The sequence below is a fragment of the Pleurodeles waltl genome, chromosome 2_1 (genome assembly GCF_031143425.1).
Source record: "Pleurodeles waltl isolate 20211129_DDA chromosome 2_1, aPleWal1.hap1.20221129, whole genome shotgun sequence".
In the NCBI taxonomy this organism is placed as follows: Eukaryota; Metazoa; Chordata; class Amphibia; order Caudata; family Salamandridae; genus Pleurodeles; species Pleurodeles waltl.
Window position 1 is genome coordinate 528,268,230 of NC_090438.1, and position 144,179 is coordinate 528,412,408.

Below are 144,179 nucleotides of genomic sequence, written 5' to 3' on the forward strand. Positions count from 1 at the left end.
ACATTTCATTACTTTGCTTTTTTTTTTAAGTTGAAGAGAATTTTGCGAGCAGTAGATTAAGCTGCACGTGTGTCAATTTCTTGAAGATCATCTTTTGCCTACACCACTTACAAACATTGGTATTAGTGCAGGTTAACAATGGTAAAATCAAGATACCTGATCCCTGAACGCCAGAAACAGAAATGTTAAAATTAATGTGTGCTAACAATCACCCCTGTATAAGAATGTGAAAGGATCATTGATATATTATTTACCATGGAATATTGCCCACTATTCCAAAGTAAAACCTTTACACAAATATCTGTATAATTGTGCAATGTCTTTCATTTAAAATGTTTGGGTAATTACAGCATGTAACAAACTAAGTTATTAGTTGAAGGGTTTGAGCACTCACCTCAAGTAAAAACAACATCCCCTGTCAGCGTGAACCACTAATGACACTAAATATACCTGACCTCAGCGCCCTGGTAGATATGGCACAGAACGGACAGGTTTAAGTTTGAGTCATAGTGTAAAGTATTTATGCTTTACAAAGAAAATATTAAAGCCAAATACGCAACACAAGAAAAATATTAAACTAATTTAGAGAAATAATATGGATTTTGATAAATATAATGACACCAAAAAAGCAAATATCTAATAAGGGAAACTGGAGTTGTGATTTTTTAAAGTATAAATGCGCAAATAGTACCATTAAGTGTCAACCGCAGTCATCTGGCAGCCATGGACTAGCCAGGCACAAGACAAAGCCGACCACGATTGAGCACGGGTTGGATACAGAAACCTGCTTCAACCAGGTTCAATCAGGTCAGACGTTTTACCTTCAAACATAGGGCCCGATTTACAAAGATAAACTTACACATTACCAATCTGCACTTGCAAAGATACTACTCGTAAATCCCTTTGTGAATAGCAAACAATAGTAAGCATGCATTACATTGTCGGTTCACCTTTGTGAATCAGGCCCATAATATCTGAACTGGAAGTCAGAAATTCTCAGTTGGGCAAGACAGCAGCCTGTGCCCAAAGAGGGTTCTACATTAGCAGATGAGCCTCGGTGAAGATATTTACTTTTGGTGGGGATGTGTTGAGTGGAAGAAATGTGAATGTCATGTCCAAAGAGGTCCATCACCAGATGATATTTTGGCACCTTTGCCTGGTGAAGATTTCTACCTTGGGACTTAGTCACTGCATTGGAGCTTGGGCTCCTCCATCTGGGCAAGGCTGAAATCTGTAGCCAAAGAGGGCCTCGCATGGCCAGATATCTTTTCTGCAAGTTCCTACTGAATCAAATTTGCTGCTACACAAAACATCAGATCGAGCAGAATCGTTGGCCCAGTAGCAATACACCTTTGTAAGATCAATTTGGCAGGTTGGTCCCAGCCTTCCAGTGGTTCTTGAAGCCAAAAAACTTCCAAGACCTGTGTACCAGGGTATGAATCAAGTATGGGTCTTCTGGACAATGCTTTGATTGTCTTCTTGGTCCAAAGTTCTTCCATTGGTCCAGAAATAGTTCTGAGCGGGTACTGGGTATGCCAATTAGATATTATTGCCTTCTCTCCACACACTGCGAGCCCCGTGTCTAATTTACTCATGCTACAATCAAAGTTCTGTTATGGTGACACTGTTGCAGTAGCACTAGTAGCCATGTTTTTACAATTCTGAGACTGACTCACGCACGGAATCATTGGCATTTCCATTAATACAGCACATGTATATTAACCTTTACAATAATTCCACTCTATGTCACATATTTTCAGTCTTGGAAGTAAATATCATTTGATCATGATGTTCTTAAAATATTTTGTTTTTCAAAGTAGCTGTATACACCCTTATTTTGTCCTGAGAAAGCTTTGAACAAATAGGCCGAAACACATCTACTACACAGATTATTAGAAGTGTGCTGCAAAGATTTATAAGAATCAATTGGATTGTGTACCCTTGCTTTTGATTTATAGGAGATGTTGAACACATAGGTGGTCATCACGAGTCTGGCGGTCGCATAACCACCAGTCTCGCAGTGGTGGCCCCCGCCAACAGGCTAGCCATGGGACCGCCACATTATGACTGTGGCAGAGCTGCCACGGTCAGACCACCAACATTGCCAGGCTGCCGCAAGTCGGCAGACTGGCTGTCCCTGTGGTTTTTCATCCTCCAGGGCAGCGCTGGTTGCAACGCCGCCCTGAGGATTAGGAGTCCCCATCCGGCAGCCTTTCCATGGCAGCTCACACTGTCATAGAAAGGCTGGCGGAATGGGGGTTTCGGGGGCCCCTGCACTGACCATGCACTTGGCATGGGCAGTGCAGGGGCCCCCATGCACAGCCCCATTGCGCATTCCACTGCCTGAATTACAGGCAATGGAATGCACGACGGGTGCTGCTGCACCTGCTGCACTGCCACATTTGCGCCAGCTCCATTAGGAGCCGGCATCAATGTTAAGGCCCTGTTCACCACAGGCCCTGCGGGCAAGTCCTATTTGGGCCAGCGGGTTTCAGGCCACAAGGCAGTCTGAGGGTGTGAAGAGTTTGGAGGCCACCCTTAATGACCCCCATAATATTTTCAGCTGGTCTTTATCTTGAGGAAACTATAGTTTGATCGTTCATAATTGAAAATGTAAGAATGACCATCCTGAATACCTGTTTGTACCATATACTAGGGACTTGTAGGTAAGTTGAATATGCCAATCAGGTGTGTGCCAATTTTATTATGTTGTAAGTGGGATCATGGGCTTAGCATGGGTGAAGTGCACAGATCTCTACAGCCAGCAAATCATTCAAGGCACATACCTGGGGTTACGGCAATTAGGGGTATGCCAAGCGCATCACATTTAAAAGGGGATCACAGGTACTTTGCTACAGGTTAGCAGGGGTAAAGGGCATAGAGTTCTACAGGCAGCACAAAATTCAAGGCAAAAATCCAGGGGTACCCCACATAAAATATTGTGATTTCCAACACTTTCTAGATTTAGTAAAAATGATTCAATCAGTCTTTTGAGGCTGAGCTTCAAGGTGAGAAATACGTATACTTGCAAATAATATAAACAGCTATAGCATGTATGGCAAAAAAGCATGTACCTAAAGAGTCTTGAGAATGACTTCCTTACTGAACTAGCCATGAAAGGCTATCTTCCCATATATTTGGCACCATCAAGTTAATCACTGCACTTTTTGAATAAAAATTCAAAATGCTACCTAAAAAGGGAAGTTTTGTTGAACAAAGGACTGTCATACTGCTCTGTAGAGCATTGTTTGCATTTGCTCATCAACTGAACCAAGTAAAAAGCTTGATCACTAGTGATAGTAGAGAATAAATGAAAGACCACAATAATGCTGTTAAAAGAGAAAGGTAAATAAGTGATCTTCACAACTATAATGTGAAATTACGTTAGGGCTTACACTCACACTCACAGTCACCTGCAGTCTTCAGAAACATATGCTAGAAACAGTTCCATAATTTCTAATACAGTGCTCATTTGCCACGATTTAACTCCTTCTTGCTAAGCTATTAGACATTTCAAAGGGTTTCAAAGTAGACTGCACTTGAAGTACATACTGCAATAGAAACCAGATTTTCAAGCAAAACATCTAAATCATCAATGAATCTAGCAACACTAGGTCACTCATTTAATGCTGTAACATCAATCTAAAGCAAGGTTTCAAACATGATATTATGGATAGTAAATAACCTTTTATTCCACAAGGTGACATTGCAAACATTACAAAGAAAGATTGCTGTGCTGATGTCACTGTTTCACCTGACAGCCTTTTAAAGTCACAAGGAGGAAACATGAGATACCAGAGATGCCTATGTGCTGAAAAATGGCAACGATTCTTCCCATGCACAGGAGTACACAATGTATCCGGGATCACAAGGCACCATGATAAATCCTTAGGGGTTACCTTCCCTCAGTTGTTTAAGGCCCTTCCAACAAAAGTGGAATTTTGGTGATCCCTTATTTGTACTGTGTGGGATCAGTGAGGGAATCTCTCCTATATGACATACCAGTGAGAGAATCCTGTTGAGTTTCATTTTTTGTGGTGCTTACAGGCCCAAGTAAAGATTATATTAAGGATTACTATGGTGTTTTGTAGTGTCAGTAGAATGAGAGCAATCTCCCTCTATCCCTTAAATCCTAGAGAGCAGAAGACAGGAAGCTACAATCAGATCTGGCCTGATGTATCCTATTACTACCTGACCATCTAAGGTGACCAACTGACTCCACATTACCACGGACACTGTTTCCAGTCGTGAAGCTTTCATTCAAAAAACATTGCTGTCAGCTCTGTTACTCCAATTACTGCAAGTGCTACAAGCCAAGACTGCAACACCTAGAATTCATTAAGTTGTTTAATAATAGTGCAGGACTGTAAATAGTGTACATGATGGGTTGGAGGTAAGTGGCCACCTCACAACTGTCATTATCCTTCTCATGAGGCTATGTTAAAGTTGAGTTCAGAGTGCATTCTCCCTTCTTGCACAGCAGGTGTTTGGTGAACATTTAGTTGGCAGACACAGTATATTGCCATCAAATTGGCAGTATCAATGCAACTTACTCTTTCTTGAAATTGGAAGGTGGTAGTCAGGGATGGTACTTTCGTGAAAGTAGACTTCTGCTTTATCAAACAAACTTTAAATAAGGACTTAACAGAACTTTTAAACAGTCAGCAACAAGTTTAACAAAATCAATCAATTCAGTTTTCGAAGTTATGGAGCCAGCCATTGGTCAACACTTTTCAGGTTTCAAGATTTCTATGCATACTGGGCTGAATATGCATGGCTCCTGCATACATAGTGGGCTACACCCATTAAAGTAACATACTAAATTATAGATAGCTAGATGCATCTTAAGACCCCGATACTGCATCCACGGAGTTCAAAGAGATCCAGTCCATTAGGTAGGGATCTTGACAAATCTCCAATTGAGAGCCCTCACCAACCAACACCATCGAGTGAGTTTCTGAGAAAGGCCAAATGCCATATGGCTATCCAAAAATATTGCAAAATGTTATTGGACAGCTTCCTGGCAGCCAGAGATTTCCACACTATTCAAAGGGACTATAACAAATTGAATGCCAATATAACCCCTTTCTTTCATTTATCCAACTAGAAATCAGGGTTAAATATATTCTAGTAAACTACAATTATATTACTGACAAGTGTGAGTTATCATGCCACAATTATCAACAAGAGGGCTCTCTAATAACATAACGGATTTAGGGCCACATGTAGCAAAGTCCGATGTTGCGACTCTGAAATTGCGAGTCAGTGCGACTCGCAATTTCCGAGTCGCAATATCGGATGCAGAACGGTGTCTCAGATACCGTCTGCGACTCGCTATGGGGTCGCAAAGACCCACCTCATGAATATTAATGAGGTGGGTCACATTTTGCGACCCCATAGCGAGTCCCTGCACTCACAGGGATGGTGGCCTGCTGAAGTCAGCAGACCTCCATGTCTGTGACTGCTTTTTAAATAAAGCAGTTTTTTTTTTCATTTTGCTGCCCGTTTTCCTTAAAGGAAAACGAGTTGCAAAATGAAAAAAATTGTGAAACCATTTGGTTTAATTTTTTCAGTGTAGGCAGTGGTCCATTGGACCACTGTCTGCTCTGAAAAAACTTTTTTGCCCACATTCACAAAGGGGAAGGGGTCCCATGGGACCCCTTCCCTTTTGCGAATGAGTTACCACCAGTGTGACACTGGTGGTAACTGTGAATTGCGATGCAAGTCGCAAATAGGAAGGGAACACCCCTTCCTATTTGCGAGTCGCATTCACAATTTGCGAGTCGGTAACCGACTCGCAAATTGTGAATGAGCATCGCGTTAGGCTGTTTGCATGGCGCAAACTGCGATTTTCGCAGTTTGCACCATGCAAACGGCTTCCTACATCTGGCCCTAAATGTGATACATTAATCTTTGCATCTTACAAGAGCTATAAATAAAACTGTAGAAATCATGATCTAATTTATTAATTGAGTTAATGTATAAACTAAACCTTATATTTGGATACATTATGAAATAGTTTAAAAGCCCAGATGAAACCACCATTACTCGTAAAACACGTTTGGCAATTAGTTGGGAATAAGGCTTTTCTGATACCTCCTTATAATGTGAATGAAATAAAGATGATTTAGATGCACATATTACTGGTATCAGTGACATCACAAAGGGCGGTCACTGAATTCATGTCTACAGATCCTGAGGTTCAGAGTTACAAACCCCTTGCATCACCTTAACAACGCTAAAACAGCATTCCCCTGCACCGTATTTACAAAGTGATGCAATGCATGCTTTGTGCCACTTTGCAACCCCTTGCGCCACATTATACCTGCATCAGGCATAATGTGTGCAAAGGAGCGATCCCACGCTGGGAGGCCAAAAAAAATGTCGCAGTGAAATTAACAAGATTTCACTGCGCCATTTTTATTGCCTGTCCAGGGTAGGCATTAAAATTGTGCACCCATAATACTCTATGGGCTTCCCTGTGCTTTGCTGTCCTAGCGCCAACATTGTTGGCACTAGTGCAGCAAAGCGCCACAACAGCATCAAAATATTGACCCATCCACCAAAATCTAAATCAGGCCCAAAGTCATGATGATAAAAGTACATCATGACAAGCCTTCACAATGAATGATCTTTTCAGTACATCTTCCCCAGAAGCACTTTCTGTTACTGGCTATTAATCCATAGCTGTTTTATTATCAGGATCTACTTCAGATAGCATACACAACTTGATGTTTAGATGCAGTATTGCCTCGTATTGAAAGATGACATTAAGGATCTGATTTAGGGTCTGTCGTAGGGTGTTACTCTGCCACAAATGTGATGGATATCATGTCTGCCAAAATAAAATCTCATTACAGCCTATGGAGATCGTAATAAGGCAGATGGGATATCTGTCACATTTGTGACGGTGTAACCCATCCTCCAAACTCCAAATCAGTCCATAAGGCTTACACTTTCTTACTACTTTCACTTAAGATCCTAAGAATATTTGGAATGTTTTGAAAACTATCTAAAATTGAGGTCTGGACTAGTGCCCAGTTTGTTAACGTTTTATTGTTTTGGTACGACAATACAATACATAAAAAATTACAGTGGCTATGAATTGATGGTATTTTCAAGATATGGAGTTTCTATGTCCTCATTTTTTGTGATGTATACACTGTGACACAAAGCATACAAGTTTGGGAGATAAAATACAATCTCTTCCGCATGTCCCTCTATTTTACTCTATTCACAATTAATGACCTATCAAGGTGCAAGAGGGTAATCCACAGGAACAGAGTTATTGCCACCAATTTTCAAGACATTGGGTGACAAAGGACCACAGGATGGAACAGGATTTTTTCTTAATTTTTTGCACCAGGGTGTAACAACAGTAAAGTTCTATTGAGACATTAGAGTAGTCTGGTGAAATAATGAAAGCAGCATCAGGCCATCAAACATCTGGAGACATCTGGAAACAGAGTGCAAAATAGATTTTTAACAAGGCCTATAGGTATTCTCTGTCTAAAGGTTGTTCATGCATACATTGGTAAAGCAATTAATTTTGATTCTTTGGCATTGTAATAGTAAAGCATCTACAGTACAGGGGCAAATGCTTACTTTTTGTATTATATCAACAAGAATGTCTATGGATTCTGAGATTTAGGGTAATAAAGGAAGGACACACCCCGGTGCCTGATCTCTATACCTTTCTTTTGGAGTGACAACTAAATCAAATTTCATCCTAGAAAGTGGTGGCTAACTTTTTGACTGTTAGAGACAACTTTAATATTAGGACATCCCACCCTTATTTACTGATAGGTTATATTTCATCTTGTACCGAAGGTTTGTGTTCAGCATTTTTGTGTTTTCATTAATTATTAAGGGTCTTTGGAGTACATAGGGCTGGAATTGGGAATCAATGATAGATTGTATTACTGTCTCACACATTTCTACTCAGAGATAGTATGTAAATGAATTTGCATATTCTGTGTGTCATGTGTGTCATGTGCTTGTATATTATAAAATTCAGCTGTGCTTGTTTGCAGTACACATCCTTCCCAGATACAGAAATCATCTGTTTGTAATCATCAATCTGTTGTTGCTGACACTGTTTCAGTGGCTGAAATGACACATATGACTGGTGCCTTGTAATTAGTTGTGGAAGTGATAGTTGTAAGCATGCTTTCTAATGTAATACTTTTCTGTTCACTAACTGTCCCCAGTAGCGGTTATCAAATTCAGGGGCATATTTATACTCTGTTTGAGTTGAATTTATGTAATTTTTTTGATGTAAATTCAGCGCAACTCCATATTTATATTTTGACGCTAAATCCATCTTGTGTTAATGAGATGCAAGGTAGGAGTTCCCGTCCAAAAAATGACTCAAAGCCCCTAGTGTCATATTTATCCCATGCAAAAATGACGCACGGGTGGGAGACGGACCCAAAAAATGGCATTAACCCTGTTGTGTGTCAAATTTTAATATCTGGGTCCGACCAGGTGTTAAAATGAGGCACACATGAAGGACAGGAAGAGCTATGTTCTCTTTGCACATAAAATAAGACCACAAACCACTACAAGTGTCCACTGGTTGACTACTAAGTATACTTCACATACATTAGACCAAACCACCAATAGCTCCGCCATGTCAATGGCCTATGGCATGAGCATGTAAATACAGTCACACCTCAGCACACCCCCACTTCATTCATGGTGTGCAAGACGCAGGCACAATCCACATCAAATGCCACCTAAGTGGTGCTAACTACAACTACATCCCATGTACACATGTCTGACATACCTGTAGTCTGCACATACATCTGTTGAATACATTGTATTGCACGTATAGGAAATCTAATGTGCCTGCTATTATAGACAATGGGGCAGAATCATCAGAAATTATGCCACAACTACTCAACTGACACCTTACATGTCCTACTCAGTGCCCCATAACACCATAATGCCTGTACCATAGACTAACAATAGTACACCGTGTGCAGATTCACAGCTAAACTGTAATGTACATGGATGCCATAGTAGACCCCCCAAGGAGTATGGAGAACATGACTGGCCATACATGCACTGTACTAAGTGACCTTTTAGAAATATAGCTAGGCCCCCTACCAAAGTCTGCACTGTGCATGTGTAGTAAGTCTGGATGAAAATCCAACTACTAAGAAGCTAGGACATACACTGGTACCAAATGTGATCATCATATGTGGTACACACCCTTGGACACTCATCATGAGCAAAGGCCGCTTGGTAAACTTCCACAAACATTTAAACCGTCCTGCTGGCCCAATTAGGTGTTCACTGCTGGGCCTGTCATCGGAAATATTATTTTCTGTACACCAGCCCAGCTGGGAAGAGGGACAAAACATTGCAACCGGTTCATAAGTGATCCAGCTGCATTGTGGCATTGGGGCGGGTGCAGCAGCACTGGTAGCTGTTATTACTGCATGTCATTTGCACATTGGAAATTGCTACAGGTCCGTAAATGTGGGCCCTGGCACTGTCCATGTCAAGGGCATGGCCAGTGCAGGGGCCTCCAGAGGGCACCTGACACCCTCATTCCTCCAGCTCTTGCATGGCGATGGAACCGTCATGCAAAGGCTGGCAGATTTGGGAGTCCAAATCCAGAAGGCTGCACTGCTTGAAGAGCTGTTCTGGCAGATTAAGACCAGTAGGATTGCAATGCAGCTGGCTGGTGGCAACCTGGCAATGTTGGTGGTCCAACCATAGTGGGTCCAACATGGTCATAATGTGGGGGTCATTTTGCCACAACCGTAGCAGGCCTAATGCCACTGTGAGTCTGGCATTCTTGAGACCACCAGATTTGTAATGAGGGCCAAAATGGTTGACACAACCATCATCTGCCTCTAAGGCCCACTAAGTGTTGTACTGCATGCGTAATGTTGCATGTCTACATCAACGTAATAGGCTGGCTTTGTTGGGCAGCTATGCTGGCCACACATCTGACACCAATGTACTGCAAGGAGGTGGTAGCCTCCATCTAATATGAGGAACCTGCTACTAAAATGGAGTACACAAAACATGTTACATCCATGATGAGCTTACCTATTGGAATCTGGGTCCTTGAGTCAGTACCCAAGAATGACACTTACATCAACACAGTCAAATTGAACCATATTAAAAGACCTGGAACATACACAACACCACACACACCTGAGTCACCACTCACATGCAACCAACTACTGCCATGGAATATTCCAGGTCCCACTCAACTCTTCACAAAATTTCTCTCTATTATCTTTGCAGCTGACCAAGAATTTGGCATATAGCCGTGGGTCATGACCCCATTTGCAAATCTAAATACCAATGAACAGCGTGCCTACAATGAGGCACACTGGAAAACACGCAGTGTGGTGGAGAGGAACTTTGGCCTTCTCAAATCCCAGTTCAGGTGCCTGGACATGACAGGAGGAAGTCTCCTGTATGCTCCCCTGCTGGTATGCAAGATCATACTGGCATGTGCTATCCTGCACAACATGTGTATCAGAAACAATATCCCCTGGGATGGAAAAATAAATGTCCACAATGAGTAGGAGGAGGATGATGGGCTAAGGACATTGAGGGGGACCAAACAAACACAGCGGTAGAAGTCCGCAGGAGATTGACAATTGTTGACAACTTTTATACATACTCAAACAAAAAAGTACTTTGTAAATACCTCAAATAAATGTTCAACAACACAATCCTTGGTCTACTCATTGCCCAATACATATACCTTTGGAATGTGAATCTAACCTGAAGGAGTGTGTCAGAATCACAAAAACAACAAGTATGGTACACACATCTTTGATGATGTAGGGAACACTCCATTTCCAATCAGTTCAGGGGCTCTACCCTGCCACTGATCCACCAACCTAGGGTCCGCACCCATAGGTTCTACAGGGGCTAGAAGCGAGGCTCTCCTCCCTCTACCCCTCCGTCTAGGATCCCGCCCTCCTCTCCTAGGAGGGGTATCACCAGAATCCACACTTGCCAGGGTGCTGGGTACAACAGCCCTGCACAACTCTCTCTCCAGCCCAGTATCACTACCTGGCGACTGACCACCCAACCTAGGGACGACACCCTTGGGTTGCACCGGGGTCCGGGGCGGGCTTCCCCCTCCCTGAACCCCACTTCCAGAGTCCTGCGTCTCCCCACCTCGGGAGAAGCCACTAGAAGTTTCACACGGGGGTGAGCACACTAACCGCCCCCCCCAACCAGGTCAGAGTTTACCCCCTGAACCTGTCTATCTAGACCAGGGAAACACCTTCCCCAAGGGCCACACAAGAGTCTGGCTGGCGCAGGTCTCCTGACCTCTGCCCATCTGACAGAGTCTGGATTCCCCCAGACCAGAAATAGTCTCACCAAGGACATTCCTGGGGGGCTCTGCTCTCAGAGCTGACCCCTGACCCTCCAGGTTCTCCACTTGGGCCCGCAGCCCCCTCTCAACCCTATGCATGGATTTCTGCCTCCTCCGCTGTAGAGCGAGACTACCAGACACCAGGACCGGCGGAACGCTATCACTAGCCACCTGCCCAAGTCCTAATTACAAAATGGGATCCTTCTGAACAGCCGGCCCTACAGCACAGGCTAGGCTCACCTCCTGGCGTTCACTCATGGAACCCTCCAGGACCTGGGACTGGAGCTCGGGTACCCTGGGCCTCAGCCCAACCCCATTCCCTCTCCTCTGAGACTGGACATGGGGTGCCTTACCCACCCCAATACACTGGGACCTACGTGGGACACAAGCCTTTCCCACCACACCTGGTTTGGAAACACCTAGACCACTCTCATTAGGAACACCCCCTATGCCACACCAGACCCTCTGGTTCGCAACCAGAAGTCTGCCTCCTTTGCAAGCTCCCTGGGGTCAGAGAGCTCACACACTGACAAGTGTTGGCGTAACTCTGAAAAACAACAACGAAGCAGGTGCTCTCTGACAATCAGATTAAACAGCCCTTCAAAATTGTTTACTGTGCTACCCTTCACCCATCCATCTAGTGCAATGCATCAATCCTCCACAAACTCCTCCGAAGACTGGTGGGACAGTTTCTTACCACCCCTAAACCTTTTTCTGTATTCCTCAGGGGAAAAACCATACTTCACAATCAGTGCATTCTTTACAGCGGAGTACCCCTCCCTGTCACTCTCTTCTAGAGTGAGTAGGGCATCCCTCCCCTCCTCAGGAAAAAAACTCCCTAGGCCAGTTCCCCAATCCTTCTCAGGGATCCTGCGCTCTACCAGGGCCCTCTCATATTCCTTTAACCACTGACGTATGTCACCCCCCTCTTGGAACCTAGGTACCAGATCTATGGGTATGTGAGGAACATCTTTGTTACAGCACTCTACATTGCTGCCACCACTGGACTCCATCTGCAGCGCTGGTGAGTCCAGAACCTTCAGACTGCGCTCTACAGCGAGTCTTTTTCTGGCAAAGGCCCTCTCCTCCTCTGCCATCCTCTCCTGTACTAAGGCCTTCTCTACCTCAGCCCTTCTCTCCTCAACAGCTAGGCGCTCTAACTGTAACTTCAGGTCCCTCTCTTCCCGCCTATATTTTAGCTCATCAGGTGTCAAGGAATGAGAGGTAGCCCTGCTTCTTACACTGGACCCAGCAAAGGACTCCCTATCACTGGGGCCTTCCCTGTCAACTGGCGTCCCCAACCGGTCATTCTCACCCTCCTGATCAGTCTCTCTACCACTCTCTAGGGATGAGGTCTGGGAGCCCTCCCATTGGGAACCCTCGCTACACTCAGGATCCTCTGGGTACCCCCTAAGCACACTCCCTCCATGGGTATATGTCACAAACATTTCAAAGAAATTCAGAGATCTCCTGAGGTCCTCTTCTACAGGCAGCCCTCTCTCTCTACAGAACCCCTCTAATTCCTCCTGTGTGTAAAACGGCTGGTCCTCTAAATCAAAGGTAAGCCCTATCTTGAAAAGGTACAAATAACTGAAATGTGACAACCACAATACCCAAGTGTGAGAACTGAAAACAGGAAAAATGACCAAAGAGAGAAAGTTGAGAGAAGCCAAACATGTGATGGTCTAAACGCAATCCTTGTAGTGAAATAATGAGTCACAATGGTATTGTGCAAGCGCAAGTCCTATCCTCACCGCTGACGACCAATGTTAGAAATGGGGTTTCTGGTTGGCTAGGGTATGCACCACAGCCAGGCAGAACTTACCCACTCTAGTCAGGGCAAGGGAGTTACACATCCAAGATAACCCCTGCTCACCCCCTTGGTAGCTTGGCACGAGCAGTCAGGCTTAACCCGGAGGCAATGTGTAAAGCATTTGCACAACACACACAACACATGTGACGCAATATCCCCATCACAAAGGAAACACAACACCAGATTATATGAAAATATACTGTGTTGTACACTACGCAATTATCAGACCAAACATCACATATCAGTACGATCCTGCTACCTTAGCAGTTGTCAGAACATTACACATTAGTTACTCTGCAAATTAGCAGTAGTCACACATAACACACAGGTTACTCAGTATTCTGCAACATAAGCAGTAGGCAGGAAACACGTTATCACATTAGAACACTTGTCATAAGAATATCATAAAACGCCCATAGTAGGAACATTAGAAAACATATGGCAAGTTAGGGAAACATATTAGCAAGTCATGCCCATAAAAGGAACATTTGCATACATATGTATAAAAGACACCATCAAAAAACAGGTAGGCAATATATAAATGTGCAAAGTCTATAGTAAGAACTTAGGTTCTATATACTGGTCCTTTAGGGAATACCTGTGAGGGTGGTAAAGGCACCTCCAGTGTCTGAGGAACGGAACAGGTGCAAAATGGGGCCCCCGGCGCTCCTGTGCGCGAAACGGGGGCCTCCTCTATTTTTTAGACCTGAGGAGGGCTGCACGCCTCTCCTCTCCTTTGTGTGCGGGCCCCTCTGGGGTGCCGTGATTATTAGGGGCCCCCCCAGGCCTCAACCAGCCCTCACGAGCCAAAGTCCTCGCAATAAGGGAGAGAAGGGGGGCGTCATGCACCCCCTCCAACTTTGTTGTGGGCCCCTCCAGGGGCCCGTGATCCCTGCGGGTCTCCCCTGGGCCTGTCCTGGCCCTCCGCTATGGGGGGAAGACCTCAACTGTAAGGGCCAGCCCTCATGGGGGCCCTGAAGGTTCCGGGGCGCGGCGAGCCTCTGACGAGGCGGCTGCCGCCCCGGGCGACAACTGAAGCCTCCTGCGGCTTTGCCAGGTGAGGGAGAGGCGTCCTCCTCTCCCCTCGTCTCTCCGACGATTCTCCAGCCTAAGGCAGGGCCTTCCGGTGCCCCGGGGGAGCACTAACGAGCTGACCGCGCCCCGGGGGCACCCATAGGAGCACGTTTGCTTCGTGTTGATGTGCAGCAGGATTCTCTCCGTGCCCCTGGGGCACCAGTAAGCGCGCTCCACTCGTGCTTGAACAAAACAGCTTCCCCGGGCTGCGGCGATGATTCCCAGCACTACAGTGGAGCGCTAAGCAAGCGCTAAGGACATCCCCAAAGAAGCGCTTTCCAAAGCGCCTAATTCAGTGAAGCAAAGCACCTCTCGTGCTTTAAGCATGGATGTAGGGATCAGGGGCCAAAGCACCCTGCCCCTGGGGAGCAGAGTTCAAGGAAAAAGCCCACGGGGGACAGGGTCCAACAACAGGCAAGCACAAGGAAGATGCCAGCAAATGGTAGTCCTTTACAGTGACCAGGCAGGTCACAGGTCAGCACAGCAGCAGCAGTCCATGGCGGTTCCTGTGGAGTCCTTCCAGCAGTCTGTGTCCAGTTCCAGGTAAGTTCAAAGAGTCTCCAAATTGTGGGGAAACTTCCCCTGTACTTATAGTCAGTTCTTACTGCGTTTTACCATGGTAGGGAGAGGAGGTTCCAGGCAGTTACAACTGGTTCTGGGAGTGCCCCCTCTCTCCTTTCAGCACAGGCTCCAAACATCAGTGGGGGGTTAACAACCCTATTGTGTGAGGCCAGGGCACAGCCTTTACAAATGTAGGTATGCCCCGCCGCTCCCTTCTCTCAGCCCAGGAAGACTATTCAGTATGTAGATGCACCTCTGTCTGAAAAGTATGCACAAAGCCCCAACTGTCACTCTACCCAGACGTGGATTGGAGTCAAGCTGCAAAACACCAGAGTCATAAGTACAGATAAATGCGCACTTTCTAGAAGTGGCATTTCTGTGATAGTAATAAAACATACACCCACACCAGTAAGCAGTATTTATTAGCACCATCACAACCATACCAAACACGCCTACGCTACCCCTCATAAATCAGACAAATCCCTTTACAAATAAGGAAGGGCATTTCTAATGCAATCCTATGAGAAGGCAGCACTGACAGCAGTGAGACACCAAGTTAGGCTGTTTGCCACTACCAGGACAGGCCATGCAATATGGCACATGTCCTGCCTTTCTACATACATGGCACCCTGCCCATAAGGCTAGCTAGGGCGTAACTTAGGGGTGACTTACATGTAGTAAAAGGGGAGTCCTGGGACTGGCAAGTAAGTTTAGATGCCAGGTCCCTGTGGCAGAAAACTGCGCACACAGGCCCTGCGCTAGCAGGCCTGAGACAGGTTTAAAAGTCTACTTCAGTGGGTGGCGCAAGCAGCGCTGCAGGCCCACTAGTAGTATTTAATTTACAGGCCCTGGGTATAGAGGTACCACTGTACAAGGGACTTATAGGTACATTTAGATAGGAGAGCACCTGCACTTTAGCACTGGTCAGCAGTGATGAAGTGCTCAGAGTCCTAGAGCCAACAGCGAGAGGTCAGAAAAACCAGGAGGAAGGAGGCAAAAAGACTGGGGATGACCCTGCGTAAGGCAAAAAGTCCAACACCCATGGTAATTAGTCAATGTTGGAAGCTGAGCCTTGCACAGTGTGTCCATGGGATTATGCACTGGCACTGCAATAGGACACATCCCCAACACATGAAGGACTGTAAATCACGTATGGCACAGACACATTGGCTGGGGAATGGTCAATGGCTTGGCAGTGACATAAAGCAGCTAGGGATGTTGAATCCATATACAAACACATTACAGATTGCATGGTCTATGATTTTCAATTGGAGAATGCATCTGCCAAATGATAGTCTGGCTGGAATGTAGGCAGAGTGTGTGACATACCCATCTACATGGGATGCACACCTGTCATGCAAATAGGCTTGATTCACACATGCCCACTGCTAATAATGAAAAATACATGTAGACTAATGTATGGGTGTCCCTTCTTGGTAGCAACAAGTATGCCATCATCCACAATGATTGACCTGTGTCTGCATGTCTATACAGTATTCCCCGTATAACAACATTACTCAGCACATAGCAATGCAAACCACTCATTGCATGGTACCAAATGTACCTAAATAGATCATACATGTACTGGCCTCCAATATCACAATTGTGTGGCATGTGTGAACATGTGAGGCATTCTCCTATACAGGCAGGGACCCACATCACACTGAGTGGGAGTAGACACAGCCATATCATTAGCATTTGGCAAAGGATAAATACAGCACTAAGGAGATTATACATCTCAACATCAGTTAGTCATGGTAACAGTCAGGTAGGTTATGGCATGCTGGGAGAATTGTGTTGCCATGTTCAACGGTGGATGTGAATGGACAGCTCTAAGATACCCAAAAATTCTTGTTAATACAACATGCCATGTCACGTGGAGACTACTCAAGTACTGTGGCATGTTCAATGTCATGTGTGTCTGGCACTTATTACATCTCACTAATATCAAGTCACATGTAATATCCTGTCCCAATATCACCTGACAATGTTGCTGTAGAAGATGTGCACAAGGTGCTAGCAGGCAAAAGACTGGAAGCAATGGAGGAAACAAACATAACTCACCAGTCATTGTAGATAAAAGGGATAATGACCAGACAAACACCAAAACAGACACTGTAAGACGGCAGTGTCTACATTTCATACTTTAAATGATGCACAGAGAGGGTGGACACGTTAGTACATGGCCCAGACATGTTTACCACCACCATACCATGGTAATTGCCCTTAGCAGGGTACCAGAACAAGAGACAGTCACATACAATTCCATCTGAACCATTTCACTTGTCCAACCTTTACATCACAATAGTTATGCAACCCCTAATCAGACTGATCATGGACACAACTTTGGACTCCTAAACATCCATACATGCCCTACATGTGTAAGCACATGACCTCTGTACCTGAGGGGAAGGCTGACATCTCGTACTTCATTGGAATTAATCACAACCAGGTCTGTATGTCCACATGTGTGCATGTCTCCATCTACTAGGGAGTGTGCACAGGCTGGAAATTATCTATCATAAATGGTAGAGATACCAGCTCAATAAACACACGCAATGTATGATAATGTCAAATGGTTGATGTACGTGCACAGGGGGCAGAGTGAAGTGGACAACCATTAACCTGCACCTTCACATGAAACCATGGGTTTGTGTTGCCATACAAACTCACATATTGATGTGGATGGGTAAGCCTGCCATCTATGCTACACTGCAACACTGCAACACAGTGGTACGGCATTGTATGTGACAGTCATGACTGACAAGATGTTGACAAATAAGCAAACACATATGGAGGCAGGCACACATATTCCAAAGATCTCTGCACACATGTACGACCATAACGGGCCAGCCATGGTAATGTGAATGGATTCAGTACAAAAGCTAACCTAGCAGCAACATAATGGCATAGGTGTCACAAAACCTGTGAGAGTATGAATGTACCCATCAATTGTGCACTGACATTCAGAACATATGTGCCAGTGATGTGACTACATAGGCAATAGTTAAGCGGACAACCTAATTACAAGAAGTAACCAGTGAGTAGACACACGTGCACACTCAACTTGACATGGGATACAGGACGTCAATGCAGTCCCAGTCCACTGTCTACTGAGTACAAAATGTAATGGTTGACACATGCCTCAGCATGTGTGTGACACAGGGCCTAAATAACAATATGTTTGTAGGTATGTAGACATGTATTGCCCATTGACACACCTATGTACTCCAGCTGCTACCCACTAGTCATACACATATGTTTACAAATTACACACATGTGCCAACATACATGTGGACACAGTGTAGGACACATGCACATATGCACAAAGTATGAGTGAGTGCCTACAGCTGAGTCATGAATACGCGTATTGGTTGTATATACCAATGACAGTGCAATGACATTCATGCATAGACTTGTACATGTAGCCAAAATACATATACCACATAATAGAACAGGCCATGTAACATGTAAATGGTGCATTCAAGGGCTACAATGAAAAAAATGACGTTAATGCATCTACACCGCAATGTTGCAAAAATTACGCGTGGGCCCTGAGCAGCAATTCAACGTTACCACTACTCTCAGTGTAAGATGAAGAAAAATCAATACATGACTCTCATGCGTCAAAGAAAATCCACACATGATGCTAAAAAGGTGACGCACGTGCCCAGGACGTGATGTACAAGGATATCCTTGCCTGCAAGCATGGTACAATAAGTGTAGTTTCACTTTCACTTCACAGTCTGTTCCCCTGTGACTGTGTGTGGTTGTGGTTTGGAGGTGCTGGTGGATTTGTGGTGTGTTTGGAGGTCTTGTTGTGTCCCTTGTGCTGTGCCCTGTGTTTTTAGTGTATAAATTGTCTATTTATTGTTATTTGTATTATTGTTGTACTGTTTTTTGTCATTGTATTGTGGGATGTCTGTCTGTGGTGGTTTAGTTGTTGGGGTAGTTTGGGGAGTTTGGGGTAGGTGTTGGGTTTAAGTTTCCTTCATTCTTTATTTTGGGTGATGTCCTGTACCATTTTGTAATATTTGAGAAAGGTAGGATGGGGAGAATGTCGCCTGATGAACTTGGGGGTTCATCTGGTTGGTGGCCCATTACATGCACCTCATGCTTCAACTAGGTGGCCGGGTGATCCTGGGCTACCCCACCGAGGCAAGGCGGCTGCGGTGGGGCAAGGTCATTTACCATCTGGCGAGGATATTCAAAACCGGCGTAGTGAGCACCAGCTCAAGCATTGGTGGCCAGATCTGTGGTAAGGGAGCAGAATCTACTGGATCATTTGGGAATAGAAATCAGCGTAACTGTTAGTAAGTCTCCCATTGCCATAAAATCGGCTACATTAAGCATTTGACTGACAGTTGCAGATAAGTATGAGTGCTGCTTGTAATGGTTGTGAACATGTCATATGCAACCTTTTTGAGGAGTCTCTGCCCCACTTGAGGCCTGCAGATCAAATGTTGTACAATTTAGACAATGCAGGACACATGTATGATGAACCCTACATACCCATCACAAAGGGGCATATGTAAGTGCCCCTAGCACATTCTTGGCGCTACCATAGTGTCATATGATTACCGGTAAGGCAGCGGTAACCTGCCATTTACCCCACGTAGCCTTTACAATGTATGCATTGTGCCACTGTGGCAAGGCTTGACACACACCATGGCTGTGCCAGCCACAATGTATGAAAAGGGGTCGTTCTGGCGCAAAGGGGTCCTCCATATTAGCAAAAAGAAGTCAATGAGACTGCTGCACCCCTTCTGTTTTCCTAGTGCCTGCTTTTTGCAGGCGTTAAACTTAAGCTCCCATCATGATCAATAGGACTCTGGGTGCTCAGGACTAGGGAAAAAAATGCCCCCTAACTACCACCATGGTGCGCAGTCTGTTGGAGACGGCTCACACATGGTGGTATCAGGAGTGCGCTAGGGCCTGCACTTCAACAGGCCCAGCACTAAGTGCTGCACCACTTCTATATCTATGGGCCCTACTGTAGTGATGCATGCACAGTTTAACGCTCTAATTATACAGCTAGCAATGACGACTGTGCCATGAAACAGGCATGAAAGGGTGTGTAAAAATTAGTTACAGAGGGGAAAATCCAGACCTCAGTGTCACAACAAATGTTCCAAAGTATGAATTCCAAACACTCTGTAGGGCTGCTGAGTAAATGTATAAAATTTGTGCATAGAAATTTTTTAGAAGGGCCCCTATGTTCTCAGCAGAAGATTCTGTAATCTGTTGCATATCCTGCTGAGTGCATCATTGGGCTTCACATGTAAACATATTGTTGTCCCACACTGCCAGCATGCTGTGAATTAATAATGACTGCGCACACATATGGAAGTGAGTAAGGGGTGCACTAAGGCCCACAAGGACAGTATAGATGCAATAGGTGCTGCAATACTGTAGTCCTATCGGCCTCTTGGTGTCATTATGCAAGGCCATGTTAGGAAGCTGGGCCATGTTAGGAAGCCGGACCATGCACTGGGTCCAGACTACTGGCAGTTCCATTTGACCTGTGCATTGTGTATCAGAGTCAGCCTAATACACTGATCTATGTTGTCCATTTGCATTAACTAGGATTTACACTAAGCAATGTTCTACATTCATGTCTCACGGGTGGACCAGCCCCTTACACCATCAAAGAGGTGGCGAGATTTGGAGACCCGGATGCATCCGGTAGGTGCTCTATTGTGGCTCCTGTTAGCTACTCCAGGGTTTGGTGTGAGTCAATCAGAAGAGTGGAATGCAATGAGTGATGTTGTTTTCTGGACCAATTATCAGAAATCATAGGAAGATGGATGGTGACATCATGGGGCATGTGTAAGAGGCCCAAGCACCACCGGAGCTTCTATATGTGAGAGGCTCCGGGGACTCTATACCCTGCACTATGTATACATGTTGGCCCATACTTTGAGTGGAAGGAGCGTGTCATGGGTGTTGCATGGCTGTGCCATAGCAACACCCATTGCAATTAGACGGTGTCCCAGATCTACACATTTCCTTACACTGGAGGCTGTAGCAAATCCTGAAAACACACCAAGGTGTGGCTTTAGCAGGCCACAATGAGCTAACATATATGTTGCTGTGCCTTCCATACTTTGCTCTTTCAATGGGTGCTGCATTTGGCAGCCCAAGTTGAAAGTGCAAAGTCCCTTTGTAGATTTTTTTTTGTGTAGGAAAGTGTCCCTCCATGCACAATTACTATCTCTCCCTCAACGCAGCTGGCTAAGCACCATCTGGTGGCTGGGTCGAGTACTGGAAACAAGATTAGTGCTGGCGTAGGTGACAACACAGTAATGTGCCCTCTCCTATTTACTACGGTGCATCCCTGCATTGTGAATTTGGCAGAGTGCTGCACTGCCAATTTTCCATGAGCATGGTGCTCCATCACATTCCCATCATGTATGATGTGGGGTTGGGCAATGAGATTGATATCCATGTAGTTCTCAGGGCAACGTGTGCTGGCATGTAATTGTATGCACCCACCCCATCCACATCTGCAACACCGATCGCCACCCCGCACCAGTTTTGCCACCATCAACCACTGGGTCATCACAATTGGAACAGGACTTACATTGGGACATAAACCTGATACTCCACCATTTGGACAGGTTGAAGGAGGCTCTGGCAGAGGACCGCAAGCTCCTCAAGTATATCAAGAAGAAGATTAAGAAGTCACGAAATGAACTTGGACTATGATGGACTAACTCCTAGTTCCTTCCCCTCCCTTTTAAAGTTGTACCATATTTTAGTTTGGGGTTTATATAGTTAGTGGTAGGTTAGTATAGTGTAGCCATTAGTTGCAATAAGTGAAGCTGGGGGTGGGTTTCTATTCTTAGGTTTTTATTGGTGGATTGTTGGGTGAGGGGTCATGTTGGGGTTTATATGTGTTTTTATGGAAATTTAATATATATATATATATATATATATATATATATATATATATATATATATATATATATATATTTGTTTAGGCCATAGGATTAGTTAGTACATGTGTAGTTATAGTAATTGTCCTACTTTGTTTTTGTTTCTTAAGGGTGGTGGTGGGGCCAATGTTTAGAATGTGGTGTTTTATGTGTAAGTTACGTTTAGCATAGGGTATATAGATTTAGTTGTATGATAAGTATAGTTAGTATAGGTTAGTTTAGAATAGGGTAGGTTTGAGTTATTTTTGAGTAGATAATTTGTATAATAAATGTCCTGTCATCATTGCAAACAATGTGTGTAATTAGTGTGAGTCTTAGGATTCTCCCCATGAGTGTGCTGGCCAAATTGGGGAAATGGCCTAAAGAATCCGTCCTGCCTACAAAAGCCTAATTTACCATGTGTTATCCCTATTGACAAAGAAGCTGTCACATTGACTGTAACATCACATCTACTGTTCCATGCATCTGCCATCCAGTGTACCCACCACTCATGATGACTATGTACACTATGTATTGGACAGGTAGGTCTAGTACTTCAGCTGTCAGTGTTGGGTTCCTGTTGTAGAAATGTTAGGAACTGTGGCACATCAGACAACAGCAACAATTGGAACTCTATCCTGCAAGACTAACCAGTGGCCATCACTAATGAGGTTAGCTACCTCTGTACCACACCAATACGTTCTTCTAGTACTCTCAGCTGACGATATTGCCCTAGACTTGCTTTTCAGCCATATCTGCCGTATATGGTGAGGGAACCATATATGTGTCCTTCATTTGTGACATGCTCAGTGAATTGCTTGTAGGTGATGAGACCAGCATACACATTTGTCATGTTAGGATCCTTGTGTGTAGCTTTGTGCCCCCACAGTCCTGCACTCTTGTACTGATATTCCGTGACCAATGACATGGATTCACACATTACACGCATTTAGCTGAGTCGATGGATCACAATAGACGTAGACATGCTAATTGTGTACAAGGTTACAAGTGGAAGTGCGGTAGTGAGATATCTACAATACCCAGGTCAGTGACCCCCTTTGTAAAATCCAGACATTTGAGACACAATACAAGTCCAGGGTTGAGGGACATGTCATGGGACATGCTTCAGAGTATCAGAGTAGTGTCGATGAGTGTGGAGGAACAATAGTTGCCAATTGGTAAGTGAGAGACAATGACAGTCCATAGCAGACAGGTCAACAGTGTGTGGGTAAAAAGTGCCCATAATCTACTGTGACAACACTGGCATGATCTTTAGCACAGAACTAAGGAGAACACTGCCCATGTGGCATAGGCTGGTGCTACGGAGTACTCTTCAGAGTAAAGGAGATCTGTTCCACATCTTCATCCTCCTCAGTGGTTGAAGATGTGGAGTCCTAATTCCTGACAGCTGCCAATTGTGGGATAACATATGGCATCACTGCAACAAGGAGGAACTGCTGATTTTTCGATATGGCTGCAACATCCCAGTAGTATGCAGCCGTGTCTTCCCTGAGGCAAGCCACTTCATGCTGAATGGAGTCCAGCTTGTTCTCTATCATGCTGCTGCCAGTTTGGGAGGGCAGTTGTTGTGGCCTCATCCTCATGGCAGCAGCTATGTCCACCAGACACTGCTGGACTCCAAAGAGTGGGGAGTTTGTGCCTCGGATGGCAGCTGTGTATTCATTGGCTGTCAAGAGGCATGTGCTCACTCCCTCTAGGTTGGCTGCCACGGTCTCCATCCCCACCCGCACCTGCTTGGCCAGCTCTCGCTGGACTATTACCACTGTCCCCTGGAAGCTTGTCTCTGAGTCCTCGGAGTCCTGAGCTGCATTTGTACTGGCAGGTAGTATATTTTGGGTGTCTGGTGGGGCATCTGGGGAAGCTGCAACATTGATTGTTCTCCTTGCAACTGAAGGTGGTGTCTGGAGCGATCCCAGGACATCCTTGAGAGTCTGTTGGCTGACGGTTGTCAGCTGGTCATGCAGGTCATCATAGAACTCCAGGACAGGCAGATCAGCAGGAGAGCCATCATCCTCTGCAATGAGATGGTGTAAAATCAATCCTTCTATCTTGTGGCAGTTGACATGTCACATCATTGAATTGCTATTGGAGGCTTTGTGACAACTTACAGCCTAAACATTGTTCATGTACATTATGGGTGCAATTCAGCAACCCTTTGCCCCACCTAAGTGTCACGGAAAGGGAAGCTCAGGTGGCGCAATAGGCTGAGTCATATTTACATGGTGTGATGTATTTCCTTTTGGTGGCTTGACACCATCTTGTTATTGTGGACTCTTCCTATGAATCCATTTGCGTGGTAGGGCCTTCAAATGGCTGTTGCAGTGGTCAAGCCACACCAACACACATTGCAATTTGCCCCGTCCCAGATTTACATGTTTTTCATACACCAGGGCAGTTCCAAAACCTTACCCCAAGCCAGGGATGGCATTACCAAGAAGCAATATTGTTGTTTACTTTGATTGCTCCTCGTATTGATGTATGTGTATGTGTGCTACATTCCACAGCACACATGGACCTAACAGGTTGCCATTTCAGTTTCTGGCTGTTCTGGAAAGTGCTCCTCCTCCAATACTAATATCTCCCTCTCAATGCAGCCAAACTTACACTATGGTGCAAGGGATGCAGTATTGTGGCAGTGCAGCTAATTTAACGCTGGCACAGGGGTGGACCCAGGGATGGCAAGCATGAGTATCATTTGTTGATGTGAACATCATTTTCTTCATGACAGTGCCTGATGCCACTAAATTATGGACATAGCCAGTTGACTAATGTTAAACTTTGATCAGGGCCTCGAGCTAGTTTGATGGAGATTTTGCAGGTAGTTGTACTGGTGCATATATGGACCCTAATTACAAGTCTGGTAGTCCTTTGACCACCAGACTGCCATTGGCAATATGACCATCCCCAACACCGCAGGTGGAAGTGGCACATGTTATCCATGGGGAATGACCCATGGGCCAATGGCCTGGTACTGGCAGGTTGCTTGCAGGTTACAGACTGGCAGTGCCACCTGTCTTGTGACACTAGCCCAGCATTACGATCAGCACTACCCTTCATGTATGTTCCCGCTTTTCCACCAGCCTTTGCATGGCTATCAAACCACTATGCAAAGTTTGATGGTAATGTGGTGTGGTGTGCCCCTGGGTGTCCCTGCACAGCCCATGTACCTGGCATGGGCACTGCAGAGGGCCCCATGCCCAGGCCCTTTGCACTTTCCACGGCCTGATTTGCAGTGATAATTGCAGCGTGTGCTGTCACACCCAATGTACCCCAAGATTGGTGCTGGCTTTCTTTGATCCAGCAACAATATAGTGGTAACTGCCCCACAGAGCTGAAATGAGGAGACAGATTTCCACCCACCTCCAGCATGTTATTCATACTGCCAACCGCGGAGGGTAAACTGCAGTAGCAGTCTTACCAATGCCAGAGTTGCCCATGTGCCATCCTTAGCCCATCAATGTGAAATTGTGCACCATGAAGTTCACAGACATACGCCATATGTTGTGTTTGTGTGATTGTTTCAGCATTCCTATGTGGCTCACATGGTTGTGTCAGAGTTGTTGTGGCCTCAGCCAGTATGTGTTGTGACCAACAGATTGCAATCTGTAGTGCATATGTTCCCTAGTGGCACGGTTCAGATCAGCGTCAATATGTGTGGCTCCACACTGCTCCAGGTTAGTTACACTGGGTAGTGCCATGTTTCCTGTGATACGGGACCACCCTGCTATTCCCTCAGCAGCTACACAAATTACATTTCCCTGCACCCAGACAGGTATTCATACTGAACTATGAAGAAGTGGCTGCCTATGAGGATGTGTTGTTAATGTGCGGGGTGGTGTTGCTTCCTTCGCATTTCTGAGTAATGTTAGCTATGGTGCCATTTTAATGTGTGCCATAAGATGCAGCACACATGTGTTTCAGCAAAGGGACAAGACCGTTGCAAAGTGTTTCTGCAAGAGTCTGTCTGACTTCCTAGTCTCCGATGTCTGAGTTGTGTAGGTAGAGTAGGTTTTTAACTATATGCAAGGGATGTTGTGATGACACAACTATAGGCACAGTAATTAGACATGCCTTCCATTCTATGTGCTGCATTGGTACATGTTGGTATGTAGCCCCGGTGATTAACATGTGTCCAAGTTGTGTATGTGTTGTGGTGCATGGCACAACCAAGGCGTGTGTACATGTGTTGCCTATGTTTGAATGGTGCAACTTGATTCATGGGCATTTTGTCCTGCTGCACTCCTTTTGCATGCTTTGAGTGCATCCTATGTGCCTCCCCCTTCTTGCATTTGTTAAATGTGCATTTATTTAGCCCATGCAACTTACCTTGCATTTATGGTGGTTGTTCTAAGTCTGTGCTGTCCTGCCCCAGTGATTCCAGTGACCAGTTCCTCTGGGATGACCGCTGCAAACATCTCCTCCATCTTATCCAGGTCCTAATGGTGCTGGACTTCCACCTCCAGTTTGCAGTACTGCCTTTCTGTTCCTTGCCATTTTCTCCTTAGTTCTTTGCTTACAATCATGCTAGCGTTTCATGCACTCGGTGACAGTTCTCCTCACCTCTGCCACACTGTTATTTGTGTCCACTATTTGCTGCCATATTGTCTCTCTCTTGCAAATTGGCAATTTGGAGGTGATGAATAGCTGATATTGGTGCTTTGTCACCTCTTTCACAAGTAATTCATGCTCCTCCTCACTAAATGAACACTTTCTCTTTTTCTTCTCCTTCCCATGGGACTTCTCTGTGTCCTCCTGGCTGGTTCCTGGGTATATGGGGTCACCCTGGGATCTCTCCTGGCCTGCTGCTTACATCTTCCCTCTGCTTTGCAAACCTGCATTAGTGTCTAAAGTTGGTGCAAATGCGGGATTTAAATGGTGCAGATCCATTTGCGACATGTTTACATGCTGAAAAACAGGTTAGAATCAATTTTGCAGCATTAGCGTCAGTTTGCCTCATGACAAGGCGCAAGGGTTAACGTCAACATTTTTTACTCTAACCATTTGTTAGCGCCATCCTGCATCATAATTAAATATGATGCCCAGGTGGTGCTGAAAAATTGCACAAGCTGGTACTAAACTTTTTGACGCTGTAAACCTAGTGCATTGAATTAAAAAAACAGATAGATCATCAGAAGTTTCTTCAAGAAATCATGGTTGATATTATGTGTCAATGACGAAGCATTTTCTTCCAAAGTGAGGGAATGAGAGCAATGATACAACCTCGAAATCAAGCCCACTCAAATTGCTGAACAATAAACAAAAGAAAAGAGGCAGAATAGAGAGAAAAGAGGGATATATGTGGACAATAGACTTTGGAAAAAATTAGGGTCTTCCAGAATGAAAGGTCTTGTGTCCAAGACACAAAGCCTTTCAGTGGACACACTGAATAATAGGGATCCAGTGCAGCTTCCTGGAGACTTCTGAGACTTTTTCGACTTTTCTAAAACTGTGGATAAGGCATGTTGCCATACTCTGAAATCCTTGAAGTTTTTGAAGAGATTAAACAGAATGGCCCAGATAGCAGGCACCGTTGAAGTTATCACATTGACCACCATGACACTAAGGCCCATATTTATGAAAAACACACACACTACCACTTTCAGACAAAAGCACTGCACACAACCTCACATACTGCCTAAACAACACACAAAGCCCAAGCAGAGCACACACACACATACAGACACACAACTATTGCCATCCAGGAACAACTCCATATTAGGGAAAGAAATGCATGACAAAGGTGTAACCAGGAAACCACCTACATGTTGGTTGTAATTATTATTACTTTTAGAATCATTGTCAACAACAAAGGCCATTGGCCAGTCCATAAATATAAAGTCCATATGCACACAGTGCACAAATGTGTGCCCCGAGCTTGACTCCTGATTGTCATGTAACCTACACAGGTAAGGGCATCTATGGGGCAGGAAGGCACCTCAGGGTTTTCTGGTGAGGGATGGAGGAGGGGTTGGGTATAGGTCTTAGACGGGGGCTTTGGGATCTGGCTTGGGAGGGAGGTTTTGGGTTCGGTCTTAGGTTTAGGAGAGGGTTGGCTTTTTGGTGGAGGGTTTGACTTCTTAGCATGGGAGGGGCATGGGTACTTGCAGGGGGGGCAGGATATAGCTTGGAGGTGGAAGGATCGGACTTGGGGAGGGACACAGACTGTTTATGGGTATTATGGGGTGGTAGAGGAGTAGGCAATAGGGCAAATTCTGAAAAAAAGCTTTTCTAGACACACAGGAGGGTCATAAGAAAAGGGTTTGGGTGAGGAGGGAGAGGGAGTGGTTGCGGTGTTAGTGTGGATGTCTTGGGTGCATGTTTGTGTGAGGCATGTTTGTGTGTGGTGGGTGTCTTTTGGGTAGGTGAATGAGGGTGTTTATGTGTCTTGGGAGGAGGGGGTGGGGGTGCTGGGGGATGCCGTGGTGGGTGGGTGACTGTCTTTTGGGGTAGTGACTGCAGGTATGGTGGATGTGATGCATGTAGGTGTGTCTGTGGTTGTGGTGTCTGTGGGTGTGGTGACTGAGGTGGATGTCCGAGGGTCTGCTATGGTGCTGCTTGTGGGTAGGATAGATGTAGACGCTGGATCTGTGAATGTTGGTTTGGTGTCTGCAGGTGTGTATGGTGTGCTCTCAGTGATGCTGGGGGTGGAGTGGGTGTCAGGGCAGGTTGTGACTGTTGCTGTGTGTGCAACTGAATGTGTCACGACTTACTCGTTGCCTGGAGTCTGCTGGACATGTGACGAGGTTCTTGTTCTTTCAGGTTCTGCCTTGGCCCAGATAGGGGCGACTCTTTCTGGTAGCCACGGTGCTGCAGACAATGGGAACGCCAAGGACAGTCCGTGTCCTTCAGAAGAAGTGCCTGAGGGAAAAAATACTTAAAAAGGGGGAAAAACCTCTAAAAGGACCTCCTGAAATAAGAACAAAGGATAAAAAAATTCAGAACACAAGGCAAAATGAACAGGAAAATACTGAAACAAGAGCGGAATCAGTATCTGATGCAAAGGAGAAGGAGCGAACATCACCATCCAAAAAGGAAGTGTTGCAGCGCAAGAAGCAAAAGAATCACAGCCCTTAAATACCCGCAGAACAGGAAATGACCAGCAGGAAGTTAAAGGAAACCATATTGGATAGGGAACCATACACAGAAAGCAATAGATAAGGCACGATTTTGAATAGGGGACCAAGACAGGCTGGGAAAGAGAGGGGGAATCATGGGTAAAGGAAAACATAAAAATGGAGAGAAAACGAGGGCGACAGCAAGAGAAAAGGAGAAAAACAGAAGGTAAGTGGGGGGAAAAACACAGGAGCCAATGGGGGTGACTTATAAGTTTCTTAAGTGCAGTCTATAATGGCTGTGAAATAACGTGGACGTTATTTCACTCAGGCTGCAGTGGCAGTCTTGTGTAGGAATTGTCTGAGCTCCCTATGGGTGGCAAAAGAAATGCTGCAACCCATAGGGATCTCCTGGATCCCCAATAACCTGGGTACCTAGGTACCATATGCTAGGGAATTATAAGGGTGTTCCAGTGTGCCAATCAGAATTGGTAAAATTAGTCAGTAGCCTGCAGTGACAATTTTAAAAGCAGAGAGAGCATAAACACTGAGGTTCTGGTTAGCAGAGCCTCAGTGATACAGTTAGGCACCACATAGGGAACACATATAGGCCACAAACCTATGAGCACTGGGGTCCTGGCTAGCAGGATCCCAGTGACACATATCAAACATACTGACAACATAGGGTTTTCACTATGAGCACTGGGCCCTGGCTAGCAGGATCCCAGTGAGACAGTAAAAACACCCTGACATATACTCACAAACAGGCCAAAAGTGGGGGTAACAAAGGCTAGAAAGAGGCTACATTCCTACAACTGCTAACCCCACAAAATGTTTAGATTCCTTCTAGATCAAGAGAAGAGCTTGATGCTTGAGGAGGACCTGCCACTCTGCCTGTTACTTTGCTGTGCTGGCTTGCTGCTGCTTCTGCCTTAAGAGGGAAAGGACTGGACTTTGCTTTCTAAAATCCAGCTTGTGAAGTTTCTCCTAGGGATTGGACTGAGCTTGTCTCCTCTTCTGAAGTCTCAGGGACATCAAGGACTTCATCTTCTAGCACCTGAGCTTGCTTTCTGACTTGCCAAGAGGTGCCAAATCGAGGCCCTTGGGAGTGAAATCTGGCCTAAAAACAAGAAGAACCAGGCACACTGACTCCGGACAACTCCAGAACCGGCGTCGCTGCCCACACCGGAAGCCGTAGTCCGCGAAGTGCGACGACTGCGTCCAAAGCCGCAGGCCTGATGCCACTGCACACCGCTGAACTCCCTCAACATTGAGAATCCTGAGTGCTGTGTCACTGACGTCTGTGACACCAGGAACCAGTGCAGCGCCTGTGGCCCCGTGGTGTGACAGCAGCCCCAAAAGGCCACCTCAATGTGTTTTGACCTGCTGAATTAATGGGCCCCACTAGATCAGAAGGACCACCGACACCGCCTCACCACCCCTGCAACCTCAAAGAACCAATGCCTCAACTCCCCGGTAGCAGTGGCGAACTGATTCTGCACAGGCTCCAGTGACACCTCACCTTCCCGAATCCATGCATCATTTTATTTTAACATTTTGCTGTACCTGGGGTTCCATGCTCCGTGACCAGCTCTGCACTCCCCCATGAGTGACATCAGACTTTTGGGAAGGACCCCATCAATATTGTCGGGATAGCCCCAGTGTGAGAAAGTAGCCTCTTTCTAGCATGGTTACCCTCATTTTTGGCCTGTTTGTCAGTGTGTCTGATTCTGTCACTGGGATCCTGCTAACCAGGAACCCTGGTGCTTATGCTCTCTCCCCTTTAAATTCCCTTATGAGTCCCTAGTACATGGTACCTAGGTACCCAGGGCATTGGGGTTCCAGGGGATCCCTATGGGCTACAGCATTACTTTGCCACCCAAAGAGAGCCCATGCAAAGGCTTCTACAGGACTCCCATTGCAGCCTGTATGAAACGGTGCATGCACCCTTTCACTGCTATTTATACTGCACCAGGTCCTGAAGGCTGGGTACAAAGTACCTGTGTGTGAGGCACCCCTGCAATAGCAGAGGTGCACCCACATCATCCAGGACCAATTTTGCCGGACTTCGTGAGTGCGGAGACACCATTTTACGCGTGCACTGTACATAGGTCAATACCTATGTCCAGCTTCAAAATGGCAACCCTGAATATGGTAATGTAAGATGTCTAACATGTTGGAATTATACCCCAAAGCTGATTCTAGCATTGGTTATATAATTCCACGTACTCTAGGGGCTCCACAGTGGACCCCTAGTACTGCCATACTAGCCTTCTGAGGTTTTCCAGGTAGCCCCGGCTGCTGCCACCTCACAGACAGGTTTCTGTCCTCTTGTTGCTCAAGCAGCTCGAGCCCTAGGAAGGCAGAACAAAGAATTTCCTTTGGGAGAGTGGTGTTACACCCTCTCCCTTTGGAAATAGGTGTTATAGGCTTGGGACGGGTAGCCTCCCAGAGCCTCTGGAGGTGCTTTGAAGGGCACAGATGGTGCCCTCCTTGCATAATCCAGTCTACACCGGTTCAGGGACCCCCAGTCCCTGCTCTGGTGCGAAACTATACAAAGGAAAGGGGAGTGACCACTCCCCTGTTCATCACCACCCCAGGAGTGGTGCCCAGAGCTCCTCCTGAGTGTCCCTGGTTTTTGCCATTTTGGATTTCAAGGTGGTGGGGCACTATGGGAGCATCTGAGTGGCCAGTGCCAGCCGGTGACATCAGAGCCCTTCCCTGATAGGTGCTTACCTGTCTAGCAGACCAATCCCCCTTTCAGTGCTATTTAGGGTCTCTCCTCTGGGTGTTTCCTCAGATTCGGATTTCAAGACTCCAGCAGGATTTCTCTGCATCCTTTACTTCACATTCTACTGTGGCGATGACCAGTGGCATGGATCCCCTCTCCTGGCATGGGTATCCTCTCCTGAAGAAGTGTGTGGATGCAGCAACACAGGTGGTGGACTGAAGTGGTCCCGAGGGTCCTAAGGTCCAGCTGTCCAACTTTGGTGGAGGTAGGAGCTTGCCTCCACACGCAAGACAGTACCCTTGTGCTCTCCATGTTTTGCAGTTGCCAAGGCTTGTTGGCATCCTTCCACAAAGTTCTTCTTGCACTGTGCAGCTCCAGCCCCCAGCACTCTTTCCTGTGATGCACAGCCTCCTGAGTGGTTCTCCGGCAGCGTGGGATCCCTTTGTGTAGTGCTGCATGGGCCTCCTTTTGCACCTTCTTTGTCCCCGTGATGTGGGACTCCTGTGCATGCTGCCTGACCTTCTGAGGGCTCTCTGAGTTGCTGAGAGCCCTCTGTGCCCCCCAGTCAGCACCCTTTTCCACTAACTGCGTGCTCTGCATGTGCCAAGGCTTGTTGGCCGAATCCAGCGACGCAAACCAGACTGCAATCATCCATCCGGCGTGGGAGATCATCTGCACCAACCAGGAACCCACATCCATCTTCTTGGGTGCAGTACTGACTGTTTTTCTTCACACGTGGTTGGTTCTTCTTTTGCACCTTCTTCCAGGTTAGCAGGGGCTCCTGTCCTCCCTGGACTCTTCAGTGCTTCTTGGACTTCCTCACTTCTTCCACAGGTCTTCAGGTCCAAGAAAACATCGTTGGTGCCTTGCAGTCTCTTCTGGTTCTTGCATGATCTTCTATCACGTGTCCTTGTGTGTTCTAGGAAACTTACTGTGATTTACTCCTGCTTTCCTTGGCTCAGAGTGGGTTCTTTTAATTACCTTTGGTGTTTTCTTACACTCCCAGCGCCCCTCTACACACTACACTTGCCTAGGTTGGAAACCGACTTTCGCATTCCACTATTTTAGTATATGGTTTGTGTTCCCCCTGGCCCATTTCTAACTATTGTGATTTTCACTATTTGCACTGTTTTCTAACCGTTTTTTACAGCTATTTCTGTATTCTAGTGTATATACTATGTATATTACTTACCCTCTAAGGGAATATAGTCTCTAAGGTATTGTTGATGTTTATGTTAACCCCTTTAGTGCGGGCGTCAGCCAGTGGCTGACGCCCGCACTACCTCCCTGGTGTGGGTCACGACCAGTGGCCGACACCAGGGAGGGGGTTTGAAAATCTATTTTCTTTGTTTTTTTTAAAGCCCTGGGAGACATGGAAGATCTTCCGTGTCTCCCCCCGTCCCCCACCCAACCCTTTGTGACATCGGTGTGCTGATGTCACAGTGTTGTTTTCCCCCTGCTCCGATGGGGAAAAACGGCCCCAAACGGCCTTCCCCACGTTTGGTAAGGCCTCGTATGAAAGGGGAGACTCTCCCCTTCCACACAAGGCCTTCCTGAACGCGTTTCCTGGCCCTTGATCCCAGCACAGCTACGATCGAGGGCCAGGAAACGCCACCTGATACCAGGGATATCACTTGGGGGTGGTCAGCCGCCCTCGGAAAACGGGCCGCCACCCCCAGGGGCAATTTCTTTTTTTAAATAAAGAAATTGACAGGGGGTCGCCCGTGGGCAGGGCGATCACCTGTGGGGGCAATCTTTTGTTTTAGTAGTTGTGGGGTTTCCCTGGGGGCCATTTTGGCCCCCAAGGAAACCCTACAACTACCAAAAAAAAACACAGATATATATATATATAGATATATATATATATATATATATATATATATATATATATATATATATATATATATCAATCCATATATATATATATATATATATATATATTAAGCTCAAACAGATCCACAAAAGGAAGCACGCTCTACTCGTCGGTGCCGGCATCCGGGAAGGACCTATTCCCGTAAATCATTATACCAGTTTAACTCTAAGGTTAAAAATGCCGCACTCACAGGATTGTGATGAATCCACTTTTATTTTCAATAACGAAACATCCCACCACCTAACACCTACGCGTTTCGACCTTCACGGTCTTGGTCACGGTAATTTGTTACTCCAAAACATGTGCCATTTATACTGTTCCACTAAGCTATGCCTTTAAGTGGCATTCTGGGATCTGTAGTTGTATATGACATATCTAGTGCTATAGCATATTACCAATAAAGTAAACTTATCATAAAAGTGTTACTAATACAACTAAAAGAAGACAAGTGAATAAATAAATACCCAGAATATTCAAAACAAATATGTGATAATACAGTGTAAATGAAATAAGCAATTAATTACTACTCCTCCATGCATGTTACAATGTATTCAAGATACTTTTATCATGATTTTTATAACTCATAATAAATAGACAACAGCCACACTATAGTGTTCCAAACGCTACGGGGATGCTATTCCCCATATTTTTAAGTTCCTGGTCGTCTATCTATGAATTTCTCTGAGTACAATTGGCTGCAGTTACTATTACAATATCACAGGTGGCTGTATAATTCCTCATCGTAGTTAATTCCATGGGGCATCTTGGTTTTTAACTTAATGATATATTTGGACTCCAAGCGTCTTAATTTTTGTACCCTGTCACCCCCTTGTTCATGTTTATATATAGCTGCTATACCATAATATTTCATGGTCATCCAATTCAAATCTGGATGAGTTTTAAGATGTTTCGTTATGGCATAAGACATATCTTCATTTTGTAATGCCCTTATATGTTCTAAGATGCGCTTTTTTAAAGGGCATGTGGTACTGCCCACATATTTGAGACCACAGCGACATTCTAAAACATAAACCACAAAAGAAGTCTCACATGTGATTTTTTCTTTGATCACTAGATTTTTTCCTCTAAAATCAGTTACAAACTTTTTGTCACAGCCAATTTTGCATGCTTTACATTTTTTGCAACAGAAGAAACCCTTATTGCCGCCTGTTAGCCAACCGGCAGTTGTAGACGTCTCAAAATGACTTTTAACTAACATATTCTGTAAAGATGGTACTTTACGATATGTGATAGAAGGACACGTTCCGACCCGGTGTCCTATGTCACTATCTTTTTGAATTAAGTGCCAATGTCTTCTCAATACTTTAACAATTTGATGATGTTCTTTGCTATAGTCTAGAATGAGTCTAATCTCATCTACATTCTGTTCAGAATGTGCTGGCACATTGCTTCTTTTGGCCAGCACCTGATTCCGGGTTTTTTCTTTTGCCTTTGATTCCCCTAACTTAACAGATTTTAGTGTGTATCCCCTATTGATAAACCTCTGTCGGGTTTTACTAAATTTTTTGTTCATATCTTGTTCATCTGAACAGTTTCTTTTTATACGGATAAATTCCCCATAAGGGATACTTCTAATTAAAGATGTAGGGTGGAAACTGGTACCATGTAAGATACTATTGGTTGCGGTGGGTTTTCTATATAATGTGGTCTGTAATGTTCCTGCTACAATCTGTACTTGTACATCTAGGAATTCGATCCGGGTATCACTAAGTTTGTATGTAAACTGTAACCCTACGTCATTGTGGTTCAATATATGAAAGAATTCCTCGAAATCTTTTGTCGTTCCCTGCCAGATCAAGAACAAATCATCTATGTAGCGAAGCCACATGATCACCTTGTCTAAGTATGTATCATTCTCTTGAGCCCAAGCTACACACTTTTCCCACCACCCCATTGTGAGATTTATATAGATCACTTTTGTCAGTGCATGTGTGGTTTCCCTGGGGGCTGCGATCGGCCCCCAGGAAAACCAGACCAACATATAAAAGTGATATATATATATATATATAAATATATATATATATATATATATATAGCTTACGAGTGCCAGACACCCAAGGATGCTATATCGGTGGCGGTCCGAGCGTGGATCTGGCTCTCCACAAACATTCCAACACTTTCTCCAAATTATATTTCGAAGAATGCTCGAACACAAGATGAAGTCCAAAAAGATGATGTACTTTAATACAAAATGCCTCTTCAAATACAACGCGTTTCAGCCGTAGCCTTGTTCACGTACAGACTGGTGCTTTGCTACACATATTAAATACCCTTACCAAATGACTAACACAAACAAAGGACTACACAACACAATACCATGCAATCCGCAAACACCATGGGCGCCATATTTGAACGTCCAAGTATATGTCTTGTAGTATGTGTTGCTTGTATATATAGATATCATGATACTATTTCTATTTGTATCAGACAATGCAATTGATTAAATTCATAACACTCTACCCATAATCGAAAATTCAATTATATGATTTCAGGCAAATCTTCACACTGAAACTACTAACTTGATCGCCATATAGCAACGCCTGATTCTTTGATTCTGTGATGCCTGTACAAATATTAGTTAACAGCCACATCCTTATACTGTGCCACCCATATTCCATATTAACATGTGTGCTAACCCCAGACCCACATATATACATATATAAATACCCAATGTATAAAAATATTAAACAAATACTGAATTCAAAATGCAAAGTGTCACCAGCACCTCATTTTATCCCAAATGTACATTCATTTCCTCACTGGAATTGAGACACACGGGGCTCAGGGTGTTGAGCCTGATTATCATCTTAGATTCCAAGATCCTCATTTTTCTTTCTCTATCACCACCCCGAGCAATAGACTTAGGGCCTCATTCTGAGGCCGGCGGCCGGCGGGCGGTGGTCGCCGCCCTCCTGGCGGGAACTGCAATATGGCCGCTCCGCGGTCGAAAGACCGCGGAGGCCATTCTGGCTTTCCCGCTGGGCTGGCGGGCGACCGCCAGAAGCCCGCCCGCCAGCCCAGCGGGAAACCCCTTCCCACGAGGAAGCCGGCTCCGAACGGAGTGGGAAGGGTGCGACGGGTGCAGTAGCACCCGTCGAGAATTTCAGTGTCTGCTAAGCAGACACTGAAATTCAAAGTAGGGCCCTCTTACGGGGGCCCCTGCAGTGCCCATGCCATTGGCATGGGCACTGCAGGGGCCCCCAGGGGCCCCATGACACCCCTCACCGCCATCCTGTTCCTGGCGGTCGGAACCGCCAGGAACAGGATGACGGTGAGGGGGTCGGAATCCCCCATGGCGGCGCAGCAAGCTGCGCCGCCATGGGGGATTCCTCAGGGCAGCAGAAAACCGGCGGGACACCGCCGGTTTTCCTGTTCTGACCGCGGCCATACCGCCGCGGTCAGATTGCCCTGCGGAGCACCGCCAGCCTGTTGGCGGTGCTCCCGCCGACCCCGGCCGGGTCGGAATGACCCCCTTAATCTGGTCAATGACCACCAAATTTAGCAGCCGCTCATCCCCATTATGTTTCTCATGGAAATGTCTTGCTACCGGGTAATTGCGATCATAATTACGAATGGCTCTAATATGCCCCAGAACCCTTTTCTTTGCTCTATGTAATGTACTGCCCACATGCAATTTCTTGCACGGGCATCTCAAACAGTCTGTGCAAAAATCTGTATTGCAATTGTAATGACCTTGAATTTGATGCATCAAATGTCCATTATCACCAATTACTTGAAAACAATTATCACTATATCTGCAAGCTTTGCATTGTTTGCAACAAAAAAACTCTACAGGATTTTTTGTTATTGGTGCACTCTCAAGACCACTTGTGACCATATTGTGACTTAAATCATCAAGTAATGATCTATTCTTCCGAAAGGTGACCAAAGGCATATCAGTTATGATGTTGCTTAAAGTGGAATCTGAATGTAATATATGCCAACTCTTATTTAAGATCTGTCTGATAGTCTGCGATTGATTAGAATATGTAGTAATAAATCTGACATTCTGCTCTACAATGTCAGGTTCTGACTTAGGTTACAGCAAGACATCCCTCTTTAAATTATCTGCCTTTCTTTGAGCTTGTAGGATAAACTTACTGTTACACCCTCTCTCATAAAATCTCCTGCACATGCTTTCACTTTCTTCCTGGTAATCTTCCCATGTACTGCAAATCCTACGGGCTCTCAAAAATTCACCAAAAGGAATACTGGCAATGAGCTTAGGTGGATGCGCAATGTGTGCATTTAACAAGCTGTTCCCAGCAGTAGTTATTCTGTGTAATTTGGTCCTCACCGATTACCCATGGACCAGCACTTCCACATCCAAGAATTTAATTTGTTTCTCACTATGCTGTTCACTCAAGTGCAAATTGTAGTTGTTCCTATTCAAAGTAGCCACAAAGTTCATTGCTGACTTCTCATCTCCTTTCCATATCACAAAAATGTTGTCAATGTATCGACACCACAAAACAAAATTTTCATCATAACTTTGGTATATTGGTGGATATCTGTTCTTCCCACCAACCCATGACCAAGTTCGCATAACTGGGTGTGAAGCATGTCCCCATCGCTGTACCCTGGATCTGTCTGTACAGCTTGTCATCAAATAGAAAAAAGTTGTTATTGAGACAATAACTAATCATATCACAGATCATCTCTGTATGCATCAAATAAGATTATTTGACATTTTGGATTAAAGTACATAATCTTTTTGGACTTCATCTTGTGTTCGAGCATTCTTCGAAATATCTTTTGGAGAAAGTGTTGGAGTATATATATATATATATATATATACATATATATATATATATATATGCCACCAGTTGTCTTGCAGTTGCAGCTTGCGTCTTCAAAGCAGTGCACATACTTCAACTGACACATTTCAAATGTAGCTTTTAGGCAGCAATAAAAAAGTCAAGTAAGTCTTGTGATTATGTTTCTGCTACAAAAGGATCAGACTTTTGCAAAGTGGCAGTTTTAATGCCATAAAGAAGCGCAGAAGGTTTATATGACTACTGCAAAGAGCAAATCGGTATTTTATGTAAATAGCTGAGTACATTCAATCAATCAATCAATCAATCAAAGAAACTTATAGAGTGCGCTACTCACCCGTGAGGGTCTCAAGGCGCTGGGGGGGGGTGGGAGGGGACGGGAGATCACTGTTCAAAAAGCCAGGTTTGAAGGCCCTTCCTGAAGAGTATGAGGTCCTGGGTCTTGTGGAGGTGGGTGGGGAGGGAGTTCCAGGCTTTGGGGGCCAGATAGGAGAAAGATCTGCCTCCAGTGGTGGTGTGTTTGATGCGGGGAACTATGGCGAGAGAGAGGTCGGCGGAGCGGAGGTGGCGTGTGGGAGTGTGGAAGGTTGCTCTTTCATTGAGGTAGGTTGGGCCGGTGTTGTGGAGGGATTTGTGTGCTTGGATGAGGATCTTAAAGATGATCCTTTTGTCTATGGGGAGCCAGTGGAGGGATCTGAGGTGTGGTGAGATGTGTTCATGGCGGGGGAGGTCGAGGATGAGGCGTGCTGCTGAGCTCTGGATTTGCTGTAGTTTGCGCTTGAGTTTGAGTGCGGTGCCGGCGTAGAGGGCGTTGCCGTAGTCTAGCCTGCTGCTGATGAGTGCATGGGTGACGGTCTTTCTGGTCTCTGTGGGGATCCATTTGAATGTTTTTTTCAGTGTGCGGAGTGTGTTAAAACATGAGGAGGTGACGGCGTTGATTTGTTGGGCCATTGAGAGGGAGGGATCCAGGATGATGCTGAGGTTGCGTGCGTGATTTGAGGGGGTGGGTGCGGGGCCTAAAGTTGTGGGCCACCAGGAGGAGTCCCAAGTGTTTTTGTGTGGGCCAAAAATGATTATCTCGATTTTGTTGGAGTTGAGTTTGAGTTCGTTGGCTGTCATCCAGGCAGCGGTGTCAAGGAGTGCAGCGTGTAGGTTGGTTTTGGCAGAGGTGGGGTTGCGGGTGAGGGAGAAGATGAGTTGTGTGTCATCAGTGTATGAGAGGATGGTGATACCGTGAGGTTTGAGGATGTTGGCTAGTGGGGACATGTAAATGTTGAAGAGTGTGGGGCTGAGGGAGGAGCCTTGTGGGACTCCGCAGGTGATTTTGGTGGTGGAGGATTGGAAGGGTGGGAGACTGACTTTTTGGGTTCTGTCGGTGAGGAAGGAGGTGAGCCAGTCTAGGGCTTTGTGGCAGATCCCAGCGTTGTGAAGGCGTGTGCGGAGTGTGTGGTGGCAGACAGTGTCAAAGGCTGCGGAGAGGTCAAGGAGTATGAGCGCAACGGTCTCACCCATGTCGACTCTGGATCTGATTTAGTCGGTACATGCGATGCTGTGGTTCTTGCGGAACCCAGATTGGGAGGGGTCGAGTGTGTGGTTTGCCTCGAGGAAGTGGGATCGGCGGGAGTTGACTAGTTTCTCTGCGACCTTGGCTGGGAAAGGGAGGAGGGAGATGGGGCGGTAGTTGGAGAGGTCGTCTGGGTCGACTTTGGGCTTTTTTAGGAGAGCGGTAACTTCCGCGTGTTTCCAGGGGTCTGGGAAGGTGGCGGTTTCCAATGAGCTGTTGATTATGGCTCGGAGTTTGGGGGCGATGGTGGGGCTGGCCTTGTTATATATTCAATGGGGGCAGAGGTCGGAGGGGGAGCCAGAGTGAATGGAGTTCATTGTCTTTTCAGTTTCTTCGTCAGTGGTGGGGGTCCAGGTGGTGAGTAGGTTGGGGGGTGTATGTGGTGGGTTTATGTTGGGCGGGTGGAGGTTGCGTGTGTAGGGTGTGTGTAGTATGAAGTTGTTGTGTATGTCCTGGATTTTGCGGTGAAAATTATTTGAGAGGGAGTTGCAGAGGGTTTGTGTGTGTGTGGGGTATAGGTTGTTGGCTTTGGGTTTGGAGAGCTCTTTGATGATGGTAATGAGTTCTTTGCTGTTTTGGGAGTTGAGTTGGTGGTGGTTGCATGTGGTGGTTTTGAGGGCGGAGAAGTTTGTGGTGGAGGGTTCTTGTCTCCAAGTTTTCTCTGCTTTGCAGCATTTGCGTTTGGACTCTTGGAGTTCAGCGGTGAACCATGGGGCATTCTTGAAGTTGCGGGTGGTGATGTTTTTTCTGAGGGGCGCGAGAGAGTCTGCGCAGGTGGTGATCCATTTGTTGAGGTTGTGTGCAGCGGTGTTGGGGTCGGTGGTGTTGGAGGTGGTTTGTGTCAGTTGGGAGTTCAGGCGCTGTGTAGGGATCTTGTCCCACATGCGGTAGGGGGTGGTGGGTTGGAGGTGGTGTGTGGGTGGTTTGTTGTAAGAGAAGTGGGCGCAATGGTGGTCCGTCCATTCAAGTTTGGTGGTGTGGGTGTAGGTGATGTGTTGGCTTGAGGTGAAAATTGCATCGAGTGTGTGTCCAGCCGAGTGGGTGGGGGCTGTGATCAGTTGTTTGAGTCCAAGGTTGGTGTGGTTGTCTAGGAGGGAGGAGGAGTTGTGGTCGTGAGGGTTTTCCAGGTGAAAGTTGAAGTCGCCAAGGAGTATGTAGTCTGTGGAGATGAGAGCGTGCGTGCTGATGATGTCAGCGGTGGTGTCACAGAAGGGGGGGCGTGGTCCTGGGGGTCTGTATCCAAGTGTGCCTCTGAGGGTGGTGGTGTTGTTGATGTGGATAAGGAAGTGCATGTGTTCTGCGTTGTTGAGGGTGTCGAGGGTGTTGGTGGTGACCTTGATGGAGTCTCTGTGAAGGATGGCGATGCCGCCTCCTGGTTTGTTAAGGCGGTCTTTGCGTTGGAGTTTGTAGCCCTCCGGGGGGGCTGTGGCTATATCTGGCGCGGATGAGAGGTTTGTCCAGGTTTCTGTGAGGAAGACGATGTCAGGTGAGGGTGATGTGATGAGGTCCCAGAGTTCTATGGCATGTTTGTGTAGGGAATGGGTGTTTAGTAGCAGGCAACTGAGATGGTTGCGAGTGGTATGGTTGTTGTGATGTGTGTTGGCGGGGGTGCTTGTGGTGTTGCTGTGGGTTGAGGTGGTATTGACGTGAGGCGTGTGCAGGTTGTGGTTTTTTTTGGTGGGTGTGGATGTTGTTGTGTGGAGGCTGTTGCATTTGGTGTTGGTGTGGTGAGCGTGGGAGGTGGAGCAGGAGAATAGGCAGGTGCGGCAGGTGAAGGGGCCTTGTGTGTGTGTGGGGCTGGTTTGAATGCATGTGGGGTGAGCTCCGGGGTTGAGGGAGTGGAGGGAGTGGGGGTGGTAGTGTTGTCTTGGGGGGGTTTGGCTAGGTGGGCCAGGGGGACTGGCGCTGGGCACGGTCCACGCACGGACGGGCTTTCATCTGGCACGCCCGCGCAGCGACCGCCTTGAAGAGGGGGGGTGGGAGGGAGGAGCAGCTGGGAGGCGGGAGGCGGGTGGGAACGGGAGAGCGAAAGGTGCGGGAGGGGGGCGGGGCTGCACGGACGCAGCGGCGGGGAAAGCAGAAGACGGAGGAGCGCACAAGGGTCAAAATGGCCCAAAATACAGCAAACAGATGAGAATAGATACGGTGAAAAACAGTTGAAGACGCACAAATATGAATCTACATACAAAGCACAGTCTAGTAACGCTTACGGCAAGCAGATGAGAATAGATACAGTGAAAAACAGTGGAAGACGCACAAATACAAATCCAGTACAATGCACAGTCTAGTAACGCTTACCAGCGCCCACTAGACACCAGGAATGAGGCACAGGCGGGTGCCTGCGGGTGGAGGAGGGCCTCGAACACGTGATCAGCCGCGTGGGCTGGGGTCGGGGAAATGGCACAGCAAGGTGGTGGTGCCAGCGCAGGGGAGCGAGCTCCGGCCAAAAAGGTCAACCACTACCTGCGCTCTCATACCAATGAAATGTATGTGCGGGGTGGGCAGTGGCTATGGAGAGATGAAGAGCACATTTGCTGGGTGGTAATGAGGGAATCAGAGGAGGAGGACATGGGAGTGGGAGCACCAATAATGATTGTTGGACTGGACGCAGGAGGTGCTAAAGACTGTGACGAATGGTATCTGACAAGATGTTTGAGTGTCTTGAAAGAACGTACTGATTGAGGGAAGAAGCGCAGGTAAGGTGGCCACTTCTGTTACACGTATCACACACACACACACCAGCAATTTTGTGACTGTCTATGTAGGCTAGTGTTTTAGAGCAACAGTTTAGCCAATAGCAGAGATGGCATCTTGATGGATGACTGCTGCTGACGTCACTCGGGCTATAGAGGACAGCTCTGACATAGGATCAGAGACTGAGACAGCAGATACTGAGACAGCATCTGAGGGATAGGACAATGGCGCAGACTCTGGGAGTGATTTTTCAGTTGGAGGAGTCCCATTGGATAACTCCTTCCAGTAAATTGTGAGGGAGGCAGTCCTGTTGTCCCTTCGCAAGCACAGTCTGTGCAACAGGGTTAGACCAACCCAGAGAGCAGGTGAATGCGGGGGCAAGCAAAGAGAGGGTGCTCTCTTGGGAACTCCCCAATTTAGCTCAGCCCCAAATTCCACTGCCCATATTTTATTGTGGAGACATCAAAATTATCTATCACAAAACAAACTGGTTTTGCAAGGCAGGCACCTGTGTTTTCGGTCCTGGGTTCGGCGGCTATATAAGGAAACATACTAAACCCAAACATTTCTGGAAACTAGACATCCGGGGGAGTCCACAGAGGTGTGACTTGTGTGGATACCCCAAAGTTTTCTTACCCTGAATACCCTGCAAAGCTGAAATGTTGCATCAAAACTCTATTTTTCTTGCATTTCTGTCACACAAACTACAGGAATATGCTGCGATCCACAAAATTCCTACCACCCAGTGATTCCTGACCTGTCCTGATAAAAACACTACCCCACTTGAGTGCCGATATCTAGTTCCTGCGTAAGGAACACAAGTGAGGTACCATTTTTATCGGGAGACTTGAGGGAATGCTGGGTGGAAGGACATTTGTGGCTCCTCTCAGATTCCAGAACTTTCTGTCACTGAAATGTGAGGAAAAAGTGGGTTTTTTTCCAAATATTGAGGTTAGCAAATGATTCTGGGTAACAGAACCTGATCAGAGCCCCTCAAGTCACCCCATCTTGGATTCTCCTAGATGTCTACTTTTCAGAACTGTGCAGGCTTGCTAGGTTTCCCTAGGTGTCAGCTGAGCTAGAAACCAAAATCCACAGCTAGGCACTTTGCAAAAACAGCTATGTTTTCTTTGTGAAAATGTGATATGTCCAAGTTGTGTTTTGGGGCATTTCCTGTCGCGGGCGCTAGGCCTACCCCCACAAGTGAGGTATCATTTTTATCAGGAGCCTTAGGGGAACGCTGGGTGCAAGGGAATTTGTGGCTCCTCTCAGATTCTAGAACTTTCTGTCACCGAAATGTGAGGAAAAAGTGTTTTTTTTGCCACATTTTGAGGTTTGCAAAGGATTCTGGGTAACAGAACCTGATCAGAGCCCCACAAGTCAGCCCATCCTGGATTCCCCTAGGCGTTTAGTTTTCAAAAATTTGCAGGTTTGGTATGTTTCCCTAGGTGCCGGCTGAGCTAGAGGCCAAAATCCACAGCTAGGCACTTTCCAAAAAACACATCAGATTTTAATGTAAAAATGTGATGTTTCCATGTTGCCTTTCCTGTTGCGAGCATTAGGCCTACCCACGAAAGTGAGGTACCATTTTTATCGGGAGACTTGGGGGAACAAAGAATAGTACAACAAGTGTTATTGCCCCTTGTCTTTCTCTACATTTTTTCCTTCCAAATGTAAGACAGTGTGTAAAAAAGACGTCTATTTGAGAAATGGCATGTAATTCACTTGCTAGTATGGGCATCCCGGAATTCAGCGATGGGCAAATAACCACTGCTGCTCAATACCTTATCCTATGCCCATTTTGGAAATACAAAGGTTTTCTTGATACCTATTTTTCACTCTTTATATTTCAGCAAATGAATTGCTGTATACCCGGTATAGAATGAAAATCTATTGCAAGGTGCAGCTCATTTATTGGCTCTGGGTACCTTGGGATCTTGATGAACCTACAAGCCCTATATATCCCTGCAACCAGAAGAGTCTAGCACACGTAACAGTATATTGCTTTAAAAAATCTGACATTGCAGGAAAAAGTTACAGAGTATAACACTGAGAAAAATGCCTTTTTCTTTCAGCTCAATTTCAATATTTTTTTTTCAGCTGTTATTTTCTGTAGGAAAACCTTGTAGGGGCTACACAAATGACCCCTTGCTGAATTCAGAAGTTTGTCTACTTTTTAGAAATACTTACCTTTCCGGGTTCCAGTGTTGGTTTCACACCCATTCCTGTCACTAACTGGAAGGAGGATGAAAGCACCAAAAATAGTAAAAATTAAGTATGTCCCAGTAAAATACCAACATTGTGTTAAAAAATGTGGTTTTATGATTCAACTCTGCCTGTTCCTGAAAGCTGGGAAGATGGTGATTTTAGCACCGCAAACCCTTTGTTGATGCCATTTTCAGGGCCTTTTTCCCATTATAAATTTTAGGTGTATTTTGGCTAATTTCTTGGTCTCCTCCCGGGGAACCCAGAAACTCTGGGTACCTTTAGAATCCCGAGGACGTTGAAAAAAAAGGATGCAAATTTGGTGTGGATAGCTTATGTGGACAAAAGGTTATGAAGGCCTAAGCGCGAACTACCCCAAATAGCCAAAAAGGGCTCAGCACTCGGGGGGAAAGGCCCAGCATCTAAGAGGTTAACAAAATAAAGTATCTTTATTTTTGTAACACTGAGTATTTTCTTTCATGTGTGTACGTACTGTGTGACTACAGTGGTATTGCATGAGCTTTGCATGACTCCTAGTTAGGCCTTGGCTGCTCACCCACACTATCCCTAGAGAGCTTGGCTTCTAGACACTGAGTACATTTAATTAATAAGGGATAACTGGACCTGGTATAAGGTGTAAGCACCTTTGGTACCCACTACAAACCAGGCCAGCCTCCTACAACAAGTTGGAGCTATTGTGTTTCTAAGCTTTTCATTGGGATTTCATTTTTTCAAATTCGTGACTTTGCTTGTGTATGTTGGATTCTTGTTGTTTTGGTCTTGTTTTAATCATATAAATATTGGCAATGTTTTCTAAATTAGTGTAGAGAAGGTTAGTAGTTTTTCACTGTGTCATTGTCTGTGTAGGTACAAATACTTAAAACATTGTCTCTGAGATAAGCCTGACTGCAATCAAGGAGCTGAGGAGGGGTTATCAGAGGGTTATCAGAGCTATGTATCTCCCTTACACTGACTAGAGTGGGAGTCCCTACTTGGACAGGGTGTAAACTGACTGTCAACTAGACACCCCATTTCTAACCCTTAAGAAAGGGATGGATTAACACTACATTAGAAATTGACTTACGCCTAGAGCCAGTGAGATAGCCGAAAAAGAGAACACAGGAAAATTTGAACAAAGACTGAAATGAATGAGAGAATTTGTAAGGGTGTAATTTTTTAACTATTTCAAAGTATTACAAGACAGAGACTGAGACCTCAGGCCAAGCGACGAAGTAAACACCTAATTTCCCCCAGGAGACTTACTTCAGCCTTTCCTAATGCAAAATTCCTATTCTTAAAGTACTTTCCGAACAGATTGAAGAATTCTCGGTAAGAATTGTGTTTACAAAAACAGAAGTGTTAAAAGTAAAAAGTTTGATATTTGGCCCCATTGGAAGTACAAGTGCCATACCTTTGCAATACCTAAGGGAAATGAGAAAATCCAGAAATATATTCACACTCATCATTCCTTGTATTGTCCTCTTATAAGTTCAACCTTTCCCCTTCATAACAACCCAGATCTTTATTAGTAAGTGGAAAATCTGAACCAGTTTGTTCAGTAGGAGACCATAGGGTTTTTTGTTGTTGTAGCAACTGGAAGAGATCAGGATACTGTAACCCTTACAATGGTCCACAGAACAAAGGTCAGAGGTGTAACTGAAAGGCTTTACCTGATAGAGCATATACAGTTGATAGTTTCAGGACAAATGAGGCTGGTGACTTTTGTCAGAAATGGGTCATAAATGGCTGTCCAAGATTGCATCAAACAATGAAGCAAAACAAGCCTTCACAGTTTCCTTCATTGATGGTCAGAGGCTACTCCCCAGAGAATAGCTTCAAAAACCCTTGTGGTGTGACCCCCTCTGTGGAAAAAAACAAAACAGATCAGAGGAAACATCCGACCCCGATGTTATTTTTCAGAATGAGGCCACCTCTAAGGAAGACCCAGAAATAGAAAAGAGAGGACAGACAGAGACCAGTAATGACAGGGGGTGACATGCAGAAGTGGAGAAGGAGAAGCCGAAGATGTCAAGAGAGAGGAGAAACAAGAAAACATGGCTAGATAGAAGGTAAAGGAGGAATTGGAAACCAAGGAAGGAAAGAGCGTGAAGATGGCGAAGGAAGAGCAGAGCAGGGAGGAGAAACAGGCGAGAGGAAAGCGACACCAGGACAAGAAGCAGACAGCCAGAGCAGAGAGGAGAAAGAAGATGAGGAGCGAGAAGAGTGGTTCAAAGCAGAGTCCTGAGACTCTGCCGAAGAAGCCAAGAGATCTGACACACTTCTGGAGAACCGTGGCACTCGTGATGAGTGAACCAGGCTTCAAAAGGGAAAAAAGGAGGGGGCATGAAAACAAGAGCGCACTATCCTAATGAGGTGTTTTGTGCACAATATGGATAAAGAACAGCAAAAGGGTGAATAAAGGAGGGCTGCCAGCCTCAATTAAATTTGGTATTTTTTTTTCTCTGCATGAGTGTGTAGATTGAAATATTTCTAGTGAACAGAAGCACTCTGCAAACCTTACCCACCTTGAGAATAGTTTGTTGAGGTGGGCAGGTGAGCAAACAGTCCTTTATTTGTTAAGGTTCTTTGAGGGAATGTCACAGACCTCTTCTACTATGTGAGTTTTTTCCCCACTCCCATCTGTTGTATGAGACTATTGGATCACTTTAACTCACTAAGGTTTTCACTTCTGATGTCTTGGTGAAAGGGGAATGCCCATAATCTTTCCTGGTTTACTTACCATGGGATTTTTTTTCCCCTTTTCTCTCTCAGTTCCCACTTGATGAGACACCGGCGGCATTCACTACTCCTGGCCTGCACTGGTATGCTGAAAAGGGAAAAAGAAAGCAGAAAAAGATTAGAACTTCAAGGATCAGAACAACTCCAGAAACTTACATCACTGTCACTACCAGTATCCCTGCGAAGAAAATCCAGCAGTTATTTTGGCACAACTTGAAAGAAATAAAAACATCCAAAATTTCACATCATGTCAAACCTCGGAAACCTTATTTCCAACCTGGTCACCCACAACCCTCTTCAGAGAATCAAAAGTTTCTCAAGGGACGCTGATGAAATATTTCAATATTTTTATGGTGTGCCAGGCAACCTTTACCTCACCACAGACATTAGGGCCCATATTTATACTTTTTCAGCGCCGCATTTGCGTCATTTTTTTACGCAAAAACTGCGCAAACTTGCAAAATACAATTGTATTTTGCAAGTTTGCACCATTTTTCCATCAAAAAGCGGCGCAAATGCGGCGCTAAAAAAGTATAAATATGGGCCTAGGTGTTCACTCTCCCTAAACAAACTTTGAAGAAATAGTGGAAAAACTGTTTTTTTTTCCATACAAAATCCCTAAAATGAGCTTAATTGTTGTAAGTATTCCAAGAAGTTCAGAGAATTGGAGCAAACATTTTGTTTTGTCTTCCATTTTCAAAATGCATTCTGCATTTTTCTTCACTTTTACATTCAGTGCCCTTCCATTACTCTACCTTGTTCCTTCCAACTAGATTCTTATTGATAAAACAATTAATTTACAGAGACCTTCCAGTATTAAACTGAAAATAGGTTACAACGATCTAACATGCAGGGTCCTCACATTATATTGAAAAAATACTCTTACTAATATAGATGATGAAGTTCCTTCAGACGTGTCATAAAAATAGACAAAACAGTAAGTGCCATTTAGTACCCATAAGTCAAGATAAGCAAATACCTTGACAAACTCATTATGATTTTGAACTTAAAAAATAGCGTAATAAATACACTTCAGAAAAGCAGCCATGTTATCCTCAAACATCAGCTTGTGGAAATGCATGTATTTTGCTTTCTAATGCTGACAGTTCCTTGTGAGTAATGTGCTCAATTACACAACACAAAACACTACGCTTGTCTTGAAATAATACCCTCTCAATTTTAGAATATACACAGTTTGTGTACACATATTAGCTTATTGTGTTCACCATATGCCAGAGTCACCAATATTACAGGAAACGCCACATTTCTGTCAAGAATGTCAAATATGTCAGAAATTGGCAGTGTTAAACTAGGGCCACTAATATGGCAATGGTAACTACATATAGCACAAATAATGCGTAAAATGTGCATGATAATTATGCCACTGTCAAAAATAAGTGAATGATAGCTAAAAATGTGTCAATTACGGGATTTAAAAGTTCGCCTGCAAGGCTTCCGATAGTTTATACCACTGCTGTAAGTTTTCCATGTATCAAGAGTCAGTTATTTTGTTTGTCAGCCGCTGCCATATCCATGTATGCTGAGGGCCCAGTTTGACACAGAATGTGACTTAGAGTTGGGCTCTGTGGTGATAGCGCGTCCAGTCCTTATAAATTACTTATGCTTGGACACGCCGGAGGTCGGTGAACCTTTTGACCGGGTTGAGTTCTCCTCATCCAAGAATAGTCGGATCCCTCAAATCAATAATTAATAATCATTTATAATCAATAACCAATACTCGATTAGTAATCAATCAACAAATTAGTAAAAAAGAAAATCAGTAATTTGACACATCATGACCTTTTCAGTCATGAATAACCACAACTGTTTATTCAAAATTAATGAATTTATTTCCCTATATTAACAAAGCTAACACAATATAAGTAAGTCTCAAAATTAAATGATATATGTATACGAACATTACTAGCTGTCCATAGCGATGGAAGAAACGCAATCTACACAAAATTTGGATTATAATGCACTCAGTTACAGCAATGCAAATCACTAATAAAAGTAACTGAATTTGACTAATTGCATACATCGGTCAGCATAACAAGATTTCAAGAAGGAAAATACAATGCATAATATATTTATCCTTTCATAATTACCAAATACAATCAGCATTCAAGGTAAGTCTTCGTCCTTCAGGTACCGGTTCGATCAGCATGGGGCAAACTTCAAGGGGGAAAAGTTTATGGCAAGTTTTCCTTGCAGCAGCAAGGAGATTGGGGCAAAAGTTATCGTATGGGCAAGACGGGGTGAAGTTAAAGTTAAAGGGGGTGATTCTAAATTTGGCAGGCGGCGGAGGCCGCCCGCCAAAGTTCCCCCAACAGAATACCGATACGCGGTCAGAAGACCGCCGCGGTTATTCTGTGTTTCCCGCTGGGCTGGCGGGTGACCGCCAGAAGGCCGCCCGCCAGCCCAGCGGGAAACCCCTTCCCACGAGGAAGCCGGCTCCGAATGGAGCCGGCGGAGTGGGAAGGGTGCGACGGGTGCAGTAGCACCCGTCGCGATTTTCAGTGTCTGCATGGCAGACACTGAAAATCTTTTAGGGGCCCTCTTACGGGGGCCCCTGCAGTGCCCATGCCGTTGACATGGGCACTGCAGGGGCCCCCAGGGGCCCCATGACACCCCTCACCGCCATCCTGTGACTGCCAGGAACAGGATGGCAGTGAGGGGGTCGGAATCCCCATGGCGGCGCAGCAAGCTGCGCCGACATGGAGGATTCCACAGGGCAGCGGAAAACCGGCGCGAGACCGCCGGTTTTCCGTTTCTGACCGCGGCCATACTGCCGCTGTCAGAATGCCCTTGGGAGCACTGCCAGCCTGTTGGCGGTGCTCCCGCGGTCCCCAACCCTGGCGGTCTCGGACCGCCAGGGTTGGAATGACCGCCAAAGTCTCTAGGGCGAGAATTCTTAAAGTCTCTCTCTCTGGGATAGAGAAAAAGCATCAAAGTGTCATCAAAATGGCTTCTTGAATCTGGCTTCAAATTGGCATCAAAGAAAAATGTCTCCCTTCTCTTTGTCCGGTGGGTTTAAGTAAGTGACGTTCCAACTTCTTCAGGGTCTTCCATTGGAGGGTCCATGGGGTGGTTTCTCTTTAACCGATGAATAGTGTCCTTCTCTTAATGTTCACCTACGCATAAGGTGTCCTTGGAGTTTTGGAACACAAGTAGCAACAAAGTTGCCAATTAATTCTGCATCAGTGTCTTTATTGTCTGCACCTGCAGAAACTGACCTTGCTTCAAAGGGGATGAAAGTTGCATAGCACAAAACCTTGAGATAAGTGTATTAGTCATTCTACTGGAAAAATACAGCTTTTAAAGTTTAAAAACAGTCTTTGTTAATACAAGTGAAAACTACACAGTCAAAATTGAGACCAGGCAACTAGGGCAAAGCCTCTGCTAAATTTAAGATACACAGTTCCAACGAGAAAATCATAAAATATAGCTGCAATTATGACAGATTACTACATTTGTCGATTATTCATGATTAATTAAGCTTGTTTATACTAATGGCGATCTACTTCGTGGGCACATTTTCTACATACATTATATTTCTTTGCTAAAATCACATTGTCTTATACGATTTTGTTTCATGATATATGAATATTTGTTAGTCTTTCTTTTTTCTGCTTCATCAGTGGCCTGGAGGTACACCCCTCTTCATTGATCTTGAGTCAGATCACTAGGTTGGGGAGGAAGGTCAGTGTGGCAGAGACTGATTATACATACTGAACTGGCCTGTGTACGTGTCCATTATGCAACTCTCCCTGTCCTGTTGCCAGCACAGGAAGACCTATCCTGTTTTGTCTAACAGTCCCCTTTAACCAGATCCTCCTTTGCTCCCATTTGGGAAACGGATGTTGCATGTATGTGTGTGCTAAGTACGAATAATAGGATGAGGCTAGAGTGTATGTGTTGTGGTCCTTGCATAATGCATGTTCTGGTCTAATACGGCCCTTCTTGATATACAGTAGTAGAGATTTTCTGTGTTGGGAAGGTGGCCTTGGTCCATGAGTTTTTGTGGTTATCTTTAGCACTAACGTGGCCCTATTCTAATGGTACCCAACACTGACATATTGGTGGCAATCCATACATTTTACTCTTCATGGCATAATGCAGGTCATGGCTAAATGGATCACACCCTTGAGATTTTATGGGTATTCTAGACATAGATGTGCTATCTCTCACATAATGTTAGTCCTTTATTAATGTGGCATATTGTTGACATGCGAGGACCGTTTTTGAAGTCCCAAGGCAGCCAGGAGTTCTGCTCAGATTGTAATAATGAAAGCCTTTGACCACTGGTGTCCCTAATGTGAACCCAAAACTGAGTCTCAAGGTAGCAAAGTCAAGATGTCCAAGCGTACTCAGGGAAGTGGTGTGAGGTAGAAACCCAGACCTCAATGGAGCATATAACAATAATCAAGAAATCATTGTCCAGCCAGCGCTTTCTCTTCAAAAGAAAAACTACTCTAAATACGACTACAGCTAAGTACAACACTGGGCACGCACATTGCAAGTATAATATACACCGTTAACAATGGGAGCCAGTGTGTCTGTAAGGATATGATCAGGATTTTACATGTACCATGTTTAGAAAGCCAACACATTAAATTTCTCCTGGTGGTTACAGAGATTGCAACATAATCATATTCAGGTAGGTAAAATGAAAATGTCTCAGTGTTACTACTAAAATTGCCCGGTGACTCTTGCTGTTGTTGTAGTACCCACAACTGTAGTTGCACTTTGTACCTTCAATAGTCCACAAGCACCATCTCCTATATTGTGTTTTTCGGCTGGGCCAGGATGTGAAGTTCCTGCTCATGAATATGATTGCACATGCTCTTGCATGAGCCTCAGTGCTTTACTCAGTCCTATCTTTGTCATCTCCTGCGACATCCTGCCATATCCCCCAGCTGTGCAGACGTTTTCATATGCATGCCCACGCCCCTGAATAGAGAGAGGAGAGGCTGTGCACAGGTGACAGAGATTGCACTCTGCTGTGCAGGTCAAATGGAGGGAGGCCTTCTCCACCAAATCGACCTCAGGTCACAAGCTCAAACCTGCCACAAAAAAATGAAGATCCTATTCCAGGTCACAGTGGTGATCTCTGGTGAGGCAAAACCTGCAAGTGTGCTTGAAATCTTTGTCAGCATCAAGCACACAGACATTTTTAATTATGATGAAGCCACCAATGGCAGCTGAGAATTTTTCTAGCACACGTGCTTTGTCTTACAGTCTGTCCATCATCTCTGGTTACATTCTGTCACTCTCTGTGTGCTGATAAGGAGAGATTGAAGAATCTCACGTAAGTCCAAGTTTGGAGAGCAGTCTGTTCTACCTTACAGCACATTGCAAGATTAACCAGGATCACAAGGCCTGACTTCGGGGGCATAGTTCCTTCAATGTGCTTTAGTGGGCCAGTCCTGTGCACAGATCCTTGAAACCCTCCTCTTCTAAGCAGCTTCTCCTTGAAGCTGGGATAGCTCTGATACCCCTCTACAGCAGTTAGTGCGCGCCTTCCTTCAAGGTATATCAAGGCAGCATTTCCTGGCTGGATGCAAAACTCCCAGGTTCCCAAACCTGGGCAAGGGGAATAGGCATAAGGTGACCCCAGCCCTGGAGCAGAGATGTCTTTCTCAGTAACTATTAGTGGCACTGCTGGCTTTGATCTCTAGTATAAGCAGAAAGGCCTGGTGTGGCTGAAAGTTACCGATAAAGGGAACACAAAACATTGTTATAAAAGAGGAAGAGGCTTTCTCTCTCAGCAATGTTTTAACCTGTTGAGAGTAGCGCCTCTAGGGAAGTTTAGAGCGGGAAGGGGGACAGTGTGTTCTTTCAAATTCACAATGCGCTCTAACTCAAATTTTTCACGCCTTTGTAATGCTTTGGTGGAGCCTTGCAATTACATTGATTTGTAGCATGGTCCCTCCAACCTCTATTGTATGAACATGACACAGGAAACGGATTCCTGGGCTGCAGCAATCTAGCACAGCAGACAGCCTGCCTGACTCTAAATAGGGCGGGCAGCCTGAGAGTGTGGCAAACAGATACTTGTCACCAGTGCTTAATTTGTAAATAAAAACGTGCCGGTGCTCAAAGACCTCCTCTTAAACACACGGCTGCTGCAATTAAATGTGGGAATACAGAATACTGAGGCAGCATAATCCTGAAACCATCTCGGGCCTCGTCAACCATTTTAAGTCACTCCCAGCCCCTTCAGCTCACGTTTGCAGCTTTCTGTTTTCTCCCATTGTGACGCTTTTTCGTTTTTCTCTTCCTCCATCTTTCCCATATATGTCTTTTGCTTTCAGCAAATGCTTGGGGCAGAAAAATAAGCGCTGGCCCTCAAAAATAAGTGCTGATGCTCAGCACCGGGAACAACAAGCACAAATTAAGCATTGCTTGTCACATATGTGATGGGATACCCAGTCTGCCAAATTCTAAATCGGGCCCATTGTATTTTTTATATCAAAACATACTACAGTGGGGCTCACTTTTAAATTTCAATTGTACATCACCTGATTCAAGGATAACATGATGTATTCCTAAAAACCTCAAAATATGCTAATTGAGTTATGAATTGTCAGAGTAAACTGACCTTTGATACTTTCTCACTTTGTATATCACATGAAGAAAGGGGTTCACAATGACTGGATGCATAATCACCCAATGTATCCCAATGTTTCATCACATATATGTTGCACAGAAATGACTGCTTATGTACTCCGGCAGTGACCTATTGTAGCTTCTAAGGACACACAGTAGTACTTTCACACCACAGCTTGAGAGATAACGATATGAATTACTTTAGTAATGTGCTCGTCCCTGTAGTCAAACAAGACCTTAGGGGGCGATGTTTTAAAATGGCTGAGCCATCAGACCGGTTTCTGTTCGACTTTAAGTATAACAATTTCTGATGAATATGTCAACATTTAGAATGGAGTCGAACTTTCTAAACCAGAGTAGCCCCTCCCAGAGTGAAAGTCTGTTGAAACGAGCATTTATTATTTCATGACAAAAATTGCACAAGGCTTGGTCGTGTTGCCCCAGTGCACAGCATTACACTGATCTCTGCTGCTGCTGTTAGGAGATATTTCATTTCCAGTTAGCTGAGAAGATTAATGCACCAGCCTGAGGCTTATTTCATCAAGACAGGCAGGTTTGAATCTAATACTATATGCCTGAATTGCTTGGTGTGAGAATGTTTACACATTATTCAAATTGAGGGGAAAACACCAGGCTTTAAATGAATTTATAAAGAGATAGTGGATTGCACACAATGGGATGTAAGGTGAAAGGGAGAGCTGATGGAGGGATTTTTTACGCTGAAATAAATCACATTGCCAATTAATTTCATTTCTGTTTTGCATGTCTTTTTACACAATTTTCAAGTTACAAGGGAGACTTGAGCTTCTAAAAGAATCACAAATGCAATAATATTATTTTTGCGATTGCTCCCTGCTTCAGTGAGAGAAAAATGTTCAGAAGCATCAGGAAATTTGCTACTTGCCATTCTTGTGCAATTATTTGTTTCTTACCGAGTACAACGTGTACAACAATCCTTATGTTAAAATTGTACTATTTTCTGTGTTGCTGTTTTAAGGATTCTAGAGACTACTATCATTATTTTCCTTTACCTCATCTCATAGGTGGGTCTTGCAGATTAGTGATGGGAGGCGGCGACTTGGCCTAAATAGACTTTCATCTTCTTAATTTAGAGCGGAAGTGAAATCAAGCTACTGTAGGTTGGCTCTACATCAGCATCATTGGCTATATATACCACTTTTCCACTGGATTGAAATCAGACAGTGGGACTTGCTAATGGAGCCTTCCATGCTGGCCAGTATGCTATTTCGCAGATAGCTCTTATTTGTATCGTAAGGTGTCATGTAATTCTGATGTGAGTATGGGAGCGGGGGTCCGCGGTTGACAAGGGCAGCTGCCCGGGTCCACGTCTTAATACCACCATGGGAACCTCGCTTCAATGCCAATGTTTCTTTTCAATCACTAAGACATTTCTCTATCGGACTGTCACAGTATCAATCTAGGGTCAGTGCTTGAGCATGAAGCCAGGTTTCCAGGTCTTTGTTTTCACAACGGACATCTGCTTTATAGATCACAGGACAGTTATCTTGGTTGAGAAGGTTGCCAGATCTGACTGACACAGCCGAGCTGCTGAATTACAGGGGCAGGCCATAATGGCAGGCCCCGGCTACAGGTGCAGGTGATGCCTGACCTGGGGGTAGGATGGCATCAATGGCATTTTTGCTGTTGGTGCTTAATTTCACATTTTGCGCGCTTGAGCTTCAACCGTGCTCAGAACCCATTGGCTGCCAGGGTTCAGCAGGGTCCCCTGGGCGGCCAGCAGGGGGCCCAGGTAGGAGCATTTAAGCCTGAGCAAGACCTTATGCCCCCACTTAGCTGTGTGGAGTGCTGTGCCCCTGCCGACATGACCTCTTGCATATGGAGAACATTTGGGCTCACATTTATAAGTGGAAGTGAAGGAAAAGATCAAGAAGGGGGCGTACGTGGATCTGTTTGCACTGACTGTGGTAAAATCAGTGTCTGACAAGCAAAAAATCTCATAGAGAATGTCCACACAAGGACAAAAATCCTAAGGTTGAAGAAACTCTCATCAATTGTATAAAGTAGTTTGCTAATTATGAAACGGTTATGCTAGAAAAGTCACCAGATTTGGGTCTTCAAATGCCTTTTTGCTTCAGCAAAATTGTTGGAGCTTTTGAAGAATTTGGGGGTACCTTCTGGAAGGACTATGACTAAGCCTTCTGCTTAAAGATAGCTGTCAATACATAGATGTGTTGGGATCAGACATTCGTGAATGCTTGGTTACGGTGTATGGTACTCAAGCAAGGTGATGGGACTGGCCAGTCACCCTTCCACCTGTCAGCCAGTGGGAGGCCCAAAAAGGGGCTTGCTGTTCATTTAATTAGAAGGCATTAACTAGACCTCAAGGGTGCTGTAAGAACAAGCACTGTTGTTCCTTTTGTGGGACCTCAGGCCATCCAGAATTTAAGTGCTTCAAGAAGTCCAGAGAGAAAAGTAGTCAAAACTGAAGCGGTGTCCCCACATACAGATCACGCCTCCTGTTTCCTTATTGGCTCTGAATCCCTGGTTAAATGATTACCCAAGGCATGACATTGCCCATCAGCTTTATTGTGGTTTTCGCTTTGGTTTCCATATCACAGCCCAGGGGAGTTGGCATGCAAAAAGATTGAAAAGAAAGTCTGTCTGGGGAGGGTGCCAGGTCCTTTTTAAGATCCAGCATTTCAGGACTTTGTATGCTACCCCCTTGTGCTGGTTTACAAAAAGGAACTGAGTGAATTTGGACTTTTCCAAAACTTACCAACCCCCAAAGTATATCTGTGAAGGATGCCATTGACCCGCTGCTTTGCTCAGTAAGGTATGCATCCCTGGATGGGGCCTTCCAAAACTTTAGGGGATTGGGCCCTGGGGCCCTTATGGCAAAACCAAATATTGAGTCAGCCTTTCCGCTCCTCCCCGTCCACCCAGATGACTCCCATTTTCTGGGTTTTCAATTCAAGGAAGGGTTCTCCTATGACAAATGTATGCCTACGGGATGCTCAGTTTCCTGTGCCTATTTCAAGACTTTTAGCACCTACTTAGAGTGGGTATTTTCCAAGGTCTCTGGTTCTGATGGGGTAATTCACTATTTGGACGACATATTGTTTTTCTGGCCAAAGAATTCTGAACTGTGTGCGCACTTTTTGGGCACCTTTGTAGGGTTGATGGAGGAGTTTGGGGTTCTACCAGCCCATGAAAAGACTGCTGGGCCACCTACAATGTTGATATTCCTCAGCAAAGAAATTGACTCCATAAAGAGAGAATGCAGGTTACCACCAGAGGAAGTTCAGGCATTTTGTAATTTGTTAAAAGCTTGCCTCCAGAGCCAGAAAGTAACCTTGCAGCTGTTACAGGAATTGGTAGGCCAGCTTAACTTTGCTTTGCGCACTATCCCCAGGGGTCGTCCTTTTTAACGCCCCATCGCGCAGACCATGTCAGGTTTAAGGCACAAGCACTCTGCAGATCAGAAACAAGAAATGAGAATCTAATTAACATTTCTAGAACAATTCAACGTGTGCTTGGTCTGGCCATCACCTATGTGTCCAGCCAGGAGTTTGGCCCATATACAGATGCGGCTGGGAGCATGGGCTTTAGTGCTATATTGGGTTCAAAGTGGGGCGCACAGCCCTGGCTGCAGCATTTGTTTGAATCAAGATTAGTGACAAATGTCACCTCCATGGAGTTGTTTCCCACAGTGGTGACCTTGCATCTGTGGAAGGACCAGTACCTTAATCAGGCAGTAACATTTTGGTCAGATAGCATGTTTGTATTGGAGTCCATTAACTCTCAGCACGCAAAATGTAGGAAGGTGCTGGGGCTACTTAAGAAATTGGTACTTATTTGTTTGATGAATCAGATTTTGTTCAGAGTTAAACATGTCCCTGGTATCCTGAATAATGCAGAAGATGCATTGTCTCATCTCAAGTTGCAGGTTTTTCAGCGACTTCAACCGGAGGCAGATGCGCAGTCTACCCATTTTCCAGTATCTCTATTCAGTCTTGGTGCCCAGTCTTACCAAAACAAGGAGGGCCTATGAGAGGCCTTTCAGACCTTCCTTGCATGGACAGCAGGCCATGCACAGGTGAAAAGTTTTTCTTTGGGCAACTGGTTGCGCTTTCACGAGCACATGCAGGGCAGGTTGGCCGCTTTGGACAGGTGACACTTATCTGGGGTTTCCTTTCTTGCCAGACTTACAGGGGCATCTGACCATTCACACTACTTTTTAGTAAAAAAGGCTTTCTCAGTTTGGAAAAGATTAATGGGGGCCTCCCCTGACAGCAGATACCCTATAGACATTGACAAACTGGGCAGCATACTGGGGGGCCTTTTGGCAGCCTGCAGGTCATCCTATGAAGCAGCAATGCTATCAGCCACTTTCTCCCTTGCCTTTTACAAGGCTTTCAAGGTTTCAGAGCTGGTAGCCAGATCTAAGTGGGTCTGTTACTAGAGCACATATCCTGGCTCAGGAGCGATCACCCTCCCCGGTTCAAAAACAGCCCAATTGGCGAAGTCTGAACAGGTGAACTTGAGAAGGGCCGAGGGCACCAGGGATGGCCGGTAGCAGCAGTGATGGCCTTCTTATGTATTCGGCCACTTACTTTGTCTACTTCATTGTTAGAGTATGACTTGAATCTACCTCTTTGCAAAATAGTAGTTCACTTATGTCATGCATACAGCGATGTGTGAGGTCAAAGCGGATCCCACCAAGTATAGCTCCCATTTGTTTAGGATAGGTGCAATGACATCGGCGGTGGGGGCTGGTCTCTATGCAGAAACAGTTAGGAAGATCAGGAGGTGGTGGTCTAACTGCTACAAATGCCATGTACGCCTGCATATGGTTTAAAGATGGCTTGGTCACCAGAGGCAACCCACTAACGATTTTCTTTCCTTCCCTTGTTCTGTTGATTCAGGGCACATGGCCACAGCCAATGTGTAGATTCTTGGCCATTCTATTGTTCAGCAGGCTGATGCAGCCTTCAGGCTGAGACTAGCGCTGGGGCCAGAATTGATTCCTTTGGGTCGGCAAGGGGGGTCTTTGGTTAGATGGACTCGGCCAACTCATGGAGGAGGTTGAGGGTAGGAGGCTACAGCCGCCAACACTTATCATTCTTCACAGAGGTGGTAAAGACCTTGCATTGGTCGAGAGATGAAAAGTTTTTGGTGAAGATCTCATGTATAGCTCGGAGATATCCAGGGACTGTCATCGCCTGGTCTTATATTATCCCACATAGGGTATGGGGTGTAAGATAGAGTTCACCTTTCTGCCTAGGGCAATGAGCTGTTCACCGAAACTTTGTTGGCCTTTGCGGTGCACCTCTTTTCCAAATCTCAGGGCAGCCCAACTATGGGGTGACCCTGTCAGTCAGTTAAGCAAACGAGACTGTGGCGGTGAGGGGGTTAGGTTTGGATATAAATTGGGTAGGCACCTTGGCAGCAGGGACAAGAAGGCAGGCAAATTCCTGATACATTTATTTTTTAACTAGTGCTACGGATTGTAAGGCAGGAGCAGGGACATCTGCTAAGGTGATTGTCCTTGGCTCTATGGGTACTTTATGGCACTGCCCTGACAATGTGGGGAGTGGTACCTTGTTTCAAGGGCTCATGATCAGGCCTGGTTGTCCAAACCCATCCCTCAAAGGGTGCCAGAGGGTTGCTCTGGTATGGATGATTTCAGGCTCAGCTGGCTTGCTGGCCTGTGCCTCTTCTCTCTTTGAGGGGGCTGGGAGAGTTTGCCTTGTACAGTGTCCATATATATTTATGGGACAGCACGGTGGCTAGCACTTGTGCTCATTAGTCATTCAGTGTTCTAAGAACCAGGGGGTGGCCAAACTTGACCAAGAATATGTGGCATGTTGATTTATGTCTAGATTTGTTCAAAAACTTTCTTTATTTGTAATTTTCAGTGCTGATTGAACCACAAAAGTGTGGTATATCAACATTTCTAATATTTGTTTTGTGATAAATAGGGCCTGAGAATTGTTCCTCAAAAGCAAACCCATCTGTCTCAAGTCAATTTCCGTCAGTGCCTTTTCTCCAATTGGTGGGGGGTGTGCCACAGGGATGAGGAGGGAGGGTATCACAGGTTTCACTCTTTAGGAACCCAGCCCTAGGCACAGTCCCCAACATGTGGGAACAGTGGTGGTCTGTGCTTGCCCTGACTCCAGTGGGCTTTGCAATGATGGCCCATTTGATGGGGTGAAATTCAATGGGGACTATTATTTAATTTGGGGAGCTACAATGAAGAGCAGAGGCTTTACTTTATTTTAAAACATGCAAGATGGTTCACTGGGGCTTCCAGAAAAAGCCCAGAGGATGGTGACCATACTGCGACATAACAAATTAAGCTGCACCTCACATGTGAGTTCAGCAAGTCTGAGCAAAACTGTGACTAGTCTGAAATTGTTTGTGTTTCAGTTCAGCAAAGATGCAATTTATAAGATTGGGCTGGATTATACAAATATGGGGGCAAAGAACAGACTAACTTACATTTGGTCTATGCCACATGGATGAACAATTACATTGACAGAATGGACTATGGCCCTCATTATGACTTTGGAGGTCTTTTTGAAAGACTGCCAAAGCCACAGGCGCCAAAAGACTGCCAGTGCTAGCGTTCTTCCGCCCACCATATTCCGAGTACTGCTGGATTTCTGCCACATTTTGGGTGGAAATACAGCATTAGTCGTGCTGGTGGGGGGAGGTGCATGAGCAGTAACACGGTGTGGTGGTGTCCTGATGGTGTTGCTGCCGGAGGTGGACGCGCCCATTCCTGTTCCTTGCCGGACGACCTTCTCGCCGGACAAGGTAAGCTGGGTGTCCGACAGGGGAGTGGGGTGGGAGGGTGGGGGGTGCTGCATGTGTGAGTGGGTGTTGTATGTGTGTTTATGTATGTGTGTATGGGTGTCTGTATGGGTGTGTGCATGGGTGTGTGTATGCGTGTGTGAATGTATGTGTGTATGCGTGGTTAAATGCGTGTAGGAATGTTGACGTGAATGCATGTATGAATGCTTGTAAGTGTAGGTGTGTATGAATGAAGTGAATACGTGTATGAGTGTGGAAGTGAATGTGTGTATGAATGCTTGTGAAATCATGTGGATGTCTGTGTGCCCATGCATGTATGCGGGAGGGGGGTTATATTTGCATGTATGAGAGGGTGTTGTCTGCATGTGTGCATGTATATGTGTATGTGTGTGGGTGTGGGTGTTTTTATGCTTGTGTGAATGCATGTGTGTATGCGTGGTTAATTGCATGCATGAGTGTTGAAGTGAATACATGTATGAATACTTGTGAGTCTATGCATGTATGAATGCTTGTGAGTGTATGTGTGTATGAATGCTGAAGTGAATGCGTGTTTGAGTGTTGAAGTGAATGCTTGTATGGAGGCATGTGAGTGAAAGCGTGTCTGTCAGAATTGGTGAATGAGTGTATGTGGTGTGCATGTGGGTGTCTGTGTGTGTGTGCATGTATGCAGGGTGCTGTACCTGGAGGGGGTTGGGGGGAGCTGTACCTGGAGGGGGAGTAGGCCATGTATCTGGAGAGGGGTGTACTGTGCTTGCTGGGGGGTGGGGGAAGAAATTCCCTATTACCAGTAGCCTTTTAGCCAGGGTTTTTGTGGCAGTGCCACCGTTGCAGAACCCCTGGTGGAAAGGTGGCTCATAATAATGCCGGCGGTCTTCTGTGGACTGATGGGTCTGAGATGCTCATCTCCGGCCCGGCAGGTCCAACCTCCCTGGCAGTATGAGTGGGGATATGGCAGGTTGGCAGAGGCCAACCCACCACACTCATAATGTGGCGGTCTTCACTGCCAGCCTCTTGGCAGTAACACCGCCACCGTGGCCCTGGCTAGCGGAAGACCACCAGGGTCATAAAGAGGGCCTATCTCCATAGTAGTAACCAGCATCTCTATCACATTTTTTTTGCTGGTAATGGAATGCCTAAACCTCAGTCTTTTAATTTAATACCTGTGATGGTTAAATGGTCTCTTAGCATTACCACCAAATAGTTAGGTGACCTGTCAGTGGAAGGCTATTGAGAGGAAAAGTTGCACTTGCTGTATAGATGAAAGTGGGAATGGCTTCATTACAAAATAGTGTTTCCTCTGTGCACTCTGTCCTGTGGTGAGGGAGTACAACAAGGTCTCTGCTAGCAGTGGGGAGGTCAGTTTTGTTAGGCACAATGTGGTGCCCTTCCATACCAAAAATGGTTGACATAGACATAAATTATAAATATAACTTAATTTTGTTCATGGTGAACTGAAAAGCAACCAAATCAAATGAAGTGCTAGAAATGCATTGTTCCATATTTGAAGATGTAGTAGTTTGCAGGCATTGTTGATGTTGAACAAAGTAATGAAGCAACCCAGGTGTGTGCTTTAGTATACTCAATACATGTGAGTACCAGTGCATAAATGGCTGACGACCAATGGGAAAGCTAAGGAATAATAAAGTCAGCTTCAAGAATTTCAGGAGAGCAGATGTACTTTGACATCATAGAAGAATTGCCATCAACACAAGAGGGGAAAGAGGAGGGTTTAAAGAGCACAAATATCAGTGTACTAAACATAAAAGTAAACACAAAAGGTCAGAGAGGTCAACGTGTTTGAAGAATTTAAATTAAAGCACACTAGTCGTCACCCACTGTAGGGTAGCATGGTTCATCATGGGGCCGCTCCTCACACTACAATCAAGGATCAAGGTGGTGTGGGATACAGACCTCCACGGAGAGCTCTTGAAGTGTTAATCAAACAGAAGGGAGTCCTCTGTAGTGGTAGGTGTATGGACAAACATGAGAAGACTGTTAAAACTACCTCCTAGTGGATGCATGGTGTTTTATTCTTGTCACCAGTGAGAAAGGGTTCAATAATTAAGATAGGATTCAGCCTGTTGGACCTGTCAGCTCTTGGCATGGTTTCCCCTGTCTTTTTGCTTCTGACCTGTTTTTGATCCTGTGCTGAATTTAGTTTTTTTGCTGGCTTTAGGACTCTGGGCTCTTTATCACTGCTGACCAGTGCTGAGAACCTGTCAAATCTGCCAGATAAGTAGCACATTTAGGAAGAAGTGCAGGGCTCCTCTTCAACCCTTTACTGTTATAAGCACCCTTTTTAAGCAAGTGAGCACTGAAGTTGTGAGGTCTCTGGATCTCAATACAGTCATAATCAACTGGTTTATGCTTATCTAGGTGGACTATGCCATGCAGTATCTGGAAGCTATCCCACTGAGGACAGTGACTGCACCCACTGTGGCCAGAGCAATTATGGGGATGTTTACTCATGTGGGTTTTCACAAGGAGGTAGTATCTAGCTGGGGTACAAAATTCATGTCATTTTACATGAAAGCCATGTGGAAGGCATGTGGTGTTACCTATAAGTTCACCACACCTTACCACCCCAAAGTAATGCATTGGTTGAAAAGTTCACCAATACCCTGAAGGGCATGATTATGGGTCTCTCAGAAGCCATGAGGCATAAGTGGGACGTACTGTTACCATGCCTGTTGTTTGCATACATGGAGGTACCACAGAAGGGGGTTGGCGTCAGCACTTTTGAGCTTCTGTATGGACACCCTGTGAGAGGGTCTGTCAGTCTGGTGAAGGGGGTTGGGAGCAAGCTCCTAAGAAGCCATTCCAGGATGTGTTCAGTTACATCACGGCCTTCAAGAACCAGACAGCCTGCTTCTGGAAACTCGCCCAGGAGAACCTGGATGCTAGCAGATGCTGTCACCAATTACTGGGACAGATCACCTCTATATTCTCACTCATCCCTGTAGTCACCCATAGGTGTACCAACGATATTGACACTGGGGACAGCCTGCCTGTTAAACACAAGTCCTACAGTCTGACTGATAGAGTGAGGAACAGCATCAAAGAGGAAGTCTCTAAGATGCTGGAGTTAGAGTTAATTGAGCTCTCCAACAGGTGATCTGAACAGAGGTGTGCCAGACTGCTTTTGATGTTGTGAAGGAGGCCACATGCACCGTACCCCTGCTCAATGCTCCTGGCTTTCCAAGAAAAGTGTGGTGCAGAGAGATGCCTCAGAGTATGGTGTGTGATCCTGGTTTTTACGGCAAAATGAAGAGGGCCTACATCAGCCTGCAGTCTTCAGTAGAAGGTTAATTCCCAGGGAACAGAGGTGGAGTGCAATATAAAGGGAAGCTTTTGCTATGATCTGGGTGTTGACTAAGCTAAGACTCTTCCTGTTTGGGACCACTTCTGGCTTCAGACAGACAACAGACCCCTCAGATGGCTAATGCAAATGAGTGGGGAGAATCCTAAACTGTTGAGGTGGTCTATCTCCCTACAGGGAATGAACTTTGCAGTGCAATACCACCCTGGAACAGAACATGCCAATGCTAATGGTCCTTTCAGGTTCTCCAGCATTAGTGATGAGAAATCTCGAGAGGTTGGGTAGCTCTCTCCACTTTCAGCTGGGGGGAGAGACATGTGTTAGGCCCATGAGCTCATGGTGTGGTTTTCCCTGTCTTTTTGCTTCTGTCCTCCTGTCTTTGATGCTGTGCTGAATATTGTTTTTTTTTGCTGTCTTTAGGACTCTGGTACTTTACCAGTACTAAAGTGCAAGTGCTCCCTCTGTAAATTGTATTGGTGATTGGTTGCTCCGTAAATTGGCATATCTGATTTACTAGTAAGACCCTAGTAAAGTTCATTATGTGTACCCAGGATCTGTAAAGCAAATTCTACTAGTGGGCCTGCAGCACTGATTAGGCCACCCACATGAGTAAGCCTCTAAACATGTCTCAGACCTGTCACTGCAGTGTCTGTGTGTCCAGTTTTAAACTGCCATTTTGACCTTGTAAGTGCACCCACTTGCGAGGTCCAAACCTTTGCTTTTACTACATGTAAGGCACCCCTAAAGTAGACCCAAGGTAGCCCCATGGGCAGGGTGCAGTGTATTCAAAATGTAGGATATGTATTGGTGTGATTTGAATGTACTGATAGTTTTAGCTATTGAAAGGCCTATCTTTTCCATGGGGTAACATAGAGATTACCTTGAAATACCTTTTAAGTGTGAAATTCCCATTGGGCGCAGACAGAGATATGGAGTTTGTGGTCTCTGAACCCACAATTTAAAAATATGAAGTTAGTGCTTGAATTATGAGTTTGAAACTGACACTTTTAGAAAGTGGGCATTTTCTCGTTTAACCATTCCCGGCCTCTGCCTGTCTGATGAATGCATGTTTTAGTCAGGATGACAGTTGGGCTGTTTGTGCATTCACTCCAGACAGTCGCACAAAAGGAACTGAGATATGCCCTGCATATCCTGATAGCCCAACACCAGGCTGATGGATCTTCCTAAGCTAGCTTGGGGGGCCAGGGAAGCTGACACTTGCACCTGAATAGGACTATGCCTATCCTCACACAAAGCAGTCTCTAACCCCCTAAGGTGTGTCTGGGGCTAGGGCAGGGAAAGGCAGGTTCTTGTGTATTACAAGAACCTCTTTGAAGTTTGCCTACTTCAAAGACAGAAATGGGTAGAATTACTGGACTTCCAGCCCCACATAGTCATAGTTAGAACATTTCTGAACTGAGGACATTCTGCCAAGGAGAAGAGCTGGGTGCTGTAGGAGAACTGCCACTCTGCCTGTTGCTTTGTTGTGACAGCCTGCTGCTTGCTGCCTCTGTCCTAGAAGTGAAAGGACTTAACTTAACTTTCTACATCCTGCTTTCCAAGGTTCATCAAGGGCTTGGACTGAGCTTGCCTCCTGTTAAGACGTCTTAGGGCCATCAAAGTCTTCACCTGCCAGTGCTTGGGCTTTCTGGCTGAGAGTCCTGACTTGCTGACTGGTGCCAAACCCAGTTCCTGGGCTCTTGGAAGTGAGCTCTGGTGAAACCAAGAAGAAATTCCGCAAATCAACTCAAGAGTGGTTTGGAACTAGTGCCGCTATCCGACTCCGTGCCACTGCCTGCACTGGAGCCATGGTCTCCACTGAGTGCAACGACTGCAACCTGCAAGCCAAGGCCCGAAGCCACTGCAGTGTCTCCAAAATCCTGCCACATTGTGACACCCAACTCTGCCTCAGCACCTATGGCCCGTGGTGTTATGGTGACACCTCAAAGTCGACACCTCGCATCTTGACCTGCTGGATTCATAGACCCTGCCTTGTCTTAAGGAATTGATGCCTTGCCACCAATGCCGCATCACCTCCCCTACAATCCTAAGGAACCAATGCCTTACTTTCCCTGACTAGCAGTGAGGAATCGCTGCTTCACCTCCCTAGTCGCAGTAAGGGACCAACACCGCACCGACTCTAGCAACGCCTCACCTACCAGTGTGACTTTGTAATTGGCCCACACTCCCTCGCAAGTGGCACCAGACTGTTGGTAATGACTCAGTTAAGACTTTGTGATAGCCCTAATTGGAACTCTTGTGTGGCTAAGCACTATATTAAGATTTAATCTTTGAAATTCATATCTTTACTTATCTATGTTGCATTTTTGTCATTTTGGTCTTGTTTTACTCAGATAAATGTTGTTTCTTGCTCTGATCTGGTGTGGAGTCCTTTTGTAGTGTTGTCACTGTGTTATTGTGTGTGTGTACAAATACTTTACACATTGCCTCTGAAATAAGCCAGACTGCTTGAGCCCAGCTACCAAGGGGGTGAGCAGGTATTATCTTAGCTGTGTTGCTCATTAACCATGACTAGAGTGAGGGTCCCTAATTGGACAGGGTGCAAAACACTACCAACAAGAGACCCCACTTCTAACACAACTCAAATGTTATGTTATGTGGATTTGTAATGCACACTATCACCCATGAGGGTATCCTGGTGCTAAATCATGTGGGCAGCATGTTTGTGCCTAAACAACTCCCTCAACAGATGTGTTGAGGGATTCATCAGGAATCCACTCTGCTGATATAAAGAAATAAAGATACGTGTATACAACCAGTGGTAGCTGAATGTATGTTCGATTTCACTGGCAGCTGACCTGTATTAGTCATGAGATGAGAAGCACAATTTCATATACAGTTTACATGACATAACATGAACACCATGGACAAACAAGCTTGCCAGTCCTGTATCCTGGAGACAGCATTCAAGTACTAAACAGTGATTGTGGCAGATAGGCACTGCATACACATATAAAACATAACCAAATACCTTAATACATGAGAAACTTGGGGGATTGCTTAGCCACCTCCTATTAGGTTTGTGCTTTTACTCAGCTCAGGCGGATAGAGCATGAATACGACTAGGTAATATATTCAAGAGGAGTAAAATGAGATTAAGGTAGAGTTTCACTCATAGCAGAAGTTGCGGAAACCAGCGATATATAAATTTTATGTGAAATGCAAATAAAAAGTGCATTCTGTGACAATTTGACAATGAAAACAGTTCAGCAAAATGTAGTCAAACAGTGAGGTATGATTAGCTGGGGTGTAAGGCCTGGTCAAGCAACAGCCACAATCCCTGGCAGGGCCACCACAAAAAGTCACTAAATTAACCCTGTGTGGCTTAACACAAAAGGCAGTTAGGATTAACTTAGAGGCAATGTATGTAGTATTTATCCGGACTCTAAAAGTAATAAAGTAAAAGCAAAGCACAAGAAAACCCTGCACTAATCTAGAAAAATAGAGTAAGATTAAATTAATTTTTCGACACCAAAATGACAAATATCCAATCAGTAGAACCCGAGTTCTGAATTTTAAAAATTATTTTAACAAAACTAGCCCCTAAAAGATCAAAGCGTCAACAGCAGACCTCAAAGTCAAAAAATATGGCTGACTGTGATGGAGCGTAGGTCAGATACAAGAAATGGACTGGGCCCAGTCAGTGCTTACCTTCAGACTGATAAGAATTTTCAAGAAAAATGTTTTGAGAAGATAAAGTTCAGCCGTTCAAGGCTGCAGGTGGTATCTAACGAAAGAGCGTCATCCTCAGAGAGCTGCTGAAAGAAGCTGGGTGAAGATTTCTACATTTTGATTTAGTTACTTTTTCAAAGTTGAAATCTCTAGCTGAAAGAGGCAGGAACCTGTAGCTGACAAAAGTTTCAGGAGGCACTTAACTCCTTTGAAGAAGGACGGATGAGCAGGATTTACAGCTGTGAAGAAAAACATAGCAGGAGCTGCTGCAAAGTGAGGCCCAGAGGCAATGCAGATTACTTTTTGCACCGCCACCAAGGGTTCAGGACTAGAGGGGTACCATTTGGGGTGGGTCAAGACTCGCTCAGGCTGCATCCAGGTGTGGGTTCAAGATGGTGATATGGTACCATATTAGGAACTTTGCCCAGAAACTATTTAAGAGTGACCTTACAAGACTCTGGACATTATACAGGATGTCAATCCACAAGGACTCCATTAGGAGCATTTTTGTAAGGAGACGCAGGATTGTGTCGAGGGACCATACAGACTTTACTGATGATAAGGGAGAAGCCAGACCGCAGGTAGAGAGAAATGCTGTCTCATGTATTTAATGAGAACCATGGTATGTCATTGTTCTGGCCCCAAATTTGTGAATGGAGTTTGAATGCTCAGCACTGCTCTTTTTTAAAGAGAAAGTGACTGAGGTCTTGAGTGTAGAACAGGGTCTGGATTTCTCAATAATCATACACTTTGTGTCATCTTCATGCCGGCCAAAGTCTAGGAACTGTGCTGTCATTCTGGTTGTTGAACAGTTACAACTTATATTGCTCCTATGTTCCATGATTCGGGTTTTGATTTCCAAGTTATCATCCCAACATACCAGAATTCACAGAGGCACATAATTAAATAAACCACTCCCACTCTATTGCAACTGGCAAACTAATGTAGTGTCCACGATGTGTTCAACCCTAGGTTATGTTGGATTTTATACTGTGTAAATTTACAAATTCCACATTTACCACATGGGTAGTGTACTTTGGTTTTAGTAAAGTCCCACAGGGTGGATTGGGAATCAGCAGGGGTTACTCTTGGTTTCACATGGACTAGCAAGTCCCTCAGGTTATGACTATATCTTAATATAAAAAGTGGTTTGTGAAAGAGATCTCTCCTGTGTTCAAAATCACCCACCTTTGAAATTCATATCATAGAGTGAAATTTCAACAGAATAATGCAAAGTTATGAATAAAATTGTGTGATGCAAATTTGTCATTTAGCTCAAAATGCGTCATTGCATCGATTTGATGGAAGGACACCTTTCACGCTAAAAAAACAAAGCATAGAGAATAGCTGCTGCGTGGGTCCAGTTGTTCACATGCATTCACTGTAAAGTTTTCCCATGAATGGTATGTTTTGGGGTAAATGTTTACTGTGAATGGCACGTAACTATGCAACATGGCATAATTGCATAATATCAGGATTTTGTATAAAAAGCATACCTGGAATTCCCAAAATCACACAAAATATACAGGTGTAAGTGAAATTTTGCTCAGACCTATTCCAAATATGACAGTTCTTATGGATATCCTTAATAATATTGTTGGAGAAACCTGAAAAAGAGCTGGTACAGACTAATTGATCTGAAGTAGGTCTAGCGTGTGTCAAGTAATCCAAGCATATCATTATTTCAAGCTCTTATCATAGCTCAGTTGATCAATGTAAAAGGAAAATATTTCTATCAATTATATACCTATAAGATTGTATCAATCACAAAAGGTGATAGGACGAATGCTCACAATGTGCCTAACCAATGGCAATCGCTTGGGGTAGCGTTCCAGCTAATCATTCTTTTGCCAACTTTTCTATCTCAATTTGAACCCAGCCATATGCAATCACTTTTGACTCAGCTCTCATAGAAACGGTCAGTCCTGAAGTGTCAGGACTGATTCTAGTAGTACAGTGAGCACGGGAGGCTCTTGTGGTCTCCAGAATCAATTGTAGAATTTCACTCTTTTCCAGCATTCACAAAGTCCACCTAAGTCCAATCAGAGCAGTCCTACATGCGGCAACCCACTTTGTGACAGGACACAAGAAATATGATCACATCACCCTCATTCTACGCTCCCTTCAGTAGCTTTCCATTGAGACATGAGCTCAATTTAAAACTACCTGCACCACTTAAAAGGCTCTTCAATCTTCCTTAACCTGGTACCTCTCAGAGAATCTGAAAATGTCAGGCACCGACCAAGATTCAAGAAACACTCCATTGCCTCTTCCCGAACCTCAAAATCTTTAAACATGAGAGATACATTGTAATAGTAATTGTACCTATATATCGCGCTTACTGCTCCCTGATGAGGCATTGAGGCACGTTTTAGCAATTAGAATGCTTCTCTGGAACCCTAAGTAATTAAGTAAGTAAAATGTACTGTTCCCAGTTATTTAAAATCATAACAATATATAAATAAAATGTTTAAAAAACAACTAGAAAAGCACAGGATTGTAATAGACAACTTCGAAGCATATGATTGACTATTGTATGGGTCATAAACTAAAAACCATATTAAACTACTTCTGTATTCATAAAATTACATATGCCATGACCTGTGCAAAACTAAGGAGCGCTGTCTTTATGACCTAACCATTCAACTTTAAAATCACAATAGATAACAAGACTTTTATTAAGTGGTGTATTGTTCTACTAAGTCAGCCTTTTCACAACCACAGGTAAGTGCAGTAGGAAAAAACGTGCTGTATCTTTATACTTGCAAAAGATCTAAAAATTGCTAAAACAATCAGTGACACTAAATGGATCCAGTGACACCGTGCAACAGTTGGTACATTGATTTTGGCATTACATACTCAATCACCATTTATAATTCTTTTGTTGCAGAAAGCTTAGATCACCGGACACCAGGTCCTAGGATAAAGTGATGCAGTGAACCATGCATTAAGTCACATAGACAAGTGTTTAGGTAGCATTTTATCCAATCAAATTCATAAAATATATATTGGAATATCAAAGAGCCTGCAAAAGAGTTCTGTAAGTTTGTTCGTCACCAAGGTTCAGCAAGATCTCTGACCAGTTAATTTGTTAAGAAGGAGAAACAATCTGCAACTTTAACCACATATAGAACACATGTTCATTATCTTGTAAGCTTCCCTGAGAAATTTCACAAACCTGGACAATAGCTGTGGATTTCTTCCTCTCAAGCATGTGGTCATAGCTACTTTACATTGCTTTATGCCTAAGTGGCGAAATATTGGTTTGAGCCAGTAACACCTTAAACTCTTTAAACTAGGGCGAAGACATATAACCAGCATTAGCAATTCTTGTTTGTAATTACACAGTCTACAGTTGTGATGAAAAGAACCTTTTAAGTGACAAAATTAGCACACTTTTAGAGGGATAAGTCCATATCTCAGTCTCATGATTTTTTATAAGTTAAGCTCAAAGGGCCAGTTAAGTTTGCAGCTTTCCCTCAATCTTGATAGAAAGCTGCACACAGGTCTGCATGTGCCTTTGGTGCTAACTCTTGCTGATCTTCTTCATCTAATTTTATCTTTGCATTTTTGGCATGAAAAATTGCATTTTGTTCAAGAAGACTCTGTGTACCTGAAATTCAATTGAGTTCTTCACATAGGGCACCCATTGAAGCTTTTTGTCTTAAATACCTAGCTTTTTGAGAACTTTGAGAGATCTTGTTGGGGCCACCCTGAGTTTAGCACAGCAACCCAGGAGCCCAGTTTTGAGCATAAGTGATTGTTTGCACTGGCCAAATTGCAGATGTATTTGGGAATAAGGGGTGGCATTTGGCAGCTGGAAGAGGAATCTGTAGCATTGATTCTGGCCTTTGTCCAGCCAGGAGGCAAGGTGATGTTTGAATATCAACCAACCATAAGTCTAGGTTGGCATTAAAATGACGTCCATTACTTTACAGATGCCAATGAGGTCTGGGCTGTGCAACTATTTTAACAGCTTTTGAAAGCTCATAACCATAGATAAAGATAATTATTTTAGGGTTATCAGCTATGCCTGGTGCATAGGCTGTTAATTAAAGTGGATGCCCAGATACTGTTTGCTTTGTACTTGCAAAGGCTTACTTCATCCTTTGAAATTTTGGCTTTGTTAATGCTTCTTGGTCCACAAATCATGATTTTTGAGTTTGAATGGTTGACTGATATCTTGTTTTCCTTGCAGTACAGTGAAAGGGCATCCAAAGATCTTTGCAGGCCAACAACCATATGATCAAATAATAATGTGTCATCCGCATACTAGAAATACTGGATGCGGGTGCCTGTAAATTTGAGGATGAAGGTTCCCACTGTGGCTAGTGCACTGTTTATATCTGCCACATCGGGATTAAACAGGAGGGGAGCTAAAATGTACCTTTAGACCAGTGGTCCAAGATTTTTGTTTTGTGACTCCATTGGCAGATATTTTGGCTCTATCCTAGGTCTTTGTGGAAAGGCTCATGAGCTTTTACAAACAAGGTATTTTAGTTGTCTAATCAAGAGTGGATGATTCTGACATAGTTTGCCGGTGATTGAAGAATATTTTTGTTTCTTTTTTGTCTGCGCGCATGATGGCCACTTGGCCCATAGTTATTTGTGCATCGTCTATAGAATCCTAACTGCCCAGTGCATTTTCCCCTGCGTTCGTTCAATTATTGCTTTGGGGTTCAGGGAGTATATGCTATGGAAGGGGAGGGTTTGCCAGTGTCTTGTTTGACAAATGATTTTCAGACATTGTTGGTACATTGTCAGTGGGAGGATCATAGCCTGGGTGTCCACTGTTAGCGAGTGTCACATTTGCTGGCCGAATGGGTCTGTCAGGAATAAATCTAGCATTGGAGCATCACTCTGGTCCATTACATTGATGATCTCCTTTTTCCCAATGTAGTGTTCTTCCAACTTTACATGGTCGAGTGACCGATGAACAGTCATTGAATGACCAGAAGGCGGGATGTCCAAATGTCCCCACTGAAAAGGAAGCCTGTGCTGCTGTCAGGCCAGCCAACTATTCCTTCAATTAAAGTAAGCAGCAATGTCCCTATCTCTCAATAGCACAAGAGTTGCTACTGAATCCAAGCGGTGGGAGACTTGTTCTGGCATGGTTCCTGGCATTTGGGGCCATTTTAATGGTCAAAAGGCAGTTCACAGAGGTGGGTGGGGGTAGCTGTCCTGATGGGAGATACTACGTGCTCCAGCAAGCCACGTCAGTTGCCAGCTGCTTCTGCTAGAGAGGTTGACCATCAGTATCCAGCACTTGCTAGAACCACTCCCTCAAACTACAGTACCAGAGCTTCGCCCAAACTCCCTTGGGCTCTTTTGGTCTTTTTAGGATCCTTTTGGGCTCCACACAACCGACAGCACTGCTCTGTGGACCAGGAAGAAAGGTGAGCTCAGAGTGGAAGATAGGCGATGAAGCTGAAAAACAGACATTAAAGTAGGTTGGGCGAAGAGTGTAATGTGGCAAAGTACACACTTGGTGGGTGGTAGGGTGGTCAGGGAGGAACTTCTGCATCCTGGCTCACTTTTACACTGGCACCTTGGCCTGGGCAGCGAATGAGGAGGACAAAGGGAAATGATGGCAGGCTCATTACTGGATGCTGCAGATCTTGTCAGGCACCTGACTCTGGGTTCCTGGATTCCTCACTCGAGTTTCCTGGCACAGCAGAGAGCGAGCAGCTCACTCCTCCACAGCTCACTGCATGTCATCTTTTCACTTCCTCCTCCTCATCACTTCCATTCAGCCCAAAGGATTAGAGGTGGTATAGCACAGAAAAATATGTGTTTTAATTTGAGTGGTGGACATGTGAGTCTGTTTGATTGAATAGCATAACATAGCGATAGAGGAGGGAAGAGTCTAGATGTATGTTTATTTGGGAGTTTATTTTAGTTAGACGAGGTTTGGGATGAGTCAATGGAGGGACAGAGGAAGGAAGATTCTAGAGCGGGGTTGCTAGGGAGATCATAGTAGTAAAATAAGGCCTGGGGTGTGTCAAGAAGGAATAGTGGGGGGAAGAGTCAACAAATTTTCTTAGGGAGATCATAGTAGTAGAATGAGGTTTGAGGTGAGTCAGAGAGTGGACGTAGAGGATAAATTGAGAGAGGTACAGAATGAGACATAGAGTAGAGAATTGGAGGGAGTAAAAGGCTTTCTACAGTAGGAGTAAAGTAATAAATACATAGATACATAGCCACATAGAAAGGGTATACATTTCTAAGGAAAATAATACAGAGATTTTAATTGCATTGTATGAAGTTCCATATGTGCAAGTTTGGACAGTTAAAAAGTCTGATTTTCAGGTGTTGCTATACTTAAAACCTATTTTATTTGTAGATTTTCATAATTTCTTTTCCTTTTTTACACATTTTTTTATTTGTATGTTTTTCTAAATATTTCAACAGTAAAGCACGTTTATATAGAATACAATTGGTATGATCATATTTACATAGTGTGATAGATAACTATATATATATACATATTCACTTAAAAAACCAAACCTCACTCCGAGCCATGCACAGTTTTTTATAAATAATTTTACAGCAAATGTGTCAGTGATATTATCAAAGGTGTTAGAAAAGGTGTCATGAGTGCTGTAGTATCTTGGGTAAAAAGCAGTGCTGAGTGAGAGTGTGAGTTATAGTTACCTTAAGGCACAAGTTATAGTTACTTGAAATAACTATAACCACAACAGATGAATTTCTATGTTTTTGTATGTTTAAAATGTGATCTAACTATAACGTCCCTGTAACCTTTGCATTTTTAAGTACATTTCCATTTAAAAACAATTCTATTTCCTAACTATAATGTCCCTATAACCATTTGTTTTTTTTCCAGTGTACTGCTATTTTTTTAATGTAAAGTCATTTTAATTACTATACGTTAATCCAAACACCGCTGCGCATGGCTTTCAGCCATGCATATCAAAGTTTGTCTGCAGGACCTGGACTGCAGCCATCCACCCATAACTAACCAACCACACACCATGCACGGTCTTCAGCCATTTGCAGCGGGGTTTGGCTGCAGGTCCTGGCCTGTAGGCAGGCCCTTGGGCTAACCCCCAATAAACACCCAACCCCGTGTCACCCACAGCCTTTGACCATGCGCAGTGGGGGTTGACCACAGGTCGCAGCCTGATGCCAGCCCAGGGACCACCACCTCCCCAAGGCTACATAATAAAAACGTTAGGGGGGTCGCACAGATTCCCCCAGTCTCAGGGACCAACACCTCCTCGGGACAACCCTAAGTACATATACGGGGACCCCTGTCAAGACCATGGGACTTCACAAGACTTCATACTAAAAGAAATTAGAAGGGTCACATAGACCCCCCCGTCCACGGACCACCACCTCCCTGGGGCTATATTTTAAAACTATATGGGGGGGGTTGCAGGAACCCCTTAGGTACCACCACCTCCCAGAGACCAAACAATTTTTTTCAAAAGGGAGGGGGCCACGTGGCCTCCCAGGCCGATAGACATATATATTTCAACTATCAGAAATATATACATTTGTTAAGCAGACCTAAAGAATATCTATATATTTTTATACCATAAGTGGTACATATATTTGTACAAAGAAATACAGTTACTTAAATACATACATATAATTTAACTACACATATTAACATTCATAAACATATGCTGTGCATTTGTGTTTGAGGGTTGTGGTCATGTATGAAAGAGCAAACCCTTGAAGCTATCCTCCAGAAACCACACAACAATATGGAACAATTCTGAAAGCTGTCATTTTCTTGTCCTAACCATTTGGAGCCTGCAGCCTCTGCCTGGGTCACATGACTTAGTGTAGTTGGCAGTTGAACTTTGTGTATTCCTCCCAGACAGTATAACAATAGAGGGCATTGGAGTAGGCAGGATGAGCCATTTCTGGGAAGATAGAGGGCATAGCTGTCACCTAACACAAATGTACCTCAGAGTAACTGGTCCAACTGACACACAGAGGACTTCACACTAATCTATTGTGCCTCCAGACAGTCTGGAACCAGGCTAGAGTGGCAGGAAATTCTAGACACCTTTGTAGGGGAAACTCTGGAAGCTTATCCCACTTCAACGTTGGCACCAAGTGTACGAAAGGGGACTCTCAGAACCATTCTTCAGATCGCTTTGTAACTTGTGGAAGATTCAGAAGAAGCACTGCTTTCCTGCCGCCCTGCTGTTCTGCTGCAAGAAGGACTGCCCAGCTGCCTTGCTGCTCTGCAGCCCTTCTACCTGAGGAAGAAAAACTGGACCTGCAAGGACACAACTAGCTCCAACACTTGTGAATCCCATAACTGGACTCTGTCTGCTGTGAGTCCTAACCCCCCAACTGCTGCCTTCCAAGTCCTGGACCCTTGAATTTCGATAAAGGTGCCCTGATAGCTCAGCTGTGATCCCCATCATGTCACAGTTCTGGGCCTTTCTGTCCGGACTCTGGGCGGAGCACCCCTTGAGGTCACAGAATATCTCCCTGTGGATATAGTTTACCGAAGCAGAAGTGCAGCCGAAGGAATACACCAGGAATGAACAGCTATAGTAAATCACAGAAACAGGCTAGTGAAGGCAGAGCAACCTTAGTTTGAACAAACAGGGAACGGATCAGTAATGGACAACCACACTGGGGTTACCACTAAGGTTGTACAGAGGTAAGGCTCAGAACTTCACACAGCAACAGGAAACGTCAATGCCTCTGTTCAGATTACTCTTACAGATAGTTGCAAGCTCCAAAGAAAGGAGGCAGCAGAAGCGAGTCTGTATCTGGACCCTTTGGGGACAAATAAGGATTCAACTAATATACACAAGGCAAGCCCTTGTGGGCCCAGCTGGAGACATAGTGGCAATTCCTGGAAAACAGCAATGGCACACTGTCACAGTTAGGCACTTAAGACTACATACAATACTAGACAAAGGATGGGGCAGTAATTGCCTGGAAGCGAGGAGCCGACCCGTCTACAAAGGAAAACACTTGTACACAGGTGAGGACTAATAGTACACTTACCAGACACAATAAACCAAGAGGAAATTACAGAGTAAGAACTGTATGCAGGGGTGATGAACAGCATGTGGCTACTTCTCGTGCTTCATTTCTGTACTTGATCTACAGCAAAGGCAGCTACGGGAGGCTGGGAGACCGCTAATGACACCACTTAGCTCTGACTTTGCTCCTATGGGCAGTTCTGGGTGTTCCTAACACTGGGAAAACACCTGCCACGTCTCCTTGACAGTCTCTCCTGCTGCAGGACTAGGCTCTTTCCTTCCCTCTTTGAGCAGGCTGTGTCTAGGCACTGGACAGAGCTTCACCTTTTCCAGCAAGTTGTGAAGACTTCAGGTGACGTCCCCTGACCGCCTAAATGACTGATTTTCATGCAGACACCAGCTCTTCACAAACAAGAAGTTTATGGATTCCCTGCAGAGAGCTTTCTTCCTTGTACAGAAGGACTTGTAACTGGATCAAAGTGGGGTGCTTTGATTAATTTAGTGCCTGGCTCTCGGCCCCAAGCCACAGGAATGCAGTTTATACACTTCCACTGATCATTGTACTCCGACTCAGACCATAAACAGATTCCTACTACCATGCATGTGCTACACATTCACAGACCATTCAGGTACTCCACACACATACGCACACGCACACACATAGCTTCAGCAGAACTTCAAATGAGACTGGTCAGTAGACTCTCTTTTTCCTGACACAGAGAAAAAGCTTTGTTCCCCCTACTGAGTCACAAAAACTCAGTCCAACGCTACCACCTCTTTATGTGATTCTACTAGGGCATTAACTGTTGTATTCAAAGAATTGTACCTAGGTAGTCTTAACCACTGCCTGCCAACTAGGAATGGAATTTAGAATGAGGGGAATAGATTGCAAGGTGGATTCAGTTGCTGCTGTGATCTGCCAGGGTTGGATGCACATATCTTATCGAGAATAAAGAAGTATGAAAAGGTGAAGCGAGGAACAGTGCTTTCTTTAGTGGCGACGAGGATTAGATGCAGAGGTTTTGGACCAACCCTGGCAAGGTTCGAGTGATGGTTACAGGGTCACAAATGGCCAGCATTTGCTGATGCGTGGATGGATTTGTCACAGCAGCAATGCGCTTGGTTACATATGGAGGGAACACAGGTTGGACATCGCAGGCAGCAATGCTCTAATGGTATAAGGACAAACTAAATTCCTGCGTTTCCAGTGGAGGCAAGCAGCACGATCGAGAATTGAGTTCAGCCTGGTGTGGAGTGACTGGTATATCAGAGGTGTGGGGAAAGCATCAGCGCAAAGGAGAGTTCAGAGGACAGAAAAAAAGAAAGAAGTGTTTTTTTTATTTGTTTTTTCCATATGTTTAAATTGAAAATAGTAACTTGCATCTACCGCACTTACCGCGTTCTGTTGAACTCGGTTGTGTCTTGAAAAGGGAGCACAAGCATTTCAGCTGATGTCTTCTCCATGTGCATCGGAACGTCAGAACAAAACAACATGGGAGACTGCCTGTAGAAATTGGACGGGGTGTTTATTTATTGAGAACAATGTTGTGTGTGGTATAGTTACAGTGCACCGATGCTAACAAGTTTTACTGTCTGGTCGCAGGAGCGCATGGTGAACAGTAACAGGAATTATTTTCAGTTATTTTTTTTGTGGTTCCTGTTCATTCAGTTGTTCAAGTTGTTGACTGTTCTTAAAAAAAAAAGAAGAAAAAAACCCATTGGATGTGACAGTGAGTTGGTTTTCATCCAGGACGGACGTGTTGGACAGACATGTTGGACGGACATGTTGGACAATGGTAACTACTTTTGTTGTGTTAGTTTATTTTTTTTCTTAAAAAAAGAAAGGAAAAATCTTGTAGAACATTATGCAGGCAATGGCACCACCACCTACTTTTTTAACAGTGCTGGGTGAACCATGTATGCCTTGGGAGGATTGGTAAGAGGCGTTTGAAACATATTTGGAAGCCCTGGGTGGCGTTATTTTCACAGCTAAAAGAAAATTAGCTTTGTTAAAACACAATCTAGGGGTGGAGGAAAGGAAAGTATTGAAAACATTGCCCTCTGTGAATGTCATGGTGAATGAGTATGGTGGTTCGGATGAAGAGGGTGATGATAAAGATGTATATACCAGAACATTGGGGGTGTTGGGGGATCATTATGTCATAAACTAAGCATAGTGGTGGAACCTCATAAGTTCTTTTCAAGAGCACAAGCACCCCATGAATCAATTGATCAGTTTGTAAGTGTACGTTTAGAGATTTACATGATGAAATAATTAGGGATCAATTGATAAATCATACAAAAAGTTTGTGAATTCAAGAAAAGTTATTGAGTCTAAAAGATCCATCCTTAGATGAAGCTATAACAGTGGCAAAGCGGGTAGAGGATATGTCAAGGTATGTTAAGGAGTTAAGAAAAAATGGTGCAGAAGATGCATTTGTGCAAACAGTTAATACTGTTAAATACAACAAAAACAGCAGCAAGGAGGATTGAAGGAAAAAATGCTATAGATGCGGAAGTGTAAAACATTTGGCATCTTTAATGAATTGCCTTGCTAGGGATGCCAAGTGTTTGGTGTGCGACAGGATGGGACATTTTTCAAAGGGGTGTTACCAAAAGAAAGTGTTAAATAAAAAGAAAAGTGTAAATTGCTTACAGGATAATATTCAGAAGGAGGAACATATTCCCTCCGATGAGGATGGGGATGTTGAGGACTTTACAGAAGTGTTTATGCTTAATGATATCTCCACTGATTAACAAATACAGGAAAAGAGTATATCTACGAGATCAGTATAAACCTCCGAAATGTGTGGTCAGCATAAATGGTGTGTCGGTGAACGTGTGGGCAGATTTGTGTTCTCCTTATACACTCATTGATGAAATGACGTGGCTGAAACTAGGACAGTGTGATTTATCCAGTTCTAAAATAGAATTGGTGGGGTATGGAGGTAACAAAATTCCAATTGTGGGTTGTTTCTATGGGAAAGTGGTATTCAAACAAAGAGAAAATGTATGTTGGGTGTATGTGGTGGAGAATGGTCGGTGTTTACTGGGTTGGAATGAGCAAAAGGCATTAAAAGTATTGTTGAATCCCAATGATGAAGAGCAAGTTCTGACCTTGTTGTTGGAGGAGGCAGAAAAGTGGAAGATTGAATTTCCTAGTCTATTTAGTGATAAATTGAGTTGTATATAAAAATGTAATCACAAAATTGTGTTGAAGGAAGGTGCTGTGCCAAGAGTGCTTAAGGTGAGGAGTGTACCAGTGATGTTGAAAGATGCTTTGAAGGATGAGCTGGTGAGATTATTGGAGCTGGGAGTAATAGAGAAAATTGAATCATCAGAGTGGTTGAGCCCAGTGGTTTTGGCTCGTAGATCGAATGGCAAGATCAGAATGTGTGTGGACTTTAGAGACCTTAATGACAACATATGGGTAGTAATCCCATTCCCAATAGAAATTAGTTGCTGACTTGAATTCAAGTTGGGAAGACATATTTAGCCAATGGTTTATTAAGTGCATACCATCAAAGTTTGTTGCATCCAGAATCGAGACATCTGACATCCTTCATCACGCCTGAGGGGGCATTTAGATTTATAGGCATGCTGTTCGGTCTTGCATCTGCCTTTGCAGTCTTCCAGAGAATTATGCATAATTTATTAGGTAGGATTGAGCGTGTGAGGTGCTTTCAGGATGATGTGGTAGTGTGGGCAGAAAACGTGGACGAGCATGACCGTGTATTGAGAGGGGTGTGCCAAGTGTTGGAAAAAGCGAGACTGATGGTTGAGGTGAACAAGTGCAAATTAGCATGTCAAAGTGTTGAGTATTTAGGTCACACTATATCTGGGGATGCTATAAAACCTAAAGCCAGTTTGATGGAGGCGATTGAAGAAGCACCTAATTCAGTAAATAAGGATCAGTCAAGGTCATTCCTAGGTTTGGTGGAGTATTATGCCAAATTTGTTAAGAATTTTGCAGATGTAGCACAACCTTTGTGCATACTAATGAAGAAGAATCAGCAGTACGTTTGGTCAAATGAATGTCATCAAGCATTTCTCAAACTCAACAGAAGCATTATTGATGCTGTTGAACTGAAACCTTTTGTAAAGATAAATCATACTATAATATCGACTGATGCTAGTATGAATGGGTTGGGAGTGGTGTTGATGCAAATTCACAAAGGAAAGGAGCATGTGCTAGCTTTTGCTTCGCAATCTTTGAAGGGAGCTGAAGCAACTTATTCTACAATTTAGAAGGAAGCACTTTCTTGATGGTGGGGAATTCAGTACTTCAGGAATTATGTGTGGGGAAGGAGATTTGAGTTAAGAACAGACCATAAACCATTAGTTGATATGTTTACCACAAGGGGTGCCAGCTGTGCATCTTCAAGGATTGCGAAGTCGTTATATAGACTGCAGGAGTATATGTTTACTGTGAAGTATGTACCACATGTAGCAAATCTGAACACCTATTGTCTGTCTAGATTGAGAGTTGAGGGAAGGTTTTTGAAGAAGATGAAGAATGGGTGGTGGCAGACTTACAGGACATAAACACAAAAGCTGTAAGTGAGGAATCATGGAAGACAGCACTGGAGGAGGATGCATACATGTACATTTTAAGTAGGAATTTGCACAAGAGCAGAACAGTATAATGAGGAGAGGAGACAAACTGATTGTGCCGTAGCAACTAAGACAGGATGTGTTGGAAATTTGCATGATGGACATGGAGGTATGTCTGGTATGAAGAGAAAAACGAGGAAATATTTTTGGTGGCCAGGCATGGATAAGGATGTTGAGAGGTATGTGAGAAATTGTTTGTGCTGTGCATGTAGTGACAAGACTCATGTTAGTGAGAGAACGCCTGTCGTTCCTACCCCATTCCCGAGCAAACCGTTGCAGAAGATGGGTATGGATGTGTGTGGTCCGATTGTATTGGTTGGAAGTGGGAAAAGTTATGCAATTGTTATGGTAGACTATCACTCTGAATGGCCAGAGGTTAGTGTGGTGAAAGATATTAAGGCAGGTATGATAATAGCATTCTGTGAGGAAGTATGGAGAAGGGAAGGTTATCCTGAAGAGGCGGTGATGGATAATGGTCTGCAGTTTACATCATGCAAATTTGAAGAGTACTTAGTAGGGTGTGGTGTTAAGCACATTAAGACTGCTGTAACATATCCCAGAGAGATTGGTTTGATGGAAAGGTTCAATAGGGTTTTGGGTGACAATAAACAATTGTCACTCCAAAATGGTTTGAATTGGAAGAGGGAGATAAAAAAATGTATTGTGGAATTATCGGACTACTCCACATTCCCTGATGTTGGAGACATCTTTTATGTTGTTCAAAGGTAGGAAACCTTGTACGAAAGCTGTACCAGGTTGGATGGGTAAGGCAGGTAGGAAAAGGGTAGATGTTAAGAGTTTGTTATGTAGTGTGGAGAGGATGCAAGGGAAATGTGATGAAAGGATGAGAGGTAAGGTGAAGGAGTGCAAAGTGGTCGTTGGGGACTGTGTGCAGACCAGATTAGGGCAAGGAACCAAAAAGGGATTGTCCAAAGGTCGGAACCTAAGTGTATGGTCAGGGTAAGGAGATTCAGTGTGGATTTGGAGGATGGCAGGATGTGGAATATGGCAACTGTGGTCAAGTGTAGTGGCAGGGAAATGCAAGGGTGGAAGGAAAACTGGTATGGAAGGTCGGAAAGAAGTGATGAGGAGGAGCTAGAGCAGTCGAGAATGGCTAAGATGGTGGCCAAGAAACCAGAGTACCTAGAGGCTTATTACACAGAAAATTGTGCCTGACAGTAAATAATATGTATGTGTAGATATTTAAGTAGGTTGTTGTAGTAATGTCTTGCCTGACAGTAAATAACATATCCATGTAGATATTTGAGTAGATTGTTATAGTGATGTCTTGCTTAGCAGAAAATAATGTGTACATGTAAACAGTTAGATAGGGTGTTAGAGTTAAGTTTTTGTTATTGTTTGTGTTTGCATACATATTTTGTTTTAGTTAGAGTTATTGTAAGGAGGGAGATATGTTGTATTCAAAGAATTGTACCTAGGTAGTCTTAACCACTGCCTGGCAACTAGGAATGGAATTTAGAATGAGGGGAATAGATTGTAAGGTGGATTCAGTTACTGCTGTGATCTGCCAGGGTTGGATGCACATATCTTTTCAAGAATAAAGAAGTATGAAAAGATGAAGTGAGGAAAAGTGCTTTCTCTATGAACATCCTTCTATACGCATTATGAGGGCATGCTTAGTCTGTCCCTTGATGTCACGGAGCAGGTTCTTGTATTACCTTGGTCAGGCCTATGTCTCCGAGTTTATGCTACAATAGTCAGGCACCTGAACAGAGATACTTGCCCTTTTACAATGCACAGGACTTTCCCATTACAACAACAATTTACAGACAGCATGATTCAAAAAGTAATTTGTTCTCTGAAGTCAAACTTAGGTAACCAAGGTTCTTGATTCATGAGACATTCTCTCATTGAATAGAAGCATTCTCTCTATGCTCTATATTCTCTCTGAAAAACATGTTGAACAATAAAAATGCACATTTGACCCATTTTCAAGTATTTTATCTGGATACTAGGCAGGCTTAGACAAGCAGAAATCTTAATTGATATAAATAGGAATTTTCAAAACTATTCTAGCAGTATTCCTGTGAAAATATCAGAATTTGAAAATCTATATCCAAAACTAAGTGTAAGCTTATGAGAATAGATTTTCAAATAGTTTTGCGAATTGGACCTCCTTCTTAAAAAATAACTTGTATAAGTATATGTAGCAAATCAGCATTCAGCAAAAAATGGTTATACTTGCATGGTACACTCATTTTTGCAATTCCTTTGTTGGATAATATGTATGTGTTTATGTATGTATGTATGTATGAGTGTATGTGGCATTTCAATAGATCAAACCTTGCCAAAAGGCAGCGTAAGACAGTACAGGATCAAAGATAAACATAGAGTCAACTAGTGATATGAGAAATAGTTAATTTGTGGACTGTTAATGCATTTGGAGGTTGTGTTCTTCAAAGAAGTTCTTCAGCACTTGGGTGGCCCCGATGGACGCAGGAATGCTGTTCCCGATCCTGGGTAGACAGACAGAAAATGCTTGCTGCTTTGTTTTCTCTTTTTTTTACTCTTCGGCTGTCTGATAATGTCCTGGCTGTGAGTGTGCAGAGAAGCACCAGAGATGGTGCGCTTGTCTGCAAGATAAGAATATGATAGTCATTTACTTTGTAAAGGCAGCATCTGACTCAAAAATGGTACAACCAAAAGGGGAGCCAATAGAGTTCCATCAGTATGGTGGTGATGTGATTTTATTTCTTGAGATTCTGGATACAATTTTTGCAGCATGTAACATATGGATGCCCTTAAGGAGTGCCAATGTGGAGTCTGGAAGACCACAGAGCAGTGTGTTACCACCATCCAGATGTGCGAGTGTGGAGGCTTTAACAGCAGTTTGGAAGCTTCTTCTTGGAAGAAACAGTTTCCCTTGCTTTAGACACCAGGCCATCTTAATATGATACCTTTTGGCTGTTAAGACGTTTTCTCTATCTGTTACTAGCATCGTGCAGTGGTGTGACAAAGGCCCCCGCAGGTCCCTGTTGCGTCGTGTGTGTTTGTACAGCTTTAATTTCAGACTGCTAAATAAACACACACACACACAATGGCAGTACAGTGATCTGACTTGGCGCGGAAATGCCAAGCACTTTTAATACCTCTGCTCCTTACATCAGGAGCAAACCAAAACCACCCACACGCGAAGTATGGTCCTGCACCACAGTGTCCGTGCAGCACCCAAAATACATCCCTGAAAAACGTGAAACACATGGTGTGAACATAAGAAGACCCGAGCTCCAGAGGGCACCCTCAGCACAGCACTAGGTCTGAGTGAGTCCAGAGGGGGACACCCTCCATGTTATTTGCAGGGGGCGCCCTCCAGTTTTGTTATGCCACTGGTAAAGTGTACATTGAAGATAGCACTGACAAGATATTTTACCCTCTGACCCCCTGGAGCAGTCAACCAAAGCGAACCAGCATCTTATGAAACAAACATATACAACTTGTAAAATATCGTATAGTAAGTCAATTAACACCGTGCCTTCAATGGATATCAAACAATGTGTCAGATTCACGATGGACTTCCTGCTTATCTATAATTGCACTGATATTTCAGAGACTTAATCGCTGACCTTTTACAAAGAAATCTTATTAAATCACCAACCGGTGGCTTATATATTTCGCATCAGGAGTCTGAAATAAAAAGAGAAATTCCTGAGTGCAGGGTTTACTTAATTGTAATTGGTGATGTGGCTGGTGTGATGACAATGTGTGATGAAAAGGCTACCTATCATAGAAATCACTAGCGTAAGAATACATTCTACATTTTTTCATTATGTTCTCATTTCACTTCAGAGATAATTTAGTACTATTTAAGTTAAAAAGAAGATGCAAAAAGTTAAAATGTTTCGTTAGCTTTATTTATTGGTGGCTGATTTTATTTTTTAAGGTGCATAATTTCAGTAACTTGCTCGGGTAAAAAATAAACATCTACGAAATTCAGAATGATGCCTTTCTATCCAGGAAGCAAACTGAAATAGGCATTAGAGTTGCACATGCGCTCCCATAAAGCGCACACAAGCAGCAGCATACGGAAATGTTACACTGCCAAGGTAACTATGATTGCTGTTTGTGTAATAGCTAACAGTAGTTGCACCAATGAAAATATGGAACTTGAGGCTAGATGTATTAAGCGCCAAGGTCTCAAAAAGCGGTTGCAAGTTGTGACTCTACTTTTTGCAACCAGAAACATTTAGTGATCAGACCAATGTGCTAATACGTTTGGTGGTAAAAAACAGTAATCATAGTGAGTCACAGACTGCCCTGCCTAATTAAAATGAATTAGGCTGGTCACGATTTGCGACTAGCAACGATTGGTCAAAGTAACAGGGTTGAAAGCCGACAAGATCACCAGATGACCATCCCTGTGATTGTTTATGAAAAATAAACTTTTTTTTAAAGCATTCTTATTTCCGTAAAGGAAATTGGGCTAGTAAAAAAAGATGTTTCTTTAAAACTTTCAGTGAGCCTTTGCTGCCTTTCTCCCTGAATATTGTACTCTTACCAAAGGGATTATTTCCTTTTGTGAATATGTTACTAACCAAATTTGGGAATCAGTAACTGATCAATAGTTTGTAACATCGGACCAGAATACCTTAACAGACGACTCTCCTTCTAGACCCCGACCCGGCATCTCTGCTCCGACGCCCTCGCCCTCGCAACCGTCCCGCGCGTCTGCAGAACTACAACCGGCGGTAGATTATTTTCGTACTCGCCGCCAAAACGTGGAACACTCTTCCCTCCCACCTGCACCATACCAAAGACCTCCTTACCTTCAGGAAACTTCCCAAGACCTGGCTGTTCGAGCAGTAGCAGCACCCCCCTCTCCTCCTCTCCTCAGTGCCTTGAGACCCTCACAGGTGAGTAGTGTGCTTTACAATTTCCTGACTGATTGATTGCTTGAACATGAATTGTAATTACAAACCACTCATACCTAGACTACAGATTCTTTCTTTGAAAAATCTGCCCACAACATGCCCCTTCGAAATAGCAGTTTGTAAACCATTCTAAAGCCAATGTAGGTGTCAGTAAATTTTGCTTACCTCTACAGAATATCCTCTACCCTGAACAGGAAACAAAACAGTAAACACTCCTTACCTCTCCTCTCCTACCCTCGGGGTCAGGCATAAAACCACCAACCAATAGAAAGGCATTCTGTTTTGTTTCCTGTTCGGAATGGGTTCACAGGTGATGCTGAGGTGATTGCTGTGTTTCACCTCCATCTTGTTGCCAGGGTCCCCCTTTTGCGAGGCTCTAGGGGACCTGGTAACCTCTGTGGGAGCAACGAGTGACGGCGGGATAACGCTGGCCTCCCATCTTGTCTCCAGGTATGTCTTGGCGCTGCTTGGCAGTGACTGAGGGCTCCTGTCTGTACCTTCCGAGCCTTCCCAGACAGGGGTACATTGATTGACAAGCAACAAAATGCGTTAGCATGGACATCATTTAGCTTCAACTTTGCTACCTCTGGCACTGCCTTTGTGACCTCTGGCCCCAGAGGTGTCAACTTCAGTGCCAGGAAGATAGGGCCTGCATATTGTGTGTGTGCTTGCGGTTGAGAATGTTTATGTGAGAGTGTATGTACGTGTAAATTTGTGTATGTGTATGTAAATATGTGTGAAAGTGGAGGTCAAAGGGCATGTGATGTCACTTCCGCTACTCGTGGCATTTTGGTGAATTGATGTCCATGTGTGTTGGGTCAGTTTAGTTATGGTTATACGATGTACTACCTCAATTTACCCTGGGGCAAAAAAAAATTGTAATATGGACTGGGCATGTTTTTTGTCATAGTTCTGTAGTACAAAAGTAGCAACATAGTATGATGGTTTTGCTCTAGTGTTTCAAACTGCACAAGTGTCTTCCATAAGAACCTTGCAGCTATTCACCCAAGTGTTTAACAGTGTTTATCAGGCTAGAGGTAAAAGAAAAGCATCAGTAGCCATCGCTGTTGTGCGCTGTGCTGTCTTCCCTGAGGAAAGCCAGTAGTGAACCGGATGTGGTGCTGGAGCATTGAAAGTCATCTTAAACTAGGGAAATAGATCCTACCACTCGAGAAAGAAAATTGATCTCAGTGAACAAAAAGATTAAATATAACCAAAACCCAATTCAGAAATTCAGAACCATGTTTACACATGTTTAGGTTGTTTTAAGGGTGTTTGGGATTGGTATATGGTGCACTCATCAGGCAATATAAGTAGTGTGGTAGTCAAAGCTACAATCAGGAGAGAAGAACATTTGACTATTGAGAAAGAGAGGTAAAAATGCGCTAAAGGTGTGGTTTTTGTAGTTAAGGCAGGGATACATTTGAAAACAACTGGATCATTCTAGCACTCTGCCTGGAATATCAGCTACGCTGTTTGCAAAATACAATGAATAATGTGACTTTTGGTAAGCGATCTCTCTTGGGACACAAAAGTATTTTAAAAATGGCTATGTTGGGGGCATTTTGAGAGATTTATTTCTAATAAGCGCATCTACACTCTCTAAGTAAAGGTAAGGCAACACCTGAATACAATCGATGTGTATTACCCGTGTAATTAAGCTTCCAGGCCATTTCTCATGCAGCAGATACAAATCCGTATTACTGAAGGGGCCACAGACACCTTTTGTAGTAGGGGTACTGTATTGTCTTTTATTGGATTAGAACATCTATAAGCACAAAATAAACCCTAAGGCCCCTTGGCACTGTGGTAGATCAGCACCAGCAGAGCTGCATGCTGAACACAGTGTAGTGTCTTGTGAGTTAGAGATGATGTGACCATTTTGGTTCCTGACAGACTCAGTAGAACTGTGACAAATGGGTTGGGTGTGGCTAACAGAATTCATGAATAGAACATTCTGTTTGCGGTTACATGCTGAGGAATAAAAACATGTAATATTAACGAGGAAAGACAGAAAGTTCATGAAACGATTGATGAATTTGTTATAAGACTGGACACACTCAAACATTGAAAGTTCAATAAATTCAATTATGAAGAAGCCAGGCATCTCAGAGTTATAGATGGTTATTTATCATATTAATTCAGATGACAAATGCTGAGAGAAACACTAAGACTAAGGGCCTGATTTAGATCTCGGCAGATGAGTTACTCCGTCACGAAGGTGAAGAACATCCCATCTGCCGAAATATGAATCCCACAGGATATAATGGGTTTTATATTTTGACAGACAGGATATCCATCACTGTTGTGATTGATTAACCGTCCATCAAGATCTAAATCAGGCCCTTAGTCTGGAGCAAGTACTCATAGCTGACAGAACAGAAGCTGCTGACATGGAGGCCGGAGGTGCACAAAGTGAGTCAGTTATGAACCTGAAAAGTAAGCAGCAACACAAGGCTGAAGGACACAAAATGATGTCTCCAAAGAAAAAGAAGTTGTGCTTTTGATGCAGACTTTCATTTACATATGAAGGTAAATGTCCCACCATTGGACAAGTATGCAAGGGCTGTGGAAAAGAGAACCATTTTGTAATGGTTTGCAAGGTGAAGGAAAAACGAAGTGTGTCATGTTGAGAAAACAAAATGGACACCTGAACGTTCCAGAGCGATGTTCTACTTATTCCACCAAGGCCAACCGGCAACATCAGTTGAGGCAAACTGACACTAAATAAAGTTAATCATCATCTAAATCTTCGTCCATAAAGTACTTCAGTGCCATCGTCAAGCGACAGTGAAGAAGGTGGATGTGCGTTGTCGGTGTGCACCAAAGACAACCATGCACATGTCAGAATGTACGCATGCAAGGAAGAAGACAAGTCAAAGAAAGATCAACAAGTCAAATCACAAAAGCCATTCACACATTAGCCTAAATTACACGTAAAGTGAACTGTTGCACCATACATTGTATTATACAAGGTGGTGCGTTAATGAGTATTATTCCTGAGGAGAAGTACAATGAGCTGTCTCTAAAGCCCCATATAATACAGTCGAAGCCTAAAGTGTACAGATGGGCTGCATCAATGTCATTATAAGTTCAAGGTTTATTCATAGCAATCATGAAACACAAAAAAAAACAAAAGCACAAGCACCCATTCACGTGCTTCAAGGTACTGTGTCAAGTGCCTATTTACTCCGCTTAAGTGCTGCTACTGAAGTGGGGCTGCTATCTGTAAACTATGAAATAAATACTCATCATGAGCTAGTGAGTCAGTTTCCATTGTTGTTTTTGGATTAGGAAAACTTAAGACCATGAAAGGACAACTGCATATTAAGGAAGATGTTCATCCTGTTGCTCAAAGATATTGTCGAATTGCATTCATATACAGGAAGCTGTTGAAAAAAAACTTGAGACCTTGCTAAAACATGGTATCATTAAGCGATCTACTGGTCCCACACCAGGGGTAGTTCCCAAAAAGAATTATGAAGGAGCTGTATGCATCTCTGTTGAGTCAAGCTAACAAGGCAATTGTGAGAAAGCAACATCTGGGTCCACACATTGCAACATGATCACACAGCTAAATGATGGCAAGGCCTTCTCTCGCCTTGATCCAAACAAAGGGCATCATCAATTAGAACTTTAAGAAAATTGCAGGTACATTACTACCAATATACTACAAAGAGACTTAATGAAATGAAATGCTTCATTTCATTGGTCAGATGAGTGCGAACAAAGCTTCAAGAAAATCAAACATACACCTGAGAATGCCACTGAAATGGCCTACTTTGATTTGAAGCTTCATACAGAGGTTGTTGTTGATGCAAGCCCATTCTGATAAGTTGTGATTCTTGCCCAACACAGTGGACACCCAAATGCTCAAAGTCATTCTGTGGCTTATGCTAGCAGACATTTGTCACAAATTGAACATGCCTATTCACAACCTGAAAAAGAAAGTTTAACAGTTGTGTGAGCTTGTGAACAATTCCAAATATTATTTATATTGAAAGCATTTCACTCTTGTCACAGATCATCAATTATTGCTTATCATCTTTAACAATACCAAAGCCAAGATGCCTCCTTACATTGAACATTTGGGGTTCACAATTACAGGAACATAACTACACTATTGTGCATTGACCAGGGAAAGATCAAAACCCTGCTGACTTCTTTATTGAAGTGCCAGTTCAATGTCCTAGTACCACTTCCGAAGTGACTGAAGCATACATTAACTTCATAAGTGTTAGACCTAGCATCATTGGCATGGTTTCTTCTGTCTTTTTGTCTCTGCTTCCTGTCTTTTTGACTGTGTGCTGGACTTCGTTTTTGATGGTTGTTGTACTCTGGGGACTTTACCACTCCTGACCAGTGCTAAAGTGTAAGTGCTCCCTGTATCAATTGTGATTATGATTGGTTATCCCTGATAGGCATATTTGATTTAGTAGTAAGTCCCTAGAAAAGTGCACCAGATGTTCTCAGGGCCTGAAAATCAAATGCTACTTGTGGGCCTCCAGCACTGATTCTGCCACCCACATGAGTAGCCCTGTAGACATGTCTCATACCTGCCACTGTAGCATCTATGTGTGCAGTTTTAAACCTGCCAAATCAACCTGGCAAGTGTACCCACTTGCCAGGCCCAAACCTTCCCTTTTACTACATATAAGTCACCCCCAAAGTAGGCCCAAGGCAGCCCCAGGGGCAGGGTGCAGTGTATTTTAAAGGTGTATTTTACATGTCCTGACAGTGAAATACTGCTAAATTCCTTTTCACTATTGCAAGACATATCTCTCCTATAGGTTAACATGGGGATTGCCTTTAAATATCTTTTAAGGGCAATTTCCCACTGGAAGCAGATATAAATAAGGGGTGTGCGAGTTCTGAACACACAATTTAAAAATATGTTTTTTGGGGAAAGTTGGTTTTTACATTGTCTGTTTGAAAACACCACTTTTTAGAAAGTGGGCATTTTCTTGCTCATACATTCTGGTCCTCTGCCTGCCTGTGGAATCCACGTCTGGGTCAGACAGAGACAAATGGGGGCTGAGGTGTTTCCTGCATTTCCTGATGGTTCTTCCTGAGCTAGAGGGGGAGGGAGGAGCTGGCACTGCCACCTGAAATGGCTGTGTCTGTCCTCAGGCAGTGCAGTCCCCAACCCTATGGAATGTGTCTGGAGTGCGATGACCCCGACCAATGCTGCAGGGCTGACACTGCCAAAGTCCCGCTGGATTCCTGCAACATCCTGAGTCCCAAGTGCAAGGTCACTGACATCTGTGACACCTGACCCCACTACAGTGCCTGTAGCCCTGTGGCGTGACCGTGACCCTGAGAGCTCACATATTGTGTCTTGACCAGCTGGATTCATTGACCCCCCCGGATCATTAGGAACCGATGCCTCATACCGATGCCGCATCACATCCCCAGCTCCGCAGTAAGGAACCGATGCCGCGCCAGATCCAGTGATACCTCATGCACCTGACTCCATTCACTGGCTTGTTTCCTCGTTACCAACTCCATGACTGGTGCAGCCCTCCTTGCAAGTGGCGTCAGATTGTTGGGAACAACTCTGTCAATGATGCTGTGATAGCCCCATTTGGAGCTATTGTGTTTCTAGGCTCTATAGTGAAGTTTAATCTTTGAAAATTCATATCTTTGCTTGTGTATGTTGGATGTTTGTCATTCTGGTCCTGTTTTACTCAGATAAGTATTGGCTATTGTTCTAAACTGGTGCTGAGTCCAATTGTGATGTTTCCACTATGTTATTGTGTGTGTTTGTACAAATACTTTACACATTGGCTCTGAGATAAGCCTGACTGCTTGTGCCAAGTTACGAAGGGGGTGAGCGGGGGTTATCTGAGATGTGTATCTCCCTGTACCCTGACTAGAGTGAGGGTCCCTACTTGGACGCAGTGCAAACTGACTGCCAACTAGACACCCCATTTCTAACAATAGCAAAGTCCAGTACATCTGCTACTGTTTCACTGGAGCAAATCTTTACTGCCACAAGCACATATAGTGACATTTTGATACAAAAAGACATTATTGCACAACACTCATGGAAACAGCACACTCTGGCCCTCATTATATCCCTGGCGGACGGAGGTATTTTGGAGAAAGGTACTGCCAACAGGCTGGTGGTACCTTTCCCCAAAATATGACATTGGTGGTTTGGCTCAAGCCAAACCGCCAATGTACTGCTCCATCCGCCAGGGCGGTAACAGCTGCCGGGCTTGAGACTTCAGTCAGCCAGGCGGCTGCCACTGTCCCACCCATGGGATAATGACCCCGCCTACTGCCATGGTTTTCGTGGCAATCTTACTGCCACGAAAACCATGGCGGTAGGCACTATAAGTGCCTGGTAATTCCATCCCTGACACTGATAGGGGTCTCCCCGTCCCCCCTCCCCCTCCTCTTCCTGAACCCCCGACATACACACACATTCACTCACCAACATACACACACTCATACCGACATTCACCCACACATGCATGCATACAATCACTCACACACTGACACACATTCTAGCATGCACGCATTCACACCACACAACATACACGCACACTCACACCCATTCATGCACACACACATTCCACATGCCACACACCCGCATGCACTCACACAATCACATTCACACCCCCCCCACACACACACACCACCCCCCCACCTCCCTCCCCTGTCAGAGCACCCGACTTACTTGCTTGCAGGTGGCCTCTGGCAGGAGACAGGACGTTGCGTTTCTGCCAGCAGCAGCATCCACCAGCAGAACACAGCCAGGCCGTACCATGGATCATGATATGGTCTGCGGAGGTCTACTGGTGTGGCGCTGCTGCTGGCAGCAGCTCCACCTTACTGCCATCCGCCGCCATGACCGTAGTTGGAATTCTGCCAGCCTTCTGGTGGAATTCCAGCTACAGTCATAATATGGGGGACGGTAGGTAGCCGCAGCGACTGTGTTTTGGCATCCGTCGCCGCGGTGGTAGGCGGTCATTACCGCCAATGTTTTAATGAGGGCCTCAATCTCTTACAAATGACAGTGAATATCAGAAATTCAAAAATGTGAAAGATGAACTGCCCATTATTCAGGAAGGTGTTGTCTAACTAGTGTGGAGCAGTGTCATACCGGAGAGTCTGCAACAACAAATAAATGAAGTGACATATGAAGGACATTGTGGAATTGTTGCCAATAAACAGCATCCCAGATACGGAGTCTGGTTTCCTTGTTGTGCCGAAAGAGTTGAAATGGAACTAAATGACTGTCATTTGTGCAACTGATTATCTCCCAAAACAACCCAGCATCTATTAAACATGTCTGATCTTCTGAAACATGTTTGGGAGAGAATCACTATTGACTTCCTTTGACAATGGACATCACCTGATAGTGGTCATTGGTGAGGACTTTCGCTTTGCTTTGATAAAAGCCCCTAATTGATCACTCAGGAAAAGTTTATCAAGAGGTTAGATGGCATTTTTGCAAAGTGGGGTGTTCCTTCCATCCTAAAGTCTGACAATGGCCCCCTTTTCAACAGTGGAGAAATTAGAGATGTTTTTAATCATGCCAATGTTAAACATCAAAAAAGGACACCTCTTTGGCCACAAGTTCTTCATTCTGCTTGTCATGCCTATCGGTCAACTCCTCATTGAATGACAGGTGAAAGTCCTGCCACTCTCTTGTTTGGGTAGCAATGATGACCAATTTGCCACAATGGGCCAATGATAAATCATCAAATGATGATAAACTTCAACACAGATTTGTGTCACAAACACAAATACAGCACAAGATGAAAATCTACAGAGACCAGAAAAAGAATATTGTGTTTACAGAAGGAGATTGACTCCTAGTAAGACAAAGGAGGCAACGCAGGTCTAATGCTTCATTTGATGCTAAACACTATAAGTTAGGGCTAGTAAAGGACACATGGTGACTGCTCACTGTCCTAGAAAATCCATTACGCAATATTCTTTGCATTTCAAGCATCTGCCTTATCATTTACCAATCCCAGATGGCAGAAATGTACCTACTTTAAATGAGACTTCTGAGAGCCCACTGACTGCACCTGTGTCTGTATCACCTGTGCCAGTCATGGACATATCTCCACAACCTCATTTGACACATTCTGGATGATTGATTCGAACTCCATGACGACTTATTGAAGAGTTGTAATGTATATATAATATTTGTACTGTTTACTAAAGAAGGGGGGAGATGTAGTGTCTTGTGAGTTGGAGATAATAGGCCATTTTGTTCCTGACGGTCTCTGTAGAACTGTGACATAGGCGTTCAGGTGTTGTTAATAGAATTCATTATTAGAACGTTGATTTCGCTATTACCCTCTTAGGAGGACGCTACACAGAGCATTCCTCCCAGGACAGTTGTGGCTGGAGTTCCCTCTGCCCCTTCTGGGTCAGTGCCACATTTATACAATAAGCTCAAACTGAGTTGAGAGCACAATACTGATGCAATGCTGTGTCTAGGCATTAGAAGCTGTCTCCTCAACAGGCAACACAAGAACCAGAAAACTGCATACAGTGTTTCTAGCCTTGAACAGAAAGTACAAACTTACACGCAGTGAAAAGGCAAACTAAACAAGAAACTCATACCACTTATTCCTGGAAGAATATCATGCAAAAAATTTGTAAAATGTCACTGCAAAAAGACATGCAGCTAAATGCATAAAATATGAAATATAAAATTAAGCTAGAAACAGGAGTAACCAACATGAGTCAATAAAAGCCCAACAAGACCCTCCCCTTGCCGGCAATAAAGACAGATTCTAAAAACTAGATTCTTAAAACAAACTAGACTGTATGAAACATTAAAATATTAAGATTAAAATGTTCCCATCAACAAGTAGAGCAAATACGCCTGAAAAATGGACCATTTAAAATATGCCAATTTGCTTTTAAAATAGGGCCAAATTTAAAAGTCAGTAAAGGCATCCATAATGTCAGTATTAATGGAACCCAGAATGGATTCTGCATCTGCAGATGACAGAACCCCCAAAGCCTCGGTGAGTAGGTCAAAGGAACAGACATGATTGAGTGCCTCAGCCTCCACTGAGGAAGCAGTGTTCTGTGCAATGCACTCAGTGAGTGAGCCAAAGGAAGGAAATCCAAGAGCAGTATCATCCAAATCCATAAAAGTTGGCTCATGAAAGGCATCCTGAAGCAATTGTAGTCTCATAGGATAACTCCTTAACTGAGCCCTCAAAGGTAACAGCAGCAGATTCATGTCCATATATATTACCTATTGCGTTGCATGAAGCACATTCAGTGCACGCTTGAAAAGAAACCAAAGACAGCGGACCACAAACTTCACACAATAGAACCATGCTAGCCGGAAAGACAAAGACCAGTTGTCATTTAGTTCCTCCAACATAGATATGCTAAAGTACTGTATCATACATTCAAGACACAGCAGGACATGTGGTGGTTCCATCACCACTTGGCTTTGATATGGTGTGTCCATTGCAGAGCAAAAAGGAGAAGTAGCAAAATACTGCCTATTAAAGGCAATACAAGTGGCATGTTTCCAAATGCCCTTAAAAAAAAGGAGTGTATAAAGGATGGGACCACTCCAAAAACAGTCTGGAAGGTGCTGACAAAACCAGACCCATTTACCGTGAAAAAATGCACAACACCTGTGGTGATAGAAGCATTTAAAATGAGACTCCCAAGTTCAACGAAATGATTTGGAAAATTGGTGTTTAAAAGCGAATGTGTTTCAGAAGATGACTCTACATCCTGTAGTTCAAATGTTTCAGGAGCAGATAAAAGTGCCCTGTGTTTTTAAAACAATAGTGCTTTTAGTCTGCTCAGCTTGTTGAAGTTAACATTAAAGGTAGGAATGGAAGTCCCCAAACTTGCTACCATAATCTCATGAGTGGGAGGAAAAGTATATGACCAAAGCACGTCACTATTTGATAAACAGAAACCACATAAGGGATACCTGCACTTATTGCCCAACAGCCTTGATCATTTAGCACCAAGTAACTTCTGTTCAAAAGTAGCTGAAGCACTGGGCCAATCAAGGGGACAGGAACTCCCTTTAAGTCACATGCCAAATTTGCCACTGGCACATTACCTATGATATGTAATGTCACCTATTTACAAATCATTGAGCTGCTCACAGAAGTTTCACAATCACTTTCACTAAATAAAACTTCCTATAACTCACTCACACATTTGTAATTGAAAGCATGGGCCACATGTACGAAGCATTTTCCATGTCGCAAATGGCAAATCGGGCTGTTTGAGACGTGGAAAATGCTATTTGGGATGTACAGACCCATTTTTTGCGATTCAGTAATCTATTTACTGAATCGCAAAAAAGGTTTGCGAGTCACAATTAGGAAGGGGTGATCCCTTCCTAATTGCGAGTCGCAGTCCCATGTATGATTGTTTCGTGACCGCGAATGCGGTTGCAAAACAATCGCAGTTCGCACCAGTTTCAAACTGGTGATAACCCATTCGCAAATGGGAAGAGGTCCCCAGGGGACCCCTTCCCCTTTGTGAATGGCAGCAAAAATAGTGTTTTCAGAGCAGGCAGTGGTTCTACGGACCACTGCCTGTTCAGAAAAAATGAAAAGAAAACTTTTCATTTTTTGTTTTTGAAATGCATTTGAAAAAAAAATGCTTTATTTTGCATTCTCACAGACATGGTGGTCTGCTGTCTCCAGGTTTTGCGATTCAGTATTAGGAAGTGGCGTGTCAAGGACCACCCTTCCTAATACCAAATCTAAATGGTATGAATGATTGTTTTGTTACCGTCAATGCGGTCGCAAAATAATCGCAGTTAGCACCAATTTCAACATTGGTGCTAGCCCATTCGCGAAAGGGAAGGGGTCACCAGGGAACCCCTTCCCCTCTGTGAGTGCATTCAAAGAATTTTTTTCTGAAAAACGGAAAATAAAACTTTTAATTTTTTTTAAAAATGCATTCCGTTTTCCTTTAAGGAAAACGAGCTGCATTTAAACAAATATATATTGCTATTTGTTGCTGTATGTTGTGTCTCGATATAACAAGGTTTTGATTGCTTTAAAACCCTGTGAAGAGTTTATAAAATGTGCATGACAACCATATGTGTGCACTGGCCCCAATAACCACTCATTAGGATCTGAAACTGACATGCTAGATGTACCATTCTAAACCTTACCATTGAGCTGATCTTCTGAGTAATTTACTAAGCTTTGCCAATTATTGAATCAAGCAATTGCTGGACCTGGGCAAGTAGTCTGCTGGGCTGTGTCATTCAGAAACATCATCTGTAATGGAATCAGACACGCTTGAAATAAGGCATCTGTGCCCTGCACCAGACAAGCTTTCATTCCCCAAACTGATTTTAAATGAATTGCATCTTTGCAATGTACATAGCGTTGAATGGCTATTTGGGAAACAAATGCATTTGAGTAAATTAATTTAGTAGAAGTCAGCATATTTTTTCTTGGTTTTGTTGACGGTAATTTGATATAATAAGATACCAGGTCTTAAGCATCGTGCCCAGAAAAATAAGTGAATTTATCCAAGTGTATTTTAAAACTCCCTACTGGTGGAATTGGGCAATGTGCCCATTGTATGCAGTTGAAAATTGTATGTGCAGTACTGGCTTTATGTAGGTAATGGTGTGTGATGGTAACAAAGCATTTCACCTTAAGTGGCTAGGTTCAAGGACAACTCTTCACTTTCAAATACACTATAATATTCAAGCTCAGAAAGCATTGAAGAAACTGTTTTAACATCCAAATCATGAGACACAACACCTGGTACAATCACATCATCAATCGCAACTTTACAAGCATTTGGAATTTGAATAGTGTCTGTAGACCAAAAAATATCATATGAAACCTTATCCCAAACAGTCCCATCAGGAACTGGAACAGCTGAAATGTGCACTCGGGACAGGTCTCTTCACACTTTTTTGGAAGAAAAATGAGGCTTCTATACTTCATCTGCCAGTTCAACTTCACAGTGTGCAGGAAGATAATGCCATTTATAAGCAAGAAGAAAACAGTCATAAATCCAGTCCAGAAGACGAGAGCAAGCAAGGCAAGTATAATCCACTAGTAGGACAATGGACGGATCAGATAAGTGTGTTTAAGTCAGTAAAAACACTTATATATACCATGAAGAGAAGTGGTTATTGAATCTGAAAAGAAGTTGTCAATGTCCATAAAATATTCAGAAGCAGTCTGTGTAAAATCAGGAGCTGCAGCAGGTGAAAGAGAGCTGGTAGACACCTCTAAAGGTGGTTCATCATAAACAACTCCATTGCTTTGAGAAGAAGCAGAACACTGTAGACTTACCTCTAGTGCATTTCCTGTTGTAGTAGCGGTAACTGGAATTAACAGAGGTTCATTTTCTTCCCTCCCCAACCTAGGAGAAATTATGTAGTCGTTGCTCAACACTTGAAGAGGTATTTCCTGTTTGGTAGTGAGAGGGGTCAGGGAACTACCCAGGCGTCTTCAAGGCTTATTGTGTAGAATCAGCCACATGATGCAATTTGACTCGATCAATGGAGACATAGGGTCTGATATAGGTCTTGGCTGTAACCGTCCTACTGTTGCATTTATGACTGAAAAACACCTCCGCTGCCACATCGGTCTGCCCACTGGATTTAGATGTATTTAGATGTTGGTGGTCCCATAGGTGAGAGTCTGCATTCACCCCTCCGTCTCCGCCAAGAAACACCTCCCACATCAAAGGCACCACTGGAAATAGTGGCTGCCGGTGGGACCCCAGCCACCTTTATTGCCGTGCAGATTTGGATGTGCCTTACCTCCATGAAAAAAGTGGTGGTCCAACCTACAAACTTAAGTTGGTAGATTGGGCAAGGAAATTAGGTAAAAACGTACCTTTCCCACTGACTCCACTTTCACTTTCAACTGGAGACAACTACATAAGACCATTCCTCACTGCTGTCACAGACAATCAGAGAAAACACGCCTGCCATCGACAAACTCCAAGTTAGGGATGCTGCTTTGCCAGATATGTTGGGTGGGCACTTCACTTGTGATGGATACCACTGCAGGCTTATACATGTCACTGAATTTTTTTTAAATTACTGTGAGAAGCATTTATGGGGTACACAATGGTATCCCGCATGAATGGGGACACACTGGCACAACACGCATATTGCACACATACACACATGTCACTTTGGTGTCATTATTCATTGCCAAATGAATGCTGGCACAAACATGATGGCACATTTACACTTGTCATCTGTGTCCATGTGTGCACATTGCAAGGGGACCTGTATCAGTAAGGCTGTGCTTCCTGTTGTGTATGTATTCAGTACATGTATGTGTGTGCGCAGTTGGATTGTCTGGCTGAGGGGGAGGGAGCTGGTGTGGTTGATGTGGTTGTGTCTGTATGTGTGCCACTTCCATGTGGGTTCGATGATGTGTATGTTGTGCAGCCAAGTGAGACATTCAGGTGAGTGTTGTTGTTGTGTGGTGGTCATTGTCATGATGTGTGTAGTGCTTGTGTGTGAGTGTGTTTGTGTAGCTCAGTACATAATTGTGTTGGTTTTTGTGGTTGTGTTGTGTATGGGTGATGTCACTAGTGTTTGCATTGTGTCAAGGATGTATGGCAGTATATGTTTTTAGCATGTATGGGTGTGTGGTTTTGAACTGCCAATTAATAATGGTGTATATATGGTGTTTTGTGTAGTGTTGTGCAGGAGGACACATATTGCTAAGGCACGGTGTGTGTTGTGTGTGAGAATTGTATTCCATAGCTACTGCTATTCTACAATGTTCACTGAATCCAGCTGCGGCCTCCCTCCAATCTGCCTGTGTACACCCCCTGTAGGACTGCAACATCTAAATATGGTCAATAGGAATCCACCTGCCTGATTGCTGGAAAAGCACTCCATTGTGGTGGTCTTCAGCGGATCGAACACCATTAAATTGATGGTGTTTTTGTGTCCACCGCCAATGTTGCTCGGTGGTAATACCATCAAGACCTAATCAGGCCCAAGGTGTTTGCCTTGCATCCAACAAACAGTGGCAAGGTCACAATTCAGGTACCTTGAATTCTAAGGGCAGTTAGTGGTAAGAGGTGTGATGGGCCTAATTCTTCCTTCACCATAATCCTTTCTTGAACCACATCCCTGACTTTTGGGATCCAACCTGTAGGTTATGGTTTGTCCCCCACTCCGACAGTGGTAGCATGCAAAGTGGAACTCTCTTCCAGGAAGTCCTAGAGTTCCTGTTAGATAGTGAGACACTCATTTATGACAAGGTGTTTCTTCCACCACTGTGCAGGGCCATATAGATCTGGGACATTCATCTGGATGCCAAACAGGACTTCATATGGAATATGGCCACTTCTAGGCAGATTATGTAATACTCCCTGGATTCCATAATGGTTGTGGATCCAGCTGCAACCTGAGGTTAATACTCTAGCTCAAGGCTTCAAGGATTACTTGAAGTCTTGGCTCTTCCTCTCCACTATCTAATTTCCTCTTGGGGTGCTAAGGAGAAGAACGATGCATAGCCACACCCAGGATTCCTATGGTATCCCTGTAAGCCCTAGAGGTAAAAGCAGGGCCCTGATCTGAGTGGAATGCAGCTACTGCATATGTCTCAATGAAGACTTGCAAATCTTTATTAACAGTGTAAGTGTCAGCCGATCGCTGTGCTACACCCAAAGAAATCTAGAGTAATTAGAAAGTATTTAAATGAACCATCCAAATTCAGGGGGGTCACAATAGTCCAAATACAGACACTACAGAGGCTTGTTTGGCACTAGGAGGGGTGTCTAGGGTGGTAGTTTGATGGTGATGCCTTTAATTTGTTAGTAAATGTCACAGCTAAGGACATAGGGGGTGATTCTAACCTTGGCGGGAACCGCCAAGCGGCTGCCAAGCGGCCGCCATGCGGCCGCAATAACGCGGCCCCCATTCCAACATTCTTGCTGGGCCAGCGGGAATGAGGCCGCAACACAGGAGCCGGCTCCTAATGGACTGCACCCGTCGCGCTTTTCACTGTCTGCTATGCAGACAGTGAAAAGCAGGCCGGGGCCCTGTTAGGGGGCCCCTGCACTGCCCATGCCGGTGACAGGGTGCCAGGACACCCCTTACCGCCAGCCTCTTCCTGGCGGTGTAAACCACCAGAAACAGGCTGGCGGTAAGGGGGTCATAATCCCCAGGGCAGCGCTGCTTGCAGCGCTGCCCTTGTGGATTATCACCACCGGGGGAAAATCGGCGGGAAACCGCCGGCCCCGGCGGTGCGACCGCGGCTTTACCGCTGCGGTCAGAATAGGAAATGAAGCACCGCCAGCCTGTTGGCGGTGCTTACGTCATTCTTGCCCTGTCGGTCCAAGACCGCCAGGGTCAGAATGACCCCCATAGTGTTCTGTCTGTTTACACAGGCCATGCCACCGAAAGAGCTGTTGTGGCAAGTTAACTGTAGCCACCGCACCATCATGGGCAGATGACACCCCTCCTGTACTGCTTTAATGATAGCCTGCGGTCTTGGTTGGGGATGACCCTATTTCCCACCCCTGGAATGGTTTCATATGGAATGTTTTGGGCACTTAGGTGATAGGAATATTTTGCTGGATATGCTTTTGGTAAAGGGGTGCCATCAGCAGAGGCAGTCATGGCAGCCAGCAAATGTATTCCCTACAATGTGTATTCTAACATATTGGTGACTCAATGTATGTATTAAATCGGCCCATGGAAGATTATATTTAAGTTCTGCCACCTTTTCCCAAAGCATTTTATGTTTGACAGTATTTCCCTTAGAGTCTCTGAATCCATTAAGGCGCCAGTAAGGTATATTTTAATTTAAAGACTGGACACAGTAGTACGAATCACACACTGAAAGTGTCAGGAATTTAGGATCCTTATGCTCCAGGCCCAGAATCAATGCTTTTAGTTTAGCTAAATGTGCTGTGACATGCCCAAGGGACATTGTGAAAGTTTGCTGAGGGTGGAACTCTGCACCTCTCATTACGCCATGAACAGCTAAGCAAGCCACAGAGAGCTGATCTTGGTGACTATGGCAAGCTGAGCTGAACCACGTGTAATCTCTGCATCTGGAGTGTATTTTACACACCTGGAGTGGAATCTCTGCGCTCAAGGTGGAGATTCTGTCCCAAGTGCTGCAATAACGCCCCAAGTGCGGAGGTAAAGATACTACTCATAACTCACCTTTGTGAATACTGAAAAGTCATAAACTTAGACTTTTGATCTAAACTTAGACCAAAAGTCTAAGTTTACCTTTGTGAATCAGGCCAAGTATCTTTTCATTGGATGCAAAATCCATTTCAGCATTGGAATATAAATGTGATTTATATGCAGTCAGCACTGTGTCACCTTCATTGAATGAGATGTAGGTAAAGGCAATAGCATCCAGTATTATCCATAAGACCAGACTTGTTTTGTTTACATGTGTTTGTAAGTGTTTTTCTTCAAGCATGCAAGTCTGGAGTGATCTGAGTATCTGAGTATATGTGTTATGTGTTGCCTAATATTTGCTGGAAAAACCGGGGTGATTAAATTGTACAGTGGTTTTATGCATTGTGCATTATCTGGTATGATTGAATTGAAGAATCCTAACAAGGATTGTAGTTTATTTGTTATGGTATTTGGTGGGTGTAGCTGAGCACACTTCTTGAGGAAGGGCGGTGCCAGGCTATTTCCTTCATTTAAATAGCTCATATCCTAGAAACAGGACATGGATAAAGGAATTTATTTTCTTAAAATTGAATTTACAGCCATGTTCTGCAAATCCCAGAACTATGCAATCTATTCCTGTCAAATGAGGTTCAAATCATCATCCATTAGATATATGTCATCAACATAGGACAAAGCTTCTGGATCAATATCATGTAAAATGGATGTTACATGGGTAGAGAAGAACCCGGACTGTTCTTATACACCTGGAGATGCTGACAAAAATGGGGCTGGTGTCAGGAATCCCCAAGTTATCTCCTCTGTTATCTGTCAGCATCCCCAGGGATTGGGGTTAAATCATATCTCTGTTCTTGGGTGAACCTTCATGTTTCTAAGTAAACATATTGTGCTGTGTTACACAATTGGTTTTATCATGCTTGTTTTACCAATGCTTGCTTGCTAATGTGAGCAGGTGTAGACATGTGCTTCTAATTGGGTGTGGTGTAGACATGTGTTTCTAATTGGGTGTGGTGACTCATCCACATGTGGAAACTCAACTGCTTTCCTGATTGGCTATAAACAGCAGAGTGAAGCATGCCTCCCTGCTTGGCTTTGTTTTTCTTCCTGATCCCAGCATCTGATTTGGCAGGACTTTTGAGGCAATTCTTTACTTCGTTCCTGTACCAGCTGACACCAGGCATTCCTCCAGCACTCCGGAAAAGACTGCAGCTAAGTGACTAGTATTCTCCAGGGAGTTTGATCTTTGAGCGTCGCGCTTTCCTAGAACAGCTGGTGTATTTTAGACCCCGTATTTTGGCAGAGTGCTTATCTTAAAGACACAAATGCATTTCTTAACATTCTACATTAATATTGTAGTTACTTGCCTAAATGTGCTTCAGGAAATCTGCTTGAGCTCAAGTACTACCAAAGTGCAATTTCAAAAGAGCATTTACGTGACTTTTCTTTCTCTAATAGCATAACTCTTGGATTTAAATTGTGTCATTCATGTCTGTGTTTCGGGTTTGAGGAATTTGCTTTTGAAGGGTTTTTCACACACACAGTGAAACCAAACTAAACTGTGCCACCCTAACTGTTTAAACCCAGAGTGGACATTTGTATTTCTTGAATTGTTTTTGTTCCTTTTAGTTTAACCCTATACATGCAGGAAAGTTATATGTGATATAATTAATGCATTTGTTTGTCTTTCTTGTGCATGATAATTGCAACCACAGTTCTAATTGTAGTGTGCAACAGTGAATCTCCGTGAAGCCAGCCCTAGTGTTGCAGTACTTATTGTTATGGTACTCGGTTTGGATTTTTGGTAATGCAGTGTTAGTAATTGTGCCAACAGTTATTATTATCCAAGAAAAGTGCTGGATCATCCCAGTGTTCATCTACCGCTCCAGGGCCCATATCAGAAAGAGAGATTCAGTTTTAAGGAAGCTGAGTGCACTAACTCTACTATCACTTTGTCAACAATGACCTACCCCTGAAGATACAGGGTGCCTGGCTGGACCAGCAAGACGTAGCAGTGTTTTGTCTCTTTCTCTTTCTCTTCCACTCCCCTTTTCCTTTTGGAACACCTGCCGGGGCTTCTGTGTCCACCAGGAAGTGCCGAGAGGTGTTCCAGGAGGTCAGGGGCATACCATCGCCTCTGCAGACATCCTGCTTTTCGTGTGAGTGGCCCCGAATCGACAGATGGAAGTTGAAAATGGAAAAAGTGGTTAAATACCTGCTTTCAGATGCTATGTTTTGGCTGAAAAACCTATTGGAAATATCCAAGGTTGTTTTATGTTTTTTCACTGACAGTATCGTTCATTAATGTGGTACTGCCTGAGGATTGTATTGCAAATGTGCGTGTGTGGCTATTCAAATGACTGTAATCTAAGACTATTCTATAGCAATGATCTGGCTTAGCTACTGCGAACAGAGAATTGTTCATGGGAGATACACAGGATTCAATTACTCTTTGGCACTCTAATTGTGAGGGAATTTCCCTCACTGGAGCTTTTGCTTCTTGTTTTATTGGGTATTGTGGTTGCACTTGTGGGTTGGACCTTATGGGTATTACATGATAAGGTGAGTCCTTATTCCAGCCCACTTGGTTACAGTATAGTGCAGAGCCTTGTGCAAGACTCCAGTCTTGTTTTGCTTGCTCTGGATCAAGGACTGAGAAAGAAGGGAAAATTACATCTTCACATTGTAGGAGGGTTCTGTCAATCTACTGTGGCCACTCTTTTTCACCCAAGAGAATGTCAAAGCTAAGTGTTAGTCTTTCCCAGAATATTATTTTAATTGTTCACATTATCTCCCACTCAATTTTTATGTTTCATTTGTATACTCTATATGGAGAGGCGACTCACCTATCTGAGGTTTCTATTCCTAAGTAGTTGTTAGTTGCTTTCATATCCAGAAATTCTCAGAGGCTCTTGTGAAAAATTACGATATCTGCTGCTCTGTCATGCATCCTGTTCGTCAGTAGTGTTTTCCGTATGTGTGGATTATTTTGCCAAAATTACCACAACCTTCTTTTTGTATTGGGGTTTTTGTTGAGGACGTGGTTACTCCTTTTTTATGATGTCAGATGAACGTTGTTAGCCCTTTTTCAGTTTCACATGCTTTTCATGTTTGGGCTCTGACGGCGCACTCTCTTGGACCATTTGTCGCGTTAGTCGTGAAAGGAATGAGAAGAGCGTCTATCAGTATACTGATAGTTGTCAGGCTGTTTCAAATTATCACGTTAAATAAATCATAATGTTTTGAGATCTCTCCAGCTGCAGTGATTCTTTCCATGATTTTATTTTGTCTTTATATGATTTTTGTTTGTCCCAGCTTCTTCTAGAAGATTCCTTGGTATTATCCTTTACAGGACTACTTTTAAGCCTTTTAAGCTATTGCATTTCACTTTATAAATATCTCTCAGGTTCTATAAACAGAATTTGGGACAGAGAAATCATCCTGAACTTGGTAATTACCCACATATGAGAATGAGTGGCTCCCACAGATGAGAGCTAGAAGTAAGGACAAGTTTGCTTTTTGTGTGTTTGTTATTTGTTCTGGCCCCCAAATTATTGAGACCTATGCATGTATAGGTCTCTGTAATAGTTTTTGGTAACTAGTGCTCATGAGCTATTAAAGGAACTTGTGCAAGACATTGGGGGAACTGCCAATGCTGCTGCTTCACCATATATGTTTTCTAAAATAGTTGAGGGTACTGTGGCAGAGTTGCCTATTACGCACTTAAGTGCTAAGAACAAGATGGACTACAGTCAGCTCCAATGCCCAGGTCTAGAGCATGGGCCACCCTGTATTCATTTTGCAGCTGTTTTAGCACCTCTGGTAAAACTGCTTGAGATAGTGTGCCATGTGTTATGGTATAAATTTCAGCAGATACGGTAGCCCATGTTGCACAGTCATCAATAGAGGGTACCATCCCAAGTGGACATTTTTGTATAGTGGCATAGATCTGCTGTTGCTAAATTGTGTATGCTTAGATATGGTAAAAAGGCAGCTAGGACTGGCCATGTGGTCCTGTCATTACTGAGGGGACCCAATCTAACGTGTTCAACAATGTGTGCTAGGGCGCTTTGCTACCGATTTTGGTGTTCTTTAAATGTTAAAGGTATTTCTAAGTATTGATATGCTCTGTGTTGGCTAGGTAGTTTGGCCAACATGTATGTATGAAACGTATTTGTGTTGGCATCAACTGCAGAAAAATCAACCCAGGAGTAAAATACTTCTGCTCTGTATGCATTAGAACAGAAAAAGTACCGTAGCATTCCTAACAGTCGCAGTACAGGATTAATACATAATACTCCAAGAGCATATTACGATTACACAAATAATAATGTATGATATAGTCACTGCAAAAGATACCAAGAAGGAATCAAACAATTATGCCAAAAACTAAACATACAATAAACACATGAACAGCAATATAAAATAACTCTTATCAAGCAATCAAGAGTTCAAACACATTGACGATCTATGTCAGATGAAGGATTCAGCCGACATGTGTTTCCTCCTCACCTTGAAACTTCTTGAAGGCTGACAACAGAAAGTTAAGATCTTCATAAATAGGTAGTTAAAACCAAGAAAGTTTAATATACATCTTTATTAGTAATCAATAATTAATCTCTAAGAACCTCAGAAGAAAAGACTGGTTCCTCCCAAAGTACATTTGTTTCTAGAAGTACCAAGTACTTCGAGCAATAAAAAATTGTATCATGCCTAACAACAACACATTTATGTACACCCAAGTGGCAACAGTAAACAGAACAAGGATACCATCACCAACAACATATAAGACCCCACTTGTGCAAAATAAGAACAGACAACATCAGTAAAAACGCCACATATTTGTCAAATCAGCCAAAAATGTATGTCCCCACAGTATTAAAACTTAAATCACCTAGAGAATATTAAAAAACATGGAGCACTTCCATAGAAGGAGGTATTTGTACTAGAGACCATCAACCGAATGGGAAATTGTAATCTGTCATCCTCATACTAAGCGTATACAGTCTATAAAGAAGTAGTATGAGTACTGGTCTAAAAGCAAGTTTCCATATACATTATGAGTCCAATGTAATGTCAAAACAGCTGCAAAAGGCAACAAATCATGATAAAATCAATGCTCTTGTACACAGACGAAGTCCTAGCCACAATCCCAATACACCTCACCCAAAGAAATCACACATAAGATGTCTTTGTGCAGAGCATATCCTGAACTGACGTATTTTAAGGTGCGCTAACATGTGATAATGACAAAAAAGAAGGTATGTTAAAATAAAGTATTTGCCTAGGATCATAAAATTTGGTCAAGTAGGGAAGTCTGTGGTCATCCAAGCATTTCAGCTTTTACATCATGCAGTTCAGACCTTCGGACCGTGTGGCTGCCTCGCTCGTGCCATGAAAGTTGGAAGGAACTTTGTCGTCCCACCACTTTCAAATGTCACTTTCTACTGCTAGGAATTAGTAGTGCAATCCTTAAAGTTTTGGGGTTAAAGAATGGTGGATGCCAAAAAGTTGGGGCATTAAGAAAGGAAAACTGGATCAATCACCTGCTTAGAGAGAGATTATTCCTCAGGCTTGCAAGGTATCTGAAATACCTGCTGACAAGGTTTAGACAGAATTTAATTCACTTTGTGGTTGCTTTTCTTAAAATGAACGATGGGCAAAACACCCATAACTATTGTGTCTGTGACGGAAAGTCAAGACAAAGCACACTGCTTTCTACTCTGCTCTGCAAGTTTTTCTTGAGGCCTAGAAAGGGGCGTATTAAGCCTCCTATGCTCAAATATAATCCAAGCAATTGTATGCCTGCCTTAGCTTTTTTTCTTTACAAAATCTGGGATATACGGTGATCTGCTCAGCTGTAATGGAATATGTTAAGGTGGACATACATATGGGGGAGCTTTCCATGACATGATTTATTCCAGCTCTGTGGTAGTTGTATTGCCACCTAGGTAAAGAACCTGAATCTGATGTATTTGTTTGATCACCCAGGTGATGGATAATGTATTCAACTTGATTGGTGTTTTTATGGTCATTGCCTTTTCATATCTCAATATATGAGATATATCATGGATGGGGCATGATAGGTTGGGCTTTGGATTATACACTGTTGTTTTTACCCTTTGAGCTGGGATATTTTAACTGTATAATTTTTTATCTATTTTGATACTATTTATCTGTTTTGCTTGTATGGTATTCCTGTTGAGTATTAAATAATATTTTTTACATTTAATTTAATGGTTTTGTGAGTATGGGGGCAGAACTCAAGGGGCTGTCAGGAGGTGCGATGACTGAAATATGACAAAATGTCAGTGCACACACCCAAAGAACTCCCTCTGAAAGGATGAAGGGGGGTCCCAGAAGCTCTCAAAACATACTACTGCAGGCAGGAGTATTCATTAACTGCACCTGCCTAAAGTGGGATTTCTTTCCCCCTTGTAAAGCATGCCATGCCTCACCTGCACTATGAAAGAGTAAGCAACTGCTTCAAACAACCACTCTGTCTTCATTAATGGACTACCCCCAGGTTAGCTTTGAACCCACGCCTGCCCTGAAAAGCAGTGAATTATATGTAATATGGTTCATTGACTGTTTGCTAATGATATATCAACTTAAAGGTGTGCCACAAAAAGGGACAGTGCACTTGTTACATAATGTGGCCCCTGGAGTGAAGATGTTTGGATATATTACAAAGTGAAGGTCACTGCTCTGTAGTTATATTTATGTCACAGTTTCCATTGTAAGATAATAATTGCTAACAATTTGGGGTCGTTTGACAAACCTGCAAAAAAAATCCTCTCCCCCCCAAAAGTTCATTCACTTGTCCTCCTTGCTGAGAGGTTTTTGTGCTGATTCATCAACCTGGGGCAACAATAAAAATGGGTGAGGGGGATCCCAAAATGCCAAATTCCCATGATAATTCCCACAGGGAGCTTTGCTCTCCAATGCAGCAAACATGGCTGAATTGAAATACACCAAATTTAGAAAAAAAATTGTACTTTACTTGAAAAGCATGCTTTTCATTATTTTATGTGAATTCATTGAGCTGTTTTCAAGAAATTTGAAAGAATTTTTAAAGATTACTTAAAGAGATGCTAAGGGTCTTCATGAACAGGTTAAAAAGTTAGGTATATCTCAACAGTTGTTCCTATTGGGTCCCAAAGGTGTCCCACGGTACTGCCCTGTATTTGACCCTACTATGGGCACCAAACCATATATGCTCTTCAGGTGCTCCCCCCAGGGAGGTGGTGACAGGGCCTGGCAGCACACAGCCACTGTACATTTGTTATTGTTTACATTTTATCATAGTACCTCTGTACTCTTACAGAATCGTGGCACAAGCTTCACCTACATGGTACTTCAGAGCCACAGAAGTTTCGCCTATTGAAGCTTGCACATTCAACTGAACTATGGGGGTGCTGCTTGTGTGGGAGGGGCTCGGAAAATTAGGGCAGCAAACTGACCATGCCAGACAAATTTCAGGGACAGTTGCAGCACAAAGGATCATGGAAGGTAGTGGGGAGGCATGCATGCCAATATTTGGTAAGCAGAAGAAGGGGATTTCTAAAACAAAATTAGAAAAATTAGTGGCATTGAAGTGGGGATAATTTCAAACAGGAAAAAAGCAATTAAAGTCATCTTTGGCTTTAAAAAACAGAATTCTCCCACCTAAATCAGGTCTGATGGGAAGTATGTAGAGGGGGCAGGGGTAGCAAGCCAACCATGCAAGACAGACTGTGGATGGCAGGAGAAATGAGGCGAGGGGCACGGACTCTTACAGTGACAGACAGAAGATAGGTGTTAGGGGTGGCAAGCTGTATACACAAATTAGGCAGCAAGGGTAGTGGCATCATAATCAACCACACAGGGCAGGCAGGAGGGCAGTGGCAGCACAAAGGACCATAGAGGGCAAGGGAGCAAGGACACACACAAACAACAGAGAGTAAGGACGGGAGACAAAGTCAGAGACGTGACTATGGAGGGCAGGGAGGAGTGCCTTGGATAGGTGGAGGGAGGGGATGGGGCATGGCAATAGACCATGGATGGCAGGAGAAAGGGAATAGAGGACAGTCTCAGACAACAGATGGCAGAGAAGGGGCAGGGGCACGGCAGTGGCAACAAGCTGACCATACAGGGCATGTTGAGCGGAGTGGTAATTAAGCACCCCATGATGGGTAAGAGGGAGGGATAGTGGCAGCACAACAGGCTATGGAGGAAAGAAGGGAGTTAATAGGGGTGTGGACTTTGACATTGGAGTGCATGGGAAAGGAGGCAGGAGCAGCAAGCTGATCACAAAGCCCAGCACACCATGCAATTCTGACAGGAGGGTCAGTGACAGCACAATAGACCATGCAGAGCAAGTGGAGGGGCAAGAGGCAGCACTGCAGACCATGGATGGCATGAGGGAGTAGCAACAGTAATACAACTGACCAGGAGAGGGCAGGAGGGAAGGAGCAAGGGCACAGACTTAGGCAAAGAAGTACAGGAGAAGAGACAGGGACAGCAAGTTGGCAACATAATGCAGAGATGAGGGGCAGTGTCAGCACATGGACCAAAAAAAGACCCAAAAGGGTTGAAAAAGATTGTTTTAGAACCATACCAACTGTTCAAAAAGATCTGTGTTTGTCCTTTTATTCCTTTAGTATATTAATGGTGTATAAATGTGTTCATGGATGTGTCGGTGTATGTATCAGTGTGTGCCTGAGTGTGTCACTGAATGTAAGTGTGTGTCCCTGACTGTCTTAATATATGTGTTAGAGTGTGCATTGCTGTGTAATTGTATGCAAAAGGGCGTTCCTGGGTGTCTCAGTATATGAATCATTGTGAGACTGGGTGTGAAACTGTCTGTTTCTCTGTGAGACTATGTGTCTGGGTGTGATAGTGGGTGTGGGAGTGTCTGGCTGTGAGAGTGGGTATGAAAATATCTGTGGGTTAGGGAGTGACTGTGATAGTGTCTGTGTGGGTATGAGTGTGGGTCTGTGTGTGACAGTGGATTTGAGAGTTTTGTGTGGTTGTAAGACTCAATGTGAGAGAGTCTTTTGAGTGGATAAGTTAGTGTAAATGTGGGTGTGAGAGTGTCTGCCTGGGTGTGACAGTGGGTTTGAGAGTGTCTGTTTGGGTCCTAGAGTGAGTGTGTGAGGGTCTGTGTGCATGGGTGAGTGGGTGTGAGAATATCTGTCTTGTATCAGTGAGTAGCTGGGTGTTTCAGTGAATGCATCAGTGTTTGCTTGGGTGTGTCAGCATATGTATCAGCGTATGCCTGTGCATTTTAGCGTAGGTGTCAGTGTCTGAGTAGGTGTGTCACTGAATGTGTCAGTGTGTGTTGGGTATGATAGTGTATATATATTCTTGTGTGCCTCAGTGTGTGAGTGGATACAGAAAGTGTGTGCCTGTATGCATCATTATATGCCTGAGTGTGTTATTGTATGTATCAGTGTCTGTCTAGATTTGACAGAATATGCATCAGTGTTTGCCTGGGTGTGTCAGTGTGTGTGTCATTGGGTGCCTGGGTGTGTTAGTGTATGCCTGAGTGTGTGCCTGGGTAGGCTAATGTATGTATCAGTGTGTTCCCGGATATATCACTGTATGTAATAGTATATGACTGAGTGTCAGTATATACTTCAGTGTATGTCCTGGTATGTTAGGGTATGTATCAGGGTCTGTGTGGGTGTCTCAGCATCTGCATCAGTGTTTGCCTGGGTATGTCAGCATATGTATCAGTGCCTGCCAGGGCATGTGAGCATATGCATCACCATGTATGTCATTAGCAGCATTAGTGTTTGGTACGTGTGTGTGTATCTGCATCATTGTGTCTCTGGGTGTCTCAGAGTATGTATCACTGTGATCCTGGGTGTCTCAGTGTGTACATTAGTGGGTACCTCTGTATGTTATAATTCATAATTCAAGTAATTTATTTTCCTCTTTTCAGTGTTCTCGGCTTCCATACTTTTACAACATAAATGAAATGTTGTATAGAGATTCATCATTGAAGTGGGGGGGAAACAATCATGTACAGTGCAGAAAAAAACCAAAACTGCATAGTATGTTATTGTAAATTGACATTACTATACATCACACTCACTACAATTAACTAACTAACTATTTTACCTCTGCTTATTACGTTATGTAATACACATATGCTTAAGGTAAGTCGTTTTTATGTTAAGAGTGGTATAATGCAGTTAATATGTAACCTGCACCGCGGCCAGCACCGCCACCTGCACCGCCACAAGCCCCGCCGCAAGCACTGCCACCTGCACCGCCACCTGCACTGCTGCAAGCACCACTCCTGTCAGCAGCAGCAGCCCCAGTGGGCAGTCGACCGAGGCTGCAGGAGAAGGGCTGGAGCCTCCCCCCACCACTGGCAGCACCGGCACCTGCACTGTGGCCAGCATGCCACCTGCACCGCCGCAAGCACCACCACCTGCACTGCTGCAAGCACCGCCACCTGTACCGCTGACAGTAGCACCACTGCCAGCAGCAGCAGCCCCAGTGGGCAGCCGTCCTAGGCTGCAGGTGAAGGGCTGGACCCTTCTCCCACCACTGGAGGAACCCCCACCAGCACTGGCACTACCACCACTGTGCAGCCATAGCCACCAGCAGATGGACTATAGCCCTGCCTCCATGGACTATCATGCATCCTGACCACTGCAAATCTTGTGGCTCTGACACCCAGGTGAGGGACTGTGACCTGGCACCCCATAAGTGCTGCTTCACTGGGCACAAAGCCCCCTCCAGATCCAGTGGAGAAAGGCATCCACTCACCCTATCCTTGACAGGATGAAGCACACTGGGCACAAGGCCCCCTCCAGAACCAGTGGAGAAAGGCATCCACTCACCCTATCCGTGGCAGGATGAAGCACACTGGGCACAAAGCCCCCTCCAGATCCAGTGGAGAAAGGCATCCACTCACCCTATCCTTGACAGGATGAAGCACACTGGGCACAAGGCCCCCTCCAGAACCAGCGGAGAAAGGCATCCACTCACCCTATCCATGGCAGGATGAAGCACACTGGGCACAAGCCCCCCTCCAGAACCAGTGGAGAAGCCATCCACTTGAGAGACTATGGCCCTGCACTCCCCAGGACCAAGCAGTGGGAAAACCACTCACTTGAGAGACTTGAGAGACTGTGGCTTTGCACTCCCCAGGACCAAGCAGTGGGCAAACCACCCACTTGAGAGACTTGAGAGATTGTGGCCTTGCACTCCCCAGGACCAAGCAGTGGGCAAACCACCCACTTGAGAAACGTGAGAGACTGTGGCCTTGCAATCCCCAGGACCAAGCAGTGGGTAAACTACCCACTTGAGAGACTGTGGCTTTGCACTCCCCAGGACCAAGCAGTGGGCAAACCACCCACTTGAGAGACTGTGGCCTTGCACTCCCCAGGACATCGCTGTAGGCATGGAGCCCCCTCCAGGAGCAGTAGCATTGTACCATCTTCCGGCTGAAGTGCCCCCCTTCCCTGCACCCTGATGTGCCTGTATGTTTCCGACCTGATACCCCTGCAGTGTTCTCTCTGTTTTGAGGCAGGAGTCAAGTGTGGGCTTGGCCTATGTGTTTTGGCCCAGTGGGCCACGGACATTTTGAGTGGACATTGTCCTGCCTTTTGTACATATTGAATATTTTGTAAATACTGTTTTTAAAATGTTAATGTATTTCTGACTATTTCTAATATAACCCTCATTTTACTCAATGTTTTTGCCCTTGCATTATTCCAGAGGGATATGGGGTATATATGTAATGTTATTTCATGTGTTTGTGTGTATGGTGTTGGGGTGGGGGTGTTACGTGTGTGTGTGCCACTCTCTTTTTCCTCCCCCCTCGCCTATGTGCTAGGTGCAGGACTCACCGTGTCGTCTCTGCCACCGCTGGTACTCCTGGTATATGAGAAGGTACACCAGTATGGGGAGGACCTGCAGCTCGGGCTCCATGGTGTCCTGGTTCTTCCTTGAGTGTCGAGAGGTGAGTGGTTTCACTTCAAAGTACTGTTTCCGACATGCTTTTGATGGCGTTGGTACTACCCTGGAAAAGCTGGCAGATGGACGTGTTGTAATGGGGTGGGCGGTACATTGTCTTCCTCCTGGCTGTTGGCGGTTACCGCTGCAGTGTTTGTTGCTACCGCCGTGGCGGTCGGAGTTTTAAAGTGGCTGTCTGTGTTGGCGCTTTCCGCTGTGGTCATGATTCCATTTTTGTTACCGCCAGCCTGTTGGCGGTATTACCGCCGATTTAACACCGACCGCCAGGGTTGTAATGAGTGACATAGCCATGAATGAGGTGGAGGCTGCAATGCAACAAGCAAGAGAAGAAAATGTACACTGGGAACACTCAGTTGGACAAATGAATGATGAGAAGAGAGAAATATATACAGAAGTGATAGAAAAAATAGAGCATGGATTCCTCCTCAGAAACAATCAATGTAAATGTTCAACATTACAGCAAATTGTTTTGTATGTCAACATACAAGCTGGCACTGGCAAAAGCTTTTTATTCCAAGTTTTCACCACTTACCTGCATAGGGCTCCATTTTGTTGTCTGCAGTAACAGCATCTACTGCATTAGCTGCACACAACATTGAAGGAATTACCTTCGACTACTTATACTACCTGTTGAACACAACAATCAACTGGAGTACCAAAAGTTATCTCATGAAGCTTCTCTTAAGGTTTTCAGAGTTTTGAAGAAATGAAAACTTTTAATCATCAATGAGGTGAGCATGGTCTCAAGCTTAATGCTTGCCTTTGTCCATTTGAGAATTCAACAGATACTGAAGTATGATGTGCTTTTTGGAGAAAAGCATGTGATTGTATTGATGGTTTATTACAACTTACCCCTTGTTGAAAGGACAGCTTGTGTTTAAGACACTTCTACATGAAGAAACTCAAAATTATCTAGGAAGTATAGGAAATGTTAACCTTTGGTTAGATTTCCAGTACAAAAAACTAATTAGAAATATGCATCAGGCATCTGATATGGAATATGCAAATATACTGAACGATATTAGATTAGGAATTCTCTCAAAAGAAGGAAAATGTTGCTAGCAAACCAAACTTATAAAGAACATATTTTTTTCAGGAAAATTTTGCAGCACAAATCCATTGTGTGTTTAATTCCTACTCTTCAGGAATGTATCTCTTTTAATAAACAATTACTGCAACTGGAGAAAGAAGAAATATTGGATCGCAAAGGAGGACAATTCTGTTAACTGAAAAGCTAGAATCAAAATTTAATTCTTTGGAGAAGTCTGTTTCCAAAACTACAGAATTAAAAAAAGGGTTTACTTGTTTGTAAAAACTGTAGGGTACTTGTGCGGCATAATTTAAATGTTGGGGAAGGATAAGTTAATAGAGCCATTGGTAAAATAATTAATTTCATTTTCTATCTAAACAGAAATTAGGTTAAATACCTAGCAGTTAAGTTTGATCAAGTTGAAGGTTTAAAACAGATAGCAAGATCTGTTGCATGTTTCTTGCTTGTATGTTCAAAGGAACCAGTCCCCTGTGCCTCTAGCATATGTTGTAACAATTCATAAACCACAAGGTTTAAGTTTAGGTGCAGCATTCATTTACATTGGTAGAACAGTTTTCAAGGAAGGTATGTCATGTGTAGCATTCTCACGAGTTAGAACTTTGTCCAGTTTGTACATTTTAGAGTTTGATGACAGCAAAGTAAATGCTGACTCAAGTTGTGTAAAATAATACAATTGTTTGAGAAGCCTGTATGTTCCTCATTTAGGACAGTATCGAGTTACAAAAAGCCTAGATTCATAGTGGCACAAAAGGTTTCAAAGAATAACAGTGACATTGCTGAGAAAAAGTACAAAAAAGAGAGGAAAGAATGTTTGGAGGAAAAAAATAAAAGTGCTGGTGAAAAAGTTGGTTACCAGTTGCCAAACCTCTGCATTTCTCAATGCTATATTCTGTTTACTTTATCTGGTTCATGCCAGTGAACATAAAAAAGATAAAATATTGTGCTCTGCACTTTTTACCTTGTTAGAACGATTGTGCAGTGATAGAAAAAAAACATATTCCGCATCTGGTATTAGAGATCTTGCAGATCTGTACACTGGATCCGTACACTTCACTCAAAACACTCAAGAAGATACACAAGAGTTCTTGATGGCTGTACTTGGTATTTTAGAAAAAACAGATGGTACCTATTGACAACCTACTGGGACTTAGTTACTCATGGCAACATGACTGCCAAAACTGTAATATTTCATCAAAAACATACATTGATTCAGAAAGATTTATCTACTTAAATCTACCATACCGTAAAACTGTCAGTTTTGATAAATTGTTTAAAGATGCATCACAGATTATTACATGCAAAAAAAATCACTCAGAACTTCTATTAACTTTGAGTATAAGACAAACTGGCAAATATACAATTCAAATGCTACTGCAATGCACAGAAGATAGAAAAAAATCAGGTACATAAATTACACATTTTAAAGCCGGACAAACCTCTGTTTGTGGTAAATCATATTTTAGTTGTATAGCCATAATTTGTCATGAAGGAAAAAGTATTACATCTCGACACTATACCATCTACTTGAAAAATACAACTGGGTGGACAGAGTGTAAAAACAGCAATCTTACATTAGAGCAGATATTATCTTATAAACTTCCAAATTCCTATCTAATCTTTCTTGAACCAACATTCTAAGAAGGATGACTACTTAAAATGGAATAGTACATTTCTTGGACTTCTAGTACAATAAGACATCTTAGGGCCTACCAATAATGATGTCTACATAAGGGATTCCAAATACTAAAATGCTCTTACTCATTAAGAAAAAGAACAGAGATACCACTAAATTGAAAACAGAGATCACAAACTAAAAGCCAGTATAAACAAGTATTTCATACAGACATAAATACTACTAAAGACATTAAAGTTAAACATAATTTTGGATATAGAATTTGTTTTTTAAGAAATTAAACTGGGTGGACAGAAAATCATAAAACGACCATCACAATCAACCAAATATTTCAAGAATAACTGTAAAACTATAAAAATAATTAGAATCATAACACTGACATACTAAACTCCTTGTTAGTGAATTGGCAGATTCTACGACATAATGTCGCCTACTAAGGGTGATGTCTTTATAAAGCTTTTCACTTTTCAGATGGCAGAATGTTCTTCGCCTTTTCATGGGTTGGTAGCACAGTGGCTGGGCTGACGGGTTCCCCCTTTGAGTGTCTGATAGCTGCAGGAACCACAGCGGACGTGGACTTGGTGGCTGAGGTGCTGGGTTTGGTTTTGGCCACCCTGGCCTGACGGGAAGGACGGGGGAGGGGTAGGGAACAGGTCAATGTTGGCTAGGAAAATCTTCTTAGGGACTTTGGGTCGGGAAGAGGGTGAAGGTTTTGGAGTGGAGGAAGACGGAGTGGTTGTAGGAGGTGTTAGTCTGCTGTGTTTGGGTGCAGGTGCATGAGCTGGATGCTGTTGTGAGGTGGATGGCTGTTGGGTGCGTGTGTGCTTGCGTTTGTGTACTTTGGGAGGAGGGGTCACAGACACAGTGGGAGAGGACACAGGGAACGTGTGCATGGGTGTGGGGGTGGTGACTGCCAATCAGAGGTGTGTAGTGATGGGTTGCTGGTGATGGAGGTAGTGGATGAGGATGTAGTTCATGCAGGTGTGAGTGGAGACGCTATTGGGAGGGAGGTGGATGACGACGAGGAGGGGGACACAGTGGAGGCAGTGGATGTTGGTGTGTCTGCATGGGGATGGTGCTTGTGTGAGTGCCTGTGAGATGAAGTGTGGTGCTTGTGTTTGCCTGAGCCACTTCTCAGTGTTGATTTGGGTGAATGCTGGTCTGAGGGTGTGCTTAGGATAGGCTGGGGTTGAGGGGATTGGGACTGGGTAGAGAAAGTTGGAGGGGGGAGGCTAGAGACAGGGACAATGGCAGCCATCAGTGCGGAGGCCAGAGCCTGTAATGCTCTCTGTTGGGCCGCCACGCCAGAGTGAATGCCCACCAGGTATGCATTTGTTTGTTGCAAATGCCTCTCAACAACCTGGATTGCATTCAGAATGGCTGACTGCCCAACAGTGAGGGATCTCAGGCGGTCAATAGCCTCCTCACTGACGGCAGCAGGGTTGACTGGGGCAGGGCCTGAGGTGCCTGAGGTGAAGGAGATGCCCACACTCCTGGGTGAGCGGGCACTGGAAAAACAGTGAGGGGCTGCTGGGAGGGCGGTGCTGGTAGAAGGGGTGGCAGCTGTACCTGTTGTTGGGGTGGGCACAGAGGTGTCCGCCACTGCCAGGAAGCTTCCATCGGAGGAGGAGTCGCTGTCGGTAGTGTCCCATCCTGCCTCCGTCATGGTGCTCCCCTCACCCTCTGTCCCACTGGTACCCTAACCCCTTAGTGGATTAAGCCTCCAGGCCCATGTGGGATGCAGCTCCCTAAGTCGCCTATGCCTCTGCTCCTCCGCCAGATGATTCTAATGCACACAAGGACAGGGTGACAAAACAAAAAGGGGGGGAGAGACAGAGGATACACTTGGTCAATGCCAGCAACAACACTACCGTTGGCGTACACAACAAACAGGGAGCTGCCCTATGCACTAGGCCATGAACTATCAGTTACAATGCTAGTCACCAGCCCATGGGGGACATAGCATAACGCCATCAGCTGCACACCTGAAACCCACAGGACCCTGCCCAGTAGTAGATGCCCACTAACACCATTGGATTGGAGTGCTTCAGAGCCTACCCAACAAGGGACCAACAAGGGATCTACCCTGCCATGTTCGCCCTGGCGTAGGGGCACCCACAGTCCACATCCCCACCCAGGTAAAACCTTAATGCGCACAAACTCATGAATCAGAATTTGTACTCACCCCCTTGTGGCTGCTGTGATGCCCTCAAGCGCCCATCCAACTCCGGAGAGGCCACCGCCAGGATACAGAACATCAGGGGGGTCAGGGTATGAAGGGTACCCCTTCCTCGTTGGGAGGCCAGCCCCAGCTGGGTCTCCGCCGTCTTCTTTGCCCAGCGGCATAGGTCCTCCCACCGTTTGTGGCAGTGGGTGCTCCACCTGTCAAAGACCCCCAAGGTCCACACCTCCTTGGCGATGGCATGCCAAATACCCTTTTTCAGATGGGCGCTGACCTGCAGGAAAAATACAGCAGAAAAGGGATTAGTAATACCGTCCAGACCATCACACTCATGGCCCACCATATCCCTCCCATCCACTAACGCACATATATTGACCACCATATATGCAGCACTCAGCCCAGGACACCTCAGCCACCCCTACATGTGGCTTACAAACACAGCACTCCATACATTCATGGCCAAAGCATCATGCTCACAGTGTTCTCACCTGTTTGTCTGGAGGACCATAGAGTAAAGTGTACTGGGCTAGGACCCCATCCACCAGGCTCTCCAACTTCCCCAGACACATATGAGCCATTGTCGCTTCCAGAGACAGGTCACAGCAGCACTTGCAGCGTAGGTCCTCTCCTGTTGAGGGTCAGGTAGCAAGTGAGTGAATAGATAGAAAATGGCATTCATATCCGCGGCGGTGTGTACCGTCACCACTGACGTACATCACCATTGGCTCCTGGAACCTATATGGTCCAATGATAAGCAATGTGAAGTTGTGCAACGGTCATTGACCACCTACCGCAATGGCACACAACGCCTGCGGAATGACCTCATTTCCACTTGTCCCTCCACACAGGTCAGGCAGCCGCCATTTCAGGGGGGCACAGGCGATGGCACCGAACTGTGTCACAGCAGACATTGGCACATCAACTGGCTCTCGGATTCGCATACTGGTTCTGTAAATCAATAGATGCATCATTATTGCAATAGATGTGTGAATATGACCCTCTGCTCAACGTTTTCCTTCCTAGGCTTCAACTGCTGAGGATGAATATGATATGGAGACATCCTCCAGTTTACAGACCCCTGGTGGACCTTTCGTCTATGGAGGGCAGACACATTGTCCTAACCTACAGACGTGATCGGGCCACAATCCAAGAACTGTGTGCCCAGTTGGAGCCGGACCTGATGTCAGCTATCTGCCAGCCCACAGGTATCCCCCCTTTAGTGCAGGTCCTGTCAGTGCTCCATTTCCTGGCAAGTGGTTCCTTCCAAACAACAGTGTCCATGACATCAGGGATGTCTCAGCCAATGCTATCCAACGTGTTGACCAGAGTGCTGTCTGCCCTGCTGAAACACATGCTCAGCTACATCGTATTCTCCACAGGTGGAGGATTTGGCCACAGTGAAAGCTGACTTTTATGCCCTGGGACATATCCCCAACATCATTGGTGCCATTGATAGTACACATGTAGCATTTGTCCCCCCCGGAGAAATGAACAGGTGTTCAGGAATAGAAAAAGCTATCACTCTCTGAATGTGCAGATGGTGTGTTTGGCGGACCAGTACATCTCCCATGTGAATGCCAAGTATCCTGGCTCTGTGCATGATGCCTTTATCTTATGGAATAGCAGCATCCCATATGTGATGGCTCAACTCCAAAGGCACCGGGTGTGGCTAATAGGTGAGCCCAAGGTCCCCACCCAGTATTTGTTGGTGTCTGGGTATGGGGTTGTCCCTAAGGGTTAGTGTGTGTCTAGCAGTTGTCCCTCGATATTTGCAGGTGACTCTGGTTACCCCAACCACTCATGGATACTGACCCCAGTGAGGAATGCCAGGACAAGGGCAGAGGAATGTTACAATGTGGCACATGGGCGAACAAGGAGGATTATTGAGAGAACCTTCAGCCTCCTGAAGGCCAGGTTCCAGTGCCTCCATCTGACAAGTGGATCCCTGTACTACTCACCCAAGAAGGTGTGCCAGATCATCGTTGCATGTTGCATGTTGCACATCTGGCCTTGAGGCGCCAGGTGCCTTTTCTGCAGGAGGATGAGCCTGGTGATGGTCTTGTGGTAGTGGTGGAGCCTGTGGACAGTGAAGAAGAGTAGGCATAGGATGAGGATGTGGACAACAGAAGTACTATCATACAGCAGTACTTCCAGTGACACACAGGTAAGACACTGTAACTTCACTTTACATTTCAATTTTCTGTTGGACATTGTACATGGCAGCATGAGTTCCCTACGGCTATGGCCACTTACTGTACCCTTTGCCATCTCTATTTTCAGATCTATGTGCCCTACTCTGGCTCCTGGTGTGTTTACTGCTGCCCACTACAGGTCATACCAATGTATATATAACTGTAAATCTGAATTGCAATGTTTTCAGATTGTTGTACTAGTACATATTTCAATCAATTGACAGACTTCAGAATTGTATTTGTTCCAAGGGTGCTTATTTAAGTGCTAGTAAGTAGAGGGGGATGTGCAATGGGCTGGGGTGATGGTGGAGTAATGTCCAGTTAGAGTCCAGTCTCTTGGTATCACAGGTACATTGTCCAATGGGACATAGGAAGGGGAGCAATGGCAGTTCAAGGTGGACAGGGTGACAAAGTGGGACACGAGGGTGACAATCAGTAGAGTCTTATTTCCTGGCCGGGGTCTTGGCAATGTTCTCTGGCTTCTGCCTGGATCGCAGGGACCATTTGCGGGGTGGTTCTCTTTCTGCAGGGGTTGGGGTGCTGGTGGCCTGTTGATCCAGTGGCAGGGACTCCTGTCCACTAGCGCCAGTGGAGGTGGAGGGCTGTTAATTGGTGTGGCTAATGTCAGGGGCTCATTGTTGTGCCACTGCCTCCCTCATGGTGTTGGCCATGTCAGCCAGCACCCCTGCAATGGTGACAAGGATGGTGCGGATGTGTTTGAGGTCCTCCCTGATCCCCAGGTACTGTCCCTTCTGCAGCCACTGAGTCTCCTGCATCTTGGCCAGTATCTGGCCCAAGGTCTCCTGGGAATGGTGGTATGCTCCCAGGATCCCTGCAAGTGCCTCGTGGAGAGTGGGTTCCCTGGGTCTGTCCTCCCCTTGTCGCACAGCAGTCTTCCCAGCTTCCCTGTTGTCCTGTGCCTCTGTCCCCTGAACCGTATGCCCACTGCCACTGACCCCAGGTCCCTGATTTTCTTGGGTTTGTGGGGTAGCCTGGGGTCCCTGTAGTGGTCAACACACTGCTGATTGACGTGTCCTGGGGACAGTGGCATGGGCCCACTGGGTGGGTGGGTGCTGGTGTTTCCTGAGGTGGGAGGGTCTGTGGTGATATGGGAGTGTGGCAGGGTAACTGACTGTCCAGGGGTCCCTGATGGGCCAGGTTGGTTAGCGTGATCCAGGCTTGCAGAGCTGCTGTCATCACTGTGGGCCTCTTCTGTGGGCGGACTGGATGTTGGTGGCACCTCCTCTCCGATGACGTTGAGTGGGGGGTCCTGTGGGGATAAAAATGCAGTGTTATTGTATCTGCGTGTGCCATCTTGTGCATGGGTGTGTGTCCATGTATGGTTGTGATTGCCCTGTCAGCTTTGCCTTGTGTGTGTGGTGATTTTGTGGGCTAGGTGATTCTCTCTAATGGGCATGCTGTGGTGATGGGTGTCCATGCAGGTCTGTGACGGGGGGACCATGCATTGGTATAACATGCAGGGCTTGGTATTGGGATGGGTGGGTTGTGATAGTGGGGTATATGTGAGGTGGTGGAGTGATGGGTGTGAGGGTAGGGGTAGGAGTTTTTGATGGCATGCAGGAAGGTTGGGGGATATAGTAGTAAAGATTTGACTTACCAGAGTCCAGTCCTCCTGCTACTCATGCGAGGCCCTCAGGATGCATGATCACCAACACTTGCCCCTCCCATGTTGTTAGTTGTGGGGAGGAGGTGGGGGTCCACCGCAAGTCCTCTGTTCAGCTACATGGTGTCTTGTAACCACAGAACGCACCTTCCCCCGTAGGTCGTTCCACCTCTTCCTGATGTCATCCCTTGTTCTGGGGTGCTGTCCCACGGCGTTGACCCTGTCCACAACTCTCCGCCATAGCTCCATCCTCCTTGCAATGGACGTCTGCTGCACCTGTGATCCAAATAGCTATGGCTCTACCCAGATGATTTCCTCCACCATGACCCTTAGCTCCTCCTCTAAAAACCTGGGGTGTCTTTGGGGTGCCATGGATGTGGTGTGAGTGGTATGTGTGAGGATGTGTGGGGTGATGTGTGGGGTAATGCATTGTGGTGTGTGCTGTGAGGTGCGTGGATGGTGTTTGGGTAATGGTGTTCTGTGACTCAGATTAAGTGGGTGCTCCTGGCTTGTCTCTCTCTCTCTGTTTGTAATCTTGTTTTTCATTGAAATGGTTGTGGGTAATGTGGGGGGGTGTTTTATAGTGGTGTAAGTATGTGATGGTGGTGTGTGTATGTGTGGCAGGTGTGTGTAGTTTGAATTGTCTAATGTGGTGTAGTTTTGTTAGTGTGTGTGTATTTTGAGCGCAGCGGTCTGTACCGCCAATGGTTTACCGTGGTTGAAAGACCGCCGCGGTGATTCGCAGGTCCTGATACTGTGGGCGTATTCCTGTTGTCGTGACGGTTTGGGTTTTGGTACCGCCAGTTTATCACTGACCTTTGGTCTGGCGGACTTGTGTGGTTGTCTGTATAGTGAATTTCTCTGCGTGGGTCATAATACCCGTAGTGGTATACCGCCACGGTCACAGTATGTTGGTGGCCGTCAGCATGGCAGTAGGCGGCATTTACCGACAAGGTTGTAATGAGGGCCAATGTCAGCTTCATTTTCAATTATTGGCTGTCCAAGAAGATCTTAGCTGAGAGGTCCACAACTTTGGCTGTTTTGTGAACTATCCTTTTCTAGCTCAGTAGCAATTGATTCCTCTTGTTCAATTTCTTCATTCAACATTTTCAGGTGGTTGGGAAGGATTGAACACTCAATGCTGTCTTTTACAGCATTAAAAGAGTCTTTGTAGCATTGATACTGTCCAAGTAACTCCTTTTCAGAACACCAAGGCTTGGAAAGTTGGAGAAGTGCTAAACGGAAATACTCTTTTTTTCTGTGGTTTATTAAATTACCTAAGGTGTGTTCAACCAAACAATCATCGTAACCAAATATAGCATAGTTCGCCTCAACAATGTTTTCTGTCACATTGTTTCTGTACCTATAGTGTTGCAGAATTTCATAAAGACACATGTTTTCGAGGTGTGAACTGCTTCTTGGATAGTAGGTATACAACATACTTGTTTTTACAATGGCTGTACTCTCTGGATCATACTCTCCTAGGAACTGAATTTCTGAGAAAGACTTCAAGACTCACATGTTGGCAAGGCCTAGACTAATCCATACAATTCCCTTACACTTTGAGTACAAGCTAGCTGAACTCAACCATGTCACAGCAATGAGAGGAACTTATCTCCCTATGTAAAAGCATTTTCACGCTGAAACTGTAAAATATCGTGGTTAGAGATTTTTCTGCAGAAATCACCTCCCATATTTCCTTCATGTTTGTCTTCTATCATGTATGAATTGACATAGCAAGCAACAACAATTGAGTTGTCTGCAACAAACTGTATGTTCATATTTGCATTCCATAATTTCAGAGTGACAGGATTAAATTCATTAATATACTTAGAGGCCTCTGATCTTCTCAGATTATATGTATTTTTTGCTGAGTTTCATGTCATTGCATGCCTGACTGCAAAATAAAAAGCTGTTCACTCTTCCTTTCAAAATTATAGATCTTGGAAATCCAAAATGACACCTTGTACAAAAATTTACTTTACATCCGTATTTTTGGTGACAATACTTGCCACATCTATGTTTTTGGAAGCATAGAACTTGGTGTCTCAGGCCTTTGTCATCATTGTGCTTTTGAATAGTGCATGTAAATACTGTTCTATAAAAAAAAAGTTCAGTCATTACTGTCATTTCCAAGTTTCGGTGCATTCTTTATCCATAAGTACATTTGCATGAAAGGAGCACCTCTTGCCTGGTACTCTTTATGCCAAAAGAAATCTGTAACTTCGCCAAGAGGAAGATTTGTTTCATTGCATATGCATTGCACATGGAACCCAGCATATTTGTGATCAAAATACCAACACACATAAGTAGGATCCAAGAAGCAAAGTTCCCCTGCTGTCTTCAAATTAATATCTTTAATGTTAAAGTTTGCTTCACTTAAAAACTCAAGTAAATCATCCCATTCATACTCTGTGCAGCTAAGTATGACAACCAAATTAGGTGCACCTAAATTTTGAAGCATACATTTAACTCCTCCATGACAACAATGCCAGTATTTGTTGGTTCCACATTGACATGCCATCAAATTAATTAAGTTGTATCCCAGGTTTTCATCTTTACCTTTTACTTTGTCAACAAATTCCCTTGCACAGACATTTTTCAAATTAATTCCTGTCTTTAGAAAATGGTTCACAGCATAAGCCTGACCTGACAATCACTCTCAAATAATAGATGGGACATATAAGGAATACACTGGAAAAAACCTACGGTCCTCTGAATATAGTATTATTGACCTGTACTCTGCTGCTTGTATTTCTACAGGCTGCTCATCGTATCGGGCACCTACTTCGCTGGGAAACAGCTATAGAAAACAGCGAGGCTCTAAACGTTTTTCCCACACACTCATTAGAGCTGCTTAGCTTGTTTAATTTGAAACAGATCAATGGCATCCCCAGTAGCTTCTTTGGAGCAAAGTCAATGGATACTGTAGTGCTCATATATTTCTTCTGACTTCTGTTCATCCATTATTTATATTTGTCCACTTGATTGTAATGCTTCATCATTAATTTAACTTACACCTCCAATAATATCAACATTTTTATAAAAACATTATTTTCTTTCAAGTATAATGTGGCTTTTTGCACTTTACTTACATCTACTAACTCTTGCCATATTTATTTTGTTTTGGTTGGCACACCATTTACTAGAATGATGATTGGTTTATCATCAAAATCCCTTTCCATACCCAAAGTCTCAACATTTTGTTTGAAATCTAAATGTAAGTAGACAACTCTTTCTTTAAGTTCTTTCTGTAGCTTTGTTGGTGGTAGTTTTCCTGCCTTCGTTTCCATTCAAACTATTGCTTCAAATTGATTTTTTAATGAAAATTGATTCACATACATTTAATTGTTGATGTTCTACTGGGATCAATACCAATTCTAATCTGTTATATATTCCTCTAGCAGGCATTATATTATCCTCTCATTTATCATAACAATACTTACATACTGTTCGCTTTGTGGCTAAATAAGTGTCCTACAAATAGATATGAACCAATTTCTGGTCACTTATCTCAGTTTTCTTCCTCAGTTTTAGAAAACACAAATACTATATGAGTGCGGTGACAACAAATACAAATGCACTCTGGTTTATCTGAAGATACTGTATTGAACTCAGCTTTCTCTTGTGGTTATTCTTAAATACTTACCTCTGTGTCCTGCTGCTCTACCGCTGCAGTCATTACCTCCTCATTTTCCGTACGTTCCTATTCAGAACCAAAGAAACTAAATTGATAATCTTCACAAACTTTTTCTAACTCTGCCACAGTACCATGCAATAGGCCTCTAGCCATCTTTCCTAAACATAAAGCAGGAGTAGTTACATAGTAAAGACTCCTAACAAAATGTAGCATTTTTGAATGATGCACAGCTAATATTCTAAAGTGATGAAAAGTGCTTTTGCAAACTTTCTTTGAAAGACATGCCAGTAAATGTCCTTGGAAGCTAGTATATTTCCTAACTTTGCGTTGATCGAATCCTTGCATCATTATAACTTTCCATTTCAGACTTCTGCATGAAAATTCTCTTAGGAAATCTCTCAATTTCTCAATTGATTCCTGACGGACAGTGCAAATAATGCTATGCTTTCACTTGTACACAGGGGCCTGTCTAAGTCTGCCTCGTACCTCTTCAACTATCGCTTCTCCTACGTTCCTAATAACTATCTCTTCTTTTCTATGGAAGTTCCATCCCGTACTTCATGGCAACAACCAGTCGTGTTAACTACATTCACTAATGTGTTCTCTTGTAAGTAGTTGTCTTTATTAAAAAAACAGTTCTGTACTAGATGTGTTCATCTAATCACCTTTAACATTTTTACAAAAATTACTTTTGTTAATACACTTTTTCCTTAATGTTCTTTTCCTCATGAACTATAATTTTGTATAGTGTCTTCATTCTGTTCAATATTAAAATAAAATGTTTCATCTCCACAGCAACTGCTTTCTCAACTATACTCACAATATGTTGCTTTTACTTAAGTACAGCACTTCTCCTCTTATATTTCTTCATGTTCTTCAGCAAATTTTGAATTATTCTGTTTTGAACCATTTTTACTCTTAGCTCCTTAAACTGTTTCTGTCTCCAATTCAAAGTCTATGGGCCCATTATGACCCTGGAGGTCACTAGACAGGCAGGGTCATGGTCACGGTCGGACCACCGCCAAAGTGGCTGTCCAACCGCGACATTATGACTGAGGCGGAGCCACAACGGTCCGACCGCCAACAGCGCCAGGTTGCCACCAGTGGACAGCCTGGTGGTCTCAGCAGTTTTTAATCCACCAGGGATTATGGGAAAGGGGATTATGAGTCCCCTTTATGCCAGCCTTTGCACAGCGGTAGCCCAGCCATGCGAAGGCTGGCAGAAAAGGGATGCCGGGGGCCCCATGGGGACCCCTGCACTGCCTATGCACTTGGCACGGGCAGTGCCGGGCCCCCATGGACAGCCCCCATCACGCTTTCCACTGCCTAAATTGCAGGCAGTAGAAAGCGCAACAGGTGCTGCTAGACCCGTCGCACGTCACATTGGTGCCAGCTCAATTACGAGCCAGCGTCAATGTTAAGGCCCTGCGGTGAACTCCTAATAGGACTGGCGGTGTTCTGGCCGGACAGGTGGCCTGATGGTGGTATGAGTTTGGTGGGCGGCTTTTGCCGCTCACCAAACTCGTAATGAGGGCCTTAGTTTACTTATTAGATTTCCTACTTTTAACAGCAGGCACTTCCTGTTTGTCAGTACATTTCCATCTTCCCTTTTCAATTGACATCTTTCTCTCATTTTTAATTTCACAGAATATTTTTTTCAATAAATCCTTGGAGCTAGTGTTTTCTTTCTCTGCACATTTTTCTCCTTGTCTTTGTCAACATCAGGACAGTGCGCGCTCTACGGGCAACTAAAATGCAAAAACCCAGTCTTTATGCAAGAGCATAATTATATGCAGTTTGTTGACCTTTTACATTGCAGAGTTTTACCTTGAAACCACTATTAATGATGTTTGCAAATAATGTTCATTTGCAAGGTATTGCTGCAGGCTTACAGAGTGTATCAGGGTGTGGTCCCTTTCTCAGACCTTCTAGAAGCTTTCCCTGCAACATGACTGGGTGTGGTTTGTGGGCTGGGCCAGACTCTATATAAGGCAGCCAGCCCAGCTCCCGGTGCAGAGCAGCAGCAATTTCCTGGGCTTCTGTTCCGGAGGCCTACCTTGATGTTCCAGGCCTGCCCCGTATTATTCTGGTGATCCTTGAGCAGGGTGGTAAGGCGGAGGTTGGGCTGGGCCCCCGACCCCGTTCTCAGAGACTCTAGAGTTTTGGGCCTACTCGTGGAACTTTCAGAGTACGCGAGTCATTGCTCTAATGTAAACCTTGGTGTTCAGATCGGCGGCAGCACGCACGAACATTTCATGGCATTTGCATATTCTTGTTTGAATCGGCAGTGTGCGCGATTCATTTCCCACATGTAAACCTTGGTGTTCAGATCGGCGGCGGCACACGCGATCATTTCATGGCATTTGCATATTCTTGTTTGAATCGGCAGTGTGCGCGATTCATTTACCACATGTAAACCTTTGTGTTCAGATCGGTGGCGGCATGCGCGATCTTTTCATGGCATTTGCATATTCTTGTTTGAATCGGCAGTGTGTGCGATTCATTTACCACATGTAAACCTTGGTGTTCAGATCGGCGGCGGCACGCGCAATAATTTCATGGCATTTGCATATTCTTGTTTGAATCGGCAGTGTGTGCGATTCATTTACCACATGTAAACCTTGGTGTTCAGATCGGCGGCGGCACGCCCGACAATTTCATGGCATTTACATATTCTTGTTAGAATCAGCAGTGTGCGCGATTCATTTCCCGCATGTAAAACTTGGTATTCAGATAGGCAAAGGCTTGCGCAATCATTTCATGGCATTTACATATTCTTGTTAGAATTAGCAGTGTGCGTGATTCATTTCCCGCATGTAAAACTTGGTGTTCAGATCGGCAACAGTGTGCGCCATCATTTCATGGCAAGTAAAAACTTTGATGTGTAATGTTTGTTGAAGTGCACACATTTATCCTGAGCCTATGGATTTCCTGTGAAGATGATAAATTCAAAATGTGACATTCTTTGTGCAAATTAAGTCCTTAGTACAATTCAAATTGTTTTCCAAGGAATGTTTCAGATTGTCCTGTACTCATGTTAAAAATGCAGTGTTTGTTCTGAAACAGTATTCTAGAAGGTTCTTGTATTTCTAGACATTATGTGACATTTCATGTAAAGCTCATATGAAACATTGTATTAACCCATTCTTGATTTTGTCCAGGTGCCTAGATTTCTTGAGGCCTAGTTAGAGTCTAGTTCTAGGCCATTCATGTTCCTTCAGTCTAAGTGTTATTTGATGTTCCGAGTATCAATGAACTCTAGATTCAACAAAGTGTTATTTCATGTTCCGAGTATCATTGAACCCTAGATTCAACAGAGCGTTATTTCATGTTCCGAGTATCATTGAACTCTAAATTCAACGGAGTGTTACTTAATGTTCTGAGTGTCATTGAACCCTAGATTCAACAGAGAGTTGTTATGAAACTCAATGTGATTATATCTTGATATTGTGTTGTTTAACCTTTTGCTTCCTGCAGCTCTCCTTCCCAGCTGTTCCCTACCTAATACCCTTTTCCCCCACTTGGACTCTCTCAGGCTCTGTGATATTTCTATTGGCGCTTTGGAGCTGTCTAGTGGTGGACATGTTGGGAACGTGTGCAGACCCGAGGATCTGGTCTCCCTGACAGTCTTTGTTTTTCTATCTGTTTTAACCTGGTAGTACTGTTGTTTCTGTTTCTTTCTTCTTTGTGTTTTGCTAGTCATGGTCACTCTTTTTTTAAATGAAAGTAGATATCTGGAAAACAAATAAACAATACATTTACCTCTACAGAATTGAGTATAAAATTAGATACAGTAGGCAACTAACTACATAATTGTTTATTAAGTGTCTAAATGACTGTGGAAATCTCTCAGTATACATCTATAAATGAGTATAGTAGTTACTGTATTCATAGGATACATTCTGTTTCTACCTTTCTTTCTAGGAAATGTCTGCCTCAGTATGTTAGTGCATGCATCAGTGTTTGTTTGGGTTTGTCAGTGTATGCATGAGTTTGTGTCTGAGTATGAGTGTCTGTATTACTCTGCCCCAGTGTATGCTAGTGTGTGCATCAGTGTGCTTGGGTATATCATTATATGCATCACTGTGGGCCTGAGTGTCTAAGTGTATACATTAGTATCTACCTGTGTGTACTAGTGTATGTATCAGAGTCTGTCTAGGTGTATCAGTGTACATAGTAGTGTGTACCTGAATATACCAGTGCATATATGTGTGTACCTGGGTACATCAATTAATGAATGATTATGTATCTAGGAGTGTTAGTGTATGCATCAGTGAATGCCTAGGTATGTCAGTGTATGTGTCAGTGTATACATCAGTGTGTACCTGGATGTATTACTGTATGAGTCAATGTATATCTGGGTCTGTCACTGTGCGCATTAGTGTATGCCTAGCTTTAATAGTTTATGCATGAGTCTGTGTTTGGGTAACTCAAAGTATGCATTAGTGTATACCTGGATCTATTAATATGGGTGAGGTACTGCATGTATAACTGGGCGCTGGTATCTGCAAGTGCGCTTGTAATGTAGTGAAATTCAAAAGGAAATGTCTTACCTTTTAACCATAAAACACTCTGACCTATGGCCTAACTACAGCCTAACTGAAGGTTGAGTTATCTGTAATAAAAGGAGAGTTTAAAGTTTAGCAAAGGGCTTATATAACTCAGCTGGCAGTCACACAGGCTATGCAGTAGTAGGCCTAAACCATGTATAAAGAACTACTTGTCTGAATGAGTGAGTAGCTTATATCACTGCCTCCCTTCATAACTTATGAGTGTATCACTCCCTCTATGGGTGTGCCAGTAGATTTTTAAGTGAGCATGTCACTGTATGACTGGGTCATTAAGAAATGTTATGGGTCCCTTAATGTGCATTCAAGCGGCTATATGAATTGCTCGCTGGCTGTGTTGATGAATACAGGGTCTGAAACTGCCTGTGCAAGTAGCTCCGATACTGTGTGCATGAATATATAGTGGCTCTTTCAGTGTATGATTAGATGTGTGAGTAGCTCTATTCTTTTGTAATTAGGTAAATGGCTTGCAGTTTGGGTGGCAGACTGCACATTTAACTGAGCATAGGGATGTAAGGGCACATCTAACTCAGTGAAACTCAGAAGGACATGTTTCACTTGTTAATCACAACAGAGCCTGCTCTACGGTCAACCTGCAACATCACTGATGGATGGTTTTTTTTATACTAAAAAGAGACTTTAAAACTTGTGAAGCAAGTTTTCTAATGCCAAGTCAAGTTGACAGTAAAACTGCACACTCACACTGTGCGGTAGTAGACCCGAACCATGTTTAAATTACTACTTCTCTGAATGGGTGACCTGGTTATGTCAGTACTTGCCTACTTGTTTGACTGGACTGAGTTTATCAGTCCCTCTATGGGTGTGCCACCAAATGTTTAAGTAAGTATACCAATACATAACTGGCTCTTTTAGTAACTCTCTTGGTCTTCAAATGTGCATATAAATGACTACATGAATCACTTACTGGCCGTGTTGGTGAGTACAGGTGTATGTAACTGTGTATGCAACTGGCTCCAAAACTGCTGGATACGTAACTGCTGCCTGGGTGTGTGCATGAATGTGTAAGTGACTGTTTCAATATCTCACTGTCTGCGTGAGTGGCTCTATTCTTTTGCAAATAGGTATGTGAGCTGAAGTATGGGTAGGAGACTGCATATAAACTGGGAATAGGGGTCTCCTAGTGAATGTCTAAGACAGTGAAACTGAGTGGTAGTTCACCTTATATTGACAAAGGGCCCTGCTCTATGGCCTACCTAGAGCCTAACTGAGGTTTGAGTGTTTTATAGTAAAAGGAGAGTATAAGGCTTATTCAGCAGCTTTTCTAATGCCAAGTCGAGTTGACTATAAAAATGAACGCCCAAGATGTACAGTAGTAGTCCCAAGCCAAGTTTAAAGGACTACCTCTCTGGATGGGTAACTAGGTTGTGTCAGTACTTGCCTACATTTTTGAGTGAGTATATCAGACCCTCTATGGTTGTGCCACCAGATGTTTAATTAAATATGCCAGTATATATCTGTCTCTTTTAGTAAGCAAATATGCCTCTAAATATGCACGTAAGTGACTATATAAATAGCTTACTGGCTGTGTTGATGAGTACATGTAACTATGGCCATCATTACAACTCTAGTGGTTGGTGATAAAGCGGCAGTAATACCGCCAACAGGCAGGCGGTAAAAATAGGAATTATGACCACAGCGGAAACTGCTCAGACAGACAGCCACTTTAACACTGATTGCCACAACGGTAGCAACAAGCACCACGGCGGTAACCGCAGACAGCCAGGCAGAAAACAATGTACTAAGACAGGCCACTTTATTAAGACAGGCCTATCCGCTACCTTTTCTGGGGCGGTACCAACGACATCAAAAGCACGGAACACAGAAGTCAAAGGACTCACCTCCGGATACTCAGGGAACAACCACAATGCCATGGAGCCCGAATTGCACATTTTCCCCATGCTCGTCTACCTCTTCCTGCATTACGAGCATCAACACCGGCGAAGACGACCACGGTGAGTACTGCCGCCTAGCACAGAAGGGAGGGGGGGGAGGAAAAAGAGAGTACCACACACATGCAACATGCAAACCCTCCTCCCCCGACACATACACACAACCTGATGCAGTAACATTATATATACACCCCCTACCCCTCAGGAATAATGCAAGGACCAAAAGATTGGAAGAAAGTGAGTGTAATACGATAAAATAACATGAATAAGTGCATCAAAATACAAACGTATATACATATTTACAAATGGAAGGACACTGCCCAGTCCTCAATTTCTGTGGGCCACAGGGCCGCAACACATAGGCCAAGGCCCCACCTCACTCCTGCAACAACACTGAGAGAACACTGCATAGGGCATCAGGTCGAAAACACACAGGCACCTCAGGGGGACGAGGAATGGGGGGCACCTCAGTCAAAAGATGGTACAATGCCACTGGTCCTGGAGGGGGCTACATGCCCTGTGCAATGTCCTGGTGAGTGCAAGGCCACAGTCTCTCAAATGGGTGGTTTACCCACTGCTTGGTCCATGGGAGTGCAAAGCCACAGTCTCTCAAGTGGGTGGTTTGCCCACTGCTTGGTCCTGGGGAGTGCAAAGCCACAGTCTCTCAAGTGGGTGGTTTGCCCACTGCTTGGTCCTGGGGTGTGTAAGGCCACAGTCTCTCAAGTGGGTGGTTTGCCCACTGCTTGGTCCTGGGGAGTACAAGGCCACAGTCGCTCTAGTGCATGGCTTAATCACTGGTGCAAGAGAGGGCCTTGTGCCCAGTGTGCTTCATCCTGGGAAGGATGGGGTGAGTGGATGGCTTCTTTCACTGGTTCTGGAGGGGGCATTGCGCCCAGTGAGCTTCATCTTGGGAAGGATGGGGTGGGGGGTTGGCTTCTTCCACTTGTTCGGAGGGTGACTTGTGCCCAGTATGCTTCATCCTGGGAAGGATGGGGTGAGTGGATGGCTTCTTCCACTGGTCCTTGAGGTGGTATAGTGCCCAGTGAGCTTTATCTTGGGAAGGATGGGGTGAGTGGGTGGCTTCTTCCACTGGTTTTGGAGGGGGCCTTGTGCCCAGTGTTCTTCATGCTTCATCCCGAGAAGGATGAAGGGAGTGGATGGCTTCTTCCACTGGTTCTGGAGGGGGCCTTGTGCCCAGTGTACTTCATACAGGGAGGGATGGGGTGAGTTGTGTCCAGTGAGCTTCATCCTGGGAAGGATGGGGTGAGTGGATTGCTTCTTCCACTGGTGCTGGAGGGGGCCTTGTGCCCAGTGTGCTTCATCCTGGGAAGGATGGGGTGAGTGGATGGCTTCCTCCACTGGTTCTGTAGGCGGCATTGTGCCCTGTGATGCAGATCTTGGGGAGTGCAAGGTCGCAGTCTCACACCTGGGTGTCACAACTACAGGATTTGCAGGGTCCAGGACGCACTACAGCCCATGGAGGGAGGACTACCCATTACCTGCAGGTGGTGATGGCTTCTCAGTGGTGGCAGTGGTGAGTCTGTTGTTGGGGCTGGCAGGGGTGTGGGGAGGCTCCAGCCCTTCCCCGCAGCCTTGTACGGCTGCCCACTGGGGCTGCTGCTGCTGGCAGTGGTGGGTTTGGTGTCGGTGCTGGCAGTGGTGCTGGTTGCGGTGCTGGCAGTGGTTGGGGGAGGCTCCAGCCCATCCCCTGCAGCCTTGGATGGCTGCCCACTGGGGCTGCTGGCACTGGCGGGTCTGGTGTCGGTGCTGGCAGTGGTGCTGGTGGCGGTGCTGGCAGTGGTGGGGGGAGGCTCCAGCCCTTCCCCTGCAGCCTGGGACAGCTGCCTACCGGGGCTGCTGCTGCTGGTGGTGGTGGTGGTGGCGGTGCTGGTGGTGGGGCTGGCAGTAGGGGGGATCCAGCCCTTCCCCTTTAGCCTCATATGGATGAACTGCCGTGGTTGGTGATGGGAGCTCCTAATGAGTCCCAGCGCCAGGCATCCTGTCCTTCTTGCCTGCTGGTGCTGGCCCCTTAACCTTCCCTTTTGCAGCTGGTGGTGCCTCCTTGCCCTTCATTTTGGCAGCTGGTGATGCCTCCTTGCCTTCCACTTTTGCAGCTGGTGGGGCCTCCTTGCCCTTCCCTTTGGCAGCTGGAGGTGCCTCCTTGTCCTTCCTTTTCGCAGCTGGTGGTGCCTCCTTGCCCTTCCTTGATGCACCTGGTGCATTCACACTTCCAGTTCTGCTGGCTGGTTCCCGGGATCCTCTCTCACCTGCAGTAGGTGTTGACACTACTGTGTCCGTGGACTGGGTGGCTGAGGTGCTCGTCTGGGTTTTGACTACCCTGGCCCGACGTGAAGAATGGGGAGGAGGGGTAGGAAAGAGGTCACCCTGTCAAGAGAAAAATCTTCTCATGGACATTAGGGCGGGAAGAGGGTGAAGGTTTGGGAGTGGAAGCAGAGGAAGTGGTTGTAGGAGGTGTATGTCTGCTGTGTTTGGGTACAGGTGCATGGGCTGAATGATGTTGTGAGGTGGATGGCTGTGGGGTGTCTGAGTGCTTGCGTTTGTGTACTTTGGGAGGAGGGGCACAGACACAGTGGAAAATGACATAGAGGACATGTGCATGGATGTGGGGGGGGTGACTGCCAGTGAGCGTGATGGTGATGGAGGTAGTGGATGAGGATGTAGTGCATGCAGGTATGAGTGTAGATGGTACTGGGAGGGAGATGGACGAGGAGGAGGAGGGAGACACAGTGGAGGCAGTGCATGTTAGTATGTCTGCATCTGGATGGTGTGTGGTGCTTGTGTTTGCCTGAACCACTCCTGTGTGTTGTCCTGGGTGCATGCTGGACTGCCTGTGTGCTTGGGATAGGTTGGGGTTGAAGGGAATGGTACTGTGTAGAGGAAGTTGGAGGGAGGAGGCTAGAAACAGGGACAATGACTGCCATCAAAGAGGAGGCCAGAGCCTGAATTGATCTCTGTTGGGCCGCCATGCCATAGTGAATGCCCTCCAGGAATGCATTTGTTTGTTGCAAATGGCCTGCCAGCCCCTGGATGGCATTTACAATCGTTGACTGCCCAACAGAGATGGATTGCGGGAAGTCAATAGCCTCCTCACTCAGGGCAGCAGGGCTAACTAGGGCAGGGCCTGAGGTGCCTGGGACGAAGGAGGTGCCCACCCTCCTGGGTGAGCGGGCATGGGAAACTCTCTGAGGGGCTGCTGGGAGGGTGGTGCTGGTACGGGGGTGGCGGTTGTACCCGTAGTTGGGGTGGCCGCAGAGGTGTCCACCATCACCAGGGAGCTTCCATCGGAGGAGGATCACTGTCCGAACTGTCCCCTCCTTTCTCTGCCATGGTGCTCCCCTCGCCCTCCGTCCCAATAGTGCCCTCACTGTCGGTGGATTCGGCCTCCTGGGCCCTGTGGGATGCAGCTCCCTCCATCGTTGGTGCCTCTGCTCCTCCGTCAGATGATGCTAATGCACAGAAGGACAGGGTAACAAAACAAAAAGGGGGGTGAGAGACAAAGGATACACTGGGTCAATGGCTGCTCCAACACCACCGTTGGCGTACACGACACACACACACACACACACACAGGGAACAGCCCTATGCATTAGGCAATGCACTACGAGCCACAACGCTAGTCACCAGCCCGTGGACAGTAATACCTAACACCACCAACAGCATACCAGAGACCCACAGACCCCTGTCCAGTAGTGGATGCCTACTAGCTTGGTTCGAGGTGGTTCTCATCATACCCTGCCCAACATGGGACTTACCCTGCAATGTCTGGCCTGGCCTAGGGGCACCCACAGGCCCACATCCCCCACCTGGAGACCACCCCACCACGGGCACGTAGTATATTTGGAAACTGTACTCACCCCCTTGTGGCTGCTGTGATGCCCTCAAGCGCCCATCCAGCTCCGGATAGATCTCCGCCAGTATGCGGGCCATCAGGGGGTCAGAGTTCGACGGGCACCCCTTCCTCGTTGGGAGGCCTTCCCCAGTTGGGCCTCCGTCTTCTTCCTTGCCCAGTGTCTCATGTCCTCCCACCGTCGTTTCCGACAGGGGTGCTCCGCCTGCCATAGACCCCCAGGGTTCGCACGTTCTTGGCGATGGCACGCCATATACCCTTTTTCTGATGGGCGCTGACCTGCAGAAAAATACACATAGAAAAAAGGTATCAGTCAGACCGTCCAACCTGTAACACTCATGTCCCACCACAGACCTCCCATCCCCTTACTCACAGACATTGCCCACCATAATTGCAGCACGCTACCCAGGACCCTTCCACCAACCCCCCATTCCATTAGGCCCTCACACACAGCACTCCATGCATTCATGCCCCATGCATCGTGCTCACAGTGTACTCACCTGTTGGTCTGGAGGCCCATACAGCATTCTGTACTAGGGTAGGACCCCATCAACCAGTCTCTCCAACTCCGCAGCGGTGAAGGCAGGGGCCCTTTCCCCAGTCACAAGAGCCATGGTCGGTTCCAGACACAGGTCGCAGCAGCACTTGCAGTGCAGGTCCTCTCCTGTTGAAGGTCAGGTAGCAAGTGGGTGAACAGATAGAAAATGGCAGTCACGTCCGCACAGTGTGCATCGTCAAAGCCGGCGTACATCACCATTGGCCACTGTAACCCATAGGGCCCAATAGGATCCAATGAGGAGTTGCACAGCGGTTTTCGACCGCCTCCCGCAACGGCGCACAACGTCAGTGGAATTACCTCATTTCCACTTGTCACTTCATACAGGACAGGTGGATGCCATTTCAGGGGGAGAGTAGGCCATGGCACCTAATTGTGTCACAGTACACAGATGCACCTTTTGGGCCTATACAACAATCTTATGTTACAGTCACAACATGCAATGCAGTGTAGTGTTTTGAAATATGGGATAATGCCCAGCTACTCACCGTTTGCCCCTAGAGTGCAACCGCTGCGGATGAATCAGAGATGGAAACATCCCCCCATGTTCAGGCCGCTGGTGGACTCGGCAACAATGGAGGACAGGCACCTATAGACTGGACAGGGCCACAGTCACAGAGCTGTGTGCCCAATTAGAACCTGACCTGATATCTGCTATCTGTCAGCCCACCGGGATCCCCCCTCTTGTGCAAGTCCTATCTGTGCTCCATTTTCTGGCAAGTGGCTCCTTCCAAGTGACAGTGGGGTTGGCAGCAGGAATGTCTCAGCCAATGTTCTCAATAGTGCTGACCAGAGTGTTGTCTGCCCTGATTAAACACATGCGCAGCTACATCGTTTTCCCCCGGGTGGTGAATTTGGCCACAGTGATAGCTTATTTCTTTGCAATGGGACATATCCCCAACATTATTGGGGCTATTTAGGGTACACATATTGAATTTGTTCCCCCCTCTGGAGAAATAAACAGGTGTTCAGAAATCGAAAGAGCTTTCACTTGATGAATGTGCAGATAGTGGGCCTGGCGGACCAGCACATCTCTCATGTCAATGCAAAGTATCCTGGGTCTGTACATGATGCCTTTATCCTAAGGAATAGTAGCATCCCATATGTGATGGCTCAACTCCAGAGGCACAGGGTGTGGCTAATAGGTGAGCGCTGATTCCCACCCAGTGGATGTTGGTGCATAGGTATGGTGTGGGCCCTAAAGGTTAGTGTGTGTCTAACAGTTGCCCCTCAATATTTTCAGGTGACTCTCGTTACCCCAACCTCTCATGGCTTCTGACCCCTGTGTGGAATCCAAGGACAAGGGCAGAGGCAAGTTACAATGAGGCACATGGGCGAACAAGAAGAATAATTGAAAGGACATTTGGCCTCCTGAAGGCCAAGTTTAATTGCCTCCATCTAACAGGTGGGTCCCTGTACTACTCACCCAAGAAGGTGTGCCAGATCATCGTGGCATGCTGTATGTTGCACAACCTTGCCTTATGTCACCAGGTGCTTTTTCTGCACGGGGATGAGGCTGGAGATGGGTGTGTGGCAGCAGTGGACCCTGTGGACAGTGAAGATGAGGATGCAGAGGATGAGAACAACAGAAGTGCTATTATAAGACAGTACTTCCAATGACACACAGGTAAGACACTGTAGTTACACTTTACATTGACAGATTTGTATTTGACATTGTCACTGGAGGCTAATTTTCAACATTCTATGCCCACTTACTGTACCCTTTGGCATCTCTACTTTCAGATATTTGTGTCTCACTATGGCTCCTGGTGTGTGACTGCAGCCAACTACAGGTCATTCCTTTGTATACAATACTGTACAGTTATATTGGAATGTTTAAAGCTTGTTAAACGAATACATGGTTAAATGATTTGACAAACTCCATATATGTATTTTTTCAAATGGTGTTTATTTAAGTGCTAATGATTAGATGGGGATGCCCAAAGGGCTAGGTTGATGATAGAGGAAAGACCAGGATGGAGACCAGTCATTTTGCATCACAGGTGCATTCTCCAAGGGGGCATGGGAAGGGGAGCAATGGCAGTTCAAGGTGGACAGGGTGACAGAGTGGGACAGAAGAATGACATTCCGGAGAGTCCTATTTCCTGGCGGAGGGTCTTGGCAAAGTTCTCTGGCTTCTGCTTGTATTGCAGGGACCGTTTGCGTGGTGGTTCTCCTTCTGCAGTGGGTGGGGTGCTGATGGCCTGTTGGTCTTTTGGCAGGGCCTCCTGTCCACTAGCAGCAGACGGAGGTGCAAGGCTGTTCATCGGTTTGGCTAGTGTCAGGGGCCCGGTGGTGTGCCACTGCCTCCCTCATGGTGTTGGCCATTTCAGACAGCACCCCTGAAATGGTGACTAGGGTGGTGTTGTTGTCCTTCAAGTCCTCCCTGATCCCCAGGTACTGTCCTACCTGCAGCAGCTGGGTCTCCTGCAACTTGTCCAGTATCTGGCCCATCATCTCCTGGGAATGGTGGTATGCTCCCAGGATGTTGTTAAGTGCCTCCTGGAGAGTCGGTTCCCTGGACCTGTCCTCCCCCTGTCACACACCAGTCCTCCCAGCTTCTCTGTTGTCCTGTGCCTCTTCCCCAGAACCATGTGCCCACTGCCACTGACCCCAGGTCCCTGATCGTCCTGTATTTGTGGGGTGGCCTGGGGTCCCTGTAGTGGTGGACAGACTGCTGATTGACATGTCCGGGGACTGAGATATGGGCCCGCTGGGTGGGTACTGTGGCGACTGTACCTGGGTAACCGACTGTCCAGAGATCCCTGATGGGCCAGGTTAGTCATCCAGGTCCAGGTGTCCAGAGCTTCTGTCATTTGTGTGGGCCTCTTCTGGGGGTGGACTGGACGTTTTTGGCACCTCCTCTCTGGTGATGTTGGGTGGGGACCTGTGAGGATGTAAACGCAGTTTTACAGTATTGTTTCTGTGTGTGTCATCTTGTGCATGGGTGTGTTGCCCTGTATGGTTGTAATTTCCCTGGCAGCTTTGGCTTGTGTGAGTAGTGATTTTGTGGGCTAGGTGACTCTCTCTAATGTGTATGCTTTAGTGATGGGTGTCCATGCAGGTCTGTGAGTAGTGACCATGCATTGATGTTACATGCAGGGCCTGGTATTGGGATGAGTGGGTTGTGATGGTGGGATGTGTGGGAGGTGGTGAAGTGGTGGGAGTGAGGGTAGAGGTGGGAGTTTGTGATGGCATGCAGGTGGGGGGGGTGATAGTAATAGAAATTTGACTTACCAGAGTCCAGTCCTCCTCCTACTCCTGCCAGGCCCTCAGGATGCATTTTCTCCAAGACTTGTTCCTCCCAAGTTGTTATTTATGGAGGAGGAGGTGGGGGGGTGGGTCCACCGTCAGTGCTCTGTACAGCCAGTTGGTGTCTTGCTGCTGTGGAACATACCTTCCCCATAGATTGTTCCACCTCTTCCTGATGTCATCCCTGGTTCTGGGGTACTGTCCCATGGCATTGACCCTGTCCACGATTCTCCAACATAGCTCCATCTTCCTTGCAAATGGATGTCTGCTGCATCTGTGATCCAAATAGCTGTGTCTCTACCCAGATGATTTCCTCCACCATGACCCTTAGCACCTCCGCAGAGAACCTAGGGTGTTATTGCGGTGCTATGAGTGTAGTGTGAGTGGTGAGGGTGTGTTGGGTGCTGTATTGGGGTGTGTGATGTGGGGTGCATGGATGGTGTGTAGGTGATAGTGGTGTGTGTCTGTGGTCTTGCTATCTCTCTTGTGGCACTTGTTTGTAAAGGTAATGGGTTGTGGTTAATGTGTGTGTGTGTTTTATAGTGGTGTTTGTGTGTGAGTGTGGTGTGTGTATGGGTGTCAGGTGTGTGTAGTTTGAATTGTCCAATGTGGTGCTGTTTTGTTAGTGTGTGTGTATTTTGAGTGCAGCTGTATGTACCGCCAATGGTTTAGCACCATTGAATGCCCCCGTGGTGATTCGTGGGTCGTAATAGCTCTGTTGGCATAACGGTATGGATTTTGGTACCGCCAGTTTATCACTGACCTTTGGCCTGGCGGACTTGTGTGTGTGGCTGTATAGTGACGGATTGCTATGTGTGTGTCATATTATGGGTGGCGGTAATCTGCTGCGGCAGCAATGTGTTGGCGGCAGTCAGTATGGTGGTAAGTGGGAGTTACCACCAAGGTCATATTGAGGGCCTATGTGTGCAACTGGTTCTGATACTGCTGGATACATAAGTGCAGTCTGGGTGTGTTCATTCACATATAAGTGGCTGTTTCAGTGCCTCACTGGGTGAGTGATTGTCTCTATGATTTTGTTCATAGGTATATGACTTGCAGTATGGGTGGCAGACTGTGTATATACCGAGACATAGGGGTCTGTAAGTCCACATCCAGGTCAGTTGAACTCAAAAGAACTTTTCAAGTTTTAATCACAAAGCACCCTGCTCTATGGCCTTCCTACCGCCTACCTAAGGAGTGAGTTTTGTGAAGTAAAAGGAGAGTGTAAGACTTGTCAAGCGGGTTTTCTAATGCCAAGTCAAGCTGACAGTAAAACTGTACACTCAGGCTCAGAGATAGTAGGCCTAAACCATGTTTAAAGGGCTACTTGTCTGAATGAGTGAATCAGTTATGAGAGTACTTGACTACATATCGGAGTGACTGTACCAGTTACCAAGTAGGTCTGATACTATAGCATGTACACCTGCAGTTTGGATGAGTGCATTAATTTATAGGTGGCTCTTTCAATACCTAACTGGGTCTGTGAGTGGGTCTTTTGTTTTTATAAAGAGGTATGTGAGTTGCAGTATTGGTGGAACATTACATGTATAACTAGAAATATCGGTCTGCAACTCCACATCTAAGTCAGTGAGACTCAGAGGAACATGTTTCACCTTTTAATCAGAAAGCATCCTATTATGTGATCTAGCTACAACCTAGCCGAGGGTTGAGCTTTGTACAGTAAATATCTATTGTAAGGTTTGCAACGGGTTTTCCAACACCATGTAGAACTGACAGTAAAACTACACATTCAGGGTTTGTAGTAGCAGGACTCAGCCATGTTTAAATTACTACTTTGCTGGATGGTTGACTAGGTTGTGTGAGTACTTCACTACATATTGAAGTGATTGTATCAGTACACTTTGATAATGCTATATACATGCCTGCTGTCTGGTTGAGTGCATAAATGTAGAAGTAACTCTTTCAGTGTTTGACTTGGTGTGTGAGTGGCTCTATTGTTTTGTCAATAGGTATCTCAGCTAGAGGAGAATGACCCTTAAAAAGACAATACGGGACACAGTGGTACATGAACTAAATGATTCCTTATTGTTTTATACCTCCTGCATGCAAACAGAGGTTTTTTAAGGATCTTATCATTTGGTACATTTAAAAGTGACCACTTCCTATTTATCAGATTTTCAATTTTATTACTCACATTTGAGTAGTTGGTAATGCACGTTATTCTGTCATTTTCTGACCTATCCCTTTTGTTGTTTTCACAAATGCTCTCCCAATTGTAATACTTTGCCCTTTAATATGTTCATTTTATCAATATCTTTGGATCGCCTCTTTTCAATAATTTCATCCAAAGTACTTCAGAATATTCCTCAAAATCATCTATGTTTGTGTAGTTACGCCTCACATGAAGGAATTGGACAAAAGGGATATTATTTTTCTGGCAACTTGGATGGTTGCATAGTGTAATATCCTATTGTGGTCTTTTGGTTTAGTAAATAGTTCCACCCGAGTTCACCTTCCTTTACTTTTCTTGTTATGAAGTCACAGTCTTACATATTCATCATTGAAGTAAATTTAAGGTTGAGGTCTCCACAGTTCAGCAACTCAATAAAGTTGATAAGCTCATCCATTTTCATTTGTCAAATAAAAAACACATTGTCGATAAATCTCGACCAGTGTGAAATATTTTCATAAAAAGGGGCCATCTCATTATATATATGTTTTTCCTCAAATGCATCCAAAAATAAACAAGCCAGACTTAAAGTGCAAGTAACCCCTGTACTGGTCCCTTTGATCTGGCAAAAAAAATCCCCATTAAATAAGAATATATTTTTTTTGAGGATTATCTCTACAAATTCAACTTCCAATTGTGCATGTGCTGTCAGTTCTTCTCTCTCTCCTTGTATCAACTTTCTAAATATTTGTATTATGACATCCTCAGGTGTGTTAGTATAGAGGGCCTGAAACTCTAGTGATACTGGCCACTCCTTATTGCTATTATATTCCAGGCCCTCAACTTTGCTAATCATATCTGTCATATCTTTTATATATGATTTCTACTTGGAGATGGGGTGTCTGAGGAAGCAATCCATATATTTACTCAGTGGTTCTGTCAAACACTTTAGACTAAAGACTATTGGTCTCAATGGAGGGTTATTTTTATCCATGTGAACTTTTGGGAGACCATTCACAGCTGGTATTATGGATGATCATTATTTAAAAAATATATTTCTCCTGATAAATCAACTCTCCTTCATTCGCTAATACAAAGATGTCCCTTGGTTTGCTTGCCAATTCTTTCAATTCTTCCCTACTAGATTTCCCATAATGAATTTCTA